Here is a 138741-nt window from a genome sequence, read left to right on the forward strand (position 1 = left end):
ATTTACACTTCATTACAATTTTTTGGATCATAGATTGAACAAATATCTTAAGAAGTTCAGCACAAGGAATATAGTTTTATAACCTTATCCCTTTCCTCATTGTGGTGTTAAGTGGTCTTCAGATTAATACCACAAGGTGCTAAGTCCATTTTATATAGAAAGTAATTAATCCTTATATAAAGCATGGTAATAATCAAACTGAAAATATTGTAGAACAAACTATATTGATGTTTATTCAGGAGAATGTACACATTATTCACACTGATTCAACACAGATGTGAGATTGTCATTTATGAACTACAGATACAAATTTATCCTATGCAAGCAAAGTCTGAAGTTACAAAATAATATGGCAAAAACAAAACAGTCTAGTAACAAGAGGTAACATGACATCAGATTGGCACAAATATATATAAACCATTTACACATCTGAGTTTGTGATGTTGGTGAATTTTACAGTCATCACAAATTTACAATGAATATTACTTTAATAGATTTTAAATAACCACATATTGAGCCCTAAAAAAATCCTGCAATGCTTAGTCTTTCTTTAACCAGCTGATTTATAGGAAGATTTTAAACATATCCTGCATTGCAAGGACAGGTCAATATATTTTCCTGGACAGAAAATCTCATGTAGAAAACCAAGTGAGAACCAAACACACACGCAACATAAGCACTAGTTGTAAAATTTATTTTGTATTGTGATAAGCAGCCATAAATTATGTTATAGTTAATCATTACAGCCCTGTGCTGAACACAGATTGTGCTTGTTGGTGCGATAAAAGAAAACATGTCTGAAAAAATGGCAAAACTGTGAAAAAGTGTAAATAAACGAGTACTCTGACAACAATCACACATGAACAGCAGGCAAAAGCTCTCACTAAGACATCAGGTTACTCCACAGGGTTTTGTAAAAAGCAGACTGTAATGATATTTAAGCAGCAGCATCTGTAATTAATTTGTAAAATATCTCCACTCAAAAATAGCCCAGTTACATAAAAAGTAAGGGTTATGGTTTTGTGGATTTGACTGAACAGCTCCATAAATTGCAGACTGTTTTAGAAGGATGGTAGTGAAAATGTTCTCAATTCATAGAGGTTTATTTATGTAGCCTTGCAAGTGATAAATAGTCTGCATGTGCACAAAATGACATGTCCACAGCATGATGCTGCCAACATCATGGTCACTCGTAGGCATGAAGTGTTGAGTTAGTTTATCTCCACGCAGCCGTTTCATGAACTACAACTATTTTGTGTCATCTACATGACTTATAGTTATATTCACATATAATTGTAAACAAGACATGATTTCTTCCTGCGTTAGTACTATAAAACGAACAGATTTGTGGAGAGGATGACTAAAAACTGTCTTGTTGACAGATTCTCCCACCTGTGCTGTTGACCTTTGCAGTTCCTCCAGAGTTACTGTGGGAGTTATAACTGTTTATCTGATAAATATTGTCTTTTGCCAGTCTGTTAGTTTAGGTAGAGAGGGCCACTTTCACACTCAATCTGGCCAAACCAAAAAATAACTTGAAAGTGGTATAAAAGTATATTTTAACTGTTTAACCATTCATATTAAATCTGTTCTCTAAAGCTTGTCTAAGCAGAAAGTTGAAAGTATTTTCAAAATCAAACCCAGGGATGAATTAAACTTGATGTCATTCTGGAGGCAAAGTTGGTAGGAGTTTAGTGGAAATATCATTAGAGCTGTTGTTCCCTGATATCATGGAAAAACACTTGATAGCTCTAGATAACCTTACAAAAGGTGCAAAATGCAAACAAAGTGATCTCATGTGATTAATATGCTGAGAGCCTTGAAGGTTCAGGTTACAAGTAGTGCAAATGCAAATTACAAGAGGTTATTTCAGACATCTGTACATAAGCAGTCTCTTAGGTGCAGTGCAGGCACAGGGTACAGTATGGAAGCTGCTTCTTGGGTGGAGGCATGCACAGTGCATTTCTGCAGGACTGGAGGGGCGATCCAGGCTGATTAGCCTCAAGCAAATCCTCAGTCTATTTTTCCCATTTTGGCAATCAGCTCATCACAGATCTTTGTGAGCTCCTCGATTTCTTGATTCTGCAGGAACGCCATAAAGGAAGGTAATTAAACACTATCCAGTAATCACAGACAGGAAATGGTGCTGAATGATGTGTTTCCTGGTACACAGCCTGGAGATGATGAGTGTTGTACCTTCTGCAGCAGGGCTTGTTCCAGAGACTCGTTCCTCATCTGCTCCTTCCTCAAGCTCGCGGTCAGCGCTATCGTTTCTGAGCTCGCCTTGGTGCGCACCTGAGCAATCTCCTCATTGGCCCTACAAGAATGAAGAAAAATAATATATATTTTTATCCAATAAAGTTTTTCTCCCAAACTCTTCTGTTGCTCAGACTCTTCATACTTGTCTAGTTTCTCCTCTGCATGCAGCTTCAGTGTCTGGTATCTCTGCTCCTCCTGCTTGACTCTGGCCAGGTAGTCCTGAGCACACTTCTTCAGCACTTCTTCATTCTGCATGAAGAGATAAAACCTAATGCCATTTACCAATTCATGTGCACACACAGAAGGCAGATGGAAAACAGAGCATCTACACAGCTTTTTCTAATGTTCATTTTAACTTTTGTGTTTTGTCTGTGTTTTGAATTGCAACATATTTCCTTCCAATGTTTCAACAGCAGCAGTAAAAGCTAAAGCTAGACTACTTTGTTTCATTAAAACCCTGCATATTTAGGATTTTGAGCACATATAAAAGCCTATTTTTCTGGGGGGTGGGGGGGTTTAACAATTACATTTTATGACCCTGGGTTGCTCTCAACTTGCTCTAAACTTGACAACTTTGGCCCTCGTGGCAAAAGGTTTGGACATCACAGCCTATTCTTAAAATTACTTTCACTGAGAGTTTTGCTGTGGTTTCATAATGACTGCAGCTATTTGAGTTAGATTTTTCACCTTATGCCTGGTGCTGGTTGTACAAACACCGCTGTTAACCACAAGATACACTTCCAACTTTATACATACATTAATCATCAAGTGCTAGAAACGTAAACTATTTTCAGGGTACTTAGGAAACAAGACGTTTCAACAAGATGTCCTCAAATTTCCCACCTTTTTAAAGCCATCCAGGGTGCTTTTCATGTTTTCATAGCGGCGAAAGATGTCCGACAGCGAACGCTCCACGGAGTTCAGGTCTGCCAGGGCAGCATCCTTCTCCACTGTCACCGCATGCAAAGCCTTCTGGAAGTTCACACTGTTGCGTTGCTCGTCCTCTAAAGAAACACATAAATGGGTTATTTTTTATCTCACAATATCAATATGCAACATAAAACACTTTTCACATTTCAATTCGGACTTTTCTTTTTGCAACAGAGCACTCACAGGATGAGTTTACACAGATTAGAATAAATTCAGTGTTTGAATGTTTTCCTGCAGTGAATTTAACTCACCAATCATCTGAGCTATTGTCTTCTCATATTCTGCAACAATCTTTCTGAAATGAGACACACCAACATACAACTCTAAAGTTTGTCTAAAAGTTTACATAAGATCGTTATGCAATAAAAATTACTAATTTCATTTTTGCGGTACACAGGACCACCCTCATCTGGAACGTTTGATCCCCATGACAACAGCAGGATGTTTTCTAACCTCATCTCATCCACTTCTTGTTTGCACTGCTCATACTTTTTCTTCCAGTCATTAGTTTCAGCCTCCTTAGTGATGATCTGAAAGGAGACCGTTTGTGAGTAAAAACCTCCACCAGCAATCTCTGAGTAACCCAGTGAAGCCAAGTCCAACAAGAGAGCCTACCTCCTCTCTGATGAGGGTGAGAACCGCTTGTTTCTCGGCCTCACTGATGCAGATGGAATCCAGGACCTGACTTCCCGTTTTCTGCATCTCACTTCCTTCTGATGTCTTCAGCTCACATGTGTCTTCATACTGGCAAGAAGGAAATCAGTCATCACCATCTTTTTTTTCTTTTTTTTTTTTTGCTCAACCAAGTTGTCAAAAGTTTCAGTTGCTAATTTTGGAGATGAAGCAAAAAATGATCTAATGACAAAGTTTGCTAAATTCCTGCTTTCATCTATGAGCTAGTTGAAACCTCAAAATCTAATCTTGTTTATGATCAGTGAATACCCAACTCAAACCTAATCACTACCAGGTGCCACTAACAAAAACCCTTCACTATTGTCACTATTACTGCAGGAAGAAGACTTGGTTAGCTACTTCCAGAGTCAGTAAGAAATGGAAAAATTAGGCTGGAGGAAGCATGAAAGCAATAAGAAGCTTCTAGAAGGGAAACCATTTCCTACATAGTCATGCTAACGGTTCATTTAGGTGCTTCAACAGATACAGGAAGCTGAATGTTTTACTGCAAATTTGCTTCATTTTCTTCCAGCAGTCAAATTGCGTCTTTAATGCAGCATGTTCTATTAGCAAATGTTAGCAGGTGAGGATCTGTAAACAGAGATTACCTGTTTAGACTGATGTTTAACTAATTGCTGACAGTAAAGAAAGTTCAAAGCACTAATCATTCAGTCCCATAATGTGGGGGATTTTGCTGCATTTGTAGGAGACATAGGTGTGCAACTTTAGTCTAATTTTGATAAATCAATGTTTTACAACATTAAATATTTGTGTAAGAATATGAAATTTTACATTTATTCAGAACAGAAAAATGTATTTCTTAAGACATCACAAATATTGGTGAGATTAGAGACAAACTTTTGATTCATACTTTTCTACACTAAACCTGTCAAGATTTGGAAAAATTTCCTCAAACCAACTAAATTATACTTGTTGTTTGGCATCATATTGTAATATTTGAATAATCTGATCTTCTCCTGCAGCTTAACATTCAGCATATATCACTCATCTTTGGGTCAATGTTCTCACTCCCTCCTCTTCTCCATCCATGTCTCTCCTTCTGTCCTTTGCTGGATTATGACAGTCATAGGCTAATCTTGAGGGTGATAATCTTAATCCATGAGTCACCTGAGAAGACTAACTAACACAGTGGCAGGCACTAAGTACCTTGTGCTGTCCTACACCTCAATACTGACATATCACATATTACAATGCAACGTCCTTGGCTGTAACCTAATCAATTGTTTCTTTAATTCAAAATAAAATGATCAATTTTGCTATATTTTATTTTAAATTACTACATTAATGTCTCATATTTCAGCTGCATGTGAAGAATCAGATGCAGATGAAAGCGACACCTGGCTGTAACTTGTCATTCCTTTCATTTGAACAGATAAAATGCCCCACCTAGTGGCAGAATTGCAGTTTGAAATTTATGTATAAACATTCATCCAATTTTCAGTGACAGATTGACACTCCATTGATGAGCAAACCAAAAGCTGACACCAAGTTTTAGAAAGAAGAAAATATATCAGGTTAGAAGAGACGGAGTCTCACCACAGAGCAGCAGCCCGACTCATCTGGTTTGGATGTCAAATTGCATTCCTGGTCTGTGAAAGAGAGAAGAAAGCCTTTTGGGTCATACAGGTAGGTCCTATAAATATGCTACAGCACTGTTTAGCAACATGACCAGCAGGTGGCAGCAAATTAAATCCTTAGGCCAAAAAAATGTCATAGTGATATTTAATCTGAAAGAATCCATGAATTATATTTCAATGATTTGAATGTTTTCCTGCTATATACCCTTAATGACCCCTCAAACTTCATTTTAATAAATAACTAATCCATTCAGTCCTTGTGCTTAAATTACTACATCAATTCAGCATGGCAACAAGATAATCAGCTTGTGTATCTGCTGAGGTGATGAGGAATCCCAAGTTGGTTTAATTAGCAGTCTTCAGGTCGTATCTGTATAGTTGTTTCTTTGTCTCAACAATGAGTTTACATCAGGCTAATTTGATGGCAGACTGCAGAGATAAATGATTAATGATGATGATTAAAGCATGTATTGGTACTTTTGGCACTGTATGTTGTAGCCAGGTCCCACTAGAATATAATATCACCATTTCTCTAAAGCTTCTTTGCAAAAGAAAGACATGAAGTGTTAAATTCCTTGAAGTTGATAAAACATACTACACAACAAATCTTCACACTGTTCCTGAAGAACATTAGATTTTGTTCCTCTCACCTCTTCAGTGATGACTTAAAAGGAAAACAACCTTTGTACAACATTTTTCCTTTCACTTAACTTTCCAATAATATACTTGGATAAACACCCAGCTTTTTAAGCATAATTTTTTGACTTCCAAGAGTGAACAACTGTCAGGTTTCCTTTCTTCTCCAGTCATGTGTACAGGCCACAACACAGATTTCTATTGTGGGGGGAAAAATCCATTTCATTTATCTTTAGTAATATTCTAATTTTGTAAAATACTAAATTTGGGTGTTAGCTTTAAGACACTATGGCCAAAATTAACAGAAACAATTACTTGGAATATATCTCTATGTAATAAACTCATAAAATAGGAGTTGTAAATTTTTTTACTGAAATAAATAAACTTCCAGAAGACTCTCTGATGTACATGTAAATGATTCATTTTCCTGAACATCAGTTTCAGGAAAAATTGTCCTTGAATGATAATTTTTCCTGAGAATGAACTATGTAAGTGACTGAACCAATGTCACATAAAACTCGTAACATCCAGTAGAAATTGAACTGCATGTCAGAAAATATCCGTCATGTTCTGAACATAAGTTACAAACAGCTCTGTACATAAGGACAGCTCTGTCCCAATTACTCACCACATTGTAATTCTGAACATTTCCCATGTACAATTAATAATTAAACAGGCCTGTGTTTGCAACAGAAGAGGAAAGGACATTTAATGTGACTGCCTGACCATGACTGTTGTTTACCCACGGGTCAGGTAGTGCATACTGATCTAAAATAATGAATATCTAATCTTTGGTGTCCTTCATTTGAGTTAATATTGCTCTAACATATATGCCATCATTTTACTCACAGTTTTGCTCCTTTTCTGATTTGGTCCCAGCCAGTTTCTCCTCATCTGTAGCATGGCCCTCATGATGGTCATCCTTAAACAACATTAAACTTTATTACCATGCTGGCTTTCTCTGTATAAACCTGTTTTTTCACTCATTGTGTAGTAGGCATATTACCACTATTATCAGAGCTTACCTGTCCATTTAAATCCTTCTGCATCTGCTGGTTTTGCTTTAGTTTGCAGGAGTTCCTGAGGACACATGACAAAAAGCAACATCAGCTTCAGCATGGCACATTTCAGCCTTGAGTGGATTTAAATGAGGACAGATGGAAAAATAGGAAGAGACAGGAAAAAAAAGCAGAAAGCTTTACTACTAGACCACATAGCTTTTCTTTGTGTGTGCTGAGCTGGCATGCTCTTCCAAAAAGTGCTGATTTATGCAGTAGAAAGAGCAGAATAATGAAATGTTGGTGGATTAGAGGGTTTTCCTCTAACTCATGATATTTTTCCACTTTGCAAAAGTACTCATGTCTTTTTCTCTGAGATTCTGAGTTAATGTCAGCTGCAGAGCCAGAGTCACACAACACAGTTATGCAGTACTTACAACAAAACACAGAGGAAATGGACTTGCTCAGCAGTCCTGATGCCACACAAAGAGAAAGGGAAACAGAATGACATGTTGAGCAAAGAAAAGGAAGGAAAAGACACAAGATGAGCCAGGGGTTAGGACAAAGACAAGGTGAGGGCAGAGGTCCTAATGGTTAGGAAAACAAAACTGGAATAAGAATCAGAGTGTTACTGGGAGACGTCAGACATAATGTATTGAAAAAAATATTAATGTTGCAAATATAATACATATAAATATAATTTACAAGAACATTTCCAGACTAATAAAAGTTTATTGCAAATTCCTTCCAATGTTTGTCAATGCCTCACTAGGTTTTAACACTAGATATCCAAAAGTTTGAGACGATAAAAATTAAAGATGCGCCAAGAAATCAGCTGAAGAGTCCAGCAAAATTTTAACTGGATTGGACCTAATTATTGACCAGCCACTGCTAAACTAAATACATAATATTTTTCAAGCAGTAAATGCATCATATAAATGTCCCAGCAGGTGGCATACCTGCTGTTCGTTCAGGATGTCACAACAGGGAGATGGAGCTCAGCACATTACAAAAATAAAAATGTATTACAGCTTAAAACAATGATCATTTTATTCTGTTGTAAATCATGACAGAAAAGGAAGCAATGTAAATGTTTTGGAAATCTGACATAATAACCATGAAGCATCCATTGAGATTTAATGTTCAATGATTTTGTGAAACAAAATATTTTATGATAGTGTCATGATGTAAGCAAAGAGTTATAATATGCTCATTAAAGTAGAGGATGAGATGTTTGATTTTATTTATAGATATCTCCATTTCATAACCTGGAGAGTTTTATTGTATTTTGTAGCAGAGATACTTTTATATTATATACCTTCATATTTATACACTTCATTATATTTATATTTTTATAACTCTAACACTTTTAGCTTTTGACTTTTGGATACACCATTGTTTTATTAGACTGGTTCACATCAAGTAGAAATTGCATGTCTCTATATTGCAATGTTTAATTAGATGCACGACATAGTTAATTACAAATACTTGTGTAAGATCTTCCACAAGAGGGCAGAGTTTGACTTCTTAATAGTTGAGCAAAAATGAAGTAAAAGTAGAAGCAAAACATACAGGTATGTATAAAATGGAATGTGTAAACAGAGTTTCACAGGTGTGTGCGAATGATATAAAATAAACTTCCTGGACATAAAGTGGCCCATTTTAGTGCAGTGAGTCAGGCTGTATGCAGGGGAGAAACAGCTGACATGCCTTAAACCTGCATTAGACACGTAACACGCCAACACAGTTCGTACAGACAAAGACACTTTGATCATTTCAGGGTAGATGTGAACAACCGCTTGCAATCACTGCAGCTCTTTACAGCCATTTATAGAAACTAGCTGCATATCTCACTTAAACTCTGGGTTGTATGTGTGTAGCTGTAACCACTAGGGGCCACAGGCCTTTATTTGGGTTTACTTACTTAATAATTGAGTTGCTGGTCTCACAGGCCAGTTTAGTGTTTGAGCTCACAGGGTCTGATCTCACGTTGCCATTCAGCAAATCGGGGTCCAGGCACTCATCACGACTGATTGTGTCTGGACTAGAGTCTGAAGTCGCCGGAGCCTCGTCGTCCACCTCTGAAGGATCCGGTTTGTTAAGTGGTGAGAGAACAGGAAGGGATGGCGGTCGGAGAGCTGCAGTCTGGGGAAGGTGGCCGGATGGAGATAGATCTTCTCCAGAGCCATCTTTGGAGCCCAGGGTCAAATTGAGGTTTTGATTCAAACCAAAGCTGCCTCTGTTAGGTGTGGAGCAGGTCAAGTTGTTGAGGGAGTCAACCTGCTGGGATGGAGCTGAGCGGACATCATGGCATCTGTCCTGAATGTGGTTTGAACCATCAGTAGGAGCTACGGGGAAAAAAAGGGAACAAACTAGTTGGGAAAGAAAAGACTTATGCAAAAACGAATCTGGGTGCATCTGTCATAAACCGTATTTATTAGTTATACTTAGCTGTGAAAGAGTGAGCTTGGGGCATACTCAGTATTAATAAACTATATGTATTTCTATCTTAACTTTTATTAAGTAAATAAGACATTTGAGGTTAGATTTCTAAATAATTTTAGACCCTGGTTGAGATTTTGAGAGATGTTTTTCTCTCTTGTTGCCATTAGTAAGTGAAAACAGGAAACTTCTATTAAGAATTTAAGAAAGAAATTATCTAGCCAATCTCTTGGTTGCAAAATTTCAGGCAACTTTAAAGGAATCCTAAAATGTTCACACAAAACCTTTATTTATAACATTTATTAGTGTCATTAAAGTTTAGACTAAAAAGACATAAGAAGCAGCATGATTACTAAAACATGCATAAATCAATATGAACACAGCAAAAATGAAATGACTACAACAAAAACTTACCACATTTCAATGACTCCTTTCTAGCACTTCATCTGACAAAATACTGTTTATCTCTGCAAAACTGTTGCACATCTTCCAAGTGCTTAAATGGTGTATAAATATTTGCTGGAAATTTACAAACTAAATATTTTCCAGCATCAATGATCTACACCGCTGACGCAGTTCACCAGGCTGCCATTCATTTTTGGATGTGTCAAAAACATTCTGTTGCATAAATACTGCAACTTAGACATTCCATTTACACTGAAATTTACACAAAATGTATAATAGCTTAGTGACGTTGATGGTTTCAATTGAGGTTTTTTGCAGTCTGATGCCACTGCTTTGATTTTTAAAAATATTTTCATTACTAGACTTTATTTGTCAAAAGAGATAAGAAAAATTAGGTGTTTATGTTAAGCATTGTTCTAAGTAAAATGGGTTGAAAAATATATATAAAATCATATCAGTTATTATGGTGGCAACATTCACTGGGATTTAGATAGTCCATATAATCTCAAAACAAATTCCAAACAACATTTGATATATCCTTTTGTTTACATCGTTACCACTTTAACCCCACCTACACACACTTTTGTTCCTTTTCTAGTTCCCACCAAATCCTAATTGAAATATCTCACTGTGGCAGCTAAATGATTTACAACCAACCAGTTAGGCGTGTAACCAATTGGCACCATTCAACCCAATTACAATAATATTAAATCCTTATATTGTTAGAATGCATCTCTTTCATGTAATGTTTCCATTTAGGTTTTAAGCCAGGGGTGTCAAACTCCAGTCCTCGAGGGCCGCTGTCCTGCAACTTTTAGATGTGCCTCTGCTGCACCACAGCTGAACAGAATAATTAGGTCATTAGCAAGGCTCTGGAGAACTGATCTACACAAGGAGGAGGTAATTAAGCCATTTCATTCCAGTGTTTTGTACTTGTGGCACATCTAAAAACTGCAGGACAGCGGCCCTTGAGGACTGGAGTCTGACACCTGTGTTTTAAGCCTTCAAAGGGTTTACTTAAAATCTACTGACTTCCTCCCAGAACAATCCACTTCCTGTCTCGTCACACATCCCGTTAAGCGTCCCGGCGGACTGGGCTGTGTTGTTGAAACACAGGAACCCCTGTGGCTGAAAATAATCATCTCCACACAATGTAAACGTCAAACAATTATAAACCAACAACACCACCCTATTCCTTCTCTACACCACATGTGGACATGTTTTCTTAAGCTACGCCATAAACTTTATTACTTTTTTTTTGGTATTTCATGTGATAGACTAAATTATGCATGACTCTGAAGAAGAAGAAAAACAATTCAGTATTACTTTTCTTTTTTCAGTGTAACTCTAGCTTTTTGTGAAGGTCTTAGTGGTTTAAGATCAATGAAGTTAAGATCAAGAAACACAATAGACAGGCCAGAGAGTTTATAAAATAATTATTAGCTTTGAACATCTCAGAGAAAATTTCAACCAATCATCTGAAAGTGGAAAGACTATAGGGCACACGTTGGAACAAGTATTTTGTTGGGCAAAAAGAGCATAGTTTAGCAAAGGATTCAAGAGGTCCATGGTAACTCTGGAGGAGCTGCAGTGCTTCATAGCTGAGATGGAAAAATCAATAGGACTGTTAGTGGTCTTGCACTGCATAAAAAAGACAGGTTCATTCCAACTTGTTTTTTTTTTTTTTAAAGAGACTCAACATCAATCTTGAGATTAATGACTGTAGCATTGTGACTCCGATCACATGAAATGAGTGAGCACTTGAAGCACAGCTGGGGCAATCTACTGGAAACTTGCTGCTTGTGAGCAGCAACTTTTATTGTATATATACTGTATATATATATATATATATATATATATATATATATATATATATATATAACTTTGCTTAATGAAGAGGAAAAAGGGGCAAGAAAAAGTCCACCGAAGAAATAAATAAAAAAATCCAGCTCAAAGTTTGCTACAAACCAAGTAGAGAAGACAACAGTCAGATGGGAGAAGGTGGTTTAAAAACCTTAAACCAAAACGCTTTACATGCAACTGCAGTTACCAATGAATCATGGTGGTGGCAGCGTCATGCTGTGGAGAAGCTGAACTCAACACCACTTTAAAATCATAACCATTAAAGGGGAGCTCAGTTATTATGCCTCCCACATTTATTAGAAGTTTTTTCTTTCATCTTTTCTTTCCACTCCAAAATTATTCACTACTTTAAACTGATCCATGACATACATACCCAGAAAAACACCTGAAAGTACAACAGGTGTAAAAAGTAGATTATGTCAATGTTCTTTTTAAATCAAAGAGTTGAAGTCAGCTTATACAAACTTCAGCTCTAAATGTCCGTAGTTCCTCACACTGAATACACCCTTTATAGACGAGGAACAGATGTAGAAAAACCACACCCAGAGTTCAACCCATCACGTGTCCCAGCAACACAAACAACATCAGGCTTTATTACCGTTTCACAACTCTGTGAAAAAGAGGAAAAGACAGCAGAGGGGGAAGTAAGAGTGTCAGAGAAACAAGTAGATACAAAGCGAGCTCAGGTTTCTGCTCTGCCACTGTTCAGAGAGACGTATCGTCATGTTCAAGTGGTTGTTCCCATAAACAGTGAACTGTTTATGGTTCACTGAAATCTAGAGCCCATTTCTCCAGAGTCAATCTTTTATGTATGAAAGGAGCTCAGCATGCGAGTTGTGTAGCGTGAAATGATACATTTACTGTCTCAGATTGGCATAATTTTACCATGAGCAGCAATTCAAACGTCGGAAACTGATCTAACCCGGATAGAAGAGCCTGATGTCAAACCCCGTTGCTCCCAGTGTCTGCTGATATCCCTGCACAATATTATATTCATATCTGTGGTTGAACTGAAGTCTGGATTATCTGTTACCACAGCAACGGGTGCTACTTGTGCCTGTGTGGGTGAAAGCTCGGCAGTAAAAGCAGAAGAGGAGGAGAGGGGAGTGGAAACTAGGGAGCCTGTTTGGAAAAGCAGGACTCAGCTGCAAGCTATTTTTTTTTAATAAAGGCTTAACCAACAGAGAGCTCATTTCCAACTTTTAACAGCGTTCATAAACACTACTCTGGACCTGTAAAACTTTGCTTAATGAAGTATGTAGCGCATTGCTTCTAAAATGGTAGTAAATAGCGCCAAGTTTCAAGTGAAATTATTGCTGATGCACAAGTAAATTCACACGAAAGACGACAAAGGAAGAAACGTTCTTTAAAAGGTTAAAAAAAATTAGTGGACTGTCACAAATACTGTATGATCTTTATTTAAGATCACACTCCATATCAGCCTTTCTGGATATAAAATAGAGATGCACAATTAAAGAAATTATAGGATAAGAAGCTTTTTTTTAATATTGCAATGACAATGTCACTTGATCTAAATTTAAACTTTCCTGTCACTTTAAGTATGTTGTGTTCAATCACTTTTGTTGGGTCTGACTATCTTCTGCAGGGAGACTCAATCCAGCAATCTGAATCTAATGATAGTATCTGAAACATTTATAGCACTTCAGTCTTTGGTAACATTCTTCTCAATGTTACCAAATGCGTATTTTGCCAACCTCGGGTCACAACTTTTTAATATTTCGCGGTAATGAATGTGATAGATCAACAGAAATCAGTGTGTACCTAAATTTAAAGAAAAAAAATTACATATTTATTTGCAAATAAAAATATCAAGCATATGGTATGCAATTGTATTCATCCATAAATGAATACTAGGTTTTCATTCTGATAAAATGAAGTGGAATGAATTTTAGTTGAAATCTCTTCTCTAAACAAACCCTGAAAAGTATGATGGAATAAACTTTTTACTAAAAACACAAAAGGTGAAAACTGTGATATTAATTTATCTCAACTTCCATCTGACCAACCAGCACAAACATCAAAGGTTTTGATGATCCTGTTTCTGAGCCTTAATGGCATCAAAAATGTTTTGATAGGAGCCAGCAGCGATGTATTAAGTGTGTACTCCAGGAAAACATTACTGCAATAATAAATCCCTCTTCCAAGCATTCAAGCATGCTCCTCAGTGATACTTCTGCAGTAATAAATCTGCACAGATTAACCCAAATCAGGGTTTTCAGCAAAGCATAAACAAAAAGGCTGCAGACTGAAGCTGAAAGTAGGTTGACAGCTGGCTCACATACAGAAATATGTAGGTCTGTGATACCATGTTATCTGCTGTGCTAAAGTCTTATTACTGTTGTAAACAGTGGGCACTATACCGATACTTTGCCCACTATAAATGAAATGCACAAGTATAATAAGACAATACCCAAATATGTTATGAAAAACCTTTTCTTTTGCTGTTCCTTCTGTGAAGCCTGACTCCATGTCAGATTTTGTTCATGACAGATATGGTAAGCAAGTATTGCATTTAAACATACAGTCAAAGAAGACATATAAGATAAAACCGTCAGGATTTCAAGATCACTAGTTAATCATTACCAATATCTGATAATATTTAAGTCAAGTGACCTACATCGGAGCACTAACTTGCCATCTGTTCTGAAGTCTCACCTGTATTATTTGAGTTGTCCAGTTGGCTCAGTAGATTCACAACTGGAGACTCAGCTTCTGGAGTCTCGAAGGCGCCTTCAGAGTCCGAACTGCAGGTGAAAATAAAAAAACTGTTTTGTTTTTTTTTATTTTGATGAAACATTACATGAAATAACAGAGAAGAATAAACAGAAGTTAGAAAAGAAAACTATAAACTGAAATTTGACCAAACCAACAAAAGATTTGTTATGCACTTTTTGTTTTTTGCTTAATTACACACATTGTTAACTACCTTGCAAATGTATTCACATCATAATTTAAGAAATAAAAGTCTTTATGTGGAATAAATTTGTATTCAGTCAGTTATTGTACAACAATAATTGGCATCGAAAGACTTACAGCTGAAAGTCTTTTGGTGTACAACCTTAAAAACTTTGGACATCTAGAGTTAGAGGTTTTTGCAGCTGAAACTAAACTGGGTTGAGAGCCTCTTTGAACATTCATTTTCAAGTCTTGTCTCAAATTTTTTATTGAATTGAAGCCGCCGGTGTGCTTTGATTGAAACCATTTTATTGCTGTCCTGGCTCCATGTTTAAGTTTGTGGTCCTGCTGGAAGAAAAACCTCAGCTTTGATTTTTTTTTTTTTTGGTGAAGAAATGCTTTCCCATAGCACAACATTACACCATCTCCATTGTTCATTTTGAAGATGGTGTGTTCAGATGTGGAGTGTTCGATTGTTTGCCACACACAGCACTTAGGATGTAGGTCAAAAAGTTCAGTTTTAGTCACATTTAAAGAGAACACCTTCATGTTTCCTGTTTGCTCTTCATGACTTATGGGAAACCTACTAGACTTTTTCTATTGCTTTTTCAGCCACTTTTCTGTAAAGAGAAGATTGGTAGAATCAGCAATCAAGTTATCCTATCAACAGATTCTTTCACCTGAGCTGTCAATCTCTGCAGCTCCTCCAAAGCTACCACAGGTCCCTGGGTTGCTTCTCTAATTTCATGTCTGCCATTTTAGTTGGGTAGCCATATTTTGGTAGGTTTGCAGTTGTGCTATTCTTTATCTTTTCACAAGATAAATTGACCAGTGCTCCATGAGGATATTGTTTAATAAATTAACCCTGCTTTAAAATTTCTCAACAGCCCTGATCTACCTGCTGTGTTCCTTGGTCTTCATGATGCTGCCTTGTTCTCTAATTGCTTGTTGCGGATAAATTAAATATAAGTGGACCCTGTTTAGCGATTAGTAAATATAATAACATTTGAAAACCCATGTCATTTTCCTTCCAGTTCACAGTTATGCATGATGACTATCTGTTAGTCCACTGCCTGAAATACCAGTAAAACACATTGAAGTTTTTGATTACAATTCTATACATATATAGAAGTTCATGGGATATGAATACCTTTGAAGGGCACTATATATGTTTCCAGATAATCATAACAGAGTCATCAGCTTTCCAGGATCTATTTTCTTGAAGAGACTTGAACACAGTGGCTTTCACAAGTCAAAACAAACAAGCTCCTTTTATTTTAAAGGAAGTCAGAGGAAGGAGAGAAGAGGAAGCAGGGCCAAACTGGGCCACCTGCATCCTTTGCTCCTCAGTAACTGTGTCCCACAAACACTCACAGTTTTTGGCCTCCAGTCTGGGCTGCCTGGACACCCAGCTCTGATTTATTCCCAAACAACAGAGACACGAAGAGAACGGGGAGAGGCATCAACACAGGGTGCATGTGTAGGGATGTGTGTGCTTGTGTGTATTCCTAGCCACTTGAAAGCACATCAAAACGTCCGCACTCTAATGAAAAACAGCACAGAGAAGAGTTCACAGTGCCAGCACCCAGGAGCACACCATCTCTGGAAACCAGTTCCCACAGACACACACTTAACACCAATTTAATACAAATATAAACCCTCCACTCCCACACACACAGCCTGAGATTCCTGTCCCGCTGACAGCCTTAGTGGTTCAAGATCTGAATGGTTACTAAGAAACTAGAAAAGGAGGGGAATCAAAAAGTATCTAAAGCTTTGAAAAGTGTTGCTTTTTAATCCCCTACTTTTTAGCAACCATTGCCAAACGGCCACACACAAAACAGGCTTAATTACATCCTCTGTGTTTGAAAGAACAGGGTGGTGCATAAAAATCATCTCCTCCTAATACAACAAAGCTATTTTAACTTAATATGTGCTTTGAGATGATAACAGACAGAGAATCTAAGAATAAACGACAGGATGGGACCGTTGGTCTGATGATCTACAACCTGTCTGTATGACTCAGGAGAATCTGCTGCCATCACAGCATCCACAGTCACAATCCACATCCATCTGTTCACCCACACACAAACACACACACACACAAAATCTCTTACTTGTCTTCTTTGTCATCCCTTCCTGTATGTTGTCCATTGTCTCCTGCACCTCCAGTCACTGCCGACCATGTCCACTTGGCCCACTGGACCGGAGACAACCAGGACATCTGTGCAGCACTTCCAACCCCACGTCTGAGATAAGAATTGTAAACTTGTCTTTTCTCTGGATGAGTCAACTCTGTGATTTTCTAAAGTTTAAATCACACTTTTACTATTGACTACAAGAAGCTCTTGATCTACCAACGTATTTTCTGTGTCGACCTCACTTCCTCTTTTTACTCAGTTTCTCTGTCTACCCATCCTGCTCTTCTGTCCTGTTGACGCTCGTGCGAGAGAAACGTGTCTGTCTGTGCTGCAGCTGCTTCTGTTTGCGGCTCTGCTCTCTGCACAGCACTGACTCACGTTCTGCAAATTGCAGCCGGAGCATCAGCAGTCACTCCCCCCGCCCTTTCTGCTCCCCTCCTTCTTCCTCCCAGCAGCCTCTTCGTCTGGGTGAGCGACCAGCTGATTAATACGCATCGGCTCGCTCTGCTGCTCCTACAGGTCTGCTGACTGGCTCTCTCCCTCTGTGATGCTATCTGGGATTTTTGAAAGTTGGAGACAGGAAGGGAGGAAAAGGAGAAGTACATTTCTGTTTTACAAAATAGGATTAGTCAGTTTTGTCCTGGTTAGAGAGAATATCAAATATGTTTGAGCTTTGGGGATCAGGTGGGGAAAAAAATCATGGTGGTAAGGAAATGCCACATTTATATATCCACCTTGTTTAGGTTATATAAATCAGGATGTTTTTTTCTTTTTTTCAAACAACCAGATAAACAAGCGTTGTCAAAAGCTGGGTCACTGGTTCAACTCAAGGTTTTCAACTATTCAATAATAAGCTGTAAATCTAAGTTTAGTCATCCTTTGGCTACATCAGCTATTTAAACTGAACAATAAAATGTTAATCCCTTGAACTAAACTAAAAATCTGCTGTGAATGTGAGATTTTCTCACATGGTCAATATGATTGATGGTTTTTTTTTTGGTTTTTTTTGGAAGGTGAGCAAACATTACCAAGTCAAGGTGAGGGATGATGCTGACAGCATTATACTAAATGAGACAGTATAATGCTTTAATCAAAAGGTGCTTTAAGTTCAAGGGTGTTCCTACTAGCGCTACAAGGTTATTGCACCTTTTTTATTTTTAATTGAAAACAGGTTTATTAGTTAGTCAGTCCAGCTGTATGGGATCTGTATCACATTATAGGTAGAAAAAATGTTTGAAACGATTCATAAAAAAACCTGGCATCTTAACAGGAGTGTGTAGATTTTTACAAGTTGCTGCATGTAAAGCCGTTTCTGTCAACTGCTGCTGTCTGCTCCTGTGCAGAGGTATTAGTTTTATTATCCTCCATTTCCTTTCCATTCATAAAATGTTTCCTACAGCAGTGATCTCTCTACCTGAAGACTTAACCTTTTGTTGTTTTTCTAAAGAGAAAGACAGTTTTAGTTTGAAAACAATGTTTAAGCCTGAGGTGTCCTTGACACTAGCTGGCAATATTTCCAAATGTGAAATAAGCTGTGCAATGGTTGTTTTTTTTAAATAAGATTTTATTATTAACATCATTTTATAGTTAAAAAAAAGCATGATATTTTTACTATATTGACCACCCTACGTTCATGCATGTTTCAACAGGTTCCAAACCTCTCACCCGTATTTTTATTTCCTTGTGCCTTTCATATCTTCACCCTTTTGTTGCTAAAGTTTCTTCCACACTTTGTGTCAACCCTGAATGCTTCTCACACACTGTTCTTTCTGAGATCCGATAGGGTAATCAAGATGCAATCCGAGACGTTAATAGCTTGTTTACCCAGCAACAGATACGGCTGACAGCTCAGCTAAATGCAGGCAATTAAACCGCCTGCCTCTTTTCTCAGGATGAACATGAAAAAGTGAAAACAAATATTGCCGAGACAGAAACTGTTCCCACTGAACTCACATGAGCTGGCAAAGCCCCGAGGTGCAATTAAAGTAACTGAGGCTCTATTGTTCACTGAAACTATCCAGGCCAGACAACAGATGGATCAATAAAATAAACCCAGATACAGATTCAACGATGCAGCAGCAAATCCCCTTGGAAGAATAGGATTTTAATTAAATGCTCTCATCACTGAACACACACATACACACACACACGTCTTTCTCTGTGTTTATTCATCAGAAGCTTATGTAACTCTACACAACTCTTCCCTCAGACTCACACAGAGGATCTAGGCTAGATGAGATGCATTTTCTGAAAGAGAAAACATGGACCGTGACTAATCCAAAAAGCAGGCAGAGGATTTAGCCACTGTGAAAAGATGGAAAGATCAGGAGAAGGAGGCACTTTCCTTTTTATTTTATGTTTTCTGTTGCATAATTCCCACACATGAAGACATGTTACCACACTCTGCTCCACACAAACAAGAGCAGAGAGAGGAAAGAGGATGATCTAAGAAACCCGCACATAATGTTTCACACTGGTGAGCGCAGAGAAAGAGGCTCTGTTCAGTCTCTTACAGAATGAAAAAAAAAACTGTACAGAAAATAATCACGGCACAGAAACAATGGAGGCATTTTTATGAAAAATAAAATAACGAAAAGAAAAAGAAGTGTCTAGAGGTTCATTAAGATTAGAATCTCAAACGTTTGTTTTGCATTCCTTGCATTGTCTTCTTTTTCCCTTTAGTTTCCTTCTGACAGTCAAAACACATAAGAAGATAAACCGGTGACAGCCTGGAGGCACACAGACATCCATTTAACCTGTTACACAATAAGGCACTGGCTTCTGGCCAGGTACATCAACAACATGTGATTTCTTAACATTTAAAAATGAAATAAAAATACTCATTACTCCTATTGAGACAGAGTTAAAATACAGAGAAACAGAGCAGAGAAATAACTGTGGAAATGAGTCTGCTCTTATGTAATCGCTTGCAACCACAGATACAGCGTCAGTAGTGCAACCCACACATGCCTTCAGACAGACGGACATAGATAAACTACAGCTGCTACTTTGGTCCACATACAGGTTAAAATACAGCAGATAAACAAAATGTGTTTCTTAAATAGACTTCGCCCCATGAAACTGATGTGTTTGTGATCTGTTAATCCAGTAGGAATGTAGATGTCTATTCCTCAATTAGATTCTGACTGATGGCAGCATGTGTTGTTCATGAGCCAAGAGTAAAACCAGACATGGCAAACATGTCTGCAGTCCACAACAGAGGAAATTAGATACCTGATGTAATAATTACTAAACTCTGCATACTGAAAGAGGATTAACAGAGGTATGTCAGTAAGTGTCTGGTGTAGCTAAAGGTAACTTTAAAAGATATAGACTTTATTTAATGAAAGACTACATGGACGTTTTTTAAAAAAAAATCACCTTTATACAATAATGCCAGTCCCTCTGTTGGACAAAATCTCAGCATACAGGTAAGAAACCTATCAATTACTAAATCAGGTATTTAAAGTCGTTAATCTTTACCTCTGGATTGGTATGAAAATGTCTGCGTCATGTATTCGTGTAGAGATAATATATGCACACAGAACACCTCCACCCATGGAAAGCCTCCAGTTGGACTATTTCATATCCAGAGATGCACAGCAATAACTAAAACATCAGCATCATGTCTTTAAACATCTGTTACTGTCAACTGATCTGTGTCTGCCATGCTGCCCCAGATATTTGGACATGCCAAACCTAGAGACGCTACACACATACCACATGTATGTGCAAGTGCTATAAAATGTCTATGTAAATGCAACTCTAATGTTGCTGTAATGTGCCAATAGTGCCACTCAATCTCATGATATGCTGTGCAGATGTTCTGTACGCACTTCTACAGATTCACTCACATCAGCATGTTAAATGCTTGAAGTGGCATTAATTGAATAATTCAACTAATATCTATTTAACTACATTGGGGCCCCGTACCCTCTTTCACAAAACACTACCGTCATAGACCTGATGTCTCCTCGGAAGTGTCTAAGGCCATTCATTAATCTCAAATTTCGATGGGGACCGTTATCAGCTCTTAGCATGATGCCGGCAGTACATGACGATAAGATGCATAGATCAGACATATACATATAAAATCTGTTACAGAGGTCTCCCCATACTAAGCTTTTCAAAATAATAATGGCAAATAAATTCAATGTCACAGTCTTGTCGGCTAAGCAAATACTTAAACTTATCTCTCACTGCTTCTCCACATGCAAGATAATAAACAGGACAACTTCACTTTAAATCCAAATTGAAACCATAATCTGTATCTCTGAAACCTATCTTCAGTTGTATAGTCCTTCCTTTAATATAATTTCTGTCATTTATTATATGCACTATACACTTTACTTTTCAGCAACTTTTTACCAATATTGTGAGCTTTTTATGGAGCTTGCATATTTTTATTGTGTTAAAATTATGCTTGAACAGGAAATGTAGAGTTGCATTGAACTAAATTTAAAATACAGCTGTGAAAAAAATAGGACACCCTACAACTGTCTTTTTTTGGGACATGTGGAAATTTAATAATAATATCAAGTAATATAAAGAAAATAGTTTTAAGATTTTTATACAAACTGTGATAAAATATAACCTTTTTGTTGAAGAAATATCTTCATACTAATTCCCACTTAATATCTCACAAAGGTGTATTACGACAGGTGCACATAACAGCATTATTTAGCATTTTAAAGGAAATTGATCTGTTTAAACTTCAGACTTATGTGCTCTTGACTGTTGATATGAGAGGAAACACCATGATAACATTAACAGAGCTGTCTGAGGCCTTCACAAACAATATTGTGGTGATTCTGGTACAGATCCTGGTAAAAAGTCTAAAAGGGTCTAAAAAAATTTTAGTTACAGATAATAATCTTCAAGGAGAGGACACTCAAACAACTCCCAATATGCCCAGATGTGGCTGTCACTGAGAGCAGACCACAATGTGCTAAAAGAAATCTCCAAAAAGAACAAAATCTTCTCCTGTGAGCTGTGGCAGCATCTTGCTACTGCTGATATGAAAGTACATGAAAACACAAAGTCTGGACTGAAGTTTACCACAGAGAGCGCAGACCAAGACCAGGATTTCTGAAAAAAGGTTTTTTTGGACAGATGAGTCTAAAGTTAAAAAATAGAAAAACAGAGATGGAAGTGTCACTGACTCATTAAGAGGTTGATAATGAACCTATGTTCATACCACCATTATACATAAAATGTTTCTTTAAATATCTTTTTGTTTTCATGTTAGGTATTATTTATGAAATAATGTTGCTATGCAAGTAAACCTGCTAAGCCAAGACTAGCGTCAGATTGATGACAATTTGGCGCCACCTGCTGGGAAATACTGGATGTGCATTTTGCATACAAGCAACTACAGAAACAGCAGTGGCCTTTACACCCAGCCACCTATTTAGTAATACAGAGCGATGAGAGGAGAGGAAATGGACAAGCTGCATGTGTGAAAAACATGAGCTTAAATATAAATGACAAACCTTATCATTTATGATAAGGTTTGTTATTTATGACTCATGACTCACTCCAATGAGGAGTGAGTCATGAGTGTGCTGATCTATGAAAACACCCATAAAGGGACTCCAGGGAGAAACTGGAGCAGCTGATGTTCCTCTGTCTAAATTCAGAATGGTGATATCCAGAGTAAAGCAGAAATAAAATAAGCAGAGAGGCTGGCATTCCCTGATCTCATCTTCTGTGGAGGACGCTCAACTTATCTGCAATTAGTGTAGAAAGCCAGCGTGGAAACTAAGTGGAGTCATGGTGCTCACAATGCTATAGCAGCTGAATCACTCAACTGACTGTGGCACACACACAAAAAAAAAACAAAGAAAGAATGAGACAAGAGGAGGGCTTAACCCCAGAGAGGCATGGACAGACACCAGCCGAGCTATTGTTCTTAGTTATGAATGGAGCTGAAGATCACACAGTTCCCACACAACAGAATATGTAGGTTACACACCGTTTGGGTGAGTTTACAGGACCGACATGTGTATCAATGTAAAGAAGCAAAATATACTCTAAAGAGACATTTGTTTCAAATTCCACAGTTTCCTAGATTAAGATTGCTGTATTTTCTTAAGCTGTTTGACCTGTTTTAAATTAAAGTTCCTATAATTGGGCTAAAATGTTATTCTATAATCAGTATATAATTAGTACAGATGGAAAACTTTCCCAAAACTTAAAAATCTATCTAGTAAAACTGACAAAACATACTGTAAAAAACACTGAATGAGCATTTTTTTAAAGATGTTCCATTAAATAGAGAGACGGTCAAATTTTTATTCATCCACTCAAGACTAATGAGAACCCCTACTGGTATTCTTTTATGAATTTCACTATCATGAATGAAAGCTTTTCAGAGGCAATATGTCTTGAATCATGATTCTTCAAAAAATTAAATGTTTTCTCTCATCTTTGCCCTGATATATTTTTATATACACAGGATATATATGCATTAAACCCATCAATGTTTTTCTCCAAATATATTTCTGATGTGACTACTAGCATAAAATTCCCACTGGAAGTCATAAACAACTCAAATAATCTACAGATTAAAAAAAATAAAAACAAATTATTAAATAAATTGTGTTCTGTGTAAAGAAGTGAAATGGCACAGGAAATATGAATATACATGGTCACCAAAAATGTATTGTATTACTTAAAGCTTTTTTTGTAATGACATCTCCTATATGCACAGTTTGTAAACTGTCTTCACAAAATGTCTTTCTGAAAACAGTTGTGGATTTTTCCCTGGATCAATTTTGGACATAAAATTCTAATAATTCTTCATTAATTCTCAGATTGTTCATCAAGAATGTCTCTCAGTAAAAATTATTTCATTTGTCATTGCCTGATCTACATGAAATCTGCCAAATGGTAGGAAAATCTCACACCTTGATGGTACCATCTACAAATGTCTCGGTGTTTGGGCTGATGTACAGTGATGAAAGTTATCCTCCATCTTCATAATTTCAATATTATTTGAACAGATATTCTCAATCTATTCCTCTGCAGCAAATCTTAATCAAGGCTCAACGTTCAACCCCCATTTTGTAGATCATTTCCTTCTTCTAGATATACCAATTCACTAAGTCAGTCAGCTTTTTACATAATTAAGTTTTTGCATCATCAACTTTTACAAATATAGCTACATAGAAAAACATTGACATAACCAAACCTTGTTTTCACTGCTGTATTTATTACCACTAAGAATAGCTTCAAATGCAGGTCAGACTGCTTCCAGCTGGGTGATTGTGCCAATGCTCTGGGCTTCTAAAGAGCAGAACAACCACGACTGCTCCAGTTAAGATGTAAAAAACAGAAGGGGGATGATGAAGCTGACTAAAATTAGTGCAAAAGATGAGAGCTGCAGACCTTTTGCGCTGGTCGTGGAGTTTTCCCCGTAGGGAAGACGCCAGCTCCCTTGTGACCTAACACCAACACAGATGGATGCAGAAGATATTTATTTTAAAAGGTGTGCTTCAGTGTTGCTTTATCTGGTTCTCTTTCTGTTCTCTTTCTAAAGTGGTCATCTGTCTTCTCTTTCTTTGTCCTCACTGTAGCTTTAAAAGCCACCTCAAAAACATCCTAGCAAGGCTTTTCACATCTTATCCCAACTCCTGTCCTTCACGACTGGAACTATTGAGAAATTAAAGGAACAAGTGTCTAAATATAGAACAGCTCAGACTTTCATGTGCGCCGAGAGAAAGAAATCCACTTCAAGAGGCTCCTGGGAGCAGTAATGAAAAACATCACTGAGAGGATAAAGTAGAAGCACTGAGAAGATTAACGGGGTGAAGAAAGAGGAAGAATGGTTTGTGTTTGTGCTCTGTCAGATGCCTCAGGATGGAAACATCCTTTATTCACTTTTCTGGTCTGTCACAAAGACTTACACATGAATTAAACAAGACTCAGTAGACGTATAAACTCCATGGATGAATTCATGAACACAATCCTGTTAAATTTGGGTCGTGGATGCATAATTAACAGCAGAGCAGCACAATATCAGAAACATACGCAACTACAAAATTGTAACTCAACAGTACAATGACGATTTCAATTTGCAAAACCTTGTCTTACCCTTTGTTCCCTTTATAAAATGTTTTCACCACTCTGATTGAGCTTTAGCATCTCGGCAATTAAAACCACATATCATCAGGGCTGTTAAGAGTCCATCTCATAATATCAACATGTAAGAATTTGAGATAGTATATCATATTAAACATTGCATTCAAACAAGTGTGATAACATACTGACAGCACGATGACAACTGGGGTTAAATATATTGTGCAGCTATTAATCATTCCTTTCAATAAGAAAGATTACAGCAACAAAACCTTCCTTCCACTCCCCAGTCTTGCCCTCTGACTTCCCTCAGATTTGAATAGCTAAACAGTATTAAAATCAGCCAATCAGCTGACATTGTAAACAGAAAGGCATGATGGGCTAATTTGCCTTCAGTGAATGAATCCAGACCCTTCCCTTCTGGCTCTTTTGCTTTCTGTCACCTTTGCCTCCAACACAAAGCTTGCACACAGTCTTACAAACAAACATTTAAAAAAAATAATAAATCTGTTCTTACAAGCTGTCCTTCTTCCTAAGAGAGCTGAGCGATGCTCTCCTGTGCTGGCTGAGGGAGCCCCCCATGGCAACAGCAGGACGTGCGTTTGTTTCAGGTTTATCCCAGATGCTCCAAAAACGCTCTTCTGACAGGGTTCACTGCTGCATCAGCTCCTGAATGCCTCCAGCAGCATCACAATACATCTGACCCAGCAGCCTGTCCTCTCCTCATCTCTCTACATGCTCTACAAAATCAGGAGGAGTATTACACGTGAACAGCTCTGGTGACAGTCCCGCCTCCTTGCTCCACTACACATCTTCCTCTCTTTCACACACATTAACCAGATTACAGTCCCTCATCAGGCAGAACGATGTCCTCAGATTGAGAACAAAATAGAGGTTCTGTGAGTTATAAGTAGGACAAACTGCAACAAATGTCTACCCCCACTTAAATGCCTTCATTTAGAGACAAACTGTGTGCTTCATGGGAGGGTTTCATGTTTTGAAGTGAAAGAGTCTCGTCTATTGTTAAATCCAGGGGAATGGAGGAGGGTAAACACAGCTCCACTTGTTGAAATGCTCCCACTACCTGCTGGGTCCCAAACACACCAACATTATTTTTTTTGGCTTTTTTTCTGACCGTTTGTTTTTCTATATTTAGGTAAAAAATGTTTTTTAAGAAAAAGTTTCCCTGTACAGACAGAAGAAAATCATCACGGCAACATAACAGCTCATAGCTTACATTATGATCTTTGACATTTTGTTTAGCAAGGCCTTTCTTTCATCTGATACTTTAATTAATTGGACATGTATGCTTTTGTTTTGACTTTATTTTGCTAAATCAGTTATAGATAATCAGCTACAAATAATCACAGTTGTTTGTGACTGTGGCGACAGACTGGGCTTTCCATGGAGTGCTTCTAAATCTCTCTGTAGGTTGCCGGTTTGCTAAGTCTCAAAGCTGCTGCATTTAGATAACATTTCGCATGACTTTCTCATATTCAGTAGAATGATCACCAGGTAAATAATCCTAACTTGAGCTGCGACTTTGCTCTGCTTTTGTCTTGGGTATACAATGTATTAAGTATTGCTGTGTTTTCAGTTTGTTCATATTACAATTTCATTTCTCTTCAGCAACTTTATGTGACTTTCAAGGCTCGTCTCTTTATTTATCTTTTCATAATTTGGGTTATACAAATAAACTATTGTGAACCATAAGCCTGAACGCAGTTGAAACAGCTAGAAAATAATGCATTTCCTTTAAATGTATTAAAATTCTGAATAGGAACCATCTGATTAATGTATTGATTAAAACAAATATTTCTATTAAATGAATGCATTACGGTACCCTTTAGGTTTGATTCTCAGGCTCTGCTATCCACCTAACCTTTATATTAAATGTGGAATAGTTGAAAACTGAGTCAGTGGGGTCCAGTACAAACCAGCCTTTGACAACTACAGAGGAGCTTTTGAGCGCGTTTCCTCCCACTGAGCTGAATCACATGAAACTCTGCGGGTTTGACCGTCTAAATTTCTGAATGACTTCTCAACATCTCCTCCACGACTGATCCAACACAAGATGTTGTTTCTGATACTGAAATATTCAGAACTTACTCATCAGCTGTGCCTCATCTGTTGAAAATCACGGGGTCGAAGCTTAATAATTCTGTTTCTAAGTTCTGATAAATATGCACAATTTCTTTTACTTTTATACAAAGAACTTTAAAGGAATAAATGCAACAAAAATCTTTAAATGAAAACTTTCCAGTTAAACTTGCCTGACGGTCTCCAAACTTCTGTAAATTTACCAGCTGCAAGCAATCACATCCGCTCTACTGCGCATGCTCCAGTTTTACCACAATAATTAGGCGATTGAAGAAATTACAGAAATACCTAATAACTCAATGTGCGATTTCAGGTATTTACTTTTTGTTGGCCCACTTTCTTTCTGTTAGCATTGGTACCAAACAAATATTTAAAAACATTTTATAGACGACCGGATGCAAAAAAGATCAGCCAAGAACAAAACCACATTCAAAATGTTAAAACAGCACCATTAAGATCTGTTATACATTCATTTTGTTTGTTAAAAATAAAAATAAGAGATTCTTATTCTGGCTTCTAAACCAACTTCTATGTAAGAGATGCAGAGGCAATTTAGAAAAGGTAAAATAATGCTGACATTGTCCTATAGATGTCGAGGATATTATGTGGATTCTGTAACTCAAAAGCTAAAACTCAAACTATAATCTGACAAATCAAAGATAAAGCGAACAGTAATTTCAGAAACTGCTTACTTTTTTAAATTTGGAAATTATCTTTCAAATGCCTTGAAACATATTTAGACACTGAATATGAGAGAGTAAAATAATTTAAATAACCTCTAGAAAAAAAAAACTACTAACACAAATACACAATAATATCTTTATTATGGCACATAAGACAAGTATCCACATTTATAAAGCTAAGTATTTAAAGAGAATATTACCTTTCTGGCCTGAATAGGCGACTGTCATAACTCAACGTAAGAGGATTACGTTGAGTGAAAACACTGCTGTTACTGAAATTTTATATATTATTGTGAAACTTAACACAAGAAAACAAGCAACCTCAGTAGATTTATTTATCAATGATTTCATCCAAAATACTCAATTTACAGCTTTGCTGTCGGGCTGTGGTTCCGCCATCAGTGCATATAAAACAAGTAATATACATTTATGTCATAATGACAAAAAGGCTTGGAAAGTTAGCGATGTGGAACTGTTTTTCCAACATACCCATAATTTTTCCTATAAAATAAACTGAGACTACTGGAAGATAACACTTTTCTTCTTATATAATACGATAAATAAAAAATATTTTTATTGCTTGTTGCTTGAAAAACAACTGAAATGTACAGATATCAAAAAGCAGGGGAATCTAATTTTTAAACAACAGAAATACATGCAGCAGAGACATGACAAATAAGGAATTTATTCATGAAGACTAGACTGAAATGGAAATGGGTATAATTTTGACTAAAGACATAAAAAAAAAGTCAATTTAATAGCATTCTGTTTCTAAATCAATAACAATATAAAGCATGTAGTGCTGGTCTGGACTTGAGATAAAATTGTCCCAACTTGGAGCATTGGTAGAGGAAGCCTTTTTGTAAAGTCTATACAAACTTACTTTGTAGTAGATACAAAAAGGGAGATAAGTTGCATAATACATATTAAAGAGACAATCCTGTTGTCTTCTGAGGAATCCTCCTTTCCACACTACAACAACTCTTCATAAGGATTTATACTTTAGATTCCTGTGATAAATATAACCAAATACAAATATAAACAAACATTCGGCTAATCAGAAAGGTGCACTATATTTTGGTTTAAATAGCACTGTATGCAAATTGAGAGGAGATGAGTGTAGTTAACATTACTGAATAACTAAAATAAAGGAGTGTCAGCTTTAGGCTTCAAGATGTTTATTACATAAGTAAAATAATTATAGCTGCCAAAGAAAACTTGTAACAGAAACAAAACCTTCATTGTTAAACAGAAAACAAAAAGCCTCAGCTGTTTCTTATAGGGCGATATACAGTTTTGGTCAACGTAGACTAAAGTGTCTAAAGATCAGATAATTGTATTTATAAATCTCTTTTTCCACAGAATGACAAAGAAATGACAGCTGAAAATGAACTACCCTCTCACATGCATTTTAAGTAATTATGATCATAATCTTTCTTTACATGACCACGAAGTCATGCCAAATGTGAAAGTGCTAATAAATTATAACATTTAGTCAAAAAGGTGCATTGTTTAGATCTCGGAAAACTCTCAGAACTAAATTGAAATATTTGGATTGCAGGAATGGCAGGAGAGCCGCCACTACGGCAAACAAGCTTTGACAAACACACGTAAACTAAGATAACCCAACTGCCGCAAACCATCCAGGCAGCAGTCCGGTAAAACACAGACGGTAAGGCATTCTGGAGAAGATTGTCTTTCAGTTTCCGGCTCTGTCGGCTGTCCTTCACTTTCAGATAACAGTCACAAGAGCAGATCTTCATTCACACTAATTTGTTACTGTTGCGGCTGTTCAAAAGCCACGCCGAGGTTGTCGTAAATCTCTCTCAGCAGCAGCAAAGCCGTGTCCTCAGATTCCCTAACACACACAGAGATCATTTGTGTGAGTGACAAATGTCTCAAGAAAACCAAAATAGAGAATTCAGCGACATATGTGCACAATTGTAGCGGTGCAGGTATTTGTGACTCACCAGTAACAGAGATGAGACTGGATGGCAAACAAGTATTCGTTGAAGCTCTCAATGGGTTTTTCCTGGAGGACACAGTCGATCCGCCGCCCTCCATTCAGCATGCCCATTTCAATGTCGGGTTGTTCAGTCTGCTCCGCTGACACTGAGCACTCAGCTTCTGTGCATCCTCCTGCTGCGACAGAAGGCAATACAAAAGATTTTACATGAAGACATCAAAACTATGAGCAGCAGCGTCCGTCTGTTCTGACCCACAAAGAGAACCAAAGAGGAGAAGGACGGCTAGTTCAGTCATTAATGTTAAGATCATTGATAAATTGTGTTTAAATAATCAGCAAGGTGAAAAATACTCAATTATTTTTACAAGTCCAGGATTTACAGATGCTGAAACAGAGCTGACTGAAGTTAGTACATACGCCACAAGAGGGGAGAAATAGACCTCCACTTTAAAAATTAGAATAATTAGAATAGAACCAACAAATACGATCTTAGTACTACCCTGGCAGGTTGAAGGCTCAGATAAAAAATATATAAAAATGATGTTTACATTAGAATGAAAAATTATTTATAACTAATCCGGGGACCCGGGGTTTAAAACTTCAGTCCTCGAGAGACGGTGTCTTGCTACTTTTAGATGCATCTCTGCTTCAGAATACCTGAATCAAATAATTATGCTATTACCAAGATTGGAGGAAAATGACTGCATGCGGAGGAGACAAGTCCACCATGTGATTCAGGTGTGTTGGACGCCTGCTCTAAAGCCGAGAAGTCTCTGCATCACCAACACACTTCAGCAGAGCAACAACACCCAGAAACAAAGTATTTTGACCACATAAATTATGATTGCATGTGATCATAATTCTCATGATCTATTACTTTATCTTTCATTACTAATAAGTTTACATAATCTTACTTTTGTAGACAAATCTCTGATGATTCACTCTTCCCTGTCATTATCACACACCCTAGCTTGAGAAACACTATAGACTTATCCAGTCGATTTACTGATTCAGCAGTAATTTGCAAGTCATTGCATGTGATGGGGCAAATGACAGGTAGCTGTGAATCATGCTGGGTCATTAATTCCTGAATTACCTTCATCAGCCATTTATTTGATTCAGCTTTGTCAAATTTGGGAAACATAGAAAACGTGTAGGACAACGGCTCTTGATGGCAGGAGCTGGACACCCTTGTCCTAAAATATCTTAAAACTGGACAAAACATCGTTGAACCATTGTTCCAGGAAAGAGCCTCTGTCGGATGTTCACTAGGGCTGGTAATAATACTCATACTCATAAGTATTATTACCTCCAGAACAAAACATAATAAATTGCACTGACACTAAAAAAAATGTAATTAAAGCTACAAAAAAATTTTTTCACTAAAACTCACAAACATAATATAAAAACAGAAGAGAAAAAATTTTAAGAGACAGTACAAAAAGCCTGAAATGGGTATAAATATTCTGATTATTTTGAGGAAATGAGTGAGAACCTTAAGTTTGAAGGCACTTAAATAACAGAAAAATCATGTAGCAAGTAGCCAAAATTTTGCTGGAATGTGCTTACAGTACGTTCTGTAAGTCACAGATCATACTTTGTCGTTCCTCAGAGTGTACCCGCTGCTAGCATCCCAATAGTTTTCCCAGCTAGTTCTGATAATCCACTATACAAGTAGTGACTTGCAATCATGTGGTGAAAATCCTACTTTCAACTTTTAAGCCTATCATATAACACATGCAAATGAAAAGCAATAAATTTGCTTCTAGGGAAGGACCGAAAGGGAAGAAATACATGGCTGTGAAATGAACTCTTTTCTCTGAACTGCTATACCTTAAAGACATCTAATGTTCTGACAAACTTTCCTCATTACATAACTGAATATGCACCAACATGTAGAAAAATGGATTTTAAAAAATGTAGATTAAAGTGAAGTCTTGCCTACAGCTAATTAATTACTTAGAAAAACAACTGAGCTCATAAAAAATGTGCTTAAGGCCAGACACTGCAATGGTTTATGATATTGATGATCAGCGAAGCTGTGAGTGAATTCAGCCAATGAGAACTTACAGGTGGAAAGGCATGCATGGGCCTGAGGGAGGCTTCAGTAAATTAAACTTTCAGTTAAAATGACAACTTGTTCAGCAGGTGGTAAACTCGTGACGCACAGGGAGAGGAGAAGAAGACAAGCAGAGAAACCCTGTGGTGATAATGACAACCATTACGTAAGACCCCCTCTCTGAGCATGTGCAAAGATAAACCATTGAAGATGAACAGAATTTTTTCCTGTATTAAGCTTTACCACAAGATATCTAACAAGTAAAGACAAACCAATAGTGTTTAATTTGCTTTGTTGTTAGTATAGAATGAAACTAGAAGACGAGTTACACAAACTCAGGCTGTAGACAAATCTTTAGGTGTTCACTGAGATTACTCTTAGTGTAAACTGAATCATCAATATGATCAAAGTGGTAAAACTGAATTGTTTTACTTTCTATCCTGGCTTACCTTTTAGGCAATGCTTCTGAAGGGCCTTTGGCCACTCCTGTATTCTAGTCCAAAAATCTGTACATTTGTCCTTCCTCTTAGCAGCAGCAGTGTCTACTGAAACTGGAGTTCACAGTGAGGAGGCAAGAGGTGTGCACAGTAGTAAAACAACAGAGAGGAGAGAAGGCAGCAGCATGCAGAGAGGAGTGAGGAGGATTCAGGAACAGTGGGCTGGACACCAGCTTGTCCTCTCTCAGACAGCACCCAACGTGAACCACGTCAAACCCAGTAGAAGTGTTTGGTACCTTGATCCTCCTCAGGGGTTGTGTCATTTGTCACTTCCCCCTCTTCCACTGGGGGCAGTGCAGCTACTGGTCTGGTAAAGGACTGCCAAGCTGTCCGTAATGATCCCAAAACGTTGTTCTTCAAATCCATACTCATTCTGGTTAAGCTGTCTTTAAGCTCTACAGGAAATGAAGAATTACAGATGAACATTAAACAACTGTTTCCAACTGTGCAGATGAACAAAGGGAAACTGTCTTACCAAGGTGCATCCTCTTTCGGCCTTTGTGGTGCGGTATAAGCATCGGCTCCAGATCCACCTCCGAAACAATCATGGGCTCGATCCGATAGGCCACAGGGTCATACTAAATGGGGAATGAGTCAACACAAGATGAATGCAGCTTTTGAGATGGCAAACTCTCATTTAAGCCTTTAAAACTGAGGTTTTCTTAAATGATATGAGTTGAATTAACACCAAATGGAGGCAACATGTATCTAAGCAGCTCTTGATTATGCTCAATTCCAATTTTTTGCCGAAATCCGATTTTTTTACATGGTCATTCATACTATTAACTAAAGCCGACTGCAATCAGACTTCTCTGTGAACAGCTTATGTCCCTAAAGAGACCTGGATGCACAGACAAAAAAACAACAAAAACAAAAAAAAAGCGTTGACATCACACAGCAGCGCATCATTTACAGAAGAAACAATGGATGCCATTGATGATGCATGTTTCACGTTTACTAACATAAAAGTCAATTAAAAATCACATCTGATTTAATATTACTTATGGAAGTGGATCAAATCTGTTTTTGGGGAGGTGAAAAGATTGGAATTGGACCTTTCAGATTGCCATGACAAAGTCGGATATGGGCAAAAAAATTCAATTTAGGCCACATTCACCTGCTGTGTGAACATAGCCCAAGATACTGAAAGGTTCTGAAGTATTTTTTGACTCAATAACAAATAATGCTATACTTAAGGCATATTAAACATAAAACGTTCAAAAGGTTCAATACTTAAAAGGCAGTCTGTTCATTTTGAAAGCATACAATACTCAGGTTAAAACATAAAACATTCAAAATAAAGACAGACAGAAGGAAAGAAAACCAGAAATATGTTTAAAAACATTTCCTTACTGCATTTTTCTTTTCCATGGAAAACAGCTTAAATCAAATGACAAAGCTTTAGAAATTGTGAAGGAACCACAAGATACTCACTGGATGGTAGATGTTATAGAAGCTCTTGCAGGTTGGGAATGAGTAGTTTGGATCGATGCGTTTCAGGCCTCGTACAGTCAGGAACATTCCAATTGGAGACCCAAAAGCAAAAAATGTCTCGGGGTAAAACGCCAGCTGAGGGTAATCGATGGACACCTGTGGGAGTAGAGACAGGAGCAGAAATGGGAGGTAGTGTGAGAAGTTAGCTACAAAAACATGCACGTCATTTATAACTGATGGACTCGTTTCTTCAGTGACATAAGTCGAGAATGAAGAGATGAACACTCATGCAGCATAATACAAATGTATGAGCACAGATACAGAGTGTGTTTTTTGGTACAACGCTTTGCTTTTTGTTTGAACAAACTGTAACATAGTCATGGGGATTTATATAAAAAGCTGTCACTTCAGTTCAGTTGCCAAGATTGCACTGTGTACAAAGGAAACATCAAGACAAAGTGAGGTCAAACACATCAAGAGACAAGGCCTGAGGAGAACGTGGACACCATGTGAGACACACCTGTCCCTTGGCTATGCCTCCATTGGACTTTCCAGGCAAGCAAGGAGAGGAAAAAAGCAGCAACGGTGACGCAACGAAGCAAATTATACAGTATTTGTGTGCTTGTTTGCTACCTGTCCAATGCCGACATCAAAGTATTCGTAGTCCACAGCACCGGTGATAGAAGGCTTTTTGTGGAGGCAGGATTCCTGGCTTGGCAGTTCTGAAGACTGGTTGCCCTCACTGGTAACCTGAGGTGGACCAGACTCCAAGGTCTGATGCCCTGGTGCCATCTCATAGTCCTTATAGAGCAGAAGTCATCCAACTTTGTAAATAACACCAAAAACAAAACAGTAAATGCTAAAAAAATAAATAAAATTACTAACTGCCTGTTTCTCACTGATTTATCCATTATTTCTTACAATATATGTTCAATATAAAAAGCAACACCTCCTAAATCCTACACCTGAATAATGGCTGACCTCTGGAAGCCTCTTCTTTCTGATGTAGTGTAAAATCTTCTTTCGGGGTCCAAGAGGAATTCCTAAATTTCGAAGATCACTGTCTTGGCAGAGAGCCTAAAGAAAATAATTAAAAAATGTGGTTTTCAAAATTTGTACAGTATGTGTAATCCAAAGGTGTCAGTCTTATATTTCTAGTTGTGCAATGTTCATTTGACTTGTACAAAGATTTGCTGAAGGATTCATACCCAGTGAACGAATTAACAACCACAACATTCAGTGCTGTATCAAATCCCAATAAATACAATGAAGTATTAACCCTAACCCCTAACCCTAACAGTTTATGGGTTTGTGCTTGTGATACCAGTGATTCCATGTCGACATTTTCTGCCAGTAGAGTTTGCAGGTACTGCTGGAGGTCCAATTTAGTCAGCATCTGCTCCAACGTGTCACTGTTCAGAGCAGAGTGTTCTCCTGAAGGTACCTTAAAAACAGAAATAATTCTCTTAGGAATATGCTTTTCAAAATAGAAAATAAAATGAAGACATTCATAGTAAATTTAATGCTATACTCCTCTTGCTCTGGATCTATTTCTCTGATTGGTTAGCAGGTCAAACAGGATCAGAGAACCTGAGTAACATGAGAGATGACACACTTCAGTAAAAAAAACTTTGCAGGTTACACCTGCATGTGAATGTTTGTGATTCTGCGTTGGTAAAACTCTGACCCAAGCTGTGTCCTACAACAGAAACTTCTCCATTAAAGTCTGGGTGTCTCTGCTTAAAGAGGGCATGTAGCCGGTTGATTTCTGAGGCCACTGTGTCCACTATGGTCTGGCAGTAGGTGGGGCTGTTGTAGAAAAATAAGTCCAGCAGAGTGTCGTTGGTGAAATGCCGGAGGCGGCTGATGCTGGGCAGAGTGATCCTTTGAATGTCCCTAAAATATGGGAAAGGAGGGAGAAAACAAAAACAAGAGCACAGAGGAGTTATTTTTTTTAACAGTTGTGACAGACTTTTTTTCTTTTTTACCATTTCTGCGTGTCAGGTTACGTACTCATCCACACCGGTGGCATCCCCGTGCAGAGCACTGTGCCAGTTGACAGGAAGGAACTCAACTCGACCCACATGGCCTTCCTGCTGAGAACGCCTGTAGTGGGAGGCCAGGAGGGACAGCGAAACACTCCTGAAGTCATTCACTGAAAACAGATGAGAATCAAACTGAGTCATTGATGCACATTTAAGAAAATTCATGCGCAACCACACACACACACAGACTCACCGCACTGTATGATGGATCTAAAGCGTAAATCACATGCTGGACCAATCCCATGCACCATAAAGACCAGGTGATCCACCTTCTCCGGTTCACCTGAAAACAAACTGACATGATGAGAGCAGGTCCTAGCCTCCTGGTGATGAGTTTATCTTTCATTATGATCTGACAGCAAAATAACACACATACCATCAGGTATTTCTACAAAGATGTTCTCCACTCCTCTCTTGACTGTACAAGGCCGTGACTGTTCCGACGGAGAGGAAACCCACTCATCCTGCAATCCTATTGGCTGATAATGCATTATCAGCTGAGAAAGGGACAACAAATATTGAGGAGGGACCCATGGAGCTCATTTAAAAATCTTTTGTTTTCATTGTTTAAAAAAATGTAACACTTCTTTGAGCATGTTTGCTTTACATGTGTCCTTACATCAGCTTTCTTTAGATTTAAAACCATTTGCATTGAATCGGGGTTTCATATACAGTCATGTACTGTATATACACTCATTATGTAAGGAGAAAATGCATTTATCAAAAGAAAAGTTTTTTTTAAAAATCAATGTGCAATATAGCTTTATTTCTCTGGAAAGACATTTAATTACAGGTGAAAATAAATGCCAATAAATGACAAAAATGTCTTATAGGTGAGGCAAAAGACCCCATTCCCTAATAACTAGAGGTATTATTTTGGTGAAATAATTATAGTGAGATGTTTCTTGTGACCATCTAGCTGTCTTTCACATTGATCTAAGGAAAGTTTGTCCCACTCCTTACTTTCAGCTGTGAGACATTTGAGAGGTCTATTGTATATACAGCCCATTTCAAATTACCCTGCAGTATCTCAATGAGATCAAGATCTTTGTTTCAACATAGGACTTTCCTTTTCTTTTTAAACCAAATAAACCACATTTTCTTTACAGTTGTAAAATCCAGTATGGGGTCTACATCATGAAGACCCCATACTTCATGGGTTATGTACTCAGGTGAGCAGCAAACATCACCTTAGGGTTGTGCAAGATGACGGTTTCTCCAGTGGGAAAGTCCAGCTTCCTTTTCCATTCGTCTAAGGTCACTGCTATCATATAGGCTTCCTGAAAACTCAGCATAGTTGAGATGGATTATTGGTGGGAGAAAATAACATGCATGTCACAAGCCAAAGTAGCCAAAGAGTAAAGAAAGTCTAAAGGAAAGTAAAAAAAGGCACAAAAAAAATGAATATGAGAATACCTCCAAACGTTTACTGAACTCCTCAGAGTAAGGAAAGAATCTTGTGTCTTTATCTCCTTTGTAGAACCAGGTGCAGCGGCGGACCTCAGTGGGACCTTGGTCCCAATAGACAGCAAAGCGCATCCTCTTCTTGACATGTACATCGTAGCGCTCCCCTTCCACAGCAACCACAATGTCCTCTTCACCTCCTCCTGCAAAAATGGGAAGTTATCTAATATTTCTATTTCAAAAAGGTTAAAAAGTATGTACTCAGGTGCTTTTCTCTGGTAATAAATAAATACATCAACTGATTGTTAAAAAATCTGATTTTTTTCACAATTGACTAAACTATTGTACTGTATCAAACAAAATTCTTCAGTAAAAATAGCTCCAAAGACAATAAAATACAATATAAAAATACTATATTTATAAAGGCCTTCATTACTGATATTGCCTCTGTTATTCCAAGCTTCTTTTTTTTTTACAACATACCAATATTTTTTGGAAAGGATTTGTGGATTGTTAAAGGAAGAGATAATAACTTGACCCAACTACTGAACCTGTCGACATTTACGTTTCTAGATAAATATCATCTAGAAATGTTACGTTTCTAGATTTCTACTTAGTTAATTGACATTTGTAGTTATATGAATTGGAAATGTAGGGATTGAAGGTACTCTAAAAATTAGGTTTAGTGCGTACCTTGGTTCTAACGTCACATTTCAGTCATGGGTTTGATTTGGGGGAACATTTCCTTTTCCGTTACGACTGACTTAGTAAGAAACCTTAATAATCCCAGAAAGCAGACTTCAGTGTTAGCTGGGAGAGCTCTCTCTATTGTTTTGGTGTTGCATTTCAATATTGCGCAGACACAACATGACATTTTTTACTTTAGTTTCACACAGTACTGTACTCATTCTATAAACGTGCGTGCCGAAATACAGGTGGTGTAACTACATGCACTGCTTCACCCATAGTAGACGCTTATATATGGACCAATTAAATTTAGACTAGAAATTGAAAGATTTTCCACATATCAATTTCACTACAGATGCTTAAATATTCATTACAGTGGAATTCATCAAAAACCCACCCAGAAACCAAAGTTCACCTGACAGGACCGTGTCCAAACATTTAGAGACAATTGCCTTAAAGGGGTGGGGGATGTGTCAACTGGACTTTGCTTCAAGGATCACAGGACTGTTCTACAATTGTATTTTTTTCCAACACCGATTTACAAGGATAGAAAAACATGTTTAACACTTCCACTATGACATAATTGTACTTCAAACAGCTAATAGAATTTATAACAACATAATAACAATTTATGTCTAAGACACTTATTGTTCCTTACCAGTATTGAAAGCATTTTCTAGTTTGTCAGAGTCCTCTCTGCTGAAGGGATGCCAGGAGTCGCTGTCATCTGCCTGACGACAGAAGAACCAGTGAGGCTGCACCTCTTGGTACGGAGGTGGCACTGACTCCATGTCCAGCATCTCAAAAGAGGATGTAGAGGAAGGAGAAACCTCATCCAAAACAGGAGAATTCTGAAGAAAAAGAAAAACATCTAAAAGCATTACCTCCTCTTGATTGAAGCTATAATCCTCTGTAATGACAAAGAAAATACCTCCTATTGATGGTTATTTTGTGTCTTCCTTTTTGCAGAGCGGTTCACTGGTCAACCCTGCAGTAAGTACCATGATAATACTGAACAATTGTTCAGATAGTCTGAACAATTGTGCAATGTCTGCACCCTCCTACTAAAACCCCATCAAGTGAGCTCAGCCCATTACATAAAGCAAAGGGCAGTCAGGAAACAAAAGATCAGACCACCTCTGGATCAAACTAACAAAGCCTTGTTGTATTCTTCCCTCGTCTACAAGCTTTGTCTTGTCTGTTCTGCTGATTCCAAGGTGGCCACCGCTTGTAAACAATTTCTTTCCACAGAATTTCTTATGTCTACAAAACAATACAACCAGTAATACGGCTCCTGTTTCAGCGTGTTGAACGGTAGAGCCTGCCACCATTTGACACAACATTCACCCACGTGCGCAACTGCCGGATCATTCAAGTTGTTTACACTTTCCTAATCTTATTAAATAAGTATTTGCACAAAGCAGGAGTACATTCTTTTGGAAAGATCGAGAAACTGGAATGTGATTGGAAAATACTTCCTAAGAAGTAAATCCCACTGATTCCTTGAAAAATGTTGCTTTTTGTAGGTGCGTTATTAATGAGCTGCAGAAAAACAGCTAATATGTTTTGAACTTCTGGGAAACAACAAACTCAGGAATGGTAATTAAAAATGCTCCAGCCCAGCTGTAGGTATGTGCTGTGTTTGCTGTCCCTTATGGAGCTCTTGCCAAGTAAAACATTTTACAGAGTGTGAACATCATAAAAAGAGGGGCAGCATGTGATGTCCACTTTTCTCCAGTCCCCAGATAGAAGCTCACATTTTCTTGTTTAACCTGCGGTCATGCAGTAAAGCCAGAATGCTCAAAGCTATGTTTGTTCTACAAAGCATGTTTTCTGGTAAAAATGTGTTAATCTGTTTTGGCTCATGTCATTATTGCAACATTTACCAGTATCATCATTTTTTGCTTGTTTAGCCAACATCATGCAATCTGAGGCTGAACATTTAGTCACCCTAACCTTTCACATTTTAGGATGGAAAAAGTTTTTCATGTCTGACTAAATGCATTTCTGCTTCACTTAACTCCAAATATTTTCATTAGTTCAGTAACTACCTATAATAAGCTAATTATTTAAACATTTTCTTGGCAATTTTACGCCTAGACAGGCAGTACATGTAGTGCCAAAACAAGAACTAATGGAGAATCCCATGTTTATTGATAATGCTACAGAAATGCCTTAATATATATTTTTTCATAACAGACTAATTAAACCCAGAAGCATCTGTAGGAAATTAAACGGGACATCTACAGTATATAAACACATTCAGTTACAGAAGCGAAACATGCATAAATCATGCAAAATGCTTTGTGAAGAAGGACAGAAAATAAACATACTGCAAGGTTTAAAATAGAACCATTTGCATCATTATATAAAATCCCATCTGCAGCCTCACCTGTGCCTCAGGAAGAGATAACTCGGCCTTGCTGGCCTTAGGTGTGCTGCATGTTGCAGCAGTCTGAGTAGAGTTGTCAAATTCGTCCTGGGTGTTGTTTGTTGGGGCAGCCTGAGAAAGACCCCCTCTGTCACCTTCACTGGATGACATCGGCCCGACCCTCAGCTCTTACCTGAGGGGTGGAGCACTGTCACAGGACCTGGAACAGCCATATGCGCACAGATTAACAGGTAAACAGACGACTGCTGCATAACCTGATGTTATCTTGAAAGAGCATAATAGGTGGTGAAGCTGAGAAACAGGGCAGATTAACAGCGACTAACACCTTACTTAGAGTTTTAACGTGAAGTGTTAACTCCTAATCGTCTGATTTAAAGCCTCCTTAACTCCTGCCCTGTAAGTAAGTGCATTGAAATGGAGGTAAACAGTTTGGTTTCGATCAAATATAGGTAGTAAGGGACGTATTATACACTCGAGAAATGTTCGGAATAACCTTAAGCACAACTAGCTAATTTTAACCTTCACGCAAGTTTTGGCCCGAAATGTTTTAAATGACTCGGAAAAAACCCAAAACAAACATAACGTTCAGGCCACTGGTTGATGAGTGCCATGCTAGCTGAGAGACAGCGACACAACAGCTAAGTTCTTTATTTTCTTATCTTCCAGATGTTTTAACATCACGACATTAACAGCATGAAATAACTGACAAAAACTCACCGCAACCGTCTCATATAGACCGAAAACAAACGGCTTGTGTGGGCGTTATGTTGCTCGGTTTGCTAATGCGGCTAGCTAAGGACAGCCTCCTGTCAACTCGGCTGCTGTCCGGATAGGTTTAGGTGTCGTCGGAAATACGACAATTATAAGTCAAACGTTTTCCGACAGATTTACCCTACAAAACAAAGAATAACAATGTTAGTTAACATAAAGTACGTTTAAAATGAATCTTTTCTAAAAGGTGTACTTGTAATGTAATGCACGATAAATGCTATTTTAAAAGGAGTTGATACAAAGAGCGTATTTTCTAAACCATTACGCAACTGTACATTTTCAGGGGGGGTAATATTTCACCGTAACATAAGTGGTAGATTTATGTAGTTTAACAAATATGATGATAATAAACAGAAGGTGAAAACATTTAATAACATCCACCCTTTAAAGAAAAATAAATTTACAAGAAACTTTAAAGGTAACATCGATAAAAAGCAAGGTTGCAGCAGCTGTCATCAAAACTGTAAATTAGTCCGTACAAAAGATTATTTGTGAAGTAAAAACAAAGAGTGAATGTATAAAGGGGAAGAGCCAAATTGCTGGCCCACACTCCAGTTTCAAATTTAGGAAAGAGAATTGTGGGATTAATGGGTTAAGTAATTTATTTAGATTTATTTTGGATTTTAGGCATTTCACCTCTTGTCATTTCATGCTGTAGTTTGAGTAATTTACTTCACCTCGATGGGCATATTCTATTTGAAATAAATACAGATGATGAATACCACTTTAAGGATGGTTATGTGACCCTAAAATATATTTATCAGCTAGAAATCGTCTTAACAATAAAAATTAATTTATTTAGGCCAACATGCACAGTTTTTTTTTGCCAAAATGTTACAAATAATTGTGTAAGATCTCTCTATTTGTGAAAAGACATAATTAAAAAGAAAAAAACTGACATATAATGGCTTAAACACATTCTGAGTTAAAATGACTCAGGAAAATCTTACGAGACAACAGAAAAAATATATTTCTTCTTTTTGATATATATATACAGTACAGACCAAAAGTTTGGGCACACCTTTCTAATTCAATGGGTTTTCTTTATTTTCATGACTATTTATAAGGCAAGAAATCCCACTTATTAACCTGACAGGGCACAGCTATGAAGTGAAAACCATTTCAGGTGACTACCTCTTGAAGCTCATCAAGAAAATGCAGAGTGTGTGCAAAGCAGTAATCACAGCAAAAGGTTGCTACTTTGAAGAAACTAGAATATAAGGGGTATTTTCAGTTGTTTTACACTTTTTTGTTTAGTGCATTTTTCCACATCTTATTCATAGTTTTGATGCCTTCAGTGTGAATCTACAATGTCAATAGTCTTGAAAATAAAGAAACTAATTGAATTAAAAGGTGTGTCCAAACTTTTGGTCTGTACTATATATATATATATATATATATATATATATATATATATATATATATATATATATATATATATATATATATATAGCCTATATCTTAACAAAAGATGGCATGTCAATAATTATTTATGCTATCTCAATAACTAATGGAAAAGCCTCACTCAAATACTTTTAATTGCTAAGCAACTTTTGTATATTTCCACTGGTATTCTTGATGACTTGTCTTTTGCAGAGATTTCTAAGTCTTTGAAATGCCTTCTTGTCATCACTCTATCTTTTGTTCCCTTCTCAGCTTCTCCAGGTGTGAATAATTTAGGGCTTGTGCAGTAGGATTAGTGACAGAATAATAAAACTATTTAAATTCTGCCACCCCTTAATTTTCCTCCCCCATCTGGGAACTTCTTTTATATCTTTATGGAAGCGCCCCTGGCACAGTCATTTCCATGCTCAGCATAGATGTCATGAGGTCAATAAACTTTAGTCTACTTAGTTTTTTTTTAACCTGGTCTTGGTCTTGACTTACCTGTCCTACAACTACAGCTAATTTAGACAACGCCCTGCCCTACTTCTACATTATTCCAGTTTATTTTGTAGGATACCAGTGATAACAGACAGGTGACATTTGTAACCCACACATCTTCAGTTTAGTTCAAACTGAGACACTCTCAAGTATGTGTGTGCTGAAACGTAACGTAGTAGGTGTAGTCCACTAAACAATCACAAGGAACCACATCACACAGAGACACACCCATCTGTGGAAGTTCAACCATGCCTTGTTGTATTTTCTGCAAACTGACTTAACGAACAGTGCAGCATGGTGGATCGACTTAATGTTACAGCGGAAGGATTCATGCAGTTTAAAAGATACATTATAGCTGTTTTGTTGTAATAGATGTGTCTCACTGCATTATGTCTTCTTCCGACAAATTGAAATGACTTTCAAAACTCAGTGACAACATAAAAGCTGAAAATGTCAAAAGCTTTGTGCACAATTTTCACTTCTACTTGCAGGCCTATAGAGGAGGAGTGAAACATGCCTCAGGGAGGAAGAGTGAGTGAAGCTACAACAAAGACACACCCAGTCCAGCAAAGTTTTTGAGGCAGTCTGTGTGGAGCAATAAGAGGGTGTGGCCTTTTTTGCACACTGGGAACAGATAAGTTGAGTTTGCCTTGTAAAGAGGTGCATGAGTCACAGTCGTGAACAGTGAGCCGTTTACTTTCACTCCGCTGGACTCTCTCTCTCACACACACACAGCCCAGCTGCACAAATCAGACCCCCTTTTATCCACTCTCTTCTGCTCTAGCAGTTTTTAGACAAGACTTTTTTAGGGAGTAACAAAGACGTAAAACTCCCAGCCATGAAGGACAAAGTGAAGAAAGGAGGAGGAAGAAATCAAGTCAAAACTGGTGAGTAATCCCTGTAATCACAGGTTTTTCTCTTGTTCCTTCTTTTCCGTTTAGTGGATTCTTCTCCTTCGTGAAGAATGTGTGGAAGTAGGGTGGGAGATCTGGCACAGCACTGACGCTCTAACATGGCTGGTGCTAACTTTTTAGCCTCTTGGGAAAAGTGCAGTTCATTTTTTCTGTTTTTAGGGCATTCCTGATCCTGACTCATTCCTTACAAAATAGCTAAACCCCCCCTCTATAACACTGTAACAATCTAGTTATAACAATTTCAAAGAGTAGATTTATTATGAGAAGAAGGAGCAATGCTCTCCAGTATGACTTCTTCAACTTTCTGAACATTTGCCACTCCCCTTTTTACAGAGTTGAATGATTGAATTAGGGTTCAGTGTGTGTTGGCTCATCTCCAAATTAGACTGAGTCAAACGTTTTCCTGTAAAATAATAAAATGTTGGCACCATAATAAAACTGAAAGGTGGTGAATTTAATTACCTGGATGCTTTGTGTTATTACAGTTACATGTAAATGACAAGGCAGTTTTGTATTAGCTTGTTTTTGATATTTTAAACTTTCTTATGATCTTTAAAAGTGATCTCAATTCTTCAAAGTTTTTAGGACGTCTCTCAAAGTTGACCCTTCAGAGGAGTGTTTGTCAAGTGATTCAACACCAACTTATGGATCATTCATGCATAAAAAAAAACAACAATCAGAGCCATGTTTTCACATTACAGACGTTTTTTTTTAAGCATCTTTAATCACTGTGTTATTAGCAATTTTTCACTTATATGTGTCAAATTTCTAAGTTGCTCCAATTTAAGCAAAAAAAAGACATATTTTGGCAAAATGAAAGCTACTGTTTCAGAAATAGAAATGAGACTCTCAAAGCAGCTTATTTTATATATTTTTTTCTGTTAAAACAACTTCTGTGGAGAAAATAAATGATGCCTTCTTAGCTTCCAGAGGGGAGGCGTGTTCCTCCAGCCAATAGCTGCTACTCGTTGACTGGAAGCTTTCCAGTAGTAAAGCAGATCCAGATTGACAGCATGGGCAGATAATCTACTGTAGTAGAGAGAACAGTAATCACGCACAGATCAGGATTTGTTGTGTTGTGGGCCTTCAGTATTGAATGGAAGAAGTCAAATTTTGGGGGGTTTTGTGTCTCTTGTTACATTGTACAGTCTGCTGATATCAGATCTGGGTGTGGTTGTCATTTCACCTGGAGATGACATCAAGATCAGTAGGCAAATGCAACAGGTTTAGTCACAGATCAGTTTGGGGAACACGCCGAGTCCTGCTTTGCCTCTGGTTCTACATGTGTGTAAATCTGTAGCTACGCCCCATTTATCTTCTTTTTGGCATGTTTTTCTTGTCCTATTCATTTCTTTTTTCATTAAGACTCTTCAAGTTAGCTGAAGGGGATTTTTGAAAAGGTTTTGATAAACAAAATAAACAAACCACTGATAAAATCAGAGCATATCTTCTCATAATATTCAAATTACCTTTTGATACAGCTATCCAGGTATTTTCCAGGAGAAATTTTCAATTATTTTCTCCTGTTTCTACAGACACTGTAATTATTCACAGTTAGTTGGGTTTCTCTCCTTCTCACAGATGTAATCAGTGCAGCCAGCGGAGATGATGCTGTTGATATCAAACAAGATGAGGGCACAGCGTTTCCTGTGAAGATCCAAGGAGCAGGAGTCGAGTCGTTTGAACTGCAGGTACAAAAACAACAGTGAGAGGCGAGACGGCACATTAGTTTCACCCTCAGCCATAACCCACAAATTCATTTTGTTTTCATGATCCAGAGTTTTGAGGTCCATTCTGTGTTTGTGCTGTGTAGGTTAACGCATTTTGGCTCGTTCAAGATGCAATAATGGCCTTGCTGTCAAGGAATGAGGTGTGTCCACGTTCGAACTTGTCTCTAGCTCTAGCTGGAACAACACTGGATCCCCATGCCGATCTGCAAAGCCTTAAGGGCCTTAAAGCAGGAGCTCTCATTCGCCTGGTGGAAGGTATACTCTTATTTCAATTTGTTTTTTCTGTGTGAGTTCTTGCTGTAGCTGCACAATTGGGTAATAATTAAATCTAGTGACATGGCATATTTGTCCTATTCTGGTTAGTAATTTACACCAGTATTTTAAAAATATAAAATATCCTCATCCCATTAACTTTTTTACATTATGCATATAAATGAAGTCTCCTTAAATCCCCTATTTTAAATTTAAGTTCCCCATTAAGTCTAACTGAATTTAAGCTATGTTGCAAAGCAGAAGGGGCAGAAAATACAGTTTCTAGATGTCCAAAGCTTTTAGGTAGATACTCCAAAAGACTTAGTCATAACTGTTCTTGCTCAAGAAGAGACAGGCACTAACACCATCAAGGGTACAGAAAATGAATTAACGTTATTATTAAAAGGTTAGACTTAAACTATCTCAACCATCTGCTCACCACTATGTTCTGGATGCTTTGTGAGCAATGTTGTTCATTTCACAGGTTCAGCAGACTTTTCCCACATCACTGTGACTTTCATAAAGACGGTCAGGCAACACTGGATGCTAACTAATGCTTGTCTCTGCAGAGCCTTATACCTCCCACTCCGCCAGAGTCCACTTGGCTCGGGTTGTGGAGCTGCTGAGAGCGTCCGGACCTCACGATGCACTCAGAGAAGGACAATCACCAAGCGTACTAGAGACACTCACACACACACCTGGTAAATGCACAAAGAAACAGCCCACTGAAACAAGAGGGCAACAAAAAGTCACAAAATGGTTTCTGACTCATTCTGAAATCTCTCTCCCTCCCCTTCTACAGACTCGAGCCTACCAAATGGAAAGAGCCTGAAGCGCTCGTTAAGCAATTCAAAGGGAGAATCAGCCAACCAGGATGGACCCCCACCTGAGTACCTCTTGCCTGGCTCCTCAGAAAGACCCCTTATGGCTCTGCTGCCACACAGTTCTCAACCAGAGGTGGATTCATACCAGAGTCTGTCTGGGAATTTGGCTTGTTTGACCCAAAGAAAGCACAAGTTTACCATTTTCCTCTTCATCTGTGTTTCAACAGGCTCCCAGTTACCTGAAGGACTTGTCCCTCAGCTGCTGGCACCCCCCACCAGGACACAGGAAGCTGCAGGGAGACTTCATGTACATGACAGTGGTGACAATAGAGGGTCGGCATTGTGATATCACATCCTGTCCCAAAGGTTTCTTCCTGAACAGGTGAGCACAGTTACAATAGAAATTATCTTATTTTCTGACTTGACAGCAATAATTAGATAACTAAGTGTTTTGATACTAGAGCAACATCATTATGCAAAAATATCCCACGTTTTAAAAAAAATAACAAACATGTTTCAGGTTCTTTTTTTGGGTGGTGGGTGTTATCAATAACACAAAGCGATAATCGTGAAGTTGGAGGAAATGAATACATAGTTTTTAAAATGTCCGGTGTGCACTTATTTGTGTTCAGCCATATTTACTTTGATTCTACTAAATACAATTATTAGTAAATAGAATTCACCTGTGTGTAGCTTTTGTCAATAATATCAGTTCTATTAATTCCTCAGTGTTTGTTAGATAAGATAGTTGAGCACAAAGTATCATGAAGAGTGAGGATCACTTAAGACAAGTCAGAAAGAAGGCTGAGGAGAAGCTTAACGCACAGTTAGGTTATAAAACAATATCCCAGGCTTTGAAATGTTATGAAAAGCTATGTAATGCATGGCTTGAAAGTAGAAAAAGGGTGACATATCTGCAAACCTTACAAGGAGATTGCTGGTTATCTAAACTAACATGCCAGACAAGGAGAGCATTAATCAGAGAAGCTGCCAAGATTTCAGTGGTAATTCTCATGGAGCTTCAGCATTATTTCAGCATGTAGCTGCATTCAGGACAGTATTGAAAGAAAATATTTTAGAAGCTGGATAATACTTGAGACTGGAGAGGAAGTTCCCTTTCTCACAGGACAGGACACTAAAACACTGCCAGTGCTACAACATAGCAGTCTAGATCAAAGTATTTCCATGTCATGGTCCAGAGGCTTTTTGTAAAGGCGATTCAATCTCACTAAGCTAAAGGTATTTTGCAAAGAAGAATGGGCAGCAATTTTAGTTTTTACATGTGGAAAGTTGGTAGATATACTTAGAAAGATTTGCAGCTATAATTGAATAAAATATTGTATGAAATATTGCTTTAGGGGCATGCCAAAATGACCAGATTTCTGTTTGGAAAAACAATCTGAAAACCATGAATCGATTTATTTCCATTTAACAATTATTCATTAAAATGACATGTGTACGGACATATCTGACTTTGTAGGACGCTGCAAGTATATCCATCTATATACCGGCTATACCTGCTTGTCACTGCAGAGTCCCTGGTTATTGCAAATGAACAGTGTTAATGTTGTTTCATATTTCTTTTTTTATGTTTAGGTCTACCCACGATATGTTTGACCCTCGTCCTGCGCAGTCTACTCCAGTCTGTCACTGTCTCACCGACTTGCTGTGTCATGTCAGTCCTACTTTCAAACAAGCCTTTACCACGCTCAAAAGCAGGTAAGTAATATTAAATACCACTGGATGCTGTAAGAACTGCTGCGGCTGAGTGTGATGGATATGAATCTGCATAATGCCTCTCATTCCTCAGGCCACCACAGCCACCAGTAGAGGCAATGCCCACTCCTTACCACACGCTGTGCTGGCTCGGACCTCCCTGCGCCTCTCGTCTCCACAAGAACACCTTCAGTAGATTGGGGGTGGATGAGCAGGCGGCAGCACAGGTTATACACCACACAGCAGTGGTTTGCTGTTGATTTTAATTCTGGACATATTGCATAAAACATAAATATACCAAGTCTAAGCAGCTTTGTGGGTCTCACCTGTAGGCTCCAGACTGGAATGAGGAGTTACAAGCAGCCAGAGATCTTTCCCAGGGGAGTCTGGAAGAAAGGCTGCAGAGAGACAAAGTGTTGCTACAAGTAAGAAATAAGCCGGTGAAATTTTTTACTTGTGACAGAAGTACAGTTTCTACATCTTTCTGGATTCCTTTATCGGTCCTCCTCTTTTTCACTCACGCCTCAGGTTAACAGTGCTTTCGTAAGGACTGTTATGCAGGCAGCTGAGACGGTTGTAGATGGCTTTGTTGAGCCGGTAAATGGAAACCCGGAGGACCCAGCATTCCTTTGGAGTGGCCTGTTCATGAGTCAAGGGGCCACAAGTCCAGTGTTTGGTGGTGAGAGGGGTCGCAGGTAATAAAAGTCTTTTTGCATACATGGGAGAGAAGATGCACAAAACTGTACATTTACGCAGACGCCACTATTGCTGTCACTCCTTGCAAAGATTTGCATGAAAACAGGACAATAAATTGTTATGAAAACTCTGTCAACCTAAGATGAGACTCTTTGCTGCAGTTCTCTATAAGTGAGCTTTGGAGATGTTTAGCTTCCTTACAATACAGCTCGCAGTGTGTGGAAAGAAGATAAACTTTAGTTCTTGACCAGTTGTACTTGTCATATTTCCATATGATCTAAGCTAATTGAAAATACGCGTATTTCAGACTATATGAGCATGTTTAGGAGAGCTGTAATTTTCTTGTGGCTGTTTCCCGAATCATGAAAACCAATATTTATTTGTCTTAGAGAAGTGATATGCCATTCTGTGTTCCCCACATTGAAGACTGACTTTTATATTATGCTGTGTGAACAGCATTTGTTCAGGAGGGAACAAATGCTGTTCCCTTTCTGTTGATAGGAATTAATAATGAAATAAGCTGTTATCCTGTGTAACATAGTACTACTTTTTAAGATAATATGCATTGATGTTTTTGGTTGTAACATGAAAAATTTTAAAGGGGATGAATATTTTTGCAATTGTAGGCATTATTATGGATGCCGAGGAGTGCAACACTCATAACTCCTACAGTGTGATCTCCTCAGATGCCAAGTATTTCACAATGTGGAGTTTTTCCCTCTGAAAAAAGTTAATCAAATTAAAAGTTGGATTTTTAATCAAATATTAATCAAATATTATACTATTGTTAAAAAAAGAGGAATTTATTTCAAGGCATTTTCCAGCTTTGACTTTGGGTTTCTAATGGATTTTCTTTAATTTATTTTAATATTTTCTGATCTCCTGCTTGCAGGGCAGCTCAGAGGTTGGAGCTTAAATGTGTGCAGGCTTACAGTGACTTAGAGGGGCTGCAGGGGCTGCATACTTTACCCACAGCCATCGTGGACTACAGAGGAGTGCGTCTGTCGGCCCAGGGTCTGGCCCCCGGGTTTGAAAGCTCAGAGCAGGACCAAAAAGATTCTCCTGCCTCAGGGTACTTCTGACCTGTGACCTGTATTTGAGCTCTGTGAGACTTCTCTTGTCCATTTGGAGCTAAATCTGTTTCTTCTTCTCTCCTCAGAGGTTTGCTTTATGGGGTGAACGCAGGGCCCCAAGAATCCCGTCAACGCAGACAGCTGCTAGCCTTATTGGCTCAAGCCGCCAAAAGTCTGTTCATCCAGAGACATGTTGTTGTGGCCCCCAAGGGTCACCAGGTACCTCTGTTCACCTCCCTGGACGCTCAGGGCCTGCTGGGGGCTGATGGGAGGTTCTACCTGCTAGACGTATTCAGAAGCTTCCCAGTTGATGCCAACTTCTGTCCAGAGGAGGAAACACAAAGTCAGACAGCTGCTGGGGAGGAAGAGAGCAGCAAAAGCTGTAAAGAGAATGAGGAGCAGAGCAACGGGAACGAGAAACAAGGTTGGCCAGAGAATTATCAGAGCGCCTCTGGGCTTCCAAAGAGGTTTCCTCACAGTCTCTGTAGGCTGAGGCCAGAGCTGGTGCAGGCTTTCATTCAGCACAAGTGAGTCCAATGTGAAAGAAAATGTTTACATTCAGTTAGAACTTCTTTTTTTTAAATTAAGTTTAATATGTTTTGTTTATTTTCAGACATTGTCAGTTTACCCAACGTGTGAAGGAGAAGATGGATGAAAATGGAGGATTTGAAGAATGTGCAACAGCTTGTAAGGAGTGTTTCACCACATCCTTGTGAAAGGAAATTCGAATCCCGTTTAACACGAAGCACACATTTTATTCTGGACTAATATTACTTTTCTCCCAGGTGACTCTCGAGCGACTGATGCCGTACGAGCCGCATGCAGAGACGTGGGCTCCGTTAGTGACATCATCTTTGAGATGCGCTTTAACCCAAATGTTTTCTCTCCAGGTATACACTTTAACTATACCTTCTCAGAAACAACAGACAGACAATAGATGTTTACTGGAGCGTACATTTCTTGTGTTTTACATTTAGGAATACGTTTTCCTCCCTCTGAGAGTGCATCAACAAACCTGCAGGAGAAGTTGCTGAGAGAAGCTGCAGCTTTCATTATCACACACCAGATACCAGACTTTGTGCGTGTCTTCAATGTTTCAGATTTTGTGCTACAGTTAAATTCTCTGCGACAACAAAATCAGTGCATAATACGTTTTAATGATTGTGTTTGCAGTTGCAGTGTTGCCTACACAGCAATGAGGCGCCAATGGACGGAGCATCTCTGAGACAGGCGCTACACCAGAGAGGCATCAACCTCCGCTACCTGGGGCACGTGGTGAAGGCTATTTCCCAGTCAGAACACAAGGAGCAACTCAGGCATATAATGGTGTGTTTAATTTCCTCACATTTAATTCACACATTTAAAACTGTCTTATTGTGACTTTTTGTTTTTAATAATGTTCTTCTTTCTCCTGATTTATATTAAACAGAGATCAACAATAGGTGAAATTTTCACCCGCTCAGCAAAAAGAGTGTTCAACCATTTCCTACAGGTACTTTGCAGCATTCAGTAATAACTCCAATAAGTTTTTATGTCTGGAAACCTTAATACATGATGGGTAGTAAAAGACTTTTCCAGTTGGAAGTTTACATTCATTCCCTGTCAATAGTATGATTTGTGTCAAACATTTTGGGTATCTTATTGCAGGTTTCTCACAACAGTTTGATGTAAATTTGGCCAAGTCCTCCAAACAGAACTGGTTCTAACACATTTTCAGTTCTGCATTTTCTATTAGACTGAGATCAGGGCTTTTCAATAATCAGTCTAAAACATTGACTTTTTGTCTTTAAGATACCTTGTAGCCAAGTTGGTGGTATGTACTCGCATTTTGTAAGATTGTTGTTAAGCCGTTAAAACTTCCTGGCTGATTTTCTAAAATGTTGCTTCAATATTCCCGTGTAAAGTTCTTTCTTTATGATGCCATTTATTTTGTAAAGTGCACCAGTTCCTCTTCCTGTAAAACATCCACACAAAATAATGCTGCCACTGGTCACTTCACAGTTGCAGATTTCGTTCTGAGTCTTACAGACTTCCCCCTTTTACCTCCAAATGTAACAACTATCATTTGGCCTAAAACGTCACTTTTTGTTTTTATCAGACAGATGTATTTCCAAAAAAGGTAAATGATTCTGGCTGGATTTTAATCTGCTTTTGGCATAATTACTTTTTCCTTTCTGGGGGACTTCAAATTAAGCCAGTATTTCAACAAAGTGTTTTGCTTTTGTTTTGGGGTTGATTGACACATTTCAAACCAAAACACTCTAATCTGGTACAAATAACCTCCTTGAAAAGTATGTTGATGGGACATTGCCATGGTATTCATACTTGAGAAATCCATGGGTGCAATTTTCCTAGGCTTTTCAATGTGGCATGTTGACAAATCTTGAGTCATCTGGAAATACCGAAGCCGGAGCCAGATTTGTGAAACTCGCAAAGGTCTCTTCCGTATCTTGGTGAATTTCTTTTAATTTTCCTATAATGCCACACAAGGAAGCAGTACTTGAGGTGTCGCCTTACATCTACAGATGTCTATCAGATGTTGTGAATCATCCTTACAAAGCCTTGACTTGCACCAATAATGGTCCAAAATGAATACGACAGTTTCTGTCCGTGATGAGTGTATGTAAACGTCCTACTGGTACTGTAACAACCGGTGTGGTTCTCCACAGAAAATGTAGCTCAGCATCTCTTCATGTCTGCATAGGGTGTGGACGTGCCAAGCCTGTCAGCAGCCGTCAGTCATTTCCTCAGTTGTCTTTTGGTTCATCACTTCACACCCTCTCCTGTCGGGGAGGAGGCTAAGAAAAAGTCACGGAGGCGTGGCCGTGGGGCCGGGGCCTCCGAGAGCACACCCTGGAGCATGCTCACTGGATCTGAGCTGTGGAATCTGGTCTGCCAAGATGCTGTTGAAACATATGATATCTCTGACAGCCTTGGGTGAGAAGTCACAGACCTTGCTCATTCACCCCCTTTGTGTGTTAAGCAATGGTGAAGTTAATGCTTAACCCTAGCCCTTTTCTCATAGTTCAAGTCCGAATCACTTGGTGGAGAACTATGGGCTTCAAAAAGTCTCTTTGCTGAGAGAATTCTGTTTAAAGACCGGAGTGCAGGTAATCAAATATTCAGTTTTGCTTCTTTGAATCAATACTTTGCAATTCTAAAGATGCATTCAGGATAAGACACAATGCATATATTAGAAACACCCTGAAAGCAACAAACTCTCTGAAAACACCACTGAGAACTCTGTATCTGCACCAGCTGAGACTGAGAGACTACGTCCTCGAGAACCAGAACAAAGCGCCCTTCAGTCCTGACGACATCCTTAACATCTTTCCCGTTGTAAAACACATCAAAATGCCGACTGCTGATGCTTCAAAGGCATACCGAGCTGCACAGACTTCCATTCAGAAGGGTATGTCTATAAGAAAAGAAAAAACTATTGAGTATACTGTATGTTTGACACATGCTTTTGAGTGGCTCTTATGTTTATGAATCCTCCATTCTGGTGTGTAGGTCTGCTAGACCAGGCCTACGAACAGCTGAAGGAAGCAGCTTACCTGTATGGCAGAGTGTGTGATGATCTGGACCCTGAGGCCTGTAACTGTAACAGCTTGTTGGCCAAAGTCACCTTCCTGCAGGGGAAAGCAGCTGAGGTATGCTCACAACTTCCCAGCCTTTCAACTTCTGACAGTAATGACAAAGTATTAGCAGATTTTAAAGTATTCCAGTTGCATTTTCCAGTAATGGATAGCTGTGGCTGATTACTTAAAACATTGCTTTGTGCATTGCAAAGTATCAAAGTATCCTCTTGAAATGTTTTCACCTTCTGGCACATTACACCCACAAACATAAACATACTTTATTGGTGTTTTAAGTAATTTACCAACATGAAGCAGTGCATAATTGAAATGAAAGGAAAAACTATGCATGTTTTTAAAATTAATGTCAAGTTTACTGTACCATGTGCAAACAATTGCCTTGAGAAGTCAATTAGTTAGTAAATGTAGTTCCTCTGTGTGCAGGTTAATTTCAGCATAAATACACATTTATTTACACAACGTTTCATAAAACTTTTCATCTTAACATTAAATAAGTATGGCACAACTGCAGACCTAGCAAAACATGGCTGCCCACCTAAATTGGAAGGTCTTCCAAGGAGAGCAATACCAGAGATGCAGAGATTCGCAGCTCAGGAGGAAAAATCTGTTGACAGATTCTGAGCTCCACAAAACTAGAGTTAATGGATATGTCGCAAAAAGAAAGTGATTGTTGAAAGAAAGCCAAATGTAGTTCTATTTCAAGTTTGTCACAAGCTGTATAGGGGACACAGTAAACATGTGGAAGAACCGGCTCTGGCGAGAGAAGACCAAATAAAATGTTTTGGCCTACAAGCAGAATGACAGGAGAACTAATTACCCTGAATGTGGAAGATGGAGCTAAATTCAGAGCAACAGTGAAAGAAAACAAGCAAAAATGCTACAAGACTGGAGCCAAGATTTACAGTGAAGCAGGACAACTCAAAACATCCAGGGAGAACTTTTTGATCAAAGTATGTTTTTATGACCAGGTTATAATAGTGAACTAAATCCAATTGAGAATCAATGGCAAGACTGTATATATTGATGTTCACAAACTCATTGTCCAACCTGACAGAGGCTATGGTAATTTGCAAACAGAATGGAGAAAAATTAAAGTGATAAAATGTAAAGTTGTTTGAGACATTGTCCCAGTTGTAGCTGCAGTGAAAGGTGGCTATGCAAAAAGGCTCAACTTGGAGGTGTCTGAATACAAATGAACTCCACACGACTCAAATTTTTAAATTGCATATTCTTCAACTGCACAATCATGTACTAGTTGGAGATGCTCTATTACATAAAATCCCAATAAAATACATTTACAATTGTGGTTGTAATCTGACAAAATTGCAAAATGTCCTGTATTTTCCAAGGCAGAGCAAAAATGACTATATTGCTAACTTAACTTCAGTAATTCATCTTGCAACACTGTTATTGTATTTGAGAGTGTACTGCCGACTATTTCAGGATGTTATAAACAAGAACAGCTAAATTTCGACCTTGACTTTTTTTTGTCCTGAAGGCTCGAAGTGTTCAGCTGAAGACAGTGATCATTAGTGAGAGGGTGCTTGGCTTTGACCATCCAAACACTATACAGCAATATGTGAGTACAGCTCCATGTAGATATTTATCATCACTGTTTACTCATCCGAGTTGTCACAGTGCGAATATTGTCACTGATGTGTGATTTATAGGCACTCCTAGCCGTGTATGCGTATGCTGGAGGGGAGACGACCCTGGCTCAGAAATGTCTTCTCAGAGCTCGTCTGCTAATGTTGACAGTCCATGGAGAAGACCACCCGCACACCGCAACGCTAGATGTAAGTCAAATCAATTTATTATAGTCTAACAAAGAAGGAAATACAAGTTTTGCTGATGGTTCAGTTTTTTTCTCCTACTTGTTTTCTGGTAGAGTTGTCTTGGCCTGGTGCTGACAGAAGATCAAACAGGACCGTTCCTTAAGAATGCTCTAAAACTTAACACTTCATTTTTCGGCCCCACTGATCTGAATACCGCTCTTAGGTATGTTAATTATAGCAAATATCGGAAATTTGGCTGTAACTGAGTAAGTTTTCTTACTGCTTTCATTTTTTTCTGTGCAGCCACCACCTGTTGGCCCAGTGGATGTGCAGTAAAGGAGACTACAGAAGTGCTATGACACATGAGAAAGAAGCCCTCTCTGCCTTTACAGCCTTGGTTCGTAACTCTGAGACTGAGAGAAAACGTCAGAGGGCTCTTTTTCTTTGTACCTATCTGCTTACATTAACTTTCTGCTCCAGTTTGGAGAAGATCACCCACAGACGAGCTGCAGCAAGGAGTTCCTGGGGACCATCACCAAGCAGGCAGTCAAAGTAGAACGCACTCTCAGGCAGACAGGAAGTGAGTCTGCTGAGCAAACCGTTGAGGTAATGTAAGAGATTGTATATATAGATTGTCTAAAAGGTGTACAAACATGCTCAGGTTGTTGTATGCTCTTCTCTCAGTGTCTAAGCCCAACATCTGAAACTGTCCTGGAGCAGATGGTTCTGGTTACGGGGATCAGGAGGATTACACGCAGGTAAATACATTTCTAAACAGACTGTATGGTGTGAAATCAGAAATAAAAAAACGATTATTTAGATGACTCGCAACAAATCTGTAGTTTGATTTATTAAAAAGGTTTTCTAGGCCAAGTTCTTTATGGGTGAAGGAGAGTAAAGCTCAAGACAAGAAAACATTTTCCTATTTACACTTTGACATGAACAGATATTTCTCTCTCATAGATTTGTTGTATTTTTGTTTTTTGTCACAACACCAGCAAATACTTCAAAATTTCAAGCAAATTTTAATATCAGGCAAAGACAAATGGTTTTCAAAATATAATTTTATTTCTTGAGGGCACAAAACTATCCTGACCAACCTGTCACTAGTGGCGAAAAATGAATTACTTCCACTATTAAATCATTAATTATTGTGAAAAACCACATTTCTAAATTTGAATATGTTGGGCTTAAACTATATTGGTTTCTGCTGGATATAAGTGGACTATTTATCTTAATTGTAAAGATCACAGAAACCAGTAATATTTCCAGGTGTATTAAAATTCTCCAAAGCATAAAAAAATCTACCTGTTTTCAGTTTGATATGTTAAAGTTTCAGTTTTTATTCATTAAAATTTTCACAAAATAGGAGGATTTATATTTATAAATAAAGGCAATACCAATTTTTTTTAATCTCTTTGTGTTTTCATAGTGACAGGTTCCAGGAGTATAAGCAGAAACACCTGGAACGAAAGGCTGCAGCAGCAAAGGAACTGGGATTCAAGCTCCCAATCTGGCCTGTCAACTCACATCTTGTTAGCAGAGAAGATAAAAGCTTGAATAAAGAAAATGGGAAGGAAGCTGGTGACAAAGGAACCGAAGCAGAGATAAAAGACGCAGAGAGTCAACAGGAGAACATGTCCACCGACAGTGGTGCAGGTGTCTTAGCTAACGGTCATGTGGTAGAGCCAGCTGAGCGAAGCAAACATGGAGAGAAAGCTGATGTGGATACTAATGGAGAAGTTGCAGATGGTGAAGCCCAGACAGTGGATGAAGGTGAGAAGCAGTCAGCTTCAGGGGGGAAAAATAGGGAAATAAATGGAGATGTGAAAACAATTCCCAGCCCATCTGCCCTGAGTAGTAAACTAAGCTGGGCAGATATCGTTTCAAAATCTAGCAACGGAACAGGAGGCAAGGCAGTAAATGGAGTCACTGCTAATGGAGCAACTGAAGAGTGAAAACACTGAAAACACACACAGGCTTGTAGGGGCGAGCTTTCTAAAGGCACTGCTGTAAGATGAAACTATCCTTGGATTTAAAATGTAACGTGTTCAAAACAACAGGAAGGTATTTTTAACAAAGACGAGTGTTCTTTCATGTTTGAGATGTTTCACTGTCACGGATGCTGTGAGAAACTTGTTTGGCTGCAATTTTTTGTTTCAAAAATAAACTTTTTACTTTGCTGTATTAAACAAATGTTGTCTTCTATTAATAAAGTAATCTGGTTTTTGTTGCTTTTCCTGACACTAGCATGAGCACAAAAGATAAAATTATGTTCGCCAAGCAAGAGAGAGAGAAAAAAGTTAATTTTCCAGCAAATATTTGAACCATATTTCAGAAGCATATTCTGATTTCTTGACAAAATGAAAGCATAGTGAGTTTAAAATCAAGACTATCCTAAAGGAATATGTCAAGTGTTTTTTTAATGGAACTCTATGAAATGATTATGAACAATATACACAGTCATATCAAACATCACAGGTGTCTGTTAGCATGATGTTAACAAGGAAAGACATCAACATGAATAGCTGCTGCCCATGAATCTGGGAAAAATTGAGACAATATCCATCATTCTATAGTGAAAAAATATTAGCAGCAAGTAGAAAATCTTTAAGATGGTTACCAACCTTTATTGGAAGTTACCCAAGTAAATTCACTTACAGGTGGGTGTGAGCGGTCCTCAAGGAATCTGTACAAAAGCTTGGTGCTAACTCTCAGATGCTCTCATATGTCTTGGTAAGCATGTTAAGTGTACTGCAACAATTAGAAAAAGGCTGAAAACGTAATACCTCAAAATGGTCTTCAGTATTTAGCAATTACCCTTTTTAACTAGTTTAATTAGACGCACTAGTTCTAGACGTACTTAGTAGCGATGCCAATATTTGTCAAAATCTGCATCCTATATATCTGACATTTAGACCCTGGTTCCTCTCAAGTTAGCTTTTGCAGAAAATGTTGGTCGTCAGAACTTCACAGAACGGAAATAATCGTTTTGGTAATGCTACTGCAGTTCAACCAAAAGAAACATTCAAATATATGAAAGTAGTTAACAATAAACAGAAATAAAACACTAAAAATAACAGGCATAAACTAACTAACATTTATTGCTAAATGAAACCAAACCTGAACTAAATATTTTCCTTTCTTCTCCCGAAAAGCTTCAAAATAAACTTACAATAATGCTGATCTGTAAAATTGAGCACCTTATACACCTTTTATTTTAAAAAAAGGTGTATAAATGTTAGGCTTGAAAAAACACCCGTTGTTAGCTAAGACTTGTCTCTCGAGAGTCTAAGACAGATGTTTGTTTCAGTATAATTTCTAAATCTGAGCAATGTTGGTATTGTGGTTCAGGTGAGTCAGTCCAAGTAGATGAGGGGAGTTTGTTTAGTCGGTCTGAAGGAAAAGTGATAATTGCCGTATCACTGAAGACGTCTATCAGACGGGAAGGACAAGGCAGAAGTCTCTCTTCACACAAATCCACAGCTTTGTTGATGTAGCTGTAATCCCGCTTCAATTCCCTCTCGAAAGTCCTGAAGGCAAAGGAAGAAAGAACATCATCTTATCTCAGCCATGATTTCCAATATGGTCTCATTTCATTAATTTCTGGTACACACCTCTCTCTGATGCCGCTGAAGCAGTTTCCAATGATCATAACCAGAGACAAACAGTGTGGGTTCCAGTTCTGCCACAGCAGGTTGTTGTAAAGAGCTTTTCCACAGTGCATTAGATAAAATAAGGTGGGCTTAGTGGCCAGACGCTTCCCCTCCTTCACAATACAACAAAATAAGACATTGTTTCTTCCATACAAATGGTTATTATTAAGTTATGACGAGGTGCAATAGCTGTAAATGTTGATATCTGCCTAATCTACTACTATTGAAGTATTATCACAAATTACAGGCTAAAATAAATAGAAAACATAGAAAACTGACTGGATCTGTGATTTGATTAAGTAGTAAAATATAATGCAGCTACCTTTAATATACATCTAACAGCGTATCCTAAGTCTAAAAAAGTAAAATGCATAAGCAGCTAACAACTAACCTCATTTTCTGTGAGCACAGTCAAACCCAGCTCTCTTAAAATGTCCTTTTCTGCGACGGAGAACGCAGGATCATAAAGAGAGCAATCCTTCAAGGGAATCTACACAAAGAAAGGAAGAACAGCATACCCTCTTAGATTAAACACCATTTAATAAATGTGAGGTATAACACAGATGAAATTGATTCCCTCACATGTCCTGCATCCAGTAGCAGCAGCAACATGGCAAGCTGGTAGCGGGCTGAGACACATGAAGAAAAGGAGCCGAGGCCATAGCACACACACTCCAGCTGCTGGCGTACTGTCGCCTCGGTGTCCTTGTCCTGCTGGCCTTCAGTCTTTATACTGTCTGAAGGTCTTGATAGGGATGTTGAAACTAGAAGCTGATCTAAAGACAAGATTTTCATCAGGCTGCAAGCAAGATCCTTCAAGAACAAAGCTTCAGTCGCTGATATATGTATTCATACCAACGAAGCCCTGATTTGTGTTGGTCCACTTTATGAAATCCTCCAAAGGACACTTAAGTTTGTGATTGAATGTGACAATATGTGAAAAGGCTCAAGGGGTATAAATACTTTTGTAAGGCACTGTAAATACTGTGAACTACACTTACTTTTCCACTGTTGCCAAATCTCTTCAGCTCTCAGGTCAGACCTAAAGGAGAAGAAATAAAAGCAGTTAAAAGTGTGTGAAGGTAATCTGCTGAATTTAAAAACTAACCTTTGGAAAGATTTAATCTCAAAGACTGAGGATATTCATTGAGTTGCAGATGATTTCCATTTCTTACACTGTGTCTCTGATCCGTCTGACAAGTTTCTCAACATCCAGCTGCTCCTGAAGACATACAGAGGGGATTTGTTGGTGAGATCGAAATTTCCTTGATGCACCTTTTCCCCGTCTTACTACCTGCCACTCTTCTACAGAATCCGACGACATTTATATATTACTATGCAGAAATATATGCAGGAATGTCATAAAAGGTATATTTTATGATGCATATTTTTATTGCAGTCGTTGTCTGCTGGAGAGCGTATACATGTCTATGGTGGGAAGCCGCTGGCACGAGGGATTATTTTGAGAACAACACAGAAGTTCCTCTTCCGGGGTCACGTCATTTTCAAATCAAAGGAGCCGCAAAATAAAGTAGTGTAAAATATTGTGCACAGATGCGAAGTAACTAAAATCAAAATAATTTGCAAAATTAAAAAAAATAAAGTAAAATAAATAATTTATAGAATGCTCTGAAATATAGACACAGAATACTAGAAATTGTTTATCTAATATACGGAATCTGAATAATATAATATAATATAATATAATATAATATAATATAATATAATATAATATAATATAATATAATATAATAGACAATATTCAATCTTTGATAATCAAAAATATATATATTTTCGTGCTTCTCAACAGAGTAACTGAAGTAAAAAAATAAAAGGACAATTCAGTTGTTAACAGTAAAAACATAACTTAAAACGTAAGTCGGGGAAACAAAGACTTTTATTTTGTTCGTATTCATGTCTATGCTTTCGTTACGTACAAGAATTGACGTTGACGTAACACCAGTAAACCGGAAGTACTTGGATCTGCTAAAACGATCGTTGTCGTTAGCAGAATTGTTTCTATTTTCTAATTTTAAAAAAAAAAACATGTTGTTGATCTCGAATAAGAATATTACATAAACTTTAACGTGAGTATGATAAAATAATTCAATGTTTTCCAGTTTAAATTGTTTTAACGTACAGACGTATAGATTATGTCCCACGTTAGATTTTGCTAGTTAACATTAGCTTTCACGTCGCCTAATTATTTGTCGTCGCTAAATAGCAATGTATATATATATATAAATTTTTTAACCCTTTTTTGTTACTATTTTATTTATTGTGGTTAACTATGAGCAAATTGCTGCTACAAAAATAATATCCTATTTGTAATCCTAGTTGTTAGTCTAAAGCAGTAAGATTTATATTGTTTCTGAAGGGAAACGCAGTCTTTTCTGACACTTTTAACACAAGTACAAGATTTTTTTTCCCTCAGTTTTCAACCACAAGTTTTGATTACCATCAGGTCACCAATTTTCACATATTCTTCTGTTTTGTTTTTTGTGTTTTTTGCCTCAACATTTAGATGTCCATGTCTCACCTTTACGGGCGGAGGGAGGAGGAGGAGGAAGGTGTGGAGATAGAGAGCTTTGAGGTGACAGACTGGGATCTGGCCAATGAGTTCAACCCGGAGCGTCGCAGGTTCAGACAGACCAAGGAGCAGGCCACCTATGGGATCTGGGCTGACAGGGATTCAGATGAGGATGAGAGACCTAGCTTCGGTGGCAAGAGGTAGTGGCATCTATGCCCATTTCTATTAAGTAATAATAGGTTCAGTTAATGTGTTTTGTAAAAAATATTAATACCCATGGCCTTTTCCTACATTACAACCACTAACCTAAGTACCTTTAATTTAATATGTCAGACCAACACAAACTGAAGATCTGGTTTTATACAAATAAAAATCTTAAAATGTTGTTATATTCATTTACTACCTAACCCAGGTCCAACTTCTCCACAACTTTCTCCCTGACTTGTCTGCTGTGTTACTTGTTCGTTAGCTAATGTTTGCTGAGGCCTTCACAGATCAGCTGAATTCATGCTGACATTAATTACACACAAATGGGCTCTATTTGCAAATAAGTTGACATCTGAATAAAAATTTTTACACTAGATTTTATTTAATATGCAGAATACAAATGTAGCAAACAACATTATGTTGGCCTAGCATGTAAAACTTATTAAACCTATTAAAATATATAGACATTTGATGTAACATTAGTAAACCGGAAGTTCTTGGATCTGCTAAAACGATTGTTGTCATTAGCAGAAATGTTTCTATTTTCTAGTTTAAAAAAAAACATGTTGTTTTCTGCTAACAAAACAATTCGTGGTTGGACAAAATGTGGAACATTTCTATTGATCTGATACATTATTCAAGGCACTGTAAATGGTTGTGACATTTTTTTCCTCCAGGTCTAAAGACTACACTACTCCAGTGAGCTTTGTGAGTGCTGGTGTGCGTAAGACTGCAGCTGAGGAGAAACAGCAGCAACAAGAAGGAGGTTCTGATGACTCTGATGATGATTCCCCTCCAGCACCACCTCCTCCACGTGCGACGGCTCCCAAAAAACTTCAGATGGTGAATTTATTTATGTCTGCATTTTGTCCATTTGCTAACCATTCATTTAAAGAAAATATAGGGAAGAGTAGCAAGACCTTCTTTTAAAATGCTTTGTTTTTCTAGGGTACTTTTGGTGGAAATCAGGCCCAGAGGTTTGCAGGTGGCATACAGTCTGGTAAAGGCATTGGAAACTGGGAGAAGCACACCAAGGGAATTGGACAGAAGCTTCTGCAGAAAATGGGTTACCAGCCAGGAAAAGGTTTGGGCAAGAATGCGCAAGGTGAGTAGAACTGACAGTGATATTGTCTTGTTGTGTAATTTTGTTTACATTTTGTAGTTGGGAAACTTTAACATGAAGTTCTTTTGTCATTGCTGCAGGTATCGTGAATCCCATTGAGGCCAAGGTTCGTAAGGGTAAAGGAGCAGTCGGTGCTTATGGCAATGAGCGAACTCAGCAGAGTCTTCAGGACTTCCCCGTGGTTGACTCTGAGGAAGAGGAGGAAAAGGTAAACTACTGGAACAGATGTCGCCATTCACACTTTTCCCATTTATATCCACTATTGCTTTTGCTTTTCATAACCTGCAGAGCCTCTTTAACGTTATTTGTTTTTGTTTTAAAGGAATTTAAGAAAGAGTTAGGCCAGTGGCGTAAGGATCCGGCTGGGACCGTGGGAAAGAAGAAACCAAAGTACTCCTACAAAACTGCAGATGAGCTAAAAGCTAAAGGTAAAATGGCTTATCGGGGCACACCGGCATCTGCAGGAGAGCTGGCACAAGTCAAGGTATGTCAATGTCTTAGACTGGATTCCTTCATATATGTTCACATGGATTACACAACCGTTTTGGGGGAGTTGGGCTATTGTGTTTAAGCTTAAAAATAAAGTTGCACTCACATTTATGGCCCTCACACACCAGGGTATTTTGTAAAGTATACCCTTGCATACTTTAAAATAAAGTATGCAAGGGTGCATGCATTCTTACTTTTTCAGGCATTGAAATCATCCTTACTTATTCCTCTTCTCTCTCTTACGTCATTGCTAGCTTTGAATGGTTTTATATGGATTCTTACTCATCAAATTTAGAAAGCAGTATTTTTTGTTTATATGTTAACGAATGAGTCATACATGTCACAATGTTAATTTTTCACTGGGCATACTAACTCTGGAGCAAAATGAAGAGTTTGGGGATGAATATCTTGAACATGAGTCCATTGAAGTCTACTATTTAGCATTTTAAATGTAATTTTCCCATGTTTCTCCTGGTTTAGGTCATAGATATGACTGGCCGAGAGCAGAAGGTTTACTACAGCTACAGCCAGATATCCAACAAACACAGCGTTCCAGATGAAGCCCCACCAAGCCTGGCCACCCGCGATCAGAAAGGATCTGGCTTTGCTCTCCCTGAGCTCGAGCACAACCTGCAGCTTCTGATAGACCTCACAGAGCAGGACATTTTACAGGTGAGGTGCATTCAGCAAGAGCAAGACTTAATCTTCATAAAACATTAATAATCTGAGGTACAAATGTAAGAGTTACCAAATGGTTTCTAAGCCTAATTTCTTTCCCTGGTGTATGTTTTGCAGTCCGCCAGGCGTTTGCAGCATGAAAAAGACGTGGTTGTTTCTCTGAGCCACGAATCTCGAGCCTTGCAGAGCCGACTGGACACAGAGCAGGATGCCATTAAAAGAATGGAGACTGTGTTGGCCTTGGTGGAGCGATTTCCTACGGAGGAGACGGCGCCGGGCGAGGGGCCAACCCTGCAGGTTTATGTTCCACTGATTATACACTGTAGAGCCTCTATCGTCAAGCATTTTGAGTTTTATAGTTCCAACCCTATTCTTTTAATCACTTTTTCTTCCTCTCTGTTCAGGAGTGCGCCCGTATGTTTGAGACCCTGCAGACTGATTATTATGAAGAGTACAAGACAATGGGACTGGGGGACCTGGCTGTCGCTGTTGTACACCCGTTACTCAAAGAGAAACTCTCCTCCTGGGACCCTCTCAAGGTATTCTTCTACTATCATCATAGCTAAAGAAAATGATGACATTTTTAAGTGGTCCTGCCAACATGTTTGTCTGATTATTTCAGGACAGCTCATATTGTCTGGAAGATATTGGTCAATGGAGAGCAATCCTCGAGTCCCAAGACATGCACTCCAGCGGTCCACATTCAAACATGGATCCATACCACAGGTGATTTTTAACAAAAAAGAGAGACTCAGATGTGCCTCGTGAAGAATTTGTGCCAAACAGAATTTCTATCTAGTCATAATTGACGTGAGTTTCTTATTAATTTTGGGCTTTTAACAAAGCATTTAAAACATTATTCTCTTTTTGTGGGTGGAGTAATCACACAATTAGAGAATTTTAAATACAAAAAGTAAGCGCACAAGTTAGAATTTGATGATATTCTTTAATCCCCACTGCATTAAAATTATGCATGGAATCTTAAATATATAAATAATGATATTTAGGTAAATCCTAATTAGCAACTTGCAGATAAATTTTGCACCCATGAAAAACTGGCCTAATTCTGATATATTTGATAGCTGTTTTTATTAGACTTTTAGTAGGGGCGAATGTGTATGCATTTCAAATAAATTTCTAAATAAATGTAATCCTATTTAAATTAGAGAAGTCCTCAGTCAATTAAAATATGTAAAATTAATTCTTGTTTTTAAAATTCAAGTTGTGTCAATGTTTATAAACATGTAGTAAAACCCCTTATTTAACAGCTGTTGTGCTGGTTATAAGAGGATGTAAACTTCTGTCACTATATTTTGGTTTGTGTTTGTAAAGTGTCTGATGTACTTTTATTCATCCAGACTGTTATGGGAGGTGTGGATCCCAGTGATGCGCTCCTGTGTGTCCAACTGGCAGCCTCGACTAGTTGGGCCAATGGTGGACTGTTTGGATTTGTGGGCCCCTCTTCTCCCCCCGTGGATCCTGGATCAGCTGCTGGAGCAGATGATCTTACCCCGACTGCAGCGAGAGGCAAGACGAAGACCGTCTCACATGATTGTTTATTCTCCCTAATATCAGCATCAGAAGACAGATATTAAGAGTGAACTTCTTCCTTGTTGAAACAGGTGGATAACTGGAACCCTTTGACCGACACCGTCCCGATTCACTCCTGGATCCACCCCTGGCTGCCTCTGCTCCAAGCCCGCCTGGAGCCTCTTTACCCTCCTATCAGGAGCAAACTATCCAACGCTTTGCAACGGTGGCATCCAAGCGACGCCTCAGCCCGCCTTATCCTGCAGCCATGGAAGAATGTGTTCACAGCAGGAGCATGGGAGGCCTTTATGGTGAAAAACATCATCCCTAAACTAGGTAAGTCCGCAGGGATGCTTAGGACTATGTTTGGCAAATCCATTAATGAATGTGTACTTTGCTGCCCGTTGTTCTCCATTTGTTGTGGCTGCTACTAATGGTAGTCTCTCTTCTGTGCACTGGGGAAGCCTTGTGTCTGGAAGAGCTGGTTATTAACCCTCACCAGCAGCAGATGGAGCCATTTCACTGGGTGATGGACTGGGAAGGCATGCTGTCCCCCTCCAGCCTGGTCTCGCTTTTGGATAAAAACTTTTTTCCCAAATGGTTGCAGGTTAGTGAATGCACTTGGAATAAAACAGATCTTATGGACACATAAACAGATCATCTTCAGGTCTGTACATTATTAAGCTAATTATGTAGTGAGATGCAAGTAGTTTAAATAACATTAAGAAATTTGGAAATTTCAATATATTTTTCTGGACTATGATTTGTTTACAATCAAAGATGGTTAAACTCCAATCAAAAAAGTTGAACTACCAACAGAGACAAACAATATTAATTTTATTCTGCAACTGTAAATGTAATTGTAAATTTAGGAAAGGAAATTATTGTGAAATACTGCAGAGTAAAATAAGTAGTAAGGCAATGCTGGAGTGCTACTTTCATACGGCATCATGTCTTCCTATGACATTAAAACAAAAAACAGAGTGATAGGTGTAAAATTTGTCTTCTGCACAAACTTAACAGCTCAGCACTACGCACTTCCTGGGGAGGAGACATCAGATGGAACTGATCAGCCAATTAGTAGTAGAGATCATATGAGGGACACCTCATGTTAGACATGCAGTTAAAAAAAAACAATTGTGCAGATTTGTTAACCTATAAAGAAATCTCAAAGTTTCAATAATATAAACAAACTTTTACTTTAGTATATTAACTAGTTATTGTTTTACCTTCAGTCATTTTACGAATATAATTTTCCTACTTAATTAAAAACTGAGTGATATTTTAGGGATCCAGGAGTGTCACCTATAGGAACAGGATGTGATTTGGTTAGACCATTGATTCTACAATTTTATTGGGATTTATAGAATAATATGTTCATAACTTTAATGGTATGTATTTGTGTTGGTTAAAGGTGCTGTGTTCGTGGCTGAGCAACAGTCCAAACTATGAGGAAATTACTAAGTGGTACCTCGGCTGGAAAAGCATGTACAGCGACGTCTTGTTGGCGCAGCCACTAATTAAAGAGAAATTCAACGAAGCTTTGGACATCATGAACCGAGCAGTGTCTTCAGGTATGGGACATTTTCCATATTCCTTTAAAATATGTACTGAAGAACCTTTAAAAAGTTGTTTTGCCTTAAAAATATATTATTGCATCTCAGCTTGTCTTTCCACTGAAACCTATTTTAACACTTGTTCACTTTTGCAACCACAGGAGGATACATGCAACCAGGAGCAAGAGAGAACATTGCATATCTCACACAGACAGAAAGACGGAAGGACTTCCAATACGAAGCGCTGCAGGAGCGCAGGGATGCTGAGAGTGTGGCTCATAGAGGCATCAGTACTGGTGTGCCAACAAACTTTAAAGATCTCATTCAGACCAAAGCAGAGGAGAACAACATCGTCTTCATGCCCTTAGTGGGCAAACGGCACGAGGGGAAGCAGCTCTACACATTTGGACGTATTGTGATCTTCATAGACAGGGGGGTTGTGTTCGTGCAAGGGGAGAAGACTTGGGTTCCCACGTCTTTGCAGAGTCTCATAGATATGGCAAAGTGAACTTGGACAGAAGAAGCATTTGGTTTGTTTATAAAATGATTTAAAAAGTAAAGCAACTTTTTCATGTAACGTTAGCACAGTGGTTATTTGTCATGTCTATAAATTTTAAAAATGTCAGACTGAATAAAAATACCTACCATTCACAAACTACTTTCCACAAATAAAACCTGTTTTCTATTTTTATTTATTTATTAATGACCTCTCAGTTAGAATTGACATCTCTTCGATGCAACTTTGGACTTTTTATGGAAAGACGATGTACGAGTTTGGTCCTACAATCCTTTTTCTGCAAGTTTATGACAGTAATGTCAGATTCAGCATAAGCCAACTCATTACTTTTGTCATTGATGCAGCAATAGTGGGAATTGTCTAATGAGGATGGAACATCCTGCAGTAAGCTGACATGGGAAGAACTACTACATCTTCAATAAAACGTAGACTTTAGAAACAATGCTGAGCATCCACAGCAGTAACTAGGAACTATCATAGGAAGCTGAAAAAAAGCTGCTTTCTGAATTTGAATTAAGAGTTACTTTGATCATTCTCACCAACTTTAACTAGAATAGCATGAAAATGCTAGAGCAACACAGAAAAGAAAGTAGAGTCACTCTATTTTTTTGGAGACCAAATTCTAGTAGAGACACAAAAAGACCCCTGTGAAAAATAAAATTATCTTAATCTGTCTATAAACTTCCTGTTGGTAGCTATAAGATAATCCTAGTTAAATTAATCAAGAAAGGTAGAATAACTTAATTCCCCCGATGAGTCTTACAAATTTCCAGTAATGCTCATTTGGAAAAGTTTAATGTTTTCTTTCCATATAATTTATTGTAATACAACTGACATGACAAAACAGTTTCGACACTGAAAGAGGTAATCCTGGTAACCACATCATAACAGTAGGTGGCAGTCTTATTTCTGCTTATTCTGTTTTGGTTGATTATTGGCTAATCCAGGCTTCCGTCGATATAAGGCGCTTTGTGGTAAGACATTATAGCTCTTTTTGTTGCCGAATTATCATTAAACTATTACGGTGCCATTTTTTCAAACAAATTGATGCGTGATTATTTTTGAAACACAATAATAGACATATCCTATTCATTACAGTCGTCAGGAAAGACGACTATTAGCGGCTGAACTTGTTAGCAGCTAAGCTATCACAGGCTATGTGGCTAGCATTAGCATACTTCTAACATGTTGCTAAACTGAGGTTTCATGTCGTTTCTTTTATCCGGTTTATGCACCCATATTTACACGTAGATAGCCATGTCGACCGATGCCTTAAAGAAGAGAAAGTCGAAGGTTCTCCGCGGTGAAGGAGGGACCCCAGAGACGAAGCGAGGCCGGGGGGAGGTGGACCAGGTAAGCACACAACCAGAGAACCGACGCTCTGCAGACAGTGTGTCTTCATCTGATTTCATAACCATTTTTAATAAAATGAGAATATTAACGGATACAAAGTTTTGTGTTTTAAATTAACATGAAAAACCCTTTAACATTTTCTATAAAATATAACAAAAACTAACTTCTGGATAGGAATAATTTGTTACACCTCTATATTTAGTCCCACGTAAAATGTCAAAAACTAGTTTTAGTAATTTCTTAATCGGTGCAAATGATTCGAACACGTTTTCTCCGCATTTTGGTGCAGGTTTGCCCTCTTTAAGCTTAGGATATTTGGTTCTGAAGTGTTAATGAACACAATGGTAAGAGCTGTCTGAGGCCTTCAGATTGTAGCGGGGATGTGGAAAGGCTGAGAAGAAGAATCTGAAATCAGCCTACAAGTGGAGGACATTCAAAACAACTGTCAGCACAAGCTTGACATCCATTAAGCGCAGAGATGCTGCAAATCAGAGGCTCATCATCACACCACCCACCCTGAATTCTTGTAAATATTAGAGTCTTCTGGAGGAAAATATGAGGCCTAATTCTATAAAATGAGGCCTAATGGAAAACAATTAAAGCTGAAGCAGAGCTGCACCTTTATTATGTATGTGTGATTTTGTGCCCTTGCTTTATTCATTTTATCTGCTCATACACACATTGCTGCACGCGTGTGTAACCATAACCAATTATGACCAAAAAATTTTGTTTTTGATTTAGATTAATTGAAACCTTTTAACATTGATAACACAATGAGAGCAACACGGAAGAGGTGACCCATAAATACAGGTGGATTCTTAACTTTTTAATTATTGTTTCGCTCAGGACGTTCGTGTCTATAATGAGGAGGGGGAGCTGGACGGCAGGGACCCCGAGCAGGACTACCTTCAGTACAAAGAATCCTGTGAGAGTCTGGCTACAGTCATGAGTGAGATCCAGGAGCTGAAAGCCAATGGTGCCAAAGAGGGGGTAAAACAATCAATTCATCATAAATATAGTTTCCCATCGTTCTTAATGGAGAGTACCTTAATTCAATTCAGTGTAGTGTGTTTTGTTTTCTTCACAATTCTTTATGGGGTTAATTATTTTGCTTTTGCCATTCAGTAAAAAAAAAGTACTGCTTATACATAAACGCCACCTATATACAGAATATATATTCAGAAGAAAGTGATACTGGAGTTTTAAGTAAGAATTTGTTAAAAAACAGACAAAAAAGGAGAAAAGACATTACGCCAAAATTAAGCATAATGGTTGCCATGAAAATTATCCAATAAACTGACAAGAAAGGGAACTGTCAGGTCAGCATAAGTGAATGAAGAAATCTTTTTTTTTTCATCACACACAGTTATACACATTGATCAGTGACTAACTACTTGCTACATTTAAAACATGTCTCTTAAAATTGATAATATTTCTTCAAAGGAATCAATAATTAAGAAGATGCTGCAGATATTTAGCTTCTCAGCTTCCACCCCTCTTGTATCTGCAGTGTGTGCAGTAAGAGGACCTTAAATATCTATATATCTAACTTGTGTGTTTCTCCTCAGAGTGCTGAGGTGGAGCTGAGACGCATGCAGGGCTGCATCCACTTCATGAACCTGAAAAAACTCAACCGTTTGGCTCACATGCGTCTAAAAAGAGGGCGAGACCAAACCCATGAGGTAATTCTCCCACACAATGGAGTTAATGACAGACAAAATAAGTTGAGTTGTACTATTCTATGTTTTCTCAAAAAATGCTGATGCGAGTTCCCTTTGTGCTGATCACTGAAGGAGTGTTGAACTAAGCACTTTTGTCCTTGCAACATCTAACTGCAGTAGAGGCTACAGTCTGCAGAAACCGTTTGAGTGCGCTTGTGTTAGATTGTAAATGTTCACTGTAGATCGTATTTATGCTCATTAATCTTTGATACCACATAAACCTGGCTCTCAGTTTTGGCGTATTGTCAGGTATAAATGTATTTGTGTTTATTTTGCGTCCGTCAGGTGATTCTTCTGGTGGAAAAACCTCACCAGCGATTTATGTTTCTGTCCTCAGGCAAAGCAAAAGGTCGATGTGCTTCATCTTCAGCTGCAGAACCTCCTCTATGAGGTTATGCATCTTCAGAAGGAGATCAGCAAGTGTCTCGAATTCAAGTTAGTGTGAATTACTCTTTGTTAGATGAAACATTTACAGTTTTATTGAGACAATGTACGTCACTGACGTTGCACCAGTTTACCTTGGCATAAAGGACTGGAAGACGGTGCCGTGCAAAAATATTTATTTTGTCATGTTACAACCTCAGAGTTTGATGTATTTTATGTGATAACCCAACAGAAAGTAGTGCATTATTGAAGATAGATGATGTATTAAATTTTATTTCTATTGAAATCCTGAAGTGCGGTGTGCATTTGTCTTCAGCCCCCTTTGCTCTGCTACACCTAAATAAAATCAAGTGCAACCAGATCTGGTCACATAGTTTATAGAGACCACATGTGTGTAAGTTAAACTCTGTTCTGTAAAGGCTTCAGAGAACATTAGGCAGTAAACATCTTCATTAAAATGGTGGCATCATCATGCTGTGGGGATTATTTTCCTCAGCAGAGACAGGAAAGCTGGTCAGAATTAATGGTAAGATGGCTGGACAACACAAAGCCAGAGAAACGAAGGAACGGTTTAGATAAAAATGTTTTAATGTGTTGGAATGGCATAGTCAAAGCCCAAACCCAGTTAAGAATCTGTGGCAACATTTAAAAATGCAAGTACAAAGATGCTCTACATTCAAACCAGCTGAGTTTGGTGTGTTTTGCAAAAAAATAATGGATAATCGTTTAATTATCTGAGTGTTTATTCTGGTTGCAGCTGCAATAAGAAGGAAATGTGGTTCTACAAAGTCATCAGGGAGCCACTGACCACAAATCCATGCCACACTTTTCAGACTTTTCTTTGTAAAATATTTTCAAAACCATATTTTCTTTTCTTGCCACTTCACAAATACATACTATCTTATATTGGTCCGTCATATTAAAGTCCAATAAAATACATTGAAGATTATGGTTTAATGAAGTTCAATAGATTTTAATACTTTTACACAGAAATGTGTATGAGACGTCGTTACTGTAAGCTTTTACGTATTAAAATTAAACTTTAAAAACTTTGACCAAGCGACTCAAAAAATACATACGAACAGCACAATCCAGTTGCACTTAAAGCAATCCTCAAATGTTTCACATTTTCAGATTTATATTTTGTCACATTGATTAGCATCTTTCCTGCTTCAGATCCAAGCATGAAGAAATTGACCTGGTGAGCGAAGAGGAGTTCTTCCAGGATGCTCCGCCGGAGATTTCCAGGCCCAGCCTGACCAAAAATGACCCCCACCAACTGACACTGGCAAGACTGGACTGGGAGCTGGAACAGAGGAAGAGGTGAAAAACTGGAAGCAGAGTCGTCCAGAGTTGGAATAACTTGGTGTTGCTTTTATTAACTCTTGGAGAGATGAAAGAAGTTGTTAAGCGTTAGTTTTTGGAATCCAGGTTGGCGGAGAAATACGAGGAGTCACAATCCACAAAGGAGAAAATTCAGAAGACCATAGAGGTAAAGAAGGAGCATCTGATAAGCCTTCAGCCCGGACTGAATGCCATCATGCAGGCAAGTTAAAAAAAGTTATAACAGAAAACTGCTGTTATTCTGTTTTTGTTGAAATTCTAAGCTAGAGAATTTCCTCCTCATGCTCTGTCTCCACAGGCGTCTCTCCCGGTGCAGGAGTATCTGTCCATGCCGTTCGAAAAGACCCAGAAGCAGGCAGAGATTGCCCGTCACCTTCCTCCTCCGCTCTACGTGCTGTTTGTTCAAGCAAATGCTTACGGCCAAGCCTGTGGTGAGTCAAGACAGAATATACCACAAATAAAGAAGAAATCTGAGTTTGACAGCTCACCATGCAGTTTCAGTTTGATAACTGATTTATTTTTTTCATATTTCAGACAAGAACCTGAGTGTGTCAATCTGTGGTGACGTGGATGAGGCCAGGGCCCTTTCCAAGCCTCCTGATGATTCTCAAGGTACATGGAGCGCCATATTGATGCCACTGGAGGCTGTCCACATTAAAAACTCAGCTTCTGTACATTTAGTTGGATTTTAACATGTCTGTTCTTCAAAATGTGACATTGTTGTTTCCAGATGATGAGAGTGATTCAGATGCAGAAGAGGAGCAGGAGAAAACGGTGAGTTTCAGGCCAGGATGCACACCCGCACTTGCGCGCACGCACACACACGGACACACACACACGCTCAGAGGTTAGTGAGTTCAGTTGTTTTATAAATATACCCGTCTCTGGGTTGGACACAGAAACCCTTGCCTGAAGTTTTGCTTTCTACACACTGTGGTCGGGTGGCTCAGAGAGTGGCAGCGATCGATCGATGTCTACATCCGGAGGCGAGTGGGGGATTCTGGGAAATATTTACCCAGATCGGAGAGGTGACTGTAACCTGAGTCCGTCTGGGACATGCACTCTCAGCAGCATAGAAAAGCTGGATTTTAGCATCTAAATGGATGAAGGTTTAGTTGTGACTTAAAGATATGATTTATGAAGTGAAGGTTGTGACACAGTTTAAAAAACTAGCAATTAGAGTATTTTTTCCAGGTATAACAATGTTTGAAAGAGAAGGTGAAAAATATGTATTTCCTGAGTTTATTTCCTAAAAATTGCAGCCATCCATCTGCTCATTTTTCATCTGTCTGCGCATTGGTTTTTCTGTTCATCTATCCATTAGTTTGTTTGTTCATATATCCGTCTGTCCATTGATTTGGCCGGCATTCATCCTTCATCCATCTGTCTGTCTGTCCATCCGTCTGTCAGACGAAGCAGTAAAAAGGCCTGCATTGAAAATCAACCAGCTCCAGTCCTCAACATCCACTGTTCTGTATATCTGCCCCTAGTCCAACACAGGGCTCATTTGTCTGAATTACCCAGTCATCAGATTCTACTGGAGCCTTTTAGTGAGCAACTTAATTGCTTCATGTATGTTGAGCCAGGAAAACATGAATGACTGGACTCGGCCACGCCTGCTCTGTTATTGTGCCCCAAAACTCCCTTTTTTTGTCTTTCTCAATCTTTTATCATCAATTAATTCCTTATCTTTTTTATTTTACCTTTTAATAATCTTCAAAGGTATATAGTTAAACTTTTATGTCATAACGTAGTGCTCTCTACAACCTCTAATTTAACAAAAGGAAAATGTTTCTTTCCATTTCTCCCCAATCTTTTCAGCTATTTGGTTCTCTTAACTGCATCTCATAAACATCATGAAACATCTTCTGCCTTTTATGTTTTCTGATGTTATGTCTTGGTGGCTGTGTGTTTGACAGAAGAGAAGGAGGCCGACCACAGGTGGACAGCTGGATGACAAAAGACGAGAGATGCTAAAAAGACACCCTCTGTCTCTCAGCTTGGACCTTCAGTGTAAAGGTAAAGGTTTTCTCCATTTCTTCTTTTTACACACCATCCATCCTAATAGTTACAGTTTTTTTCTCATGCACACTTTGTAATCTGACCGCATATTTGCTGTGCTGCAATGTAACTCTATATTATGGTTGTATGAGGGAGAAATCGTGAGTGGCTCTGGTGTGGCATGACACCGCTTGACCCTAGTGTTCCCTCTGCTGGCAACAAAGGGAACATGGTGACAAGTTATGGGGGAGATCTGCATTGCAGGCGTAACTCTACCTAATGGGGGAGGGGAGGGGAGGAAGCGGAGGGAGGTAGATACTTGCAGCATCGTAGGTCTGCAGCACCTACAGCATCTTGTAAGCATTTTCTCTCTGCTTTGTTTCTACCCCAGTCTCCCTTCATGACCACCCCTCCACCCCCTCACTCTGCTGCCAGCAGCCTTTTTAGTGCAGGAAAAGCAAAAAGAGAGCAGTGTGAGTGATTGACGGCGTGTCACTGAGTTCAGCGTTACTGCAGAGACAGGATGTAAAAAGATGACCATCAGCATAGTGTGTGCTCCCCAGGTGCGGCTGGCTGCCACACTGACCACGCCCTATTGTTGCTCTCTAACACCCTGCAGTGTGAAGTAAACCCACGAGGGCTATCACTGGGAGGATTAATGAAGGAAGGATGAGAGCATGTTAAGACAGCAGTGAATTGTCTTTTCAGGATGATTTATTTCCCTCATTATCCCTACAGATGGCAGCACTCTGCATCTTTACTTCTTCTACCTGATGAATCTGAATATTCTGACTGTGAAGACAAGAGTCTCTACCTCCACAGACCTCAACGCGGCCATCAGCGCTGGGTGTGTATAAACTCAACTCTGTGTTAGGGTTCCTATTCAATCTGGAAAACTCTCGAATGTTTTTACCTAGACCCTTAGTCCGGTGAAAGAAAATGGTGTGGGAAAAATATGTTTCCCCACAATGATATAGTTAAACCTGTTTTTAATAAGTGATATCCCTCAGTCTGTCCTTTCATCAGTTGTTGGTCTATTCATCTTTTCATCTGTTTGCCCCTTATAAATCAGATTGTCCATCCAACTAGCTGTACTGAATAATTTATTCTATTGATCATTTACTTTGTGATAATGTTGAATTCTTTCTCTCCCATTGAACAAATTATGTCACACTTTTTAAAAGAATCCATATAATATATATAATAACTGCTATTAAAGTAGGGCTGAAAACAAACAAACACTGAAAACAGATTAAGAGTAGTAATGAGATACAGTTACTGTTAATCAAATTAATTTCTATTTAAAAAGGCTTCAGCTAAACAAAAAAGAGGATGCAAAGAAAAACTAATATGCTAAGCTAATTCTATGCAACTATTAGTAAAGCTTAAAGGAGAAGTGTTTATTAATGAGAAGTTGAATATTTTACATATCAATTATAATTATCATATTAATTTACATACAAATTTCATCAAATGTGTATTTGTCAGTGGAGTTTAAAGAAGTTTTTAAAGGGTTAGTATCTACTTTCCAGGCACCTGGTGCCATTTTGTATTACAATCAACAATGTTACCTTCAGTTGTTATAAAAGTGATGTATATATCAAATGTGGCGTAAGAGACATTTTACTTAGTAATTTGACACATTGAAATTGGGCCCTGTCTCTTTAAATACCTCCTGCCCTTTCTGACACTTTGCTTTCACCATCACCACATCAACGTTTGTCCGTTGCACCATTTACAGCCATCTTAGGAGTGTTGGCCTGAGAGAGAAGTAGTTCGTATGATGAGCTCAGCATACATACAGTTCCGCCAGGTTTTTTCTTATTGCTGCTGCTGCTAGTCTGAAGGAGCGGAGAACTCTTATCCCCATGGAGGAGCTGTGTGGAAAAGGACAATTCTTTCCACCCTGATTGTTTGTATTTCTTCTTTAAAAAGAGGCTTAAAAGGACTGAGAAGTCTGAAAATTCAAGTCTGATAAAGTGTTGGATTTAGAAAGCTCATAGAAACCCTGCCTTTAAGAACCTAAAGATGCTGTAACAGTGTTTTCTTTTCTCCAGAGAGCTTCTTAAATCGGAAACGCTCCTGAGCTGTCTCTACACCAGTGACCAAGGAAGAGAAACTCCCAATCCAGCCAATCACTACCAGTTTGACAAAGTCGGGTAAGAACATCGAGCAGATGAGGAGAATAAAAAACGAGCTCTTGATTACAATGTTACATGTCAGTATATTCAAGAAGGTTTAACATGTAATTCTACTTTAGGATTGTTTCCTTTGCTGACTATGTGGATGAGCTGGGATATCCCTACATGTGGGTCCAGAATCTGGGAGGACTTCATTTCCCCACTGAATCATCAGAGGTGTGTGTTGACATCCTGTGGTGCCTCAGGAAAGCGAAGCTGCAGCTGTTAAATGCCAGTGTATGTCTGTGTGTTTCCAGGGTGTTCTGGTGGGCAGTTCTCTGAGCGCCAGCCACATGGAGACCACCATGAAGCTGCTGAGGGGGCGAGTCCTGTCCCGCTTGGCTCTGCACAAACAGTTTGCTTCTTTAGGTGACTCACTTGGCAACTTATGTTAAATAATCCTAATAGTGGATCGCTGTGCAAGAGGTTGACTGTGTTTGTGGCTGCAGAACACAACATCATTCCGATCTCCGCCGAGTGTCAGCACCTGTTTCCTGCCAAGATCATCTCCCGTCTGGCTCGGTGGACCACCATCACTCAGCAGGAGTACTTGGTAAATTCAAGAAGAAACCATTTCAACATTTTCATTACAAGTTCACAGTGTTGCTCATGCTCAGCGTAATCTCATTTGAAGGAACTGGCCTATACTCATCATGTAACTGAAGCTGGACTGGCCAGGGAGTCAGACCTGTACTTTATGACAGTTGTCGAAAGAGGAACAGGTAAGTCCAGTCACTGACACCATAGATGGAGTCATTTGTTGTGAAGCTATCAAAAAAACACGTTATGGCTGCTTTTCCTTTAGCGCGTCTTCACGCCGCTGTGGTCCTGAGTCCCCGCTACCCAGAGATCTCTCCTCTGTTCTCTCTGTCCCTCAACTGGAAGGGAGAGTGCAGCGGGCGCAGTGATGACAACCTAAGAGTACGGACATTTCAGCTTAATATATCCTCAAATTCTGTTCTCAGTTTACTGTTTAGTCCTGTAATACAATAAGTGCCTTGCAAAAGTATTTATGCTCATTTAACCTTTTACCATTCGGCCCTGTCGGCAAGCCAAACACAAAGTAGTGCATAATATGAAGTGGATGAAAAAGAGGATTTTCAGATACTTGTACCGTTAAATATCCGTCCATACTCAGCTTTTTGTCTTCTAGCTTTGGACATCTAGAGACTGAAATTGATCTTTGCTTGATTTTAAGGGATGTGAATACTTTTGCAAGATTTTATGTAATGTTTTATCGTCTAAATGTCTTTTACATTTTTAGGCCATGGAGAGTGAAGTGAATGTGTTCAAAAACGAGCTACAGGGCCCAAAGCCTGGGCATCAGCTTCTGACCAATCAGATCGCACGCCTGTGCGTCTGCTTGGACGTGTATTTGGAGACAGAAGTGCAAGATGACAGTGTGGAGGGACCTCGAGAGTTCCCACGAGAAAAGATGTGTCTGCGTACTGTCAGGTATCCAATTTTGTCAGAAATGATAGATTTTTAATTGTATGCTAAATAAATTTACCTTTAACATCCTCTTTCTTTCTCTCTCTCTCTTTTTTTTTTTCTAAATTCAGGGGTCCAAACCGCCTGAAGCCATTCAAGTACAACCACCCTCAGGGCTTCTTCAGTCACCGTTAGACCTGCGTCTATATTTGTCCTTCTGAAATTGTGTTTGTACCTCTTAACACAAAGTCCCGTTTTAAAGATTTTGAAAATAAAACATCTCCTTGTTGTCATCTTTAATGGTCATAGATCTGGTTTGTCTATGACTAGCAGGCTCTGTTTCACACATTGTTTTCCATTTAATCTCTTGAATGTCCTCTGTTCTCCAACCTTTGTCTTTCCTGCTCTATTTTTAGCTATGTGAGAGCAGGCCGATTATTATTCCACTGTGGTTCAGTGGAGGGGTAAGCTGAGTCATTTCCACAGGGACAAATGCACACACAATGCAACATTTTGCATTTTGTGTGCAGGTAACCTTTGACCACTCTTTCATTGTCTAGGCTTTCCTAGTGGCAGGGCGGCTTGGTATTAAGAATTTTGCTGAGATGCATTTCATTTTTTCGATCAAACAAAGGTGGGAGGTTCTTTGTAATTTTGGGAAGAGGAGATTTTTAAAAATTTCTTATGAGCCCTCTGGTGAAGATGATCATTGCTGACTGACCTCAGTTTGATGATTTTCACTCATCAAATGTAAACAGTTCTGCAGAAAGCTTAATTAAACCTCACCCTGCATAGAATTAAAACAAGTGTTTTGAAGAGAAAATGTATAGACAGCAGAGTGACATCCTAGAGACAGCAGTGAGATATTAATTTGACAGTACAAGTACAGAGATGTGGAGAATATGAGACAGCACTTGTACTGGTGCTGTGTCTTGCAAAAGTATTCAAACATCTCAACCTTTATTTCAAGATGTTTGTATTTTTTTAAAAGATTTTGCGTAATAGCTGAGCACAAATTGGTGTGTAATTTTGAAGTGGAAGTAATGTGTTTTTTTACAAATAAAAATCTGGAAAGTGTGGCCTGCATTTCTTTACAACCTTTCTGAAGAAATATCTTGCAGAACCATCTTACCCTGCAATTACAACTGCTTTGCTTTTCTCTCCATGGCTTAAGACCATTCTTTGCAAAAATACTTAAAGCTTAGCTTTTTTGGTTTTTTTACAATGCAAAGATATCAAAATAATATGTTTAAATAACTGAATTGTAATGTTCTCAGGATAGCAGAATTTTTGTATAGGTTAACTGTGGTTATCCCATATTAGTGTACAAAAGAGAGCTGTAGGGAGGGAGGTTTATTTAAATAGCTCCACTCATGCACTAGCAGGACATCAAATGAAAAACAAAACAAAAAATAAACATTTACTAAATATGTCAAACATTTAAAAGCTTTGCGTGAAGTAAAACAAAAATGCTCATTTAAAAACAAATCCAGTCTTGAAACTCAAGCTTCAATAATTAATGATTGTGCAAACAGTTAATCAGATTCTTTGAAAAACTGCTGTAAGCGAAATTGTTTTTACTCCTGATTTGAAGGAGCTGACAGTTTCTGTACAGCTCAGGTTTTCAGGGATTTTATATATATATTTATTAGTTTTTCAGAATATAACATACATAAATCATACATGAGTGTATGAAGCATATATATATACATATACACATATTTGCGGAGGCTTACATACACATGCATGTATGAAACAAAATCCTGTATGAAAGCTGGTTTTCAGGGATTTTAGTTCTGCTTGAAATACTGAATTAGCTAATGATAGCTAATTTAGTAGCACATTTCATATGATCAGTCAAAATTTAATTAGATTCTAAATCGACACCAAAGTTTCATGTTTGTCCTGTATTTTTTATCCTCACTGAGTCAAGTTCTAGGTACTAAAAATGGTTTTCTGCCATAAGCTGGAGGGCACTCTGACTCATCCACTCCTTGGTATTACACCTATTGGGAGGTTAGAGGGTTCAACAAATGATGGCATAATGCCAGTGAGGATCCAGTCCTATATCAGTGATCAGGAATCTATTTTTAGTATACGTGGAGTTTGCATCAAAAACATGCTGCTGTGGTGGGAGGGGCTGGAGGCAGAATAGCTGCAGGAGGAGGAATTACTTTACTCTGCTTCTAATTTGGTGCTCTGCAGCTTTAGTGAAGTATTGTTTGCAATGAGGACAAACCTGCCGGAGTACGCATCCTCAGAGTCAGCAAAAAGTGTGTCCAGTGTGTTGTCTAGTGTTGTCTGTACACCTAATTAAAACTACACAAGCATGTTTTCTTGCTTGATGTGTCAATTTTGCAATTTTTCACATCTGACAGTTTGAATAAGGGAAACCACACCCTGTTTCTCAGCAGTTGCACGCTCTGTAGCACCAATGCTGGGAATTTCCTAGAAAGATAATTGTCTCATATTCAATTGATGTAGTCAGAAATAACCAATTGCATCTGTCCCTATTGATTGAACAAGCGGGTTCTGAAAATGAACAGCCTCTGCTGCTGTTTTTACATGTTTATCCCCTCACCTTGGTAATAAGGAATCAATAGCACTAATTTGGCTCATAAAGGCGTTGCTGTTACTTAGACTGAAGTTGCTCCGTGAAGACAAGACTACTGATTTATACATGAGTGTGATCCTCTGCATGTAAGGCAGGGTGCAGTGGCTGCTGAGGACGGGCACAGCTCCCCCTCTCTTTAGCCGCAATGCAGTGCAGTAACTCCCGGCATTTACCTTTCTGTGGTCTCACACCTTGTATGAGAGCTTCTGACACTTCATTAATCTCTACCAAGAGTTCTTACGCTGCACATTTCTGCAGGACTGTAATATTAAAAAGGAAAAAGAGACAAAATGATGCCACACAGACTTTTTATGATTTTTTTTTCCATTTTTTATTTACTGTTTCATTTTGCATATTCTCAGCAGTTTATACATAGCACAGTCATCATTGTCTTAGCATTTGCAGACTGGAAGAGTGAGACGCCATCGTTCACCTGTCTGGAGAAGCAGCATTATTGGTGCACAACGAGCAAAACTCAAGTCTTCCTTAAATTATTCATCTGTAAATAGAATATAGAGATTTCTACCTCCCTTAATAAACATATTTATATATATTCAATATTGCTCACAATCATTAGCTTGACATAGTTTTGATATCTCTGCCCTTGAAGGCTCGTGAGGGCCCTGCCGGCCCCGTCAGGATTCAGTTTAAATGCACTTGATGTCCGTTAAGGGCGGTTGTCACATTCACATAAGGAGTTTAGAGCATTCTGCATTCACTACAGTCATACAGTCAGAAGCTTTGGAGGGTGGGGGGGTGTAGTGGCCATACTTGGGGAGCGGTGGGGTTGTTTGCTACAGAAATCAATATTGCTTACATACTGTTACCTGCCTGAACAGCTGGGTGCGCCCAGCTCCTTCCTCCTGCTCTGCACCCTTCTCCTCCTTCCTTCCTACTCTGTTCTTTGGCATCTCCTTCTCCTCCACAGGTAAAAATGCAGCTATAAGTCTCACTTCTTGGCCTTCTCCTCCTTGGTTTCCTTTGACTCAGTGCTAGAGGACTTTTCAGCTTTTTCTGCCTTCGCTCCTTTACTCTCCTCTTTACTCTTCTCGTCTGGCTTCTTCTCCTCCTTTTTGCTCTCGGTTTTCTCTGTTTCTACCTTGGCTGCGGGTTTTTCTTCAGGCTTTTTTTCCTCTTTCTTGCTTTCAGTTTTCTCTGGTTTTTCTTCAGGCTTCTTCTCCTCCTTCTTACTTTCGGTTTTCTCAGACTTTGCCTCAGGCTCTGGTTTCTCCGGTTTGGGAGCAGGGGGCTTCTCCTCTTTAGCAGGAGGAATGCTCTCTTTGGGCTCAGGTTTTGGAGCAGGTTTGTCCTCAGCGGGCTTGCTGGGAGTCTCAGGTTTCGAAGTTTCCTCCTTTGCCTTCTCGTCCTTCTTTGCAGCAGATTTGTCCACCTTCTCTGGCTCTTTTTCCTTGGGTTCCTGCTTCTTCTCCTCCTTCACAGGCGGCTCTTTCTCTTTCTGCTCCTCTTTGGCTGGCTGAGACTTCTCTTTCTTCTCCTCCTGTGGGGTGTCTTTGGCAGCAGCGGGCTTAGCGCTCTCCTTTTCTGGAGATTTTGGTTCGGGGGTCTTGGGTGCTGGAGATTTGGATTCGGGGGATTTACTAGGAGGGGATTTTGACTCGTCTCCTGCAGGAGACTTGGCAGGGGATTTGGGCTCAGGGGATTTGGGCTCAGGGGATTTGGCTGCTGGTGATTTGGATTCTGGAGATTTTGGAGGTGATTTAGATTCTGGTGATTTCACAGCAGGAGATTTAGCTTTCTCTTCTTCACCTTCTTCCTCTTTCTCTTCTTTCTCCTCCTCCTTTTCTTCCTCTTCCTCCTCCTTCTGCTCCTCTTCCTTTCCCTCTTCCTCCTTCTCATCTGCTTCTTCACCTTCTTCATCCTCTTTGGTTTCCTCGTCTTCCTTTTCCGCTTCCTCTTCCTCTTCTTCTTCTTTCTTTTCCTCCTCTGCCTCCTCCTCCTCTTCATCCTCTGCCTCTTCTGTCACCTCTGTCACCTGTGTCTCATCCGTCTGTTCCTCCACGATCACAGTGTCTGAGATCTCCTCGCTTTTTACTTTGACGTGGGCTGAGATCCTGCTCTCCAGGTAGGTGTACGGGCTGCCACCTGACACAAAGCGATTCTCCTCTCCCTCCAGCAGCTTCCTGTTTCAAAACCACAGATGGTAAAAATATTGAAAACCTTTGGTAGGAGTGTCTAAATAGTAAAAAAGACGTGTGCACTTTGACCCTAGCAAACCTGTATGCAGCGATCTCAATATCCAAAGCCATCTTCACATTCAGGAGTTCCTGATAGTCCCTCAGCTGACTCGCCATCTCCCATTTGGTTGTTTTCAACTCGTTGTCAAGCTGATTGATGGTCTCCTGCGAAATGAAAACACAGAAATCTTAAGATCAGTGGTCACACTGAACATATGAGGAGATTATGTGAGTGGGGAACAAAGTGCCTATCTGGTACCTGAAGTGAGTTGATGTCATCCTGGTGTCTGTCTTCACTCTCCATCCGCTGCCTCTCCAGCGACTCCTTGGCTCCTCGGAGGGTCTCCAGCTCGATGGTGCGGCCCTGGAGCTGGCGGCGGTACTCTGCGATCTCCTCCTGGGAGCCACGGATCGCGTCCTGGTTGGACCTGGCAGCGTCGGACAGGCGCTCCATGCGCACTGCAGGTGTACAAAATTAAAAGAAAAATTAAACATTCAGAAGCCACGTTTCTGTGTTAGTTTCACAGCACCGATTTATATACATGTCAGATTAGATTTGTCATCCTGAGACTTTTTGGCAGTCCCTTCCTTCACCGCTGGGAGCGTGAGTAACCTTGACACTGCCCACCTGTCATTCAGTCTGACTCAGCTTCCTCCCCTTCAGGAATGACGCTCTGCTGCAGTAGGCTGGACTCAGAGGTCATTTAGTTTGCTCTTTTTACTCACTCAGAGCAGCATGGAAATAGGCTGCACAAGTTTTATGGCACCATTGTTGGATTTGCAGCACAATAAAGGCTTAAAGGTCAGAGGAACTGTGACTGTACTATTTTTTTTTTTTTTTACAAAAGATAATGAGCCATTTGATTATTGCATGTAGGTACAAGTACGTAAATTTAGAAGAAGACGCACTGATCGAGGCGTTAATTTGTCCTGCTGTCTCAGCAAGGAACTGTGTCCTTGAAGAGGAGTTTTATTTTTTGCATCCATTACCATAAAAAATGCACTGCATGCAAGGGCAGCAAGCCAGAGTGCAAATGAGTCTCCTCTCTGTGTGCCATCTCACGCAGCGCTGTCCTGTCTTTCTGCGAAAATTATCATTATGCGGCGTCGACGCAGCCACCAACTGCGGTGCATGTAATTGAAATCCGAATTGTATGCCAAAGTATATTTTTCTAATATTTTTTTTTCTCTTGTAAAAGTTTGCAACCAGATAATCAATGCGTATTAATAGATACGGTGTTGGTTATGTGAAAATTAATCTCTACAGCTTTTATATGACATGCAGAGAAACGGCTTCAGCACCATGGACAGAGGGACTTCGCAGCTTTTGCTCTGAAACTTGTCCCTTTGGCCAGCCTCACCTTTGAACCACTCCTCTGCGTGCACTGCGCTCTTTGACGCGTGGCTGTCCAATTGTGAGCGGATCTCTCGCAGCGCGCTGGTAACGTCCGCCTTGAGCGTGTCCCTCAGGTCGAAGCTCACCTGCGCGCCCTGAATCTGCGCCAGCAGCTCCGCCACCTCCTCCTCGTGGTTCTTCTTGAGGAAAGCCGCCTCCTCCTCCAGAGCGCGGAGCTTCTTGTCCAGCTCCAACCGCGCCAAGCGGCACTCCTCCACATACTTTTTCATGGCGCGGGCGGCAGCCTCCAGCTCCTCGCGGCTGCGCGCCTCGTCCTCCAGCCTGACCCGCAGGTGCTGGATGTCTTCCTCCAGGTGTTCGTGCTCCAGGGCGGAGCGGGTCTTCTCCCCGGTCAGCTGCTGCAGGAGCCCCCTGAGGTCGTTCAGCTCTCTCTCGTAGTGCTCCCCTACGGAGATGCGCCCCGCCTGGCTCTGCCGCAGCGCCGCCGCCTCTGCCTCCAGGTTGCGGTTGTGCATCTCCAGGTTGCGCACCTTGTCGATGTATCCGGCGAAGCGGTCGTTGAGAGCCTGCAGGATCTCCTTCTCGCTCCTCCGCGTCATGTCGCCGTTGAAGGTCTCCAGGCTTTCGATGGAGGTCGGCTGGCTGTAGGTGAGGCGGCGGCGCTGCTGGGAGTGGAAGCCGCTGGAAGACACGGATGCGGGCCGAGCCTTGCGGTACGAGCTCGGGCCCATGAAGTGGTGGTCCACTGTGAAACTCATGTTGGCCAGGCCGGTGGAGAACTGACTGCAAAGGAGGGAGAGCGCTGCGCTTTTATAGGAGGGAGGGAAAAGTCGCTAGTCAGCACAAGGGCACTGTATTTTTAAAGAGACATCTTTTCCTCTCCCCCCACCCTCAAAAAGAAAAGAAAATCTACCGGCTGCCCAGAAATAACTCCGTTCGCACTGAGCAGCTGAGATGCTGAAACTACAAACCTCAATATTAACTTTATATCATGCAACACGCATCTTAGAAATCCCCTCGTCTACTTTTTAAAAAATATATATATTTCTTTCTTTATTCAAAAAAGCAACACAGTTTAAAACATGCAACCATGTCGCATTTCAATCCAACACTAATATTTATAAACAGCTCAGATTAGTTTTCATCTTTTATTTTTGAAGATGTAAAACCATGGTAAGGGTGAACTGAGGGGGTTTCAGTGTGTTCTGCTGATGCTTTTTATTGTTTGCTGCTGCAGTGAGTTTGCAGATCAGCCCTCCTGGGGATCACCTCAGCTGCTGGGCCACTGACAACATTCACACTTGCAGCGTCTGGCAAAAGTATTCACATCCCTCGAACCTTTTCCTGTTTTGTCAAGTTGACACAAGCTTGACTTTATGTCATCAGGATTTATATGGTAGAGCAATACAAGGTTCATATGTGTAAAATAGAGAATAAAGAAGGAAAATGAAACATGATTTTTAATACTCTTCTTTGCCCCTCTTCAGTGTTCAACTCCTATTCCCCGCCAGCTTTATCATTTTTGTCTTTTTCACTGTGCATCTTGTGTCCTACTTTTTCTGCTCTCAGAAGGCAACCAGATAAGTTATTATGTAATTTAAAATCTGCCATATTTGCAAGCAGGAATAGTTTCATTTCAGTCAAGTGATTAAATCAAAATGTGTTATATGGTCCACGCCAGATGGTTGGCTTTTATTTTTGTTGACTCATCCCTCCGGCATCCCTGTTCTGGAAATGTCAGAATAGAAAATAAGGCGAAAAATCTAACCATGCAAAATATTCGCATCCCTTCAACTCAAATGTTGTCATAACCGCAGACATCTTTGGTTTTTATTGGGATTTTAGGTGACACAACAACACAATTAGCACATTGCTGTGAAGATGGAGAAAAATCATTCATTGTTTACAACAGAAATTTGAATAGTTGCATAATGTGTTATGTTAAGTCAACACTTCTTTTGCCACAATCCCAGATGTAATTCTTTGGGAATATTTCTCTATTTCTATGAATATTCATTTTCAAATCACCTTCAACAAGATTTTGTTCTGGACCTTTGGACTCTTCTAACACATGAAGATACTTGGATTTAAATCATCCTGTTGGACCTCTGCATTTTTAGGGTTGTTGAATGTGAACCTCTACTGGCTCAAGTGTTTTGCAGCCTCCAACAGATTGTCCTGTATTTAGCTTAATGGATTTTACCAACAATTTAAAAAAATTTTTTGCTAACATGTACACTTTCTTCAGCATAATGCTCCCGCTCCCACCACAGTGTTTGATGTTGATCAATGGGTATGCTGTGCTCAAGGGGATTTTAGTTTTTTCACACACAGTGTTTTGCAGGAAGGTAAAAATTTAATATTTTGGTCCCGTCTGACCTGAGCGTCACATGTTTGCGGCAAGTTCTACTTAAGTTGTGACAAACTGCAGGAATTTGACCTTCTTGTGACTTTCTTTTTTCCACTCTTCCATAAAAATCAGACTAATGGAGAGCATGACTAATAGTCATGCTGTCTGGAGATTCTATCACCTGAGCTGTGGATCTCTAGAGCTCCTGCCTCTTGGCCGCTTCTCTGATTGATGCTCTACCTGACTGTTCTTTCAGTTTAGGTGTATGTTGGTAGCTCTGGAAATTATTTACTGTCCCTGATTTAAACTTTGCCAAAGCATTTCCCCTTGGTCTTTATGATGCTATTTGTTCATTAATCTTCTATAAGAAACCTCTGAAATCTTACAGACTTCAGCTGAAGAACAGCTTTACTTAATGAGATAACTTCTGAAGGCAGTTGGATGCACTGAATTTGATTTGGTTGTATCAGAGTAAAGGGGAGCAAATGCAGATGGATGCAACACTTTTTAAAAATTATTATTTGCAAAAAATAAATAAATAAATAAAACTCGGACCACAACGCCGACGGGAACTTGGGATGAAAACAGATAAACATAGAATACATAGATCTTGTACCAGGACATAAAGAACAGACGGTTATAATCCTGGTGTATTTCAGTTTTGGCTTTCATCTGTGTTTGCATTTTGATTATTTTCTTGTTTATTTATTTAAGCTGGGCTCTTACCTTAGCAGTTCATTCTTTCATATTTATTTTCTTTGTTTGTTCTTAGTTTCCTTTGTGCATTCTTGAGTTTATAAACCTTTTCTTTAAACTGTTGTATATGTCCTCGTCCTTCCAGTTTATAGCCTCCTTCCCTCAGCCGACCTGGTTGCTCCCTGTTTTTTTTTTCACACCTGCAGTTCAGACAAGCAGGGAAACTGATGGAGGAACTGAATATGCTTTTTCTGTACTTCTTCTTCAGCACAGAAGAAGCTGAACAAAAACTGTAAAGGAACTATGAACCGGGGGGAAAGACTAACACAGAACTGAGAGTAATGAATTCAACATCACAGAGAACAAAACACACACCTTTCTAATGATCACACAGACATAAATCGAATATAACAAGACCTGAAGAACACAAATGAAAACTAAACCCCAAACACTAAATGATCATAACAATGAAGCACTATACAGTGTGTTGGCCTATCACATTAAATCCTCTAAAGATACCCGCGACAAAATATGAAGGTGTTTAAATACTAGAGCAAATCATTTTCCCGACATACAAGCAAGGGCTGCATTTCAAGCATTTCAAGCTTCAAACAAAAATACCTTCGTATGAGCTAATGATCAATTCTATATTTCTGCATGTCTCTGTCTGGTTTTAGATGATACAAATCACCACATAATGCACTATATTCTGCAGCATCTTTACAGTGTATGTTTCAGGGTGTGAATTCAGCTACAATGACAAAGCATTATCCCAAAAAGTGAGCTGCTGATGTGAAGAGCTCTCTGCTCTGAGAATAGAGCTCACCCAGAAGAGCATGTACAGCACCTATTGATTAACTGAGGGTGAACGAGTTTACACGGCACACCTCAACAGAGTCACGAGAACTGTGAATTCACTGATCTGATGAGATCTAAGATGAAGAGCAGACAAATCAGCACTTTGCTGTTTCCTTCTCTCTGCCGTTCGTCTGTCTGATGAAATGCTTTTATAGCACTGACTCTCTAAACAGCATGGGGTAAATCAGCATTTTATGCCTTCCACTAATATTTTTTAAATTTCTTGTGACGCTACTCTAATAATTACTCACACAGTCATTTCCTGTTTTCCCCACCATCACTCATGTTTGGGTGGCTGAAGGACAGACAAGACATGTGTCTCTCTCAGGGCTACATGGTTTATAAATAGAAAAGAATTGGCTGAAAGCGGATGTGATGTAAAACGATCTCATAATAGCATGTAGTTGTATTCAAACCACTTTAACGGCTAAATGTATTTACTCCACAAATCTGGAAACTACGAAAGAGGTGGCAAGAGGAAATAAATTTTTAAAAGATAGCATAAGATGTGCACATCATCCTGAACTTACCATCCTTACTGAAGTATGGTGGTGGCAGTGTCATGCTGTGGGGATGCCTGGCTTCAGCAGGGACAGGGAGAACGGCAAGAGGGATGAAGCTGGATACAAGAAATCCTGGATGAAAAGGACGACATTAAACTCCTGGGAAGGTTTACTTTCCAGCAGTTTTAACCAATGTAATTTTGCATGTTAGAATGAATCAAAGTCCAGACATAAATTTAAATGACAAGAACTGAAAACTGTATTTCTTAGATGCTTTCCATTTAATCTGGATGAATTTGAGCTGATTTGCAAAGAGGAATGGGCAGAAATGTCAATCAAAAGTACAAAGCTAGTAGAGAAGTTATTTCTTTCAATTATATACAGCAATGTAGGTAAGGAGGATGTGCTGAGGATCATAGCTGTCAGGAGCGCCCCTCCATACATTTAGACTGTCCAGTTATTTGAGTCTATGAAGGAATGTGGGGGATGCTGAGGGTTGAAGAAACAGCAACAAATTGAGCCATGGCGGCCCAGGCTGATGCGCTGATGCAGGGATGACAACAAACACACAAAATGATCTAAGACAGATGCATCTGGGCGAGAGGACAGAGGGTCACCTTGTGCAGGGACATTTAGAAAAATGGCTGTCCCAGCAGGCTCAAGTATGACTCAGCCATAATGCAATTAAAATCTGGGTCTGTGTGCAACCAGATTTCTACATTTGATTAAAGTTTCATTTTGTGGGAATCCATCATTCTGAATAAAGCTACCAATTTAATGAAACTTGTAAATGGCGTTAATTTTTGGAAGATTCCAAGCAAACAGCGGCTCTTACCAGTTTGAGGGCTGTAGCAGATAGACTGATTGAAGTTTCTAGAAGAGTAGCTGGGTCTGGCTTCCTCACAGCACCACCTACTGGACAGTCAACAGAACCGCTTGTGTCATTCACAGATGTACCCACCTGGGGCAGCAGAACCGCGCAGCTACTAACAGATCTTACACCAAAACAAACCCATCAGCTGCTTTACGGGTGGAGGTGAGTGAACTGTCCATGGAACTGAAAAGATTACATTTCTGAGTTAATTTATAGAGTCATCCAACACAGACAGGGTTAAAATATGACATTGGAAAGAAATGGGAAATAAGAGGTACATAATTCAAACAAAGTTTGGAGAATTCAGGAGTTTGATAAGTTAAAGAATTGCAGAAGGGGTAATAACAAGCCTTTGGCTAAGACATACTGGACTAAGTGCTACACAGGATGGGCAAAACCTAAAGGAAGGTGTAGGTCTTTTAAACAAATAAAAAATAATTGAACTTGTAATGATTCAGTGTAGAAGGGAAAAGGAGAAAATGGGGAAATTAGGGAAAATGGGAAAATTAAAAGAAAAGTTAACCTCTATTACATGGAGGTTAACCTGTAACCTCCATGGTTACAAGTTAATCATGAAAAATAATCATATTATTCATCAGCCACAAAATGAAAAAATAGTACAATTATTTTTAAATTTGTGGCTGTGGTTTGATTTCTTGTTTCTTTTGACCCACACTCTTTACAGGCTGATAGTGGTAATGCAGTTACCTTATTTGCCAACTTGACCTGACAACCTGACATTACATTATTTTTCCTTTCTGTCTTGATTAGCAGCATGTGGTTCTGTGCCCCACACTCCAGGCTGGACGGTGGCGCTAGTGCACCTCTCGGGCTAATGCCAGAAGAAGAAGTCTTCACGGTAGTGAGGTTTTGGACTTCCGGTTATGAACGAGGGAAAGTTAAACAACCACCAGTAACTTTATTTATTTTTTTTTTTTTACCATAAACAGTGATGTAATTTCTGACAAAATGATTCAGTCAACAAGTTTATTGGAAAGCTGGACTCAGGAAAATAACCAGCTGGCTTCTAGCTGTAAGGTAAATCCCTGTTAAATATTTAATTTAACTGCTAAATGTTAGTAATATGGAGTTTTAGCTATAGTGTTCCTAATTTTCTTCTAAGTTGCGGTGGACTAAGAATGTAAAGTGGCATGTCTGCAGGTAGAAAGCTAAGATACATCCTTATAAAGTTTGTCGTTGATTGTTTCAGCAGCAGGATGGACAAGACGCACCGAACCGAGAGCACAACCTGTTCAGGCAGAGACGATGGTCTTCTGACTTTCACAAACTTCTCAGAAAAATACAAGGTGATTTACAATCCTCTATTTTTATTTTTATCCCACCCCACCAATTACAATTTAAAATAAAAATCCTCTTTCGTTCAACTTAGTTCGTGTCAACGGAGTGTCTTTCTTGGAGCGTTTTGACATCAGGATTTTGAAAACCAACAAACCCCCATACTCAGTATCAGCATTTTTTAATACCACATTGATCATTATAAAATGCACTTTAAAGCTTTTTTGTATTTGTTAGATATAACTGTTAATCGGAATAAAATAAATGGCAAAAAAAATAAATAAAAATGCCTTAAGCAAATTAAATAAAATGATCAAAGTTCACAATTTTGTTTGAATAATGCAATGATTGTTGCCAACTCCAGAGCTCATTTTGCAAGCACAAAAATAGCAGATTTTAAAATAGAGGCTAAGTTAGTTCTGATGCAAAAAAGAAAAACAGCAGGAAAAATGCAACATACCCCACTAGGAAAGATAAGACTTCAAATTTAAGTCGCTCAAGGTTATTGTTTTCCACTTGAGTGTACAGAATGTTACAAAAACCGCAGAAACAATTGAGAAATTTGACTCTAGAAAAGTATAGAATCTTGAAATGGAAAATCTTAAGGAAATCTGTATATTGCTCCTCAAAAGAAGTTTACATCTATAGCTTTAATCTCATGGGTTTCTTGTTTATCTCTCTCAGGCATTCCTCCTCATTTGGATCGTGCACAGCTGGAGCTTTCTGTCGCTTATAACACTTGTGTGTGCTTTACTGCTCAGTCTCAGTTTGATGAGGCTGAGCTGCTCCTCACACACAGCACCCAGAGATGTAAGTTTCTGTCTGAAAGCACGGGAACCTTTACTGTACTATAGATCACACCAGCTAGTGCCATAAAGGTAATCTTACTCAATCTTATGTTTGTTCCTGGTAGTGCTTCAGATAGCAGGAGATGATCCTGGTACTTCTGACCCTTCTGTGCTTTGGAGAGCAGCTCTTAAATCAGTGACTGGCGCAGCTTTGCGTCGTGATGTCCTGAACCTCCTCTGTTTGCAGTGGGGAGTATGGCTGGCCAAGAGCCGCCTGAACGCCGTGCGAGACTTTCAGGTAGGTTTTGAACATATTTTAACAAGTTATTTCCACCACTTTATATTGTTTAGAATAATTGAATCTAGTTTGTGATCTGCAGACAAATAAATTATATTTTTTGTAATGTGAGCATGTGCTATGAGCAATGTTAGATCTCACGTGCTTTATTTCAACTTACTGTTTATATAAGGGAACAACAGAAAAAAAATATTTTTTTTCCCTAAAGAGTTTAGGTGGCAGGTTATTTGGTGTTTTTTCCCTTCATTATTCCATCACATATGTCCAGCCTTTCAATATTAATGAATGAATAACTTGAAATGAGTAAACTTTCATTCAACAAACGTCTTTATCCAGACTTTGTTGACATGATCCATTTGTATCAAAAAAGCTAAACAATCCTAAGTCAACAGGACTGCTATTAGTTATTTTTAATCTAACTACTAAAATTTCATTTTTGTTCTGTCTTTTTTGCATACAACATGATAAAACATAAGTTTTATGCCTCACTCTTCATCCTGGTCTATCATTTGTTTTCTCAAACTCTGCAGTGTTTTATCTCTGTGAAGGTTTGGTTGTTATCAATAAAAAAACTACAGAACACTCATTTTCTTTGCTGTAGGAGGAGATGTCTCTTTTGGAGGCACAAAGTGCAGCAGTTGGGAATGATTGTATGGCTGAAACAAAGGAAAAGATCCCAAATATTCCCATACTTGTTCTGGACCCAAGAAGGCTTGTTGATCTGTTGAAGATCTGCACTACAATTGTCCAAGGTCAGCAACATTTATACTGGTTGAGTTTTACAATGCTGATTCCAGTATTTGTGACTAAACAACATTTAGCATTTAATAATATTTTAGCTCTATGCTCTCTAACACATGCATTTAATTTTTCCATAATTGTATCACTTTTTTTGTCTGCAGTGCCAAAGCTATCAGATGGGTTTCTTGTAGAGAATTATTAACTATTTCCTTTTATAATGACCTCAAGTGAACTATGTAACTGGGAATAACAGTTAACGGTTAGTAGCAAAGTGAAACCAAATGAAAATAGTGCAGCATGTTGGAAGAGTCGAGCTGTAAAAAGACAAAAACTAGAACAGAAAGAATGACATTTTTCTTGAAAATATAAGTCAGTAACTGAATAAACTGTTTTAAAGCTATTGGCCTCACACAAATAATCAGATATTTCTGTAGTCATCTAGGTTGTTGGGAAATTTAAAGCCCCAAATTTATGTTTTAGTGTACAGTAAAAGTTTTGTTTTTCACATAACTTTAAGGAAAGAAATTGTATTTACACAGCTCCTTCCTTACAAGGAAAGAAATTGTGAATTTTGCATCTTTCCTTATAAGGAAAGAAATTGTGAAAAACATAACTTTTACTGTACACTGAAACATAAATCCTTTTCGATCAATGCTATTCCCCTCTCCTGTTAGCCGCTGTTGATGAATAACAATCCAAGTGGTTTTGCTCTTCTTTCTTTGTTTTAATAAGGTGCAGAAAGGCTGACTGAGGGTTGGAGTGTGCTTTCTGCTCTGCAGGCTGCTTCTGCCTCGCCTGCTCCCAGAGCTCTCATCGCTTACACACACCTCCTCTCAGGTTCCTGCCTTGCCCATATGGTACATAAAGCCGCTCATACAAGCCATTGATGATAGAAAACGTAAAGTACTAGGTTGTTTCATTGCCGGGAGCATGTGTGTGTTTGCACTTGACTCTAGGACCGCCCTCAGATGGCACTGCAGTGTTACCGAAAGGCTCTGGAGGCGGACCCCCGCTGTGTTTGTGCTCTCTATCAGAGCGCGCTCATTTACCGGCGGTTGGAAAACTTGCAGGCCGAGATACAGGCTCTTCGCATACTGCACTCGGTGAGTAACTTAAATAAAAATAATAGGATGTTTTTTGTTGTGTCTTATGTTAATGGATACAAATAAATTGTTTTTGTAATAATTAGTGGGCGGCTTCCAAAAGTGTTAATATCCTTAAATAGTTCCATGTTTTGTCACTTTATGACCAAAATATCTAAATGTCTTTTATTAGGATTTTGTTCAATAGCCCAACACAAAGTAGAAAGGACAATTAAATGTTCTCATCTTTAACCAATGTAAAGGTTTTATAAAATCACCCTTTTATAGCGACAGGGACTAAAATTTAGGTCTAGATCTTTGACTGGGTCAGTCCATGAATTCATGCATAAACTTTGATCTAAACCACAATCTGATTCTTTGTTTAGCATCATTTTCCTCCTGGTTTCTTATCTGTTGCAGCCTCTAACAGGTTTTCTTCCAAGATTGTTCTGAATTTAGCTACAACTATTTTCACTGTCCCACCTGATGGAACACATCCCCACAGCATGATGCTGACTCCACCATGTTTCTCTGTGGGGCTGGTATGTTCAGGATGATGTGCAGTGTAGGATTTTTTTGCATCATACATTGCTGCTCAGGCCAAAATGTTCAACTTTGGGTTACAGAAAAACAGTCTATGACATTAAATCACACACAGGTTGATTCTAGATCCTAATCAGGTGTTTATTTAGGGCTTTCAGTGTAAACGGGGCTGAACGCAAGCCTTCATCATCCTTCTGAGATCTTTAAGTTGGAAAACAGTCCTGGATTTCCTTCCACCTATTAAATATGCACTACTATAAAACACATTGAAGGTTGTGGAACGAATTGTAACAAAATTGGAAAATGCTTAAAGCATACAAATGCCTTTCCCCAAACACTGTATGTGTGTTTTGTAGTTGACTAGATGAGCAAATAAGTGAAAAACACACTTTTTATCACTGAAAAATATTAAGTGAGTTCCAAGTCTGGATACTGAAACAACAAACCTCTTTTCTTCCGTAGATTTTGCTATTACCCTCGAGTACAGAACCTGCCATGGCTACAGGCCGTCTCCTCTCACCGTCCTTATTTCTCTGCAGCCAATCACTGAGCAGCCTGCTCTTTGTCCCGTCTGCCCTCAGTGTCCTTCACAGTCTGGCTCTCAAATGCGTGATCCACGGCAGGTGAGAGAAGCAGCATGGTGTCCATGTGAATTCCTTTCACTGGCACAGATCATGTATTTGAGAACATGTTAACTTTGTTAAGAAATGAGAGTATTTCTGCTTGTTTAGGGTGTCAGAAGGCGTGGAGTGTTATCTGGACCTGCTTGCTGCTCTTCAATCAGAAGATCAGCATGGGGTAAGAGCAAACATGTTGACAGATCATTTCCAAGAAGTCATGAATGAAGTAGTATTTCTGAAAAGTGTTATTTTGCATGTTTATGGCCTTAGGTTCATGCTGCGGTCTCCACCCTCCCCAAGTTACCTAGACTGTACCTCGAGGCTGGAGCTGCCTTACTGATGGCCCAGCGGCCTGCAGATTGTATGGCGCTTTGTGATGAGGTCATCAGGTCGACTCTGGATCTGCTTCCAGAAAAAGTGTTGTTGGAGGATCCAGGGGATGGAAGAGTGGCCGGGAGCAGGGAGATGACAGAGGAGGCAGAAAATGGGTTGGTAAGGCTGCTCTGGACAGCAGCAGCCCACCTCCTTCAGGGTCACTGCTACTCTCAGCTGAAGGACTGGAAGCAAGCAGTAACCCACTACACAAGGTCTGTGGTTCTGGACTGGTTTTACTCAGACTGTTTCTTTGTGGAATTCTGAATAAACACACAACATGGTTTTCTGCACTGTAGGTGTATCAACCTGTTGGTGAAGGTGCACTATAAAGACACAGGTGGAGTATTTTTAATAAGTATTTTGAAATGGATCTCTAGTCAGTCTCTTCTTAATTACATATTTCATTACAGGTTTCTCTCTACAAACTCCCTGCACAGATAAAGATGCTGAGCAGGGTGTTGACTTGTGTGTCCTCCAAAGACTAAAGGGACTTTCATTAGCTGGTAGGGGAATCAGCTTCGTCCAGATAGACCGGCTGAAAGAGTCCCTCAGAGACCTTCACCTCAGCCAGCAGGCCCACCCAGGTATGCACACCACAGCTGTGAATAAATGAGTGCAGCTATGATTAAAGATTCATATCTCACACTGTCCTCCGAGTTCTGATCCGAGCGTATATGATAGTGTGTTAGCGCCCTAACAGCGCATTTAAAACTGCTTATTTTTTCCTGTGCACCTTCAGTATGTGGCAGGATAAATTAATTAAATGGATAAAATAAAATATTTGTTTTTACAAATAGATGTATGGGGAAATTTGTTTGCAAGAAAGTATAGCCATGTTTGAAACATAAATTAGTATCAGAAATGCCTTCACGTTTTTCATCAGATCAGGATCTCAAAACGAAAGTTTTAAATTTCTATGGTAAACTCTACTAGATCATCTCCAAGTAGTGTATTGTTTCTGTGACAACAGTTGTCAATGTTATAAATGAGTATGAGGTTAATAGGATTGTGGACACAAAAAGAAAATTATCCAAAATCATCCAAGCTGAACTTTGAGGTTAGCAGTGATTAATGCAAATAGTTCTGCGATAGAGAATCAAGTTAAGGGTGACATTTATTTTGTCGAGGCCATTTTCATTTGTTTACATATAAACTTCAACTGGCCCAGTAATCTAAAATAATGCTGTAAACAACAATGGATGCCATTTAACTTTTGCTGATTTTTAGCAATGTTTTTGTTTGTTGCAAAAAAAAAAAGCAATCATTAAGGCACTCAGGCCTGCTGCTGTTGTACAGAGGATGTGAGAATACAGATGCAAAAATAATCCGTGTCTATAAACAAGAAATGACAAAATACAGATCAAATGTCTGTGGAAATACTCAGCCCACCTGCAGGCTTTGTAAATGGAAAGTGGGCTGCTTTCTAGTGGTGAACATGTCAGATTGTGTATTATTGTGAGTTTATGATGTCAGTGTGTTGAAATAGAAGGAAATATGTTATTTAAAACCACTGTGTGTGTACTTGTATTACATTGTCCTGTTTTCAGTCACATGATTGTCCAATCCTTTCGGTTTCAGAGGGTGTGAGTTCCAGGCGGTGGTATGGGGAGGTGCTGTGGAGGCTGGACAGGAAGCAGGAGGCGGCTGCTTGTTGGGAACAGACCTGGAGCCATCCCATTCCATCCTTATCAGAGTGAGATACTTTATACTCTGCTCTTACACAGGCTTTTCCTTTTTACTGAAATTCATATCAACCAGTAACAATCGGTTAGATTGGAGTTTGGGACTTTAAAAGGAAGAAGTGAAAAAGAAATTAGAAATTGTATAATTTGAATTATTTAGGTCTGATTGAAAAACACAGATTTAAGAAACATCTAGATATAGGGAAAACCAAATTATGACCTGTTTACTCTGTTTTGTCTTATGGTGGGAACCTCAATTCTTTTGCAGGGCTCTTCCTGTGTATGCACAAGAACTTCAGTCTTTACCAGTGCTGGATTCTGCAAAGCTGCAACAAAAACTACAAGAACTTGGTCATACCTAGTAGGGCCAGCTACTAGGTAAACTCAGCTTAGAGAATAAAAAAGTAAGCCTAATCACTTAATGAATGTTTGGGGTGGCCTGTGCAATAAAACTCAAAATACTAGCAAAAACAATATGTGGAGATAATGAAATAAAGAAACTATATTTATGAAAACTCATCATGTGATCTGTGTGTGCACATTTCTCTGTAGATATGTTACTATCAGTTAGTCTGCAGCCTCAGAATTTGCTTTTCAGAGCAAGCACCCTGCGACTTTTAGATGCTTTCCTGCCCTGGCACGAAAGCAGGAAAGCATCGTGCCAGGGCAGGCACCAAATGAATGACTCATTACCAGGCCTCTGCAGGTTTGAATGCCAGACACCCGGCACTCTACAGGTGTCTGTTAGAAACATCACGAACAGGAGCCATGTACACTGGCAAAAAGTTTGACATTGTTCTGGATTTGGTTGATTCACAAAACTCATGAGGATCAACTGTGGCATAATGTTCTGTGTTGCTACATCCTTCAATACCTAATATGACTGGATAAAACTACTTATTCCTGGTATGATGTACACTAACCACTGAAAATCCAGAGTTGTAATCTCTTAAAGTTGTAAAATTATACAAACCATGGTGGAGGACAATGAACCTGGCATAAGTTCAGATGAGCTGTTGGACTACATCTCCTTAAAGTTGGAACTGGAAATGACATGTTTGTCTGTCAATCACTGTACTCAATGACTAGGTCAACTGTCTAATTTTAATTTCAGAAAGCCTTTTTTTTTTTTCTTTCAATGTGTGTTTTCTGCCTTAGGGAAGAAATTGGTATCACAATTTGCTCAGTAGAAGTAAAGTAAATTGTATTGTTTTAAAACACAATTATTTTGAAACAAAAAGTCAGGCTTAATTTTTGAATATTTTCAGAAAAAAAAGTCAGTTCCTTACAGTTACTAATAATTTTAAAGCCCGGACTGAGGCAACACCACTGTTACTATGAGCAAAACACAAATTTACAGGATTTATATCAACGCGGTGAGCGTTAATTGGATGAATGGGGTTTGATAATAGGCCAATAGAAAATAAACTTAACTACCTCCTCTCTCTTCTTTGTAACTGGCTAAACTTCAGAAGTACACTTGGTGACGATAGCATCTACACGTCTGATTGGTGCCCGAATTTGACGGAGTGGTTCCAGCCAATCAGAAAGCAGATTGTGTGTAACTCATGGTATAACCGTAAAGAAGGCAAAGGAAACTGCTGCTCTTTCGTGTGAATTCACAGAGAACGTCTAGTAGCGAAACCGGTTAAGCTCCTTTAACATTTAGCTAGAATTTCTATATTTATTACCAGCAAACCAGGTGGACGACCATGGCTTCGGGAGGGGAGTAAGTATACAAAATCTTCAGATTTGCTCAAAGGCGTCTTTTTTGTTGCAATGGCAGCTAACTATTACCCTTTAAAGGTCTAACGTTCAGAATGCTAATACATGACGAATTTGCTAGCATGAGAGCTAATGGGGTCAGTTACTTCATCCTCCGCAGTATTTGGCGTAGGTTAAACACTTACTACCAGTTGTATGTTGGCTTCTTTATTTGTTATTAAACTGTTGTCACCACACACGGTTCTTCCTGGTCAGTTAACGGTATTCACTAACTCAGTTGTATGACTTCACAAAGCGCAGTCATCGCTACTCGATTGCTAACTTTAGCTTAGCAACACTGTCAAGGCCAAAGCCATCCACGATCACATTGAAAATTGGCCTATTTCATTGGTCCTGGTTACCCATTATTTAGAGTTTGTATTAAAAAGTGAAAACATTATATTTCATATGTCCAGCTTGTCAAAAGTTTACCCGAAAAGCTAATGATTCTACGGGACCAAACGGCTGATAATGTTGTGACGAACTGCTATGCTAAACGGTGAACCAACGCAGGCTAATTCAATTTAGGCGATCGGCAAGCCTTCATGGATCTACTCAGTTAGAATAAAACGCTTGAAATAAGCTATCTGATTACACCATACACGAGGTTAAGTTGAGATTTTACCAGTCGCAATGTAATTTTAATGGGATTTCTTAAAAGGACGTAGCTTGCTAACAAAGTTTTTTTCCTCAGATTCTTTTGCTGTGTCATCTGCGTTCCCCTGCTCGCCAGCCGGTTAGCTCCAGGCTAACGTTAGCATGCTGTCAACGTAAAAAGGAAACTACCAAAACATTCCGCGAAGTTTCTAGAAAAGGGCGGCATTTTAAATTTAGCTTAATGCTTGGTGTGGTCTTATGACTGTAGAAAAGTATTATTGAATTTTCTGTGCGTAACGTGATTTGGTGATAGTTAGGATGTGCAAGCGACCTGTTTGCTCATATCAATACAACGTGGGCCACATAGCTTTAGTAGAATTGTCTATAGAAATGTAAACACTGCGCCACAGAGGCAAATTAACATCCCTCTTGTTGTATGTCTCTTTTATGTATTTGAACAATAAGGTAAAACTGAAACCAGGCATTTGTTTAAAAAGAAAAACATCTCAATTATAAGACATTTCTTACCAGTTGGCATTGTATAATCACCAGGCTGAGATTGCTCTGCATGTAATTAGAATGGAGTATGATTGATTGGTGGTATTTTATGAGTTAAATTGCTCTGAGTGGAATTTGAACTGAATTGGATTGGGTAGAGCTGGACCTTCTTATAAAGTGGTTTGAGATTCCAGCTCAGATTGATTGTGGGTGATGCTAAATAAGTAAACTGCCCAAAATAAAACAAAATCTATACCACTTTAAAGAATTTAAAACAAAACTACATTTAAAAGGCATTGTAGTTGGAGAAATCATGTGCTGGTCCTTTCACCATTTTGCTGTCTTGGTTTTGTACCAGGCTTTTGGGTACAAACGGAGGACTCCTGGTCAATTTTTCTTTTCTTATTGTACCAACACACTGAAACAATTCCATGTGAATTTTATTGTTTAAATATTTTTATTAATAATAATTTGTTTTGTCATAAAAATGCTTCAGTTACACAAAGTAATTGTTTTTTATTATAAACAGTTTTACATTATCTTGCCATTTTGTTTGATTCTAATTCCTTTTTGGAACTTGACTTGCCTAAGATCTGGAAGATTATGACTAAATATCAAACAAAATAACACAATTTCCTCAATGTAGATTATAAAAAATAGATTTTAATTGTCAGAATGAGTATAAAACATCCTCTTGGCAGCCATACATGGTCGGTGGGAAACATTACACGATTTTCTACCAGGTAAATGTTTGAATGCAAAATGGCCAGGACACAAAAGAAGTCGTGTACTATGAAGATTTTGGTACACACAATGTTTTAATTTGCATCTACTTTGGGGATGTTTCATACCAGTCATTGAGCCCAACTGTGATCAGAACTAGGGGTGGAGCATGTGGACTTATAGTGCTATCACAACAGTTTCACAAAATATAACAATAAAATGCTAAGAACTATTTACTTCTATTTTAGATAACTGTATGGCTGTGTCACAGCAATCATAGCCCCACAATGATGCTGCTCTTGAAAAACGTAACTATTTGTATCACTAAACTGCACACAGTACCCTGATTTAATCAATAATATTTTCACCTTTGATATATGATACTGTCTTAACAAATGGTAAAAATATTAATTAGAATTTATCATGACAGTTATGAATCAAAATTCTTACATCCCAAACAATATACAATAAAATAAATGCCCACCCCTAATCAGAACCGTAATCAGTGATATTGTTTGAAGAAAATAAGGCACAGTTAATTTTAAATTCAATATTAAATGGGATTTGAAGATTTTGTCTGGATTGATGGTCAATATTCATTAAAAAATACCAGAGCACAACAATTAACAAACCTTTGTACAATATTATTATTACTATTTTACTGGAACAAAATGGAATTAGGTTGGGACAAAAAGACAAAAAAAATATTTGACCTTGAGCCAACCAAATATGGCACTAGGCTTTGCAAATTACCATGTTTTCACACTGGAGGTATTCTGTCTGAAAACGACATAAAAAAAATTTCCATGTTGTTGCCATTGATTTTAAGTGCAAATTTATTTTCTGTATAAACATCTGAGTATTTTGTTATTTAAAAAAAGGCACTTATGCTGAGGAGTAAGATTATTTAGTTTGACCCCGTCTTCTGTTTCTCCTCTGTAGATCCAAAAATGATGACCTACAAACTGCTATTCTGAAGCAAAAGAGCAGACCCAACAGACTGATTGTTGATGAATCCATCAATGAAGACAACAGCGTGGTCTCTCTTTCTCAGGTAATAATTGAGAAGCTTTCCACCCACTCCACAGCTGGAGAAACAAAGTCAGATTACGATTTGGTAATATTCAGAGTAATGCAAGTACTTTATCAACTCAATATTTTGTATCGTAGGCCAAGATGGACGAACTGCAGCTCTTCCGTGGCGACACAGTTCTGATGAAGGGGAAGAAGAGGCGGGAGACTGTGTGCATCGTGCTCTCAGATGACACCTGCTCTGACGAGAAGGTCCGGATGAACAGGGTGGTCCGCAACAACCTGAGGGTCCGTCTTGGTGATGTCATCAGGTGAGGGAAAGCAGATTGTTGTCCAACTTTCACCTACATATATGTGTGAATGTTAAGCCATGCTAAGTATAATATCTTCCTCAGCATTCAGCCTTGTCCTGATGTGAAGTACGGAAAGAGGATTCATGTCCTCCCTATAGACGACACAGTGGAGGGCATTACTGGCAACCTGTTTGAAGTCTACCTGAAGCCATACTTTCTGGAGGCTTACAGACCGATCCGCAAAGGTGACTTCCACACCCCATTGTTGCTTTTAACTTGTACAGATATAAGTTGACATGTAGCTTTGATGTAACTTATTTTGTTCCCCCCTTTGACTTGTAAAGGTGATATTTTCCTGGTCAGAGGCGGGATGAGAGCCGTGGAGTTCAAGGTAGTGGAGACCGATCCATCCCCCTACTGCATAGTTGCTCCTGACACAGTCATTCACTGTGAGGGTGAGCCAATCAGAAGAGAGGTATGAACACACTCGTTCATACGTTTTAAATTGTTATAAATGATGTGAAAACTAAAATGTTGAGTCTTCCACCTACAGGATGAGGAGGAGTCCCTGAATGAAGTGGGCTATGATGACATTGGAGGAGTTAGGAAGCAGTTAGCTCAGATCAAAGAGATGGTGGAGCTGCCTCTCAGACATCCTGCACTGTTCAAGGCCATTGGAGTCAAGGTCAGGCACTTACTTGATTTTTTCTTATTCAAATATGGAGCAAAACTTGACCTTTTTTATTATAACTGCAAACTGGAATTCGACCAGAATTCTAGTTCTCAGATTGATTACAGAGTTGATGATTGATTACAGAGTTTATTTGATCTTTCAAAAAAAAGCCTCTTAAATCTTTATATCACTAGGAGACTTGAGTTTAGTGAATTTTATTCTATTAATTTATTCTTGGAATGAAGTTAGATTTTGAGAAAGTTGTAGTCTTCAAATGTTTCTGCCCTTTCAGCCCCCACGTGGCATTCTTCTGTATGGACCACCTGGAACTGGAAAAACCTTGATTGCTAGGGCTGTGGCCAACGAAACAGGAGCTTTCTTTTTCCTAATTAACGGTGTGTACACTTGGCAACATTTCTGTTTTAAAAGCTGCTCGTATATAGTAGAAATGCTGTCTCTAAAATGGAGCCTTGATTTCATGCTTTCAGGCCCTGAGATCATGAGTAAGCTGGCTGGAGAGAGTGAGAGTAACCTGAGAAAGGCCTTTGAGGAAGCGGAGAAGAATGCTCCTGCCATCATCTTTATTGATGAACTTGATGCAATTGCTCCAAAGAGAGAGAAGGTGAGTGTAAAGTGGTACAAGGCCTGCCTAATAGATTTCAAAACCTTTTTAGAGCTTGCAGTAGACTGAAAGTGCACAGTGATTAATCTGTAGAACATTCTTGTTCATTATGTATAGCTATCTTTCGCTGCTACTGTAAAATCTGTTTCTTCAACATTCCAGCATTGTGTGTTTTGTGTTTGTTTTTCCAGACTCATGGAGAGGTGGAGAGGCGCATAGTTTCCCAGCTGCTGACTCTTATGGACGGCCTGAAACAGAGAGCTCATGTGATCGTCATGGCAGCCACCAACAGACCCAACAGCATTGATCCAGCTCTCAGGAGATTTGGTAATTTTTATTATTATTTTTTTTCTTCCTCCCATGCAGATGTGTGTTAATTTGAGGCTTTTTTAAGCTGTGCTTCTGTTGGTTTACACTGATTAGAGCTGGTAACAAGTACTTATTTCCCCTTAAATCCTATGGCAAATGCTGTTCTGTGTATCCTGGTTGCTTATGTATATTTTCTCTATAATGAACATGAACTCAGTTTAAATAATTGCCACATCAAAATGGTCATCTTACTACCTGACAGTTTTAAGATGCACTATGGGCCTTATTATACAGGTTATTGTCCCTTGGGACTAAGTTTCAGTTTCATTTTGTAAAAAAGATAGGGGTTTTCTTGCAAAACAAAATACTGCATAACAGCACAGGCATTTATTTTTGTTGGCTCTGGAGATCAGAGCACGCTCTGTCAGTCACGTCCATCTCTATCCCTCTAGTTCTGCATTTTTAACACATGATTTAATGTTTATGACAGGCTTTATGGAGGGCGGGATTTTGCTCAGTTTCAAATACACATCTTCTAGTACTTCGTCTGAGAAAAGGGTTTTAAATTGTGTTGACATCCATCTCAAATGTTATGTTATCATTTTAAAACCACTGAGCGCTTTGCACCGTCTTCCATTTCCAGGACGCTTTGACAGAGAAGTGGACATTGGCATTCCTGATGCGACCGGCAGGTTGGAGATTCTGCAGATTCACACCAAGAACATGAAACTAGCTGACGATGTTGACTTGGAACAGGTTTGTGCACATGACTCCCATCAGGTGATATGACTAACAGAGAGGTGCTTTTTATGTTCATTTGTTGTTGTTTTTTCTTTTCCTTGATGACTACACCATAAGTACCACTCTGTCATTTATATCCTAACTTTTTGTTCAAATAAACTGACTTAAATAAACTCAATGCACATGGATAATTGGACTAAGCATACTTTGGTATGTCATATTTAAATTTCCCTACATATTTTATTTGTTTTACAATTGAAATGCATCAGAAAAGGAATCAAGCTACATATTGCAGAAATGTTAGCTTTATTTTTCTTCTCACAAATCAAAACTGGCAAATATGCCATTTTCAATTCTTCTGCCAAAATCCCCACAGTGAAATGGCAAAACACATCCCAAGAAACCACATAATGTTTTTTGGGATGGCAAAATATTTCAAAGTAGACATATCCTGCTTTCTTTTTTTTTTACCTATTTGAACACTCCAGAGTAAACTTTTAAACATGCTCGTTTAAAATGTTTTAAAACAAGCAAAACAACATTTTGCTTGTTTTAAATGAGAGAATATTTACATATGTGGCTCTAAAAGAACTCCTAATATGAAATTTCCAGTTTTGAAAAATCTGTATTTTAGGAGCTAACAAACCGTTTACTTTTGATCTGAAAAATGAGGCCCATCAGTTCTTGTATTCAGTTTTATTAGATATGACTGCATATTCAAAAATTTCAGAAATATTTATTTTTGTTGAAATTGCTGAATTTTAAATATTGTCTTAACTGTGGCGACCTTTTGAACCACAAGCACAGCGCCCTCATTGAGAATCTTGATGTTTTTATTTGCAGGTGGCCAATGAGACCCACGGCCACGTCGGTGCGGATCTGGCTGCTCTCTGCTCCGAGGCCGCCCTGCAGGCCATTAGGAAGAAGATGGACCTGATCGACCTTGAGGACGAGACTATTGATGCTGAAGTCATGAATTCTCTTGCCGTTACCATGGACGACTTCAAGGTAAACCTGTAATCTGATCGCTTCAAATGGATTTTAGGTGCCTCAGTTGGCCAGTAATGGCCGTCTTTGTCGATATTAACTCGGTCAACACTGTGTTGCAGTGGGCTCTGAGCCAGAGCAACCCATCAGCTCTGAGGGAGACGGTTGTTGAGGTTCCCAATATCACCTGGGACGATATTGGAGGTCTGGAAGATGTCAAGAGGGAGCTGCAGGAGCTGGTGCAGGTGTGAGAGAGATTATGCTAGAAAGGGGTTCTTTTACTCTTTTCAAACTTGGGGTATTCTCTTACTGTAACACTGTTTTCTCTCTGTGCATAATTCAGTACCCTGTGGAGCATCCAGACAAGTTCCTGAAGTTTGGCATGACCCCATCCAAGGGTGTGCTTTTCTACGGTCCTCCTGGTTGTGGTAAGACTCTGCTGGCCAAAGCCATTGCCAATGAGTGCCAGGCAAACTTCATCTCCATCAAAGGACCTGAACTGCTCACCATGTGGTTTGGAGAATCTGAGGCTAATGTCAGAGAGATCTTCGACAAGGTATGTTTTTTTTTTATTTATTTATTTTATTATTTACTTTTATTTTTTCCAGGTCAGTCCGTTTAAATCTAAGATTTCAGAGGAACGGTCTTTAAAGTCAGTGTCCATGTCAAAATAAATGCATAAAAAATAAAACAGAGTATAAATAAAGGTTGCATGAGACTTTTTTTTTTTCATTTAATAACAATTGTAGTGCTTCTCATGTTGACATATTTAATTCACATCTTTTTATTTGCCACATCTTAATTGGAATTTTTGTTAAATGTATTAGTTTTGTTTATAGAAAATAGTTATTTAGGTAGAAAACAAATGGCTCTGAAACACAATGCGGATGTTTGCAGGGGAACAGTTGTTCAGATGGATGAGAATCTGCAGATAAACATTAAATAACATTACATAGCTTTGATGGCATCTTGATCTTTAATCAATTTTTCAAGTGGGCCTGTGTTTTGCTACTAACTCATAGAGCTCTTTATTCATTAACTTTCACATGTTGATTAAGTGAATGAAATCCTTAGCTTTGCTCTGAATTTATTTTTAGTGTTGGATAATTTTGTTTAGATGTGACTAAACGAGGTGTCAACAATTTTCAGGAGAAGCAGACTTTGTCATAAAACATGTTCTGTTACCTTTCACCATCAGAAACCAGTGTTAGCATGGTGCTTTATGTATCATACGACATACTCATGTTCTCTGTGTCCCTAAGTATATTAAATTTGAATATGAATACATACAGAATTTTCAAACATAAAATGTACCCTGTCAGCGACTTGCTGCTTAAAACCGTTGTCCTTGTGTCCTCAGGCTCGTCAGGCTGCTCCGTGTGTCCTCTTCTTCGACGAGTTGGACTCCATAGCTAAGGCTCGCGGCGGCAACGTTGGCGATGGCGGCGGAGCTGCCGACCGTGTGATCAACCAGATCCTGACCGAGATGGACGGCATGTCGAGCAAGAAGAACGTCTTCATCATCGGCGCCACCAACAGACCAGACATCATCGACCCGGCCATCCTGAGACCTGGCCGTCTGGATCAGCTCATCTACATCCCCCTGCCAGACGAGAAGAGCAGGATCAGCATCCTGAAGGCCAACCTGCGCAAGAGTCCCATCAGCAAGGTGACTGTGGTGTCTGCCATCATTTATGGTCTATTTACTGGCATGGTTGAGTTGAGTGTAATGATTCTGCATTGTATTCTAGTAAATACCTCTTAAATAACTTTCAGTCAGGTTTTATTTGTATGGCACATTCCAATAACAAGGCAGTTCAAAGTGCTTTACATCATAAAAACATAAAGTTATAAACATCACCAATAGAGAAGCCAGTAACAAACATTACATTTTGTGGGTGTCATCATCAGAATCAATACACATTAAATAATCAACACACAGCGAACTTTATCTTTTATGTGTTTAGAAGTTTAGAAGAGACTTTTAGGCTGACTGCGTGAAATCAAACCCAAAACAAGATATCAAACGATTTTTTTAATTTCTTTTTTTCCCTAAAGGATGTGGACTTGGACTTCTTGGCTAAGATGACCAACGGCTTCTCCGGCGCTGATCTCACAGAGATCTGCCAGCGGGCCTGTAAGCTCGCCATCCGAGAGAGCATCGAGAACGAGATCCGCAGAGAGCGGGAGAGGCAGACGAACCCATCAGCCATGGTCAGTGCTCCGTGAGGCGGAGCGTCTGCTCTCTGCTGCTCCTCAATACTTCATGAACTCACCCAGAACTCATCCATCTCTGTCCTTGTAGGAGGTAGAAGAGGATGACCCCGTGCCAGAGATCAGGAAGGACCACTTTGAAGAAGCGATGCGGTTTGCCCGTCGCTCTGTCAGCGACAACGACATCCGCAAATACGAGATGTTTGCTCAGACACTGCAGCAGAGCCGAGGCTTTGGCAGCTTCAGGTACACTTTCTGATAGGTTTTATCTATTTATGCCTCTCAGGAGATTTGTTCTTATTGTAGGGCATAAAGAGATTGATGAGTAATTGGCACATTATTTGGAAACCATAGCTGTGATTACAAAAGATATCCTTGATCCACAAATTGCTACATTCTTAAATTCTGTTTTATTAGGATTACGATCCCAATCAGTTTACAATTTAACTCAAAGTTTATTTGAAATGATTTGATCCTGGAACTGAACATCTTTCTTCTCCTCCTCCCTCCCAGGTTTCCCTCCAGCGCTGCAGGTGGCAGCGGTCCAAGTCACGGCTCTGGTGGAACTGGCAGTGGTCCAGTGTTCAACGAAGATAATGATGACGATCTTTATGGATAAATGCCTACTGCCCCATAGTGGTCGGTCATGGGATCACACCTGTACAAATTCTCACCAGATTCCACATTTTTAGGACTTTGTGCTTCTTTCATGTGTTCCCTTCTTTCTTTTTTTGTTTTCCTTTATTTTGTATAATTTCTCTTGGAGACAGCATGTAGCCACTTGGTTTGCCCTGACTTTGATGTGGGTGGGGGACTGGGATGACGAAAATGGAAGGTGAGTGACTGCAAACATGGATCAGAGAAGGCGGGGTTGGCGTTTTTTTCTTTTTTTCTTTTTTTTTTCAGTGGCTTCATTGTCAGTATATCTCAAAAAATACAGGAATGGCTATAGTGATGGGGATTTCTGTTAGACTCTGAATGAAAAACATTGCTGATGACGTTTTTTTCTTTTTGTTTTTTTTTTAAATAAACAGTAGCATATAATGTATTACAAATTTGTCAAGGTTATGTTGTTGCAAATAAAATCTCACTAAATGGAGGCGTTACTAAGGTCTCTCTGCTGTTTGTTTAGATTAGTTTAAAGGTTTTTAAGGCTTGACTTTAGATTTTATTGCAATTTAAATCTATTAGGATGCCATGTCTTTTGTTTTCTTTGTTTTATCAAGTACAAAGTCATCCATCCACGGCACAGTCATCCATCAGGAACTTTGGAGTTAAGCTTAAAAAAAAGCTTAACTCTGCTTTAGAGACCCTGAGTTAATATTCCAACTTGGTTTCTCCTTACTTCCAATATGGTGTAGCAAAAGGGTGCTTGTGATGCAAGTTGAACCTTTCTAACGCCTCAGCAGAACATCAGGCTAATCATCTCCACGCTACTTACCACTGATGCAATAATTCACATAAAAGGAGAACTAACCAATACTGTGGAGGACATGGACATACTTTTGTAGGTTTACATTTTGGTGCAAACATTCCTTGGTTTTAATGTGATATTCAAAGTTTTTTGGGGGAATTTAATTCACTAGAAGTCATAACCAAAAGGTACAGAAACTATCTAGAACTAGATCTATCACCGAGTAATGAAACCGAGTTGGATCGTGTAGGAATCTTTAAATAACTGGTGGCTGAGAGGCAGTTCTGTCTTTGGCCACATAGTGTCGCTCTCACCATAACCTTTTTTATATATATATAAACGTCAAACTAAACATGTTTTCAATCAATTTTGCGAAACGTGTCACACTGGAAGAAAGACGACACCAATTCTGATTGAGGTTCAGTTTCATTTATTTTTCCATGTCATCTATTTGAGAATCACCTTGAATGTGTTTCTTGAAGGCTCAGTAAGGATCATGGAAGGGAAAATGAGGATGTTCTCCATCCCTCCACACTTTCTTGCCGTTCTTCTGTAGAGAGGAAAAATAAATATATTCTCAGAGGTTTTTTCTCAATACATCTGCTACTTCAGTCCTGCATGGAGAGTTGTAAACATGTCATAAGAATCTATTTCTAGTAGTAATGTCTCACCTCCACTGTTGGGATAATAAAACGTGTGTTGCAGTTAAAGGAGTCAATCAGTTTCATGTCTGCCGGACACAAGGAAAAATCAAACACCCTTAAATTCTCCTGGATCCTGGAGGCCGTCACACTTTTAGGGATGCACACCACCCCCCTCTGGATGTTCCACCTGCAGAGTCAGATGATAGTCACGTTGCCCACAGTAACATTAGAGGACAGTTAGCTGTGCAAAGTGACACTTTGAGGTGTCCTGCCTTACCTGAGTATCACCTGAGCAGGAGATTTCTGGTACCTCTCAGCGATGGCGCCAAGTTCCTGATCTGCCAGCAGACTAGGCTCATCAGGAGAAGCCCAGGGTCTGTCTCCACTGCCCAGAGGACTGTAGGCTGTCACACAAACCGCTAAAGACCTGGAACGGAAGTGAGAGCATGATTTCAGCTGCTCTGAATGCCCCTTACCTAAAGTGTATTTAACTGACCGACAGTGTGACAGGAGGTCTGCTTGAGACAGATAAGGGTGGCACTCCACCTGCAGAAAAAACAGGAGATGTAGTTTATTCAAACTGACATGAAAATATTAAGTTGTGCAGAGCCAGTCTAAAATTTTATGGGGCCTCAAGCAGATTTTTGCTTTGGGAACCCATTTCCAAGTAAATCCAATATACACCAAAATAATAGCTCATTAAACTGATCAAGGCGTTTTGAATTTGACGTGGTTTACCAGTAAGTCAACAGTAATACTATGTTACTGAAATGTTTTGCTTTGCTCTTACATTCTTCACGTCAGTGGCATTTAATGATGTGCACGAGCTGTGACCACAGCCCAGACACAAATAGTTAAACTAACTAATGACCGAATTGTTGAATCGGAAATATTTCACATTAAGCATAAATAAGATTTTTTTTAAATCTACTTTTTTAACTACCTTCAAAGTGATTTTAAATTTGAGTCATTCCTGACAAAAGTGATGACAGAACTTAAAGTTTTGAGATTTGTATTATAAGAAAAGTCGGGGTATCCGATTAGCTTGCTTTCTTTGGGTCAGCTCTGGATTTTTAGTTTGCAATATGATCTGTTTGAACAGCCGTACCTGGTTCACCACAGGTTTGTGCCTGGCAATGGTGATGATGTCATCTACCTGCCTTGCGTTGAAGTTGGACAGCCCGATAGCCTTGACCAGACCTTTATCTACAAGGTTCTCCATGGCCTTCCAAGTATCTCTGTAGTGAGTGTCAGAGTAACAGATACTCCCATCGTCTCGTCGAGGCATTAGCTCCTTCCCTCTCCTGAAACATCCACATTTTGTTTCAGCATAGGAATTAATGGTTTTCACCTCAACACGCACTGGAGGAGGAAGCAATGTTTTGCAGAAAGAGCTGCTACTCACTTAAAGGCCATGGGCCAGTGCATGAGGTAGAGATCCAGGTAGGAGAGACCCAGGTGGGTCAGACTGGACCTGCATGCCTCTTCAACATCCTTGGGATCATGTTTGGTGTTCCAGAGTTTGGAAGTCAGAAACACCTCGTCACGCGGCAGAGCCTGGGGTCAAGAGTGCAAATTAGACTTCTGGCGAAACAGGATTGGTTTTTTAAGCTAAGCTAGTGGTTCCCAAACATTTCAGGACAAAAATTGTTTGAGTAATTACTAGCTTCAAAACATCAAAACTCTGATGAACATTGTTGCCAGTGATTGCATCAGCCATGCAACATAACTGGCATTACTCAAACTTTTAAATAACATGAAAACGTTCAACATTTTATGCCTCTCATTTCAGAAAGTGAGACTCGTATAACTTAGAATCATCACACAAAAGTAACTTGGACAATCCTAGCTGAACCAAAATGGGAAATCATGTTGAACAGTAGGAAGAAAATGGCCATGTTTGTTTTTAAGCTTTGTAAGAAAACTTCTGATTTTAATTGATACTGAATAATCTCAGTTATTTATTTTTGCTGTAAATTAAATCACAGTAGTTTGGTGCCAATTCATTATTTAATTTGAATGTAAAAACTACTCTTCTTTTTTTTCCAAACATTTTCAAAATGGTCCTGTCATCTATTATGAGTTAATTTTTAGAACCAAGGGCCAAGCTGAGTTTAGGGAACCTTGTAGACTGAGATGCAATGTCTAAAACTTGTTTCACACTGAGAAAAGGACTAACCCTCTTCCACTTAGACAAGTGATTCAGTGAGTCATGGCAGTTGAATAAACAGACATTAAACAAGGCCAATAAAATACTGATAAAGTACAAAAGGAAGAAGAAATCACAGCTCCTCACCTTCCCTGGACCCACCCGAAGAGCCAAAGCATCTCCAACCTCCTGTTCGTTGCCGTACACAGCCGCACAGTCAATATGTCTGTAGCCACAGTCTAAAGCTGCCAGCACCGCCTGCTTCACCTGGCAGTACATAGTAACACTTAAACAACATCCAAGAGCATCTTTTGGCTTAGTCTGTTAAACCTCTGTGAATATGTATTGCTCTACCTGACCTGGAGCACTCTTCCACGTGCCGAGGCCAACCAGAGGCATCCTCTGCCCTGATGAGAGAGTCACAAAAGTGCTCATGTTTCAGTGCCGAGGACCAAACGGAGGACAAACGAGTGTGTGAGGGCTCCTCTTAACTCCTGTGGAAGTGGAATCAGTGATTATCCAGTCATGATGACTGTGTTAATGCTCTGTTACTGATTATCATCTGGATTCACTAACTCTGCCCTGCAGCGGTGTTGTATGATGTTTTAGTGGAGTTCACATAATACAGAAACTTATAACAGAGCAGATGCCGTTTCACATGCAGGCAAACTAAATATTTACTGACCTACTTGCTGTTTCGAACTCGCTCTACCCTCAAAGTAGATCTTCTCAGAGGATTCATAAACCTTCTGTGAACCCAGCCTTACCACTAGAAATAGCTGACACAGCTATATGCCATTAGTCACAGCACAGTGTAGCTGCAGCTGACCTCCAGGCTGAGTAATCATCGGCAACATCCTTACCTACCATGTGCTGCACACAATTTGTTCATTAACCACAACTCCAGTTTCACGTGATTTTTCGTCTTGCACAAACTAGTGGGCCTGGCTGCCTCCTGACCTGGCTGCAGACCAGAGTGTAATTCAGTCAGTAATTGAAGTATTGACTTTTTCTGTTCCTACCTGAGATTGCTCCAAAAGATTCTCAAAGGGTCCAATGAGGCTCTTGTGTCCGAGTGAATTTTTCCAAGTTCAGGTCAAAGTGTGTGTTTACCTATCACTGATGGAAAATGTCCAAACTCCACTGTGCTCAGAGATACCAGAGACACACAGAGTGAATAAAAAAGCTGTCTTGGTTTTGTTTGTTGTATTGATAGCAGATCAACGTATCTGTGTGTTTGTTTCTGGAACCAGTTTCTGCTAGAAATATTCAGTATAGAAATTTGCCTTCCTGTGAGGAGTGACAAAAAATGTCCTTTTTTTTGTCACAGGTCAAAATTTTAGATAAACAAATTTTATGGATGCCACTTTTGTTCAGTTTCCTCCTTACTGTTGAATCATGAACCCTGACCTTTAGGTCTGCAGTGCTTTTAGATGTTCTGAGTTTGTTGGATTTGTTGTTGATATAAAGTTGGGGTAATTTTGGCAGCCTTGATCCTCCTTCATAAAGTTTTGATTCTGTTTTTTGTGCTTAGAAGAAAACATCCTACCCTGTTTATTGAGCCATTTCAAAGCTTGCTAATATTACACTGTTATCCTTACATGACATAATCATCAAATTCAGTGTTAGCCTGAACTAAAATAAAACAATGACACAAGATTAATTTCACACATTTGGTTTATTTGTTACATTATTAAAAGTTAATAAATACCGTATTGTCAAATGCAGACAAGCAGTGGTGGCGAGTCTTTCAGCAGCGGTACATGTACACTCTGGTTGCAGCCACACTTTAGTGTCCTCTGAGGGTTTAAGAGGCAGTACAAACAATCACACAATCAGACATTCATGTCTCTCCCATCCTATAATTGTTTCCGCAATATTTTGAACAATATAAAAGTGCATTTTTAATGCATTTAAACATCCCAGGAAGAAAACATTATATATATATATATATGTAAGACCAACATGAACGTCCTGCATAACTCATGCTCATATAAACATCTCTGTGTGTTTTACATCACTGATGTAAAATACAAAATGAGGAGGAGCTCAACGGGTTTCAGCGCCCCCTGCTGTTGAGAAAAAGATCATCTGCTTCAAGGCCTGGTTCCTAAACAGGGTGTTCTACTAGCTGTACACATATAAAACACAGAAGCCTTATCAAATCACAAAGCAGTGTGGTTTATTGGTGGCACTGCTCACTTTAGCACCAAGACATGGCCTTCAAAAGCCACAAGAGAACAAAGATATAATACACAACAGAGCAGGGGGCTGTCAGAATAACTGTCATTTAGTCCCTCGGGGAAAATCCCACCTCTAATTGTTTGGCACTTTGCTTAAAAATTACTTACAAAAATCCTCAGTCTCATATCAAATTGCTCCCTAAAAACATTTTGGCTTACTTACAGTACTTTATAAACTTTACATTGCTTACTTACAGTTTTACCACCTCCAGATGGTAAAGTCTAACACAGCATAGGGCATCATCTGTTGTGCACTCATGGCTTTTTGTATATATTTCAGTGTGGCCTGTGTTATTGGTTTGACACTGGGCTAAGGCACCTGTATGTCCCTTAGAAAGTGAGCCAGCTAATCAGTGATGAGCAGCTCAGCATGAAGGAAAGCACCCTTTGTTGCAAGCAGATTTTTATCAAAGCTCCCGCTGCAGTTGCAGGTTGTGATTGTCGTTTCAATTCAACCAAGATGGGCTAATGTGAACTAGACATGGGCCGGTGCGTAATCCTCATGGTATGACAAAATTTAGCCAAGTGGTAATTACAAGAAAAGCTTAAGGCCAAAATGCATGATGTAATCTAATTGTTTTCATTTGAATCAGAATAAAAAGTAGCGTTACTTCTAAAACGCTATTACATAATGATTATTATAGGAAAAGTGATTTATTTAATTTATTTACTGGTAAATTGGTTGTCTTACATAAAATTAAACAAAATGTACAATAAAGATCTGACAAGTGTTGTAGTTTCTTTAAGTAACCGTGCTTATTTCGCAAAAAATCGCTTTCTGTTGTTCTGCTTCTTAATCAGTGGTTGATGGTTTATCTGTATGAGACGTTTAGGGATCATTTCTCTGAGCTGCAATTTTTTCACAAGCTGGTTTCATAGCCATGACAAAAACAGGTGACATGCAGGCTAAAGGTAACATCTTAGGTCAAACATATTTGTCCTAAAAGGACCAAGAACTGTAGTTGCTCTCATGCTGATTCATATTGAAAAGTGCATTATGTGGATATAAACATGATGAAATGAAGGGTATTTGTGTAAAAATTGTTTCCCATTCTGGGTATTGTGTGTGTTTTGGGATCAGCAATGTGGAATCACAGTGATCTGAGTATGTTATTTTTCCCATAATGTCACCATCTGTTCTTATATTTAAGGATCAACAGACTATGTTGGAATAAAATGTGATGGTCAGAAAATATTTAACAGAATTACTCGGAAAGTAGGTCCTGTAATGAGTTTCACTTTCATTTTCAAGCATCCAGCATGCTGACATGAATGAAGCATCAGTATAGCTTATAGTGTGATATAAAGTGATGTTGTTATGGCCGCTATCTGAGTCGCTGTTCTTGTCAATTCTGTAGCAAAACAGACTATGTTGGAATAAAAACAAGAAAAACATCCCGTTGGACCAAAAACATCCACAGCAGCTCTGCTTATCTGGCAATCAAATTCCGAATGCCATAGTGTTAAATGCGAGAGTCGTCAAGAGCCAAGGTACTAAAACTTATAAGCAAATCCCTGATTCAACACACCTGCATCAAATGAATGGCTCATTATTAGGCCTCTGGAACTTGATGACATGCAGAGGAGGTCATTCAGTTATTTGATTCAGGGAGAAGGGATCCATCTAGACTTGGGGAGTCCTGCTCTAGATGCCATAATCATGATTACACTGCTGACTCTATGGGCAAGCAGTTGATTGCGACATGCTGAAGCTTACCAGATGCAGTTTTAAAACAGTCTAACAGCTTAATAACAATAATAAATGACACCCTTCTAGTTTTCATATAATGACATTCTGTGTTATACCAAATCTGTATCCAAATAGCTGAACTTCTCTTTCTTTTAAGCAATAAAAAACAGTAGTAGCATACTTTCAAGCAGCTGACCGGCAGTGCACAGCAACAAACGAGGGAACAGCAACTTCAAACAGCTAGAAAAAGTTGCTTTTAATGCCAGTATTTTCTCATATTCTTCTATAAAATGACATTAAACAATCCGTATGAAAGAAAGGTTTGGGGGTTTTGAAACCGTAACCTTTAAAAACCTTGGAATACCTTGAGACCAGAAACCGGCCCATGCCAAGTCTAAACTGCAGTGCAATGTGGAACTTTATGTGAAATTTGGCCTCGCAGATGTCTGTTTGGGGAAGGTCGACCACACTAACGAGTCTACAGACTTAAAATCTATATTTCTTTAGCATGGCGTCAAAGTCAAGGTGGAGTTATGTTAAAACTAGACTATGTACTGAAAACACTCAAGATGCTGGTACACCTGAGGTAAAAATAAGAAAACAAAAAAAATCCTAATTAAGCATTTCTTTTAAAAAAATATCTCAAACTTCATCCTTTTCACAAAAAGATAAGGATTAGAGAGGAGGAGAGCTTATAAAACCATTGATAAATTTGTAAAAAAACTGTTCAGAAAAGAAGGTTGGGTAGAAACCACAGTTGTGCACAGCCCAGCCTCAGCACCGCTTCACTGTCTGGGGACTCGTGTGTGTGTGTGTGTGTGTGTGTGTGTGTGCTTGGACCAAAAGACAGCACATACAAAGCTAAATTAAATCCTGATCCTGCCAGTCTTTGTCTGTCCTTCTAAGATGTTGTGATCAACACAGGACAGTAAAACCATAACTACCATATATGGGAGGAGTAGATGAGGTTGTATGATGGGTAGTTTTATTTGCCGGTGGAGGGCTCTGAGGGGTCCTCCTACGACTGGGGGAGGTGCTGTCTGATAATCTCTCGGGACTGCGGGGGGATCCTGTCAGGAAAACGGACAGAAAACTCCACGATGAGGTCACCGCGCTGCGACGGGTTCTTGGGGAAAGGCAGACCTTCCCCCCTGACCCGCTTCAACGTTCCTGGCTTGATGATCTCGTGGCAAGGGAGCGAGATGACGCGGTTTTCCAGCGTGGGAATACTAACAGTGCAGCCACACAGCGCCTGGAAAAGAGAGAGGAAACACAGAGGGTTAAAGTCTATAGAAAGAAATGAATTCCAGAGCCATGAATATCCTAATGACTTAATGTTTCCATGAGGCAAAACTGGAGTTTATCTCCCCCCACCCCCAAAACACAACATCATGCTGTTGTGTTTTCTGTGCTGTGTGTGTGGAAAACAGAGAGTGTTCCACTTTAAAGATCACTTAGCTTGGACTACAGCGCTGCCGGGTCTGGAGAACCGCCTCTGGAAAAGAACATTAGGAACTTGGCATCGGAAAAGTTTTCAGGTCTTTGTGTGTTGTGTGAGTGCACAAGTGTGTCAGCATTGCACTGGGGACTAATTTTAGCAGCACCCTCATACCTTGGACTAATGAAGTGAGGCAGGAATCAGCTGAGCTCGAGAATAGTTGGAGGGCTTGTCAGATCCACACAGTCATGCCTGGCGGCGCACACACACACACGCCCCCACACACACACACACCCGCACGCACGCACACCCCCACTCACACACACACACACAAGCATAACCTCCTTATCACAATGTACCATGAATCCAGAGACATGTGGGTTTTAACGACTTCACAGGCTTTGTGGTGGGCATCTTTCGGGATATTAAGGCTGAACAGAAACAACTATTTTTAACTGTGTGACTGAATATCTGAATGAACAACAGACTTTATATAACACTTAGAAGCAACCGCTACAAAGAAAAGCAGTAAAATAAAAAAGTCAGGTGTGAAGAGACACAGATGGAGATGAGCACACAGTTACAAATCCGAAAGGTTTGGGTCAGGAGAGTAAGAGTGAATAAACAAAATAGTAACTTTGAAATGTATATGTAAGTGAAACTTGTGTTTATATTCAAATATAGAATAATATATTTCAAGTAGGTTACAGGTAATGACAACTCAGAGTTCAATTGATTAGAAAATTTGAATAAGACCAAAAACATTATAGTGAGCAAAGAAATGTTATGTTGTGACCTACACAATCATGGGGAAGGTTTAATAGTTGTTCAGCAGAAAGATATCAGCTATAAACGTTCACTGATAAGGAATCAGGTGGTTCACAGATAGTCTACAAACTTTAAAATAAACAATTTCATAATGACTATAATCAATACAGAGTTATTTTTGAGAATGCATGTGTCCCGCAGAATCCTGAAGCAAATTCATAATGCCAAACATTAAAGAAAATAAACTAAGTTCCAAGTACTATTAACTTCCACTCTGCCAGCTTTTCATAATGTAATTGTGTCTTTGAACAGGCTTAACCTCACAGCACATCTATGTCTGTACTTGCTAAATGTTCTGTTAGGAGCGTTGCTGGGCTTTCTTGTTCTGTCTGATAGAAAGTAAATATGGACCATTGACTTTCGGGTCAAGCGGAGCAGCTGTCACAGACGGTGATTTTCCAGCCATGACATCAGCGTCCTGTCATCCAATACATACGTTGCCCTTTGACCTGGCCTTTTGGCTGCCTTAGAGACTCATCCTCCAGTTCTGAACACTTTCATTCACTAATGCAGATCTTACACACAGATACAGGTTGCCATAACACTGAGAGCACACTCCCATCTGATCAGTGATTGCATAAGGCTCTGCTCAGACAACAGCACCACAGAGACTGGCACATGCAAACAAACACTGACACTTTTTACGGAAAGCAAACTCTCAAGATTTTCTCAGAGAAAAACATCCATCCTGCTTAAACCTAAAAATTCTGTTTTGTGTTTGCTTCAGGATGCAACAGATAAATATCCTCTTAATCGAAAGGGTCCTCTCAAAGATGTGGACTGACGTTGATGATGATTTGCACAGGAAATTGAAGAAGGAGGTGCAGCGCCACCTCTTTCAAATGTGTGCTGAGAACAGAACATGCCAAGTGTATCTGGTCAGAAAAACTGCAGCGTAGTAAATGAAAGCAAAATAGCATTCACTTAAACTGATACGGTAGTTTAAATTTATACAATGCTTTACTTTTATGGCAGGCATTCATTCTACTTTACACGTTTTGTTCTACTTGTTTTAAACAGTAAACACAGTATGTTACAAAAATGTTGAAGTGGTAATTAATGCATTAATAAAGTAGCTCTCGGAAGCAGGAATGGATAATTATCATATATAACTGGGTGAAGAAATATTACTTAGAACAATGATTTATTGCGATCATTTTTTAAAATTGCAGTTTGTTATCAAGACAGTAGGTTGAGATTCATACTTTAACTGTTTAAACTATGATTTTCCACTACAGGTTTAATGAAATCATTAATAAACATCAATATATTTGAAGAAGATTTAATTCATTCATTTATTTTTTGTCTAGCAATACATTACTGCGTAATGTAAATGAGGTAGTGAAGGAGCTTGTTTGATGAAAGCTGTCATTTTTCTATTTTTAGAGTAATATTTGTGTTTTCGTATCCCAGGCTATGTGCAGTGACAGTTGTATTAAAAGTACTTTTTATTACCACTTTTTCTTTCATTGCAGTAAGTAAAATATCATGGTAACATTTTAAATCCATAGCTGCAAACAACATCACTAAACCATACAGAGCTGCCCTGCAACATGACCTGAGTTCAAGCTTTCTGTGAACTGTGGGGGAAATGTCTGAAGCAGAAAGGAGCATTGAAACATCCTACAAAAGATCCCATTTTGTACATTTGACATGCGTTTTTCGGGGAGGTAATTTCTTGGCTCAATAATATTACAGGAGCAGAAAAGTGGCTCTACTGAATGACGACTACAAAAAGACTTTAAAAAGGTTTACCAAACTGAAAAGAAAAGAGAAGCCAGAGTTAAACTGAAAAGACTGTTTTTTTCTTTCACTCGCATAAAGATGGAATAAAAACCTTAATACATTATTTATGCTGTGTAATCGGTTTTTGTCCACACCTTGTAATTTGGCTCTGCATTGACGTGTGAGATTTTCTTGCAAGAGCACTTGCAATATTTTGACAATTTATCAAACCCAAGATATTTTTTTCCCCTTGACAAAAATAAGTTGTTTAATACAGATTAATTCAGAAATATCAATGACATACAGCATCATATTCATCGTTTGCATGAATTGCTTTGACTATTTTGACACTAGAGTTGCTTAAAGATGGTAAAAGTTTACTTTGGTCTTGGTTCCTGTGGAACAAGCTGTTACCTTCAGCCATTGAGTCCAACTAATCTGGATTTACACTAATGGAAAAGCTATGAGAGATCTCTACTGCAGGTAAGAGTTTAACAAAATATCAATTCAAAAATCCAGAACTGTCTATTCAAGCACAAAATCTACTAGAAAAGATTCATCATCCACATCAGCGACTATTAAGTTGATGGAAGACAAGCATCCCATTTTGACTGGAGCACACTGAGCCATCATCATTGCTACATTCTGGCCTCCTATGGGTGTGGAAAGAATTTGCTTCTAGAGAAATCAGAGTGTCAGATTTGAGCTACATCTCCTGTTGCTTGTGACTTTTGGAGATGCTGCAGGGATGAACGTCTCCCATGAGTGTCACAGCATGGTAAAGCAGAATTGGCAGCACTAAACTAAGCTGCCTACTGAGGGATGCTTCTGGCAGAAAACAAAACTGAGCAACCTCATAGCTAGGGAAGAATCCAGCTGTCAAAATATGACATAATATTTAATACTCAAACCTCGAACATCAACACATCCAAACGGTTCTGTTTTGCTCCTTAGAAACAACAAGCTGGCTTTTATTTATGGCAGCGATTATTCCTGTGACAGAACTTGTTTTATGTGTTGCATGACATATTTTACACTTTGATAGATTGGAGTGTGTGCAGCCCGCATTTGAAGCTGGGTTTTTCACTGCCGCATTCCTCGGCATTTTTGAAGAAAGCAGAGGAGAAGGAGGAGAGATATATGAGCTCATTTTTGCTTAGGAGACTAAATCATCTGACCCACTTCCCTAAAACTCCCAGGATGCAGCCCCCACCCCAGACACATTTCCCCTACTCTGCCTCATCTCATGTTTAACTCCACCAGACTTAAGTCTCTTATCTGGCTGTTGAAAGATGAGAAGGTTTTAGCTGTGGGAGTTGCAAAGTGCAAACTTAATCGCTTGCAGGTTTGATTAAACAACATCTCTAGCTTTAAATATGACTCAATAAACTCCAATGTGCTCTCGTCTGTGCAGAGTTGCTGTGTGAGGTCACTGCTCCATTACCTAGCTGGTTATTTGCAAAAGTTTACAGAAAAACCATAAAAATTGGCTTAAGCTGAGTACAAAGAACAGCACTGACATCCCTGGTCATCTCAGCGAACCTACCATCAGGTTGATTGTCAGGACGTGGCAACCTTAATGGAAACACTAAAGCAAAGGAGCACCCAGTGCCCTCCACACTGTAGGAGTGGCCAATTAAATATCCTGCCAGTTGCAATAATAGAAGCTGGGATTGTCACCACTGTAACACTACAATCCATCTTTATCTGAATGTGTTTGCAGGAGGTGGATACTTGTGTGCTGTCTTAGGTGTTTATGTATATGATTTCATGCTGATGCACATAACGAATGAGGATGGTGGTTCTATGCCTGTCACACCAGGACACCACATTCCTGCTTCCTCTCTCACATGTGGGTGGCAGAGACTCCACTCCGACTGATCCTGTCCTCCAGCAATGACCACATGCAATGAACACATCTAGGACTGAGGAGCAGAATAAAGTGCATTGTAGGAATATTCACAAGCCTTCAGCGCTTTTACATTTTCTCACGTAGCAACCACAAATATAAAGGGTTTTATTAAAATCTTATGTGATAGACCAGGAGTTTGCAACCTAAGGAGCCATTTTGCTCTTGGATTAGCCAAATAAGACTTGTTTAGGGCATTAAATGTCACATGACTTTTTGAAAAAAGATGACTTTTTAGACAAATATGTACATATTGTCATTTTTAAAGAAGTGTTTCATTTCTATTTTTAGGATCTAAAATAAAGATAAACATAAAAGTGGATGAATTATTATTATTATTATTATTATTTTAAAGCACATAGGTTTCAACCTATAGACAAGAAAAAGAGATCTAAAAACATATTACTTGTACTTTGTGGGAATCCAGTGCAAATATTGCAGGAAAAAATGCAATGGTTAAAAACCTGCATTTGTTATTATATCTGTATTAAAAAACAATAACTGGCTCCTTTTAATTTTCAGTCAAAATTAGTAAGAGCCATTGTGGAAAGTCAAATGCGACTGCAGTCACAGGTTTCAGACTGCTGTGATAGACCGACATAAATTAGTGTAATTTTGAAAGGAAAGAAAGTCAAACTTGTTTTTCATACTTGCTCTCTCAAATAAATAAAATTTAAAAATTATTTAAAAAAGGTTAAAGGCTCACATTTGTATATAGAATACTTAACTCAGCAGTTAATAGAACCATCTTTCACTGCAATAACAGCTGCAGGTTTCTGGACTTTGACTAGGCCATTCTAAACTACTTCTTGTAGGTGACTACTATTTTCACATCTAAGTTGTGGATCACAGCAGCTTCTTGGCTTCTTCTTTGATTAATGCTCTCCTTTCCTGGACGGTCAGTTTAGCTGGATGTTCATCTATTGGCAGGTTTGTAGCTTTTATTGTGATTAAGATGTTTAAAGTTTGGGAATATTCTTTTTTTTTAATCAAAGATGGGAGAATCCAGTCCTTCATCTAAAACATGTCCGACATGTTTTAGATTTTTGTTTTACTCTACATACCTGACTTAAATTAGCAAACAATTTTTCTTTGTAAAATAATATTTCTCCTTACTTCACATTTTTGCACTCCTTAATGTTGGTCTATCACATAAAATCCCAATAAGATATGCTAAATTGTGTGGTTGAAGGTGATAAATGTAGAAAAGTTTTAGAAAGTTTGAGGCATTTCTGTCCCAAAGCTTCCCAGCTGTGTGACTGCAGTGAGTGTTTGAATGATTGGATCCACTGGGAATCAAAATCCCCCTAAATAATTAGCAACTAATAGAAATGTTAGCAGCTAATAGAATAGTTGCAGCTCTACAATCTCATGTTGTAGAGTTACAACATGAGATGTTGAACAAAGATGAAATAAGTTGGACGTACCTCTTTTAGGGTTATCTTGCAGTTATAAATGATATTGGAACCGTCTCTTTTGAAGTGGGCATGCCCCTTGTCTTTAAGCACAAACATTATGTCGGCAGGAATGTTCTCAGGGGTCTCGTCCCCCTCCTTTGGGAAAGTAATCTTGGTCCCCTCCTTCCAGCCCTTCTTGATGACGATGTTGAGGATCTTGTCCTCTGTTCTCATGCTCCTCCCGTCTGGATTCAGCCTGCGGCGAGTGATCTTCATGCGTTTGGTGCAGCCGTGGAAGATCTCCTCCAGTGAGACCTTCAGCTCGTGGACCACCGGCGCGTCCTGGTGCTTCCGGTGGGTCCCCAGGCGCTCTGACGGGGTTGGCCCCCTCCTCCTGCGACCCTCCCCTGGGAAGCCATTGTTCATTCCTCCAGGAAAGCCAAACTGTCTCCCAAAATGAGCAAAGGGGTCATCCTCATCCATTTCTGTGTCCTGCTCTGCGCCGTTGCTGTGGTCGTTGTGGAAGGGGAAACCGTTGGAGCGGCTGTGGCTGCGGCTGGAGCCAAAGAACATGTCGAAAGGGTTGGAGCCCCCGAAGAAAGAGGCAAAAGTGGCGTGAGGGTCTCCATGGAAAGTGTAGTGATGCGTCGAGCTGCCAGGAGCGCCAGAAGAGCTGCTGCCTCCTGTCTTCAAACCTGTAACAGAACAGAGGGCTAAGAAATGACTGACCATACAAACACACGCTAAAAACCCCGTGCATCTGTGAACATCTTCTAACACACACATGGCTCTGACCCCAGCATCAAACACTCTGGAACAGTATCATATTTTTATTACCATTTCCCAGGTGTGGATAAGTATGAAAAAAATAAAGTCAAATTTAGAATGAACAAATGTTTGATTTTCTGACTTGTCTTGTCTTTAGTTTTTAAAGGTGTATTTCTTTTACATTCTTTATCTTTAATTTTACTCATCAAATGTTGATTTTATCATTTCACCCATCAGTATTTTGGTTTTTGACATATAGACTGAATACAGATGCATTAAAAATTTTAGAAAAAGTCTTTTCATCACTTTTTGGGCTTTAGTTACCTTTAAATTCATGTTTACCTAACCTGAGCCTCTGAGCATTAACCCTTTTATGACCTGAATTATATGGAGGCCAGTTGGACTTATTTTGATTTCATGAATGAAAAAGGAATAGAAACATTCCCTCACTGCATATTGTAAGTCAGTGTCAACTTTCAGTATTACTGTATTGTTGACTATGCAACAAAAGTTTAGAAGTTAGTAGAGAAGCCAAAAACAGGAGTCAGTTTCAGCTTTGTGTTGTTTTGAAATTTGTGGTACCTACAGATAAGATAGGTAAATATTTTGTACCAAAATGTCCAAACTATATTAAAACTTCAGAGGAAATAAATGTAGAAAAATGACCTGAAAACATGTAAATTTTAAATAAAAAAAGTTTTGGAAGTCTGTATAAAATCAGATACCAGACAGAGGATCTCTCTCAAAAAGCAGAGAGAATAAACCCTTGTGGGTGGAAAAAAATCCCACAGCATCACTGATCTTCCAGCAGTGCTGCCAGTGGAGCAACAGTGACTGAAATACGAGGTCACTGCAAGCAAAAAACTCACACAAATACACACATGCATGCACAAAACGCCCACAAATGCAAACTACAGCAGTTGCCTCTATTCATATCGCAGCATCATCATGATCTCGAGCCATCTGTCTGTCAGGAAACTCACACACACATTCATACACAGATCACAACAGCAGCTGAGGAGGACTATGAGTTATTGGACCTGGTGAGGGTTGTTGACACTATAATAACCAACAATCACACCAGGAGGTAACATTATTACTTGAGTGATTAACGCATATTTGTGTGATATTAGACCTGTGCCTGAGTTATCTCAATAGAAATGCCTGCTGGCTTCTCAGACAAAATGAGCTCTGCAGGCTTCTTGCTCTCCAAAAGTTGTCACAGCACCATTTCCTCCTCACCTTCCTCTCCCAGCTGGTCGTAGATGACCCTTTTCTTAGGGTCACTGAGAACCTCATAGGCCTCTGCGATTTCCTTGAATTTCTCCTCCGCGTTTGGATCTGTGTTCTTGTCCGGATGGAAGCGCAGCGCCATCCGTCGGTAGGCCTTCTTGATCTCATCCTCGTTGGAACCTTTGGGGATCCCAAGGGTCTTGTAGTAGTCCTTCCCCATACCTACACCTCTCAGGACCCAGAAGCCCTCTCTTCAGCTCAGACTGTGCTGTATCACTGGTGAGACACTAGGACACAATAAGAGTCTCATGACAATCATCTGAGACAGACGCTGCCAAAAATGACAAGCTAGATGCATCTCAGTAGCTTAGAATTATGTTAAAAAGTTAACTTATTCAATTTGAAAAGTTTAAGTCACATGAATCTATTACGCAGTTATACATTTTATACATTCGTTATGGTTTACACCAAATGAAAACCCACAATTCAGTTTCTAGCATAATTATAACATAACATAGGACCAATAAACGTTCAATGGTGGGATAAAGTGTGGTAGAAAAAGATGCAGAAATAGTAGGAATAGCCACACCTTTTAGACAATTACAAGGCAAAGCATATTTAAGGGTTTGGAGGAGATTTACAATGTGAGGAATGCAGCTGGAGTTAGAATCTCAAGGGCCATCACGCCCTTTGTATGCAAGGATCGAGGATGTTGCACACAAGCTGTTACATTCCTTGTGTTAAAACTTCTAACTGGACGAAGCGGACTGTTGCTTCTTGGTTCAAAGTCCTCTTGTCAGGTGAAAGTAAATTCTGTATTTGACCGCATAAACACAATGGAGAGCTTGTATCTAGATTCAGACTCTAGGTTGAGTGTATCAGGATCACAGAGTGCAGATACAGAGTGAAGAGACAAGGTTGCAATTAACACAACTTGGGCTTCCTTAACACCCACAGAACCACAAGCTGATCATCTCATGCAAAATGAGCTCTGGTCATAAATTGACAGCAAAAAATTTAAGTAGCCTGCATTTCTGTACAAAAAATACATTTTTATTGGTTATTTGCAATTTTACAGTTTTCTAAGTAGCCAAATTTTTAATTCATAAGCTCTGAACCAATATCTATCAAAATGAGTCTGGTGTTGCAACAAGGTGGAGATGGCGAGTAGTTTTTAAATTTTAATAAAAAATGAAGAACAAAAAAAATACAAAAATCACAAGGAACGCAAGGAGCCAGAGCAAAACAAAACAAAACAAAAAAATCACAGCAGGAACAAACAAGCCAGCCAGGTGAACGGGGACAAAATTAGATTTAGCAGGAAGAACCACCAAGGAGTGACTGAGAATGAGATATATACTGTATATACTGGGGATATTGATTAGTGAACAAGGAATAGATGGATGATCAGAATGGGTTGACGGTGTGAGGGGAGAGAAAGAGAGAAAATGGCACATGGGTCAAAAATGGATAAACTTAGTAAAAATGAATCTAATACTAACAAATAACCAGACATTAGGAACATAGTTAAACTGGAGTAACTAAGAAAGGGCTGAAGCAAAGGAAAACAGAAACACGGCTGATCTAAACAAAAAATTTAAACTAAGGAACACATAAATAATAAACACAAAAACAACTCAAACAACCCAAAACCCTGGCAATATCATCAAAACTGAGAGAAATAAACACTTTAAATGCATGTATACATGTATCTATGCAGTGTTTCAGTTTCATTTTCTGAACTAAATTATTGAAATACAGACATTTGTCAATTATATTCAAAACTATTGAGAATCACCTTATGACCTGGCCAAACAGGCCTACTTTACATCTGCTGATGGCCCCCTGCTGGCCTGGAGGACTTGCACCAAATCTTGAAATTACACATGGTAGATTTATGAAAAAATCTGTTGGAAAAATCCCAAGAGTTTTACATTTGTAGCAACACTTAAGTTTTAATTCCTGCAGTTACATACACAGATCAGAAGGCAAGTTGTAGTTAAGTGCCTCACCTAGCAGCACACCAACATGTGGCACAAGGAAGCTGGAATCAAACCCACAACTGTCACCGCAGTCGCCACGTTACTTATTGAACTGCTGAGCAACAAGAACCAGCATTATTTGAGTGGTTGCTTATGGAACACTTTACATCATTACAAAAAGACACGTGTGGTTCTTCAGAATAAAAGCCTCACACGTTTGATTTATGTAGTGCTGACTAATTTCTGACTTATTTCTTCTGTTATCTTTAAACTTAAATGCCTATTTCTATTTGCAAAATGGTGAACATTACACCCAGTTAAGATTCAAAATAACCCAGAGAAGTTTATTGCATTTTTATGTTAAAGTTAAAAAAAAAAAACATTAGTGTTGATGTGTTAATTTAAGCATAACAATAAAATGTTATGGTTTCATACAACAGTGCAGTAATATCTGCTACCTACCTGGTATACATCTGATATAACACTTTCACTTTTAGTTACACTAAATTTGACTTGACTCGTCATCAGACAAACCAAGAAAAAATCTGGCTTTGAAAATGTTGACCATTTTCAAAAATCTAACTGAGCCACTAGTTTGTGGTGGAAGAGATGAAACAGCCACACTTGAAGTCTAAGTGTGCCTCTCAACGGTAATGGGTTTTGCTGGAAGGGGCCCCCAAATTAAATTCTGCTCAGGACCTCAGACAACCTCAGGCCGGCCCTGGATCTGCCATGCACCCTCCAGATATCTCATTTGGAGACTTAGTGTGAGATCTATTAAGTGATATGTAGGGAACAGAGAGTACTGATTTCACCAACTGTTGCCATGGCGATATGGTGATGATGTAGTCTGAGATGGAGAGCAGAGGAATCCCCTTCATCTTACTGTAACCAAAAGGGCTTCTCCACATCAACTCTGCCTGGTAGCTCCAGAATAATTTCCCCTTAATCACCTCTTCTGGAATCACAGGAGATTTTGTGTAAAAACAGAAGGAAGAAGCCCACTGCAGACCACGGTGATACACTGCCTGAATCTATTGTGTTCAGCCTTATGGGCAGGAGAGACCCCCCTCACTGCAGTGCCTCTCAACAGGGCACAGCAGTCTCCAGAGAGCAAAATGAGGATTTTTTTTTTTTTTTTTTTGCTTGTGCCCTCTACTTAAAGAAACAGTTCCAATTTGCGATGTGATGACAAAAATAAAGCTCAATATTTCCGCTTATTTTCCGACACATACATGCTCATATGCAGGCCCACAGACCACGTAAAAGGAGAGAAGACAAAGCCCTACCAGAATGCCCTGTCAGTGGAGAATCAGATCAGCATGGTCCGGCTTCCTTCAGCCTGTTTCTGCGCTCCTTTCTCCCCTTCAGCCCCGCTGTCTGCCCAGCCGCTCCGGTTCCGTTGCCTCCTTATAATAACCTGACGTCAGGACGCAGCACCGACCGGCGGGGATCACAGGCTCTGAAATAACCAGTGACCAAACGCTGAGGTCCGCCCGCCCGCTCGCCCACCTGCCTGACGTCTCGGTGGAAAACCTCAGAGCCAAATCTGTACCAGTGCTGTGTTGATGGGGAAGCAGAAACAGACTGGTTCTAAGAATCAGGGAGAGAAATGTGTCTAAATCGATGTCTCCAACGGCGTGAATAACTTAACTCTGATGGTTGTTTGGAAAAGCAGCCCTCTTCTTAAACTTTATAATCCTTTAAAAGTAAAAACTGTATTTTAAAATCTCCTTACCGACCCTACTGCTGCGGTGTCCGTCCCTGGACTTGTGCCTGAAATATGGAGCCTGGACTGGAGACCAGACCAGACCCAGCCCCCTCAGCCGGCCTGCAGGAGTCTTTTTTTTTTTTTGCCCCCCTGGATTTCTTGAAGAACAACTAAAAAAAATAAGTTTCCCAAAACTATCAAAAACAATGTATGTTTCTTTCTTTTTGCTCTGATTAGATTGGACAGATGATCGCTGTAAATCAGCTGTCCACAAACGAGATAGAGTCCCGTTTGGATGCGGATCTAAAAAATGTGGGTGAGCGTGTCCATGCGCGCGGTGCTACAGTCGTGCCTCGTGCCTGGTCTGAGTCATGAGATGACTCCACTCACACCCGCATCTTTACCTCCTATCTCTATAAAAACTGCAATCATCAAATCACAGCATGCAGGCTTTAAATTAACCAGGCATCTCTCTCCATCTCACTTTCCTTCTATGCATTTAATCTAAGGCTCCATTTCCCAGCACTAACTTCAAAATCAGAACCAGACACATTTTCTTACAGGACTTCGACTAAACTGTCCACAACACAGGGGCGGAAACATTTATAAAACACTGCATATGCAGTTTGAGATGTAACCGACATCATTATTGCACATTTATGCCACCCCTTGATACAATGGTGGCCTGGGTGTTGAGCCATCCCACCCATATCATGCACCACTGCTGTCACCAGCTGTTATAGTTACTAAGAAACACATTGGTAGTGTGAAAGTTGTGTTAAAGTCCTCATTTAGTTATTTAAGCAATTTCTGCTTTTTTTTGTCAGACTGGAAAATATTTAATGCATTCTATATTTCTAAATATTACCAAACATCTTTACTCCCACTACTGTGTCTTTGACAAGTGACAGATTTTATCATCAAGGAATAAATTGCCTTCTCAGTTTAGTCATTATTAGCCCACCAATTAACTGTAAAACATTGTGAGTTTAAAAGAAAATGTAAAAATGACCAAGCATGTGCAGCATATGAAGTAGATCTGTGGCACCACTGCTGTAGCTGCCGCTGGACGTTGCTGAGGGTGGACACCAAAAAGATTTCTGCCAACAACCGACCAGGAATGCTCCACACAGGCGCAACACTAAAACCTTACCCCCCACTTAAAATCTAAGTTTAGACAGCTCTGCTAAAATAACCAAGCCTTGACCCTTAGGATGGACGTTTAAAAAAAAAAAGACGCTTGTGTGGGACTCTTTAATAAATATACAGTGAAAGTTAGGTAAACCATTAAAAAGTAATTTTAAAAAAGCAGCTTAAGAGGGTCTGCAACAGATTGCAAAGTTTAAAAAGTTACACTTCTTTTTTCAACAATTTGTATGTCTTCACTATATAAATGCCGTGCTTTCTCTCTGACTCTTTCTCACAAAATAGTTTTCTACACAAAACATAACGTAAAACAAATGATTACAAACACCATATACACATCCTGGTAAAGATGAGCAAAGTTCCACAAAACAAATTCAATTTGAGTGCATTTATTTAGTTAAACAACATAGAAATGGTTTATCAGACTCAAAATCTGTTATTTTCCACGACAGTGGACTATCAAAGTTCCCACACGGAAATCCAGCAGAAAACCTCAGCGGTGAGTTGAAGAGAGGAAAACCAAGGAGAGGATCCAGAAGTCCAGATAATCCAGAGATTTTGCAAAAAATAATGATCCAACATCCTTCTCTCTCGATGACTAAAGAGCAACATATCCACTATGTCAGCTGCAAGATACAAACCATGCATTTTATTAAGTGGGTTAATATTTGTGCTGTGATGATTTTGTCAAAAACAAAAAACAATTTTAACATGGGAATTTCACCGATATTTCAGAACTGTTAGAAAAGATGCACTTTGTTTTATGGAGAAAATGAGCAGCACAATAATTTGTGGATGAAGATTTATATAACGCATGATAATTACAGGGTAACATCATGCAATGCATCACATAACACTAAATATCATCTTTGGATGAATCTGAACTATTTTTACTAGGTTTTTAAACATGTTTCTGTAAACTAACCACTGGAAAACAAAGCCTCAACTTGAACATGCTCCAAACCTGCTGACCTACAGAAACCAGCCTGTTAGCCCGGCGGCCGTCCGAAGTGTTGGACTGCCATCAGTTCTTAGTCTGGGACTAATTTTAGCTAAATACGACACCTTACTTTTATACTGAGCTTCTGACTCATCAGCCCCATTATATAGAAATGAGTTAACACAGGGCTCAGAAAGCCCTGTTTAGGCTTTCTGAGCAAAATGTTTCCTCATCAGAGGATTTTCTTGCTTGTTTACAATCGAGAGGATTTACTGCTTGCAACAAAGTGAAACGATAAACATCTTGAGGGCAAAATATTAAAATATTTCCCTTTGGCTTCATCAGTGTTCTCAGCCCTGATATAAATAACAACCAGCCTGTCCCGTTCTCAGAGAAACATCACATTAGAGCAGCAGTGCTGAAGGTCTGAGTCATTATTGATGACTTTTATCGTTAAGTGCCCATAAAGGTACGCTCAGCAGGACACTTCTGCTCTGATTGGTCGATGCCAGAGGAAGAGCTGGAGAGAGAAATAAAAACTAATTTAAGTTTGAGTCACCGGTGAGGCGAGGAGGTGTGAGAATGGTGGGCGTCTGAATGGAGGAGTCTGTCTGACACACGCAGATATGCTGCGAACAAAACACACACACACACATTTAACATTCGAAACAATGTGAGCATGTAGAGAAGCTGCTATGCAGAGGGACATTCAGGGACATTCTTGTGGGTCCAGCTGAAGAGTCCATGTGTTTTGGCAGCAGGAAGGGACTTCTGGTCACTGCGGCTGTTATAGAGGAGCAGCTGTTTAGCAGCAGAGTTTGATTCATGCAGCCTCAGCTCAATCTGTGAGGCGGAAATGCAATGAGGGACTCATCATGAAATTTCAATTAGCCTGTATAAAGTGTCACGAACCGACTCCTGGGCCACGACGTAAAGCCACAGAGACGCAGGATTTGGTCAAAAGAGGAAGAATACTGAGACATTGCTCAGCTATGTATGTAACCAAATAGATGGAGTGTATGTGTGTGTTTGGAGCGCGGTGAGGGGTGTTAATATACAAACAAGAAGAAAAACAGATGGAGAGACTGTGTTGCAAACAATAACCAAGGAAAGAGGGAACACAGACAGGCTCCTGGTCCTGATTGGGTCGTCCCTGTTAATCTTTCCTAAAATTACAGTCAGAAGTTTACATACAGTCACTTCATAGAAATTAGGACACCCTGCCAGCCAGAACTCACCCTGACATATTTGGACATGTGGATACTTAACATAATTACAATATGGAAGGATTCAAGCAACATAAATAAATAAAACAACCTTTGTTCTGATTAGCACACATACTAGCTAAGATCACATGCTAGGCTTGATTAGATTACTACTGCATTGTGAAGGAGCTTCGCCCTGTTTAACCCTCAGGCATTTAATGTGTTGAGCTCCAGACTGTTGAAGTGAGAGTGAACACCACAGTGAGATTCCAAAAGCTGTCTGAAAGACGACTGCAGTGGCTTATGAGTCTGTTGAAATCAGTCATTTTTCTGTCTGGAAAACTGTCTACAATTTGAGGACATTCAAAACAACTTTCAGCTTGTCTTTATCTGGCCGTTCATGCAATTTCACCTTGAAAGCAGCCGGTAAGAAGGAAAAACTAAAAGAAAACCTAAAAACAGAATCACAATAATTATATTCTCTTCACGTACACCTGCTGTGACACAACTGGGTGTTATTTTAACTGTTTTCAGCAAGAATAAAAGTCCAATTTTATTTGGACATGCCCACAGCTACAGCTCTAGAAAAAATGAAGAGACCACTTAAAATGATCAGTTTCTCTGAGTTAACTCTTTATAGGTTCATGTTTGAGTAAAATGGACACTGTTCTTTTATTCTATGAACTACTGACAACATGTCTCTGAAATCCCAAGCAACAGTTTAGTATTTATTTGCAGAAAATGAGAAATGGTCAAAATAACAAAAAGATGCAGTGCTTTCAGACTTCAAATAATGCAAAAGAAAACAAGTTCATATTGATTTAGAAACAACAATACTAATGTTTTAACTCAGGAAGAGTTCAGAAATCAATATCTGATGGAATAACCAGGACGTTTTCAATGAGGTTCAGTGCAATGGTCTCTTAATTTTTTTCCAGAGCTGACAAATAGTAAAGTAAATATTGAAGAAAGTTATAGGTCCTTCTTTCAGTTTTAAGTAAGTTATAATACTCAAATTGTTAAAAAAACATAATTGTTTCCATATAAGATCTTATCCAGCCAGTGTGTATAATTCTGACACTATGCGTGTGAAAGAAAATGTGCAATGACTTGACTCAACTTGTTTGATGTAAAATTGTTCTAAGCTGGAAATAGAGAAGCTTAAGTGCAATATTAAAACACAAAATTAATAATAATAATAATCTCTGAGTAGAAATGAAAGCAGCAGAACAAAGAAACCGAGACCCCTGACTGTCACACCAGCCATAAGATCACCTTCTCTGACTCAATAATGGCAAATGTTTTTGCATAATTGATAAACTTTCAGAGAACGAAGTCACATTTCTCTGCTCTAATGACCAGCGACTGACGTGAGTTCATTCCCATGCGGCGCTGATGCTGAGTGTGCACTGAAACATCCTGGGAGCAGCTACTCCTGACCCAACTCCGGGTCTGCACACTGATGGAGGAACATGCCAGACAGGCATGTGTCTGCCAGGAATCGCAGCAATGGGAACGTGCATATGTACACAGTATGTGCGACACATCCTGTGAGGCTAATACTTCAGAGCAAGGTTTCTCTTGGACCCAAACTTCTTCAGAGTCCTTCACCAGCAGAGCTGTGAGACGGCAGAGCAGACGGCAGACTAAACGGCGAGAGACGCTCTGAAGCTATTTTTGAGACGCAAGAAGAGGCAGCAATGAGTGTCTGTAAGCATCTCCTCCTCTTCCTCTCCCCCGTCACTTCAGCCATTCTGTAACCATAGAGACCGCTGGTGGCTGAGCAGAGGTTTCTCTCTGACACACATGTTGGTGTCAAATGAGGTGGCTGGATGGAAGCATGCACACAAAAGCACAAAGCTCCATTTAGAGACCGCCCCCCTGATTTTTCTGTGTGAAAGCTCCCTTTTTAAAATTGCACTGTACCTCAGGAACATATGACAGCATGTGAAATCCAGTCACATTGATGCTTGTCAGCGAACGAAGCTGTAATGGCTTTATAAACACCAGAAAGGTTGGGAGCAGAAAATTAAGATTTTAGGACTTATTAAAACACCGGTGCACAAACTGTGAGCTGTGAAAAGAGCAACGAGGGTGAGGAGGAAGTAAAGAAAAAAATGTTAGCATACAAGCAGCACCCTCCACATTTATTGGCGGCCCAGGCAGATACGGAAAACACCACAAGCAGAACTCTGCTCTACATGTTTACATATTGTCTGGTAACAAAGAACACCCTCAGCTTGGCGAGGGATGAGGATCTCCAGTAGAATGCAGATAAAAAAATCACAACAAAGTTTCAACATCAGACTCAGAGATGAACAAGTCTTCTTCGGGTTATCTGAGCCACTTCTACCCAAAGAAACCCCCACATTTCCTGCTTTACAGGAAATCTTGAGATTTCCCAGACCTTGACAATAAAACTCTTGCTATAGGAAAATGTGTGTTTGGAGCCGTTCTGTTGATTTAGTTAATATGTCTGGTAAGAAATTTAGGTTTTAAATTTTCAAACCACAAACGTTCATTTGATAGATCATGATTGAAGTTATTAGCTTATGGCATTGATACAATATTAAGACTCATTTGTTCTTATCATTGAGGAACAGTGTTTTGATTAAACTTTTACAATATGAACTGATGTCCAGTTTTCTGTCAAATCAGGATCTGATTTAATGTTAAACTTTTGAATGTTTTTAGAAACGTTAAAATAAGATGCTTAGTCACTTCACTGTTGGTTATTCGTGTGTTTTATCATTTAAACTTTTTTTCTGAATCTTCATACCACAAATTTCATCACCAACTTATTTCTGCTAAATTAAAACATAATTTTGATGTTTGATCAGTGGAACCTTATAAAGTATCAAATCCCTGTTATTTTATGGGTTTAACCTTACTTACTCCCTCAGATGTTTTTCCATGTTAGTTTTACTAAAATGTTTAGTCAGTCTCAGAAGTTTCCTACCATAATAAGACAGGTATGATCTCGAAACAGCAGGTTGCACATCGAAACACAGCGGTGATACATTCAGTCAACTTTATTTACTTGTCTTGCCTCCTTTGTGCAGCTTGGCTCTGTAGCTCCCCCCACCCTGTGTAGCCTTCCAGCAGAGCATTTCTCGATCAGCGACTCATTACAAGGAAAAAAAAAAAAGAAGAGAGAAAAGCTTTCGACATTAACAGTCCCCATATAACACCGACATCGGCGATAAAACGAGCTCCAGGCCGCTGAAGTGCAGCTCGGCTGTTCTTGAGATGACACAGAGCAGCAGGAGAAACGAGCGGAGGAGAGTGATTAAAAGTTAAAAACAGTCTGAATGTTCGCTTCATTTTGAAAATCTTCAGGTCTGTAAATGCTAGATTGCATGAAAGCTCAGACAGTTTCCCCCTCTCTCTCTTTCTCTCTCCATGAGAAATACCTGCAGCATTAGCCATCTGTATAACATTGCGCGTACACTACTTTATAAGGAAGCCAAGTGGTTGGGCACATTGGAGGTGGTGCTTGGTGTGCTTTCAGAACACAGATGGATGAAAACAGGACTTGGGCAAAATGAGCAAAGGAAAAACAATAACTACTCTTTGGCAAATGCAAATAGAGCACTTTTGGCTGAATAATACTGAAAAAAGAATGAAGCATTTGGATGCGTACAGTACAAAGAGTTGAGAAGTTTCAGACTGACTAAGAGCTAAAGATAAAAACTATCCAGCTTCCCTCAAAGGTTCCCCGACATATTTTAAGAACACATTACTAAACTACCAACCTATTAGATCAATGCTTCCAGTGATCTCTGGACCCTTCATCTTTTTCTCTGCTGAGATTTCACGTGCTGGTGTAAAACTCACACCTACACCGCAGCGCTGAAACTCTTATTCATCAATAAATATGCGCCACATCCTCTCCAAGTCATAAAAACACATGTTGCTGAAAGCAAACTGCCGAGGCATGAACACAAGAGACACAGAAGTAAAGTGCTAAAAAAGCCAGAGATTGGCACAAAATTAAATATTTTGATTTCTGTCAAGAGTCATGATGCAGTTTCTATCATGCACAGCCCAAACTGGCAGAACAACAGGATCAGCGTCACTTCTTGAAAACTTTGTGCTCCATCATCTTCTCATTTCCACAGATGTTTACTCTCCCGCTTTCAACTGCAGGAGGCTGAAGTCTTTCACATTTAGGCTGCTTGCCAGAGTAAAAAAAAAAAGAAAAAACCAAGGCTAACGGATGATGTGCAGATATCTGAGGTCCGAGTACAGAAGGTTAACCAGCAGGGCCAGGAGGCGGGGTCCATCTTTGACACAATGCCCTGGGTATCGGATGAACTGGATTGCCTTATTTAAAGCCTCCTGTAGCTCAGCGTACTGCTTATTGCTGGACATGATCTCCAACATCCCCAACATCTGCATCCACCCGGGGGACAAAACAGGAAGTCCAAATTATGTTTAAGAAACTATTGTAGAGTGGCATAAAAAAGCATTTATTGTGCATACCTGTTGTGCTTTTGGAGAAAGCTGTAAATCTGTGGTGGGTTGGAGTCTCAGCTCGGTCTCTGACGGCACCTGGATGGACAGGAACGCTGCCAGGCTGCGGACCACCACCCTGAATCTAAACAGAGATTAATCACTTATCGACGGTGTCACATCAGGATTTCTGCATCTTTCTGGAAGCAAAATTTAAGGCTCTTTAAGACTACTACCCACAAGAATGAAGTAAAAATGGCTTAAATTGAGTTATTTAAGCTATTTAAAAATAAATTTATGCCAAAAAAACTCACATTTTGAGATTAATCTAAAAAATGTTAGAGAAAAAAAGTGGGATTTTTTCAGTTTGAAATGTCAAAAATTTTCAAGCTAATTTTTCACTTTTCAAAATTTTTTGGCAGAAATTTACTTTTCTTTCTATCTACAATGGCCCTGATGTGCCATCATATTTAAGATTGAAACTCACTCGATTATCAAAGCCAGTTAAATATGACTTTGTGAATTTACTTTGGTTTATCTGTATTATGTATCTATACATCTAATTTGCTTAAAAATAATATACAAATTTAAGGTTTCTCTAATTATAATTGAAGATCTAGTATTCAATAACCCCTTTAAAGGCCTAAGATGACTACATTTACTACTATTTATCGACTTTATAGAAACCCTTCTAACCAGTACAGACTCTAAGGGGTTTTTATCCATTAATAAATAGATGGAAGCTCACTTATTAGAAACTGGAGACTTCTTCCCAAGGCCTATGGCTCCCAGCAGCCCAGAGTTCAGCCTTTCCTCTCCCAGCTGAAGCAGCCTGGTCTGCAGCCGCACCAGCCCCATGATGACCCCTAACCCCTCAGTGTTTCCTGCCTGTGGCTGCAGCTGCTCCACTGACAGGTTCAGGGCTTTGTGCCACCAAAGGAACAGCTTAGCTTCATCGCCTGGACCGCTGGAGACAGACAAGAACCTCGAGATGAATGTCTCTAACAGACTACAGGATGCAGAGAACTTAACAGGGTCAAACCTAGGGTCAAACCTGGGGAAGATCTGCGTGGTCCATGTGCTAATGAGAGCCAGGATCCTCCTCTGATTGGCTGCTGTGTATTCGCTATTGAGGCGTTGCAAGATGAAGGCGTAGAGAGTCAGGAAGCTGCCTCCTGATTGGCTCTCGGAGAGGAAGTCGTCCATTGTGAGCTCAGGCACCTGCAGTGATGCCAGCACAGGGCCCCAGCCAACAGGCTCTTCCTCAGCTTCAACCAACACGACAAACAGAAAGTTCAGAAATTAGGATGACTCGAAAGAAAATAAGGTTTATTTGACGTGTTTTAACTGCCAGCAAAAGGAATTTTAACACCAATATCCACATAATTCTGAACTGGAAGGTGGATTATTTTTTAATGATTTCTTTCCAAATGAAAATCTGGAAATGTGGCATTTTCATTGTCTTTTATGTAGATATTTACCAGCTTTCCTAAGTAAAATTTCAGGTTTTTGCCCATTCTTATAAAATAAAGTAAAAATAAAATAAAAATTTAACAAAGTTTCTGTGAACGGGCGATGTTCAAGTGTTGGCGCAAATCCTCAGTTGGATTAAAGTCTGGACTTTGACTGGGCCATTACGACACATGACTATGCTTTAAGCCAAACCATCCCAATGTAGCTCTGGCTGCATATTTAGGGCTTTTCCCTGACTGGTACGTGAAGCTCTGTCCCAGTTTCACATGTTGCAGCTCTGAACATGTTTTCTCCCATAATTATTCTGTATATAACCTTTCTGTCTGTTTGAAACAAATCCTTCAATTCAATGTGGGGACGATGTGTTCAGGGCCAGGGTGCAGGGTTAGCATTTTCCATGTAGACACTTTGTTCTCATCTGACCAGAGCACCTTCTCCAACAAGTTTTTTCCTATTTCCTCAATTTCACAATTATGGCTCTGTTCGTGTCGCAAACACAGAAAATAATCACAGAAAAAATCTTAATTGAACTTTGTGCTTACAATGTGCAAAAATGTGCAAAAGTTAAAGCAGAACTGAATAAATGAACAATAGGTAAACCAACTCTTGCTCACCATTGTTGAAGTACGCTGTGATGCAGGCCTCCATGATGCGCGTCATGTGTCGCACCGATGCCAGACACCGGGAGCAGGCTGTGAGTAAAGGCAGGATGGGACAGCCCCTCCCCTTCCTGTCCAGCCAGGTAATGACGTGAGCAGCCAGCGCCTCGCCTGTCGAGACCCCGACTCCGTTGAGCAAAGTCAAGGCGTCGCTGAAAAGACCACAGAACGCCATGTGCCTCTGCTCCAAGCCCACGTCTACAGAGGGAAGAACGAGAGAAAAGATGAACCCAAGACAATGAGAATCATAGAGGTGATAGATGATGT

At 39.2% G+C, this 138741-nt stretch overlaps 12 protein-coding genes across 30 annotated transcripts in view; 5 read left to right on the forward strand and 7 right to left on the reverse strand.

Moving 5' to 3' along the window:
• Window positions 1–205: 205 nt before the first annotated feature.
• On the reverse strand, window positions 206–25668 carry LOC116729432 (transforming acidic coiled-coil-containing protein 1-like). 3 transcript variants are annotated; one of them, XM_032577955.1, is made up of 14 exons: window positions 16837–16950; window positions 16094–16262; window positions 14480–14568; window positions 9018–9441; window positions 7121–7175; window positions 6945–7017; window positions 5419–5471; window positions 3805–3933; window positions 3643–3719; window positions 3441–3484; window positions 3103–3263; window positions 2402–2508; window positions 2197–2317; window positions 206–2082 (listed from the first exon to the last, which is right to left on the reverse strand). In XM_032577955.1, exons 2-14 carry the CDS (start codon window positions 16195–16197, stop codon window positions 2014–2016), a joined length of 1506 nt encoding a protein of 501 aa, XP_032433846.1. In that variant the 5' UTR covers window positions 16198–16262; window positions 16837–16950; the 3' UTR covers window positions 206–2013. The 3 variants fall into 3 exon arrangements, with proteins under 3 accessions (XP_032433846.1, XP_032433847.1, XP_032433845.1); XM_032577956.1 differs by lacking the exons at window positions 16094–16262; window positions 16837–16950 and adding an exon at window positions 25457–25668; XM_032577954.1 differs by lacking the exon at window positions 16094–16262 and having other exon boundaries at window positions 16837–17288.
• Window positions 25669–27844: 2176 nt separating this feature from the next.
• ddhd2 (DDHD domain containing 2) lies at window positions 27845–41055 on the reverse strand. 4 transcript variants are annotated; one of them, XM_032577946.1, is made up of 19 exons: window positions 40924–41055; window positions 40207–40405; window positions 38473–38665; window positions 37140–37330; window positions 36914–37003; window positions 36100–36220; window positions 35917–36006; window positions 35692–35833; window positions 35366–35574; window positions 35210–35268; window positions 35003–35122; window positions 34660–34755; window positions 34312–34479; window positions 34199–34225; window positions 33679–33834; window positions 32720–32822; window positions 32481–32639; window positions 29693–29861; window positions 27845–29580 (listed from the first exon to the last, which is right to left on the reverse strand). In XM_032577946.1, the coding sequence occupies exons 2-19, from the start codon at window positions 40354–40356 to the stop codon at window positions 29499–29501; spliced, it is 2325 nt and encodes a 774-aa protein (XP_032433837.1). In that variant the 5' UTR covers window positions 40357–40405; window positions 40924–41055; the 3' UTR covers window positions 27845–29498. The 4 variants fall into 4 exon arrangements, with proteins under 4 accessions (XP_032433837.1, XP_032433836.1, XP_032433839.1 ...); XM_032577945.1 differs by having other exon boundaries at window positions 29693–29864; XM_032577948.1 differs by lacking the exon at window positions 34199–34225.
• Window positions 41056–43377: 2322 nt separating this feature from the next.
• Window positions 43378–57670, forward strand: LOC116729427 (clustered mitochondria protein homolog). The gene is made up of 28 exons (XM_032577942.1): window positions 43378–43748; window positions 45357–45466; window positions 45589–45760; window positions 46327–46458; window positions 46560–46714; window positions 46809–46963; window positions 48178–48300; window positions 48392–48524; window positions 48630–48722; window positions 48826–48992; window positions 49886–50065; window positions 50153–50593; window positions 50680–50753; window positions 50852–50956; window positions 51044–51144; window positions 51240–51392; window positions 51496–51558; window positions 52771–53003; window positions 53092–53176; window positions 53325–53478; window positions 53580–53719; window positions 55164–55244; window positions 55336–55461; window positions 55554–55663; window positions 55744–55837; window positions 55921–56046; window positions 56125–56198; window positions 56873–57670. The coding sequence occupies exons 1-28, from the start codon at window positions 43700–43702 to the stop codon at window positions 57396–57398; spliced, it is 4155 nt and encodes a 1384-aa protein (XP_032433833.1). The 5' UTR covers window positions 43378–43699; the 3' UTR covers window positions 57399–57670.
• Window positions 57671–57843: 173 nt separating this feature from the next.
• srrd (SRR1 domain containing) lies at window positions 57844–60570 on the reverse strand. 2 transcript variants are annotated; one of them, XM_032577958.1, is made up of 7 exons: window positions 60391–60570; window positions 60272–60318; window positions 60098–60138; window positions 59679–59872; window positions 59488–59586; window positions 59058–59209; window positions 57844–58973 (listed from the first exon to the last, which is right to left on the reverse strand). In XM_032577958.1, the coding sequence occupies exons 1-7, from the start codon at window positions 60418–60420 to the stop codon at window positions 58706–58708; spliced, it is 831 nt and encodes a 276-aa protein (XP_032433849.1). In that variant the 5' UTR covers window positions 60421–60570; the 3' UTR covers window positions 57844–58705. The 2 variants fall into 2 exon arrangements, with proteins under 2 accessions (XP_032433849.1, XP_032433848.1); XM_032577957.1 differs by having other exon boundaries at window positions 60272–60570.
• A 485-nt stretch (window positions 60571–61055) lies between these two features.
• tfip11 (tuftelin interacting protein 11) lies at window positions 61056–67883 on the forward strand. Its single transcript, XM_032577944.1, has 15 exons — window positions 61056–61183; window positions 61621–61826; window positions 62511–62676; window positions 62782–62938; window positions 63037–63164; window positions 63279–63440; window positions 63926–64117; window positions 64241–64420; window positions 64528–64662; window positions 64746–64849; window positions 65482–65650; window positions 65746–65989; window positions 66118–66260; window positions 67068–67227; window positions 67371–67883. The coding sequence occupies exons 2-15, from the start codon at window positions 61621–61623 to the stop codon at window positions 67715–67717; spliced, it is 2493 nt and encodes an 830-aa protein (XP_032433835.1). The 5' UTR covers window positions 61056–61183; the 3' UTR covers window positions 67718–67883.
• Window positions 67884–68626: 743 nt separating this feature from the next.
• Window positions 68627–79217, forward strand: thoc5 (THO complex 5). Of its 2 annotated transcripts, none has more exons than XM_032577951.1 (20): window positions 68627–68700; window positions 68978–69079; window positions 69926–70069; window positions 70648–70761; window positions 71138–71235; window positions 72361–72507; window positions 72616–72730; window positions 72827–72959; window positions 73063–73140; window positions 73259–73302; window positions 74448–74547; window positions 75268–75376; window positions 76587–76688; window positions 76790–76886; window positions 76967–77078; window positions 77159–77262; window positions 77344–77431; window positions 77515–77630; window positions 77974–78164; window positions 78272–79217. In XM_032577951.1, exons 2-20 carry the CDS (start codon window positions 68984–68986, stop codon window positions 78333–78335), a joined length of 2052 nt encoding a protein of 683 aa, XP_032433842.1. In that variant the 5' UTR covers window positions 68627–68700; window positions 68978–68983; the 3' UTR covers window positions 78336–79217. The 2 variants fall into 2 exon arrangements, with proteins under 2 accessions (XP_032433842.1, XP_032433844.1); XM_032577953.1 differs by having other exon boundaries at window positions 68671–68700; window positions 68982–69079.
• A 1843-nt stretch (window positions 79218–81060) lies between these two features.
• LOC116729430 (neurofilament medium polypeptide) lies at window positions 81061–85138 on the reverse strand. Of its 2 annotated transcripts, XM_032577950.1 has the most exons (5): window positions 84311–85130; window positions 83209–83408; window positions 82990–83114; window positions 81946–82895; window positions 81061–81897 (listed from the first exon to the last, which is right to left on the reverse strand). In XM_032577950.1, exons 1-5 carry the CDS (start codon window positions 85062–85064, stop codon window positions 81704–81706), a joined length of 2223 nt encoding a protein of 740 aa, XP_032433841.1. In that variant the 5' UTR covers window positions 85065–85130; the 3' UTR covers window positions 81061–81703. The 2 variants fall into 2 exon arrangements, with proteins under 2 accessions (XP_032433841.1, XP_032433840.1); XM_032577949.1 differs by having other exon boundaries at window positions 81061–82895; window positions 84311–85138.
• Window positions 85139–90435: 5297 nt separating this feature from the next.
• On the forward strand, window positions 90436–97531 carry fancg (FA complementation group G). Of its 2 annotated transcripts, none has more exons than XM_032577504.1 (14): window positions 90436–90625; window positions 90798–90894; window positions 91568–91693; window positions 91797–91969; window positions 92571–92721; window positions 93443–93567; window positions 93667–93813; window positions 94798–94958; window positions 95067–95133; window positions 95226–95542; window positions 95627–95667; window positions 95741–95914; window positions 96909–97023; window positions 97281–97531. In XM_032577504.1, exons 1-14 carry the CDS (start codon window positions 90557–90559, stop codon window positions 97372–97374), a joined length of 1857 nt encoding a protein of 618 aa, XP_032433395.1. In that variant the 5' UTR covers window positions 90436–90556; the 3' UTR covers window positions 97375–97531. The 2 variants fall into 2 exon arrangements, with proteins under 2 accessions (XP_032433395.1, XP_032433396.1); XM_032577505.1 differs by having other exon boundaries at window positions 90801–90894.
• Window positions 97532–98586: 1055 nt separating this feature from the next.
• Window positions 98587–108571, forward strand: vcp (valosin containing protein). Its single transcript, XM_032577804.1, has 17 exons — window positions 98587–98741; window positions 101537–101648; window positions 101765–101937; window positions 102022–102164; window positions 102264–102394; window positions 102473–102604; window positions 102885–102987; window positions 103081–103214; window positions 103406–103541; window positions 104167–104279; window positions 105108–105272; window positions 105374–105496; window positions 105595–105807; window positions 106612–106920; window positions 107310–107465; window positions 107557–107711; window positions 107979–108571. Exons 1-17 carry the CDS (start codon window positions 98725–98727, stop codon window positions 108082–108084), a joined length of 2421 nt encoding a protein of 806 aa, XP_032433695.1. The 5' UTR covers window positions 98587–98724; the 3' UTR covers window positions 108085–108571.
• On the reverse strand, window positions 108359–112841 carry akr1a1a (aldo-keto reductase family 1, member A1a (aldehyde reductase)). Of its 2 annotated transcripts, none has more exons than XM_032577811.1 (9): window positions 112695–112841; window positions 112027–112166; window positions 111820–111939; window positions 110929–111080; window positions 110632–110827; window positions 110020–110069; window positions 109801–109950; window positions 109551–109710; window positions 108359–109429 (listed from the first exon to the last, which is right to left on the reverse strand). In XM_032577811.1, the coding sequence occupies exons 2-9, from the start codon at window positions 112105–112107 to the stop codon at window positions 109364–109366; spliced, it is 975 nt and encodes a 324-aa protein (XP_032433702.1). In that variant the 5' UTR covers window positions 112108–112166; window positions 112695–112841; the 3' UTR covers window positions 108359–109363. The 2 variants fall into 2 exon arrangements, with proteins under 2 accessions (XP_032433702.1, XP_032433703.1); XM_032577812.1 differs by having other exon boundaries at window positions 112027–112079; window positions 112695–112840.
• Window positions 112842–113331: 490 nt separating this feature from the next.
• On the reverse strand, window positions 113332–128722 carry dnajb5 (DnaJ heat shock protein family (Hsp40) member B5). 6 transcript variants are annotated; one of them, XM_032577808.1, is made up of 6 exons: window positions 128175–128702; window positions 126916–127843; window positions 126702–126810; window positions 124913–125190; window positions 122933–123597; window positions 113332–116857 (listed from the first exon to the last, which is right to left on the reverse strand). In XM_032577808.1, the coding sequence occupies exons 4-6, from the start codon at window positions 125121–125123 to the stop codon at window positions 116624–116626; spliced, it is 1110 nt and encodes a 369-aa protein (XP_032433699.1). In that variant the 5' UTR covers window positions 125124–125190; window positions 126702–126810; window positions 126916–127843; window positions 128175–128702; the 3' UTR covers window positions 113332–116623. The 6 variants fall into 6 exon arrangements, with proteins under 6 accessions (XP_032433699.1, XP_032433697.1, XP_032433698.1 ...); XM_032577806.1 differs by lacking the exons at window positions 126702–126810; window positions 126916–127843 and having other exon boundaries at window positions 128175–128445; window positions 128624–128722; XM_032577807.1 differs by having other exon boundaries at window positions 126702–127843.
• A 5285-nt stretch (window positions 128723–134007) lies between these two features.
• Window positions 134008–138741, reverse strand: part of epg5 (ectopic P-granules autophagy protein 5 homolog (C. elegans)) — a 24937-nt gene continuing 20203 nt past the window's right edge. For 2 of the 4 annotated variants that reach the window (XM_032578411.1, XM_032578412.1), the window contains exons 42-46: window positions 138430–138672; window positions 137397–137610; window positions 137091–137309; window positions 136373–136487; window positions 136100–136282 (exon numbers count right to left, since the gene is read on the reverse strand). In XM_032578411.1, the coding sequence (XP_032434302.1) occupies window positions 136100–136282; window positions 136373–136487; window positions 137091–137309; window positions 137397–137610; window positions 138430–138672 (974 nt within the window). Of the gene's footprint in view, window positions 136283–136372; window positions 136543–137090; window positions 137310–137396; window positions 137611–138429; window positions 138673–138741 lie in introns of those variants that run through there. The other 2 variants (XM_032578413.1, XM_032578414.1) reach the window with 2 other exon arrangements.

Source organism: Xiphophorus hellerii, chromosome 12 (genome assembly GCF_003331165.1).
Source record: "Xiphophorus hellerii strain 12219 chromosome 12, Xiphophorus_hellerii-4.1, whole genome shotgun sequence".
In the NCBI taxonomy this organism is placed as follows: Eukaryota; Metazoa; Chordata; class Actinopteri; order Cyprinodontiformes; family Poeciliidae; genus Xiphophorus; species Xiphophorus hellerii.

What these genes read in the sequence shown, in the direction of transcription:
- LOC116729432 (XM_032577954.1), bottom strand. Translation starts at nt 16,943, where the DNA reads ATGTCCTGGTTGTCTCCGGTCCAGTGGGCCAAGTGGACATGGTCGGCA. An exon ending in AGGGATGACAAAGAAGACAA is followed by an intron (nt 14,569 to 16,836) that starts GTAAGAGATTTT and finishes TTTCACCTGCAG; the next exon opens with TTCGGACTCTGAAGGCGCCT. An exon ending in AGTCGGGCTGCTGCTCTGTG is followed by an intron (nt 3,934 to 5,418) that starts GTGAGACTCCGT and finishes CCTTCTTGCCAG; the next exon opens with TATGAAGACACATGTGAGCT.
- ddhd2 (XM_032577945.1), bottom strand. Translation starts at nt 40,356, where the DNA reads ATGTCATCCAGTGAAGGTGACAGAGGGGGTCTTTCTCAGGCTGCCCCA. An exon ending in TATCTCTTCCTGAGGCACAG is followed by an intron (nt 38,666 to 40,206) that starts GTGAGGCTGCAG and finishes CTTTTTCTTCAG; the next exon opens with AATTCTCCTGTTTTGGATGA. An exon ending in GATGCCACCGGTGTGGATGA is followed by an intron (nt 35,575 to 35,691) that starts GTACGTAACCTG and finishes CCCATATTTTAG; the next exon opens with GGACATTCAAAGGATCACTC.
- LOC116729427 (XM_032577942.1), top strand. Translation starts at nt 43,700, where the DNA reads ATGAAGGACAAAGTGAAGAAAGGAGGAGGAAGAAATCAAGTCAAAACT. An exon ending in TGAAGAATGTGCAACAGCTT is followed by an intron (nt 50,754 to 50,851) that starts GTAAGGAGTGTT and finishes CTTTTCTCCCAG; the next exon opens with GTGACTCTCGAGCGACTGAT. An exon ending in TGTTCAACCATTTCCTACAG is followed by an intron (nt 51,559 to 52,770) that starts GTACTTTGCAGC and finishes ATGTCTGCATAG; the next exon opens with GGTGTGGACGTGCCAAGCCT.
- srrd (XM_032577957.1), bottom strand. Translation starts at nt 60,420, where the DNA reads ATGTCGTCGGATTCTGTAGAAGAGTGGCAGGTAGTAAGACGGGGAAAA. An exon ending in CTGTGCTCACAGAAAATGAG is followed by an intron (nt 59,210 to 59,487) that starts GTTAGTTGTTAG and finishes TGTATTGTGAAG; the next exon opens with GAGGGGAAGCGTCTGGCCAC. An exon ending in TTCAGCGGCATCAGAGAGAG is followed by an intron (nt 58,974 to 59,057) that starts GTGTGTACCAGA and finishes CTTTGCCTTCAG; the next exon opens with GACTTTCGAGAGGGAATTGA.
- tfip11 (XM_032577944.1), top strand. Translation starts at nt 61,621, where the DNA reads ATGTCCATGTCTCACCTTTACGGGCGGAGGGAGGAGGAGGAGGAAGGT. An exon ending in CTGAGGAAGAGGAGGAAAAG is followed by an intron (nt 63,165 to 63,278) that starts GTAAACTACTGG and finishes TTTGTTTTAAAG; the next exon opens with GAATTTAAGAAAGAGTTAGG. An exon ending in GAGAGCTGGCACAAGTCAAG is followed by an intron (nt 63,441 to 63,925) that starts GTATGTCAATGT and finishes CTCCTGGTTTAG; the next exon opens with GTCATAGATATGACTGGCCG.
- thoc5 (XM_032577951.1), top strand. Translation starts at nt 68,984, where the DNA reads ATGTCGACCGATGCCTTAAAGAAGAGAAAGTCGAAGGTTCTCCGCGGT. An exon ending in TACCAGTTTGACAAAGTCGG is followed by an intron (nt 76,689 to 76,789) that starts GTAAGAACATCG and finishes ATTCTACTTTAG; the next exon opens with GATTGTTTCCTTTGCTGACT. An exon ending in TCCCCACTGAATCATCAGAG is followed by an intron (nt 76,887 to 76,966) that starts GTGTGTGTTGAC and finishes GTGTGTTTCCAG; the next exon opens with GGTGTTCTGGTGGGCAGTTC.
- LOC116729430 (XM_032577949.1), bottom strand. Translation starts at nt 85,064, where the DNA reads ATGAGTTTCACAGTGGACCACCACTTCATGGGCCCGAGCTCGTACCGC. An exon ending in ATGACATCAACTCACTTCAG is followed by an intron (nt 83,115 to 83,208) that starts GTACCAGATAGG and finishes TTCATTTCGCAG; the next exon opens with GAGACCATCAATCAGCTTGA. An exon ending in ATTGAGATCGCTGCATACAG is followed by an intron (nt 82,896 to 82,989) that starts GTTTGCTAGGGT and finishes GTTTTGAAACAG; the next exon opens with GAAGCTGCTGGAGGGAGAGG.
- fancg (XM_032577504.1), top strand. Translation starts at nt 90,557, where the DNA reads ATGATTCAGTCAACAAGTTTATTGGAAAGCTGGACTCAGGAAAATAAC. An exon ending in AGCTGGCTTCTAGCTGTAAG is followed by an intron (nt 90,626 to 90,797) that starts GTAAATCCCTGT and finishes TGATTGTTTCAG; the next exon opens with CAGCAGGATGGACAAGACGC. An exon ending in ACGCCGTGCGAGACTTTCAG is followed by an intron (nt 91,970 to 92,570) that starts GTAGGTTTTGAA and finishes TCTTTGCTGTAG; the next exon opens with GAGGAGATGTCTCTTTTGGA.
- vcp (XM_032577804.1), top strand. An exon ending in TTTCTTTTTCCTAATTAACG is followed by an intron (nt 102,988 to 103,080) that starts GTGTGTACACTT and finishes TCATGCTTTCAG; the next exon opens with GCCCTGAGATCATGAGTAAG. An exon ending in ACGATGTTGACTTGGAACAG is followed by an intron (nt 104,280 to 105,107) that starts GTTTGTGCACAT and finishes TTTTATTTGCAG; the next exon opens with GTGGCCAATGAGACCCACGG.
- akr1a1a (XM_032577811.1), bottom strand. Translation starts at nt 112,107, where the DNA reads ATGAGCACTTTTGTGACTCTCTCATCAGGGCAGAGGATGCCTCTGGTT. An exon ending in TTCGGGTGGGTCCAGGGAAG is followed by an intron (nt 111,081 to 111,819) that starts GTGAGGAGCTGT and finishes TCTTGACCCCAG; the next exon opens with GCTCTGCCGCGTGACGAGGT. An exon ending in TTATTATCCCAACAGTGGAG is followed by an intron (nt 109,430 to 109,550) that starts GTGAGACATTAC and finishes TCCTCTCTACAG; the next exon opens with AAGAACGGCAAGAAAGTGTG.
- dnajb5 (XM_032577806.1), bottom strand. Translation starts at nt 125,123, where the DNA reads ATGGGGAAGGACTACTACAAGACCCTTGGGATCCCCAAAGGTTCCAAC. An exon ending in CGACCAGCTGGGAGAGGAAG is followed by an intron (nt 123,598 to 124,912) that starts GTGAGGAGGAAA and finishes GTTCTGTTACAG; the next exon opens with GTTTGAAGACAGGAGGCAGC. An exon ending in GCAAGATAACCCTAAAAGAG is followed by an intron (nt 116,858 to 122,932) that starts GTACGTCCAACT and finishes TCTCTTTTCCAG; the next exon opens with GCGCTGTGTGGCTGCACTGT.